This window comes from Lissotriton vulgaris, chromosome 1_2, assembly GCF_964263255.1.
Source record: "Lissotriton vulgaris chromosome 1_2, aLisVul1.2, whole genome shotgun sequence".
In the NCBI taxonomy this organism is placed as follows: domain Eukaryota; kingdom Metazoa; phylum Chordata; class Amphibia; order Caudata; family Salamandridae; genus Lissotriton; species Lissotriton vulgaris.
Window position 1 is genome coordinate 353,685,316 of NC_141686.1, and position 144,179 is coordinate 353,829,494.

Sequence of the window (144,179 nt, forward strand, 5' to 3'; positions counted from 1 at the left end):
TCTGTGCTTTCTTGGTTACAAACAGTTCTGTGAAGAGTTCAGGGAGGCAGTGGTAATTCTAACCCAATTTTGTTCTTTAGCATAGCACTCACAAGTACTGTACTAAGAAAAGACACTATATATGTTTTAAAGTGTTTATTTCGACTGTCTAAGCCTGTTGCTTAGTACATGAGTAATAACGACACAGAATATAATTAGAACAGCACTCATGTATGTTACTAGCAGCAAGAATAATATGAACATTTGTAACAAGAGTAGAATGTTCCTAGGAGCTTAGCAACTGGAAGACTACTTCTATGTGCTACACTACGAGAGTTTGGCATAGCTAACTTGCCAGTAGAGTTTCTTGGGACTCAGCAAACTGCATACCTGCTCACATTGGAGAAGCTGTGACTATAAGACTGAAGTTGAGAAAGTGTTCCCTAGGATGGAAAACACACATCAGCTGGGCTTAGCTCTGCTCCTCTCTGTTTGGCTCTCAGCATAGGAACAGATGCTGCAGCCGTCTGGCAGGAGCTCTTGCCATAACCCGGGATGAAGATCTCTCTAATTCAGTGCTCAATTCATGAGTGTTAACCACTGACTTTTACTCTACATTGGGGGACTTCCCAATAATCCGAGACGTAACTGCTATGAACCAGCATGATAAAAATATGTAAAACAAGACGACATATATATTTTTCACATTCACTGTCAGACCTTGAAAGGCAGATATCATGGAGCTGGTAGCATACTTGTGTCGCCTTGTGTGGTAGCAAAGTTATTGTTTGGATAAATTGAAACAGTCATGAGTTCCCCGAAAGATAATGACATGCCGCATACCGACCAAACACAGACAGGATAACGTGTTGGGAGTTTACAACAGTTGTGTGTCTAGTTATATATTTGGAAAAATAATATTGTCTGTGATAACCATATAATCATGTAAACAATGTTTAGGTAATATATGTATTTGTAGTTTTGTGATTGAAGATTGTTGGAATGAAATATATGTGCTTTCAGAATGTTATAGATTAAATGTTCTCTGAAAACTGAACCTTACATTGTGAAGCATGTAAATAAAACAAAATGCACTCCCCAAAAATACTTTATAACCTCTTTTAAGGCTCTAACAGTAGATGTATTACTGTTTGAAACAAGATGGTAGGGTCATACTGGCTGGGCTGGTTGAAGTACATGCAGGGTCACTGGCTTTCGCAGTCTGTTTCTTTCATTTCCCTAAATAGCCTGTTTTAAGATTCAAATGTTAAAGACACAATACATTCGAGCAGCAGTTCTTAACCTTTTTAATTCTGAAGCCCCCCATGAATTCATTACTGTAATCCAGTAATTATTGGATGCCGGGACCTTCGGCCTAAGCTATTTTTTGACAATACTCAAAAATATAGACACAGGAATACATGAAACACGTTCTCAAATATTGAAATCTTTTGTTTAATTCACAAAAGGGTCACAATTTTCAGTTTTGCTTCTTCATTCAAACCTACTTTATTAATTTGTATTCATTAATTTTAATAATATTTAATTTTGTAAAAACGTTTGCAGACCCACTGTGTAGGTCCCTTGGATCACAGGTTGTGAACCACTGCATCACAGAACTAATTAGTGAGGCACAATTCATATAAAAGGGAGGCAAACCACTATCCACAAAATTAAAGATAGTCAACTGAGAGTATTTAGGGAATGTTACCATATCATAACATTTGATATTTCGGCAAAGGAGGTCTAATTTTTTAATAGGCAAATTACTATATGCTCCTCCACAGGTTTCCCATCAACAAAGTGTGGTGTATACAATGGTCGATCTACGTGTGTTCACCATTCTGTACCACTTACAAGAAGACACTAGGTAGCTTAATATATTTGCTACAATAGTGACAGCAGCCAGCAGAAAATAGATAGGATCCCAGGTGGCTCTGCAGTCGGCAGTAAACAGATAGGATCTCAGGTAGAAGGTGGATACTATAACACCAATAGGGTCTCAGGTAGAAGGTGGTCACTATGATGCCGCAGTCGGCCACAACCTTATAGTTTACGTACGTCTTTATGCAGACGAAGAAGGCTGTACACTACTTCTGCACATAATCTGATTCAACAGCACAGCCACGGAGGGTGGCACACTGCTTTTATACAACATTTAATGCAACGGTACAGCCTTGGAGAACGGCACACTGGTTTTGCACAACATCGGACACAATGTTGCAAACTTCCAACAAAGGTCACTAAGGAAGAATGGATTATAAAAATAAATTGGAGAATTTTGGAAGTTGGTGAGAAGAATCTATCACTATTCCCCTCTGTTTGAATTGAGGTCAGAACCTCAGGAACCCTCACAACAATGACCGACATAGCTGGGGCCGTTGGTGTACGTACATTAGACCATTTGTCCTACTTATGGTAGACATTCTGACCTACTTGCTTCTCTTCAGGAACATTATGTAAAGACTGGCTGTCTGAAACAGAAAAAAACTAGGAAAAAATGACCCAGACTCCCTTGTAGAAAACTCTCAGTGTATCAAGTACAGTATTTATTGATTTTACAAAAAGCAAAAGCCAACTCTCACTTTAGGAGTAAGACAAAAAAGTCTGTGTGAAACATGGCAGTCACTCAGCAAACTTTAGGTGCTTTTATAATTTAGGGAATAAATTACATTTAGGATCTCCTATACAATCAGCAGTCTAATACCATGAATTCAAATACATTTGTTGTTTTATTACATATCTAAAAACATACATTTCATATTAATATGTAAAATCTAGTTATCATTGTGTACATTTCATAGCCTCATGATTGTTCTTGCTGTATCATAATTTCGTTCATGTTAATTTCAAAGTAAACTGAGTTTGATCCTGGTACACACCTCTGTAGTGTGGTTTTTAAAGGCTTTGTGGATGCCCATACATAGGCGGTGTTTGGATGTTTGGTTATGTATCATTAATACAGATTTCTAAAGTATTGGGTTTCAAATTTCTTATTCCACTAATGGCCGTTCAAACCACTTGTTCAGTTTAGAACGTGTTGCTTATAACGTGAAAGTAAAGTGTGTTTGACCCTCGAGCAAACCCCTGTAGTGTGTTATGTATAAGGATGGGTGTGCTGAAGAGCAGTCTCGTTCCTGTTCCTGAGTGGCTGTGTGGTGGTGTGGTGATGATGATGATGGTCGGCAGCAAGAAGAACATCCTAGACACTACCATTTGTTAAAATGAACTCAGTGGAAAGCATGTGTTTCTACTATCTTTGGCTACTGAAGATGTATCCTTTTTTCTGATGTGCATATTATATCAGTGAACTCCTTCCTCTAAGCGAGGCTGGGCTATAAGAACACTGTTTATTTGGCAGCTCCAGCAACACAAAAGCGGTCAGAGGACGTCCCAACTGCATCACAAAGTTTCACTGCTTGCGCACGAGGCAGCACATACTTTTCATGCCCATTCATTCACTTGCAGTTTATAAAACAAGAGTTTCTTTTTACTTGTAAAAACAAACCTGAATATCATTTGTGTCAAAAATCTGTATCTTTTGTGTTCCTTTACTTCTAAATCCATTTTTTTTCCAGGGCCAAGGTTCAAGAAATGTAAAGCAGGGAGTCGATAGTTCTGGACTGTAAGAGATGGAATTCTTTACTGCTTAAGATTCTTTACTTATCTGTCAATCTTTCAGAAACCTTTTAAGAACTAAACTTTTTGTCAGCTCTCTCTGTGATCATTACTTTCGTCATCATGCACGGATTCTGTCCTTTCACCAGTTAGGAGTTGGTTGGTTGATTCTCTGTAAATGAGAAAGGTCTAAAATATATTCATATCAAATTAATCTGGCTGTGAATCATTTACAGTCAGTGGGGAGCCAGCAAATTTCACAAGGGTCCAGCTTGATATTGAACACCTCTGGGGAAGTTCCACTATGGTGGGTGCATTAACAGATGCATGTGAAGAGTGAACTTAGCATCATGTATCCCAACTCAGTACAATACAGTGCTTCGGAGGTAAATGTTGTGCGCTGCAAGCATTAACTCTCAGAGTTACAGGTCACAATTTCCTACTTTGACTTCTTGTGCCTTTGGATGTTGTTCTCTAGCAGCTGTCATTGAACCGGTTGTTGCACAAAATGGCCAGACACCAAAACCAGCTACAAATATTCTCCAGTATGTGCTTGGTAAACTTATTCAAGTGTGTTGTGTTTATAGTTTTTATCACTAACCCCTGTAGTTAGCTGAAAACCCTTCCGTCAAACACTTCAATATCCACTACAATGGTATGGTTTCTCCCCTGTTTGTGTTTGTGTAGTGCACTTGAATGGCATTTCCCCTAAGTGGGTTCGCTGGAGATTTCTTAATGTTGAAGGGGCACTAAAACTACTTCCTCATTCACTGCAGTGGTAGGGGTTTATCACCTGTGTGTGTTCTTTGATGTCTTTGTATTTCTGATAATTGACTAAAGCACTTAACACACTCACTGCACTCGAACGTTTTTTCCCCTGTGTGTGTTCGCTGATTATTCCTTAATTTTGAGGAACGACTAAAACTATTTCCACATTCATTGCAATCAGATGGTTTTTCCCCTGTGTGTGTTTGCTGATGTCTCTGCAGAATTAATAACAGACTAATGCTCTTCATACATTCACGGCACTGTAATGGCTTTTCCCCTGTCTGTGTTCACTGATGACTTCTGAGATTTGAGGATCACTAAAACTACTTCCACATTCATTGCAATTCTATGGTTTTTCTCCTGTGTGTGTTCGTTGATGTCTTCGAAGACTTGATAACACGCTGAATCTCTTCACACATTTATTGCAATGGTATGGTTTTTCCCCTGTGTGTGTTCGCTGATGAATCCTGAGATTTGAGGAATCACTAAAACTACTTCCACATTCATTGCAATGGTATGGTTTTCCCCCAGTGTGTGTTTGCTGATGTCTTTGTAGGTGTGATAACCGACAGAAGCTCTTCACACATTCAGTGCAATGGTATGGTTTTTCCCCAGTGTGTGCTCGCTGATGAACTTGGAGTTGTGATAACCGACTGAAGCTCTTCATACATTCACCGCAATGGTATGGTTTTTCCCCAGTATGTGTTCGCTGATGTCTTTGGAGATGTGATAACCGACTGAAGCTCTTCACACATTCAGTGCAATGGTATGGTGTTTCTCCTGTGTGTGTTCGGTGATGTCTTCGTAGATTTGATAACACACTGAAGCTCTTCACACATTCAGTGCAATGGTATGGTGTTTCTCCTGTGTGTGTTCGTTGATGTCTTCGTAGATTTGATAACACACTGCAGCTCTTCACACATTCAGTGCAATGGTATGGTTTTTCCCCAGTGTGTGTTCGCTGATGAACTTGAAGTAGTGATAAATGACTGAAGCTCTTCACACATTCAGTGCAATAGTATGGTTTTTCCCCAGTGTGTGTTCGCTGATGTCTCCGGAGGGTTGATAAATGGCTGAAGCCCTTCACACATTCAGTGCAATGGTACGGTTTTTCCCCAGTATGTGTTCGCTGATGTCTTGTGAGATTTGATAATAGACTGAAGCTCTTCAGACATTCATTGCAATGGTATGGTTTTTCCCCAGTGTGTGTTCGCTGATGAACTTGAAGTTGTGATAAATGACTGAAGCCCATCACACATTCAGTGCAATGGTATGGTTTTTCCCCTGTGTGTGTTCGCTGATGAACTTGGAGTTGTGATAACTGACTGAAGCTCTTCACACATTCATTGCAATGGTATGGTTTTTCCCCCATGTGTGTTCGCTGATGATCTTTTAGGAGTGTTAACTGACTAAAGTTCTTCAAACATTCATTGCAATTGCACGTTGCTTCTCCTGTGTGTGTTTGCTGATGGCTCTTTAGTAGTGATGACAAACTAAAGCTCTTGCTGCTTGTGTATGATTTTTCTTTCTTGGTTAGTGTCTCTGGGTCGGGTTTATATTTGTCTGCATCCCTTGGCTGCGTTTCCTGAGGAGCTAACATGGTTGGTAAAGCACTTGTGTTACTGTCACATTCCCTGTATGTGTGTGGTATTTTGGATGGTTGATTTCAGATTTCACAATGAAATACAAGACTCACCAACTACATATATTATATTTGTGGCAAGTAAAGCTTCTTTGTAGGTGGTTATGTCTTTAGATTGCAGAATGTTTTTGCATGTTTACAGGTGAAGATTAGTCTTCCTTCTGGTTGAAGCAAATTGGGACAGTCTGTTGTAGATCAGAGACCCTCTCTTTTTCCTTTACCCTTCAGTTGTCTGGCTCCACTCCCTTGTGCTTTTCCCTTGTTCCTGTGGTTTGGCCAGAAAGAGTTTACAATACACCTAGCGTGCTGAATGGTGGTCTGCCATCATTACAGGAAGCAGAGCAATTCTGTATCTACCTCATACCGAACACATGATCAAAGCTGGTGGTGGAGGCCTGTTTATACAGGAAGTGATTTGTCAGTGTTGTTGTCTTAATTTTCTAGAGGTTGTTTCTTAGTCCTGTGGCGTGGAAGTGCACAGCTCAGACTCTTATATCCACCAAATTGCTCTGGACTGCCTCTTCCAGGATCTATCAGTTTATGTTCAAGTTCGTCAGTCTCTATGCAGATCTTTTCCTATATATTGGACCTCTTTTTTTCCAACCACTTGTTTTCATATTTTCACGATTACTGTCATTATTCACGATCATTGGTGCATTCAAGGCTGGTTTCCTATTGGATGTAAAGAGATTTAAAATCACTAAATGGAAATGTGAGAGAATGTGAATATACAATATTTAACTAGTGGGAAAAGACATCTGGATATTACCATTTATGAAAGTTGCTAAGAGATATTTCACCATACACAGATTTTTAACTAAATGTTTTACTTAATTCAGAAAAGGAGGTGATTTTCCGGTGTTCACAGAGTAACTTAGCACAGAAAGAGCACACATGGAGTGCCCACTTGCTAGAGGTACAGCTTTACGAAGACGCACATGGCTAAGATTTCATTTAAACAAGAAGGGATTGTGTAAGAAGAGATGGATCAGGATGTGCTGCTGTCACTTCAGTTTCAGGAATCGTATAACAGCAGTAACCCTTTCAAGACTACATGACAAAGAAACTCTTCATGAAGTATATAATAAAGGTAACGCTCCAGGAAGTTTATAATAAAGGTAAAGCTCTAGGAAGTATATTATAAAGGTAACGCTTCAGGAAGTATATAACAAATGCAGCTCCATTCACACTCATCTTGACAGTACTTTCCAGTTTACACTGGAGCAGCTGAAGTTCCAACTCCTGTCTTTACTTTTCTGTTTGTTAAGTTATCTTTGTCACATTCCCAGGGACGGTTCAAGCATTTGTAGGAAGATTGCAGCATTTATTATAGAGATTCCATCACAACCAGTAATATACCTGCGATATCTCTGCTGCCAATACGTGTCTGCTTTTTGTATTTTTCTACCTTACCATGGCATCTGACTTAATGTCTTCTGTTTGGTGCTAGGTCGGGGATGGAGCACTGGCAGAGTGGGACAAGATGTCCATTGCTTTCAGGTGAGTGCAGCATTTACACAGTTGGGAATTTCTTAAAATCAGCTTCACCTTACTCCCCGTACATCAACTTCCATACTCCCTTATGTCTGTGTACTCGCTCAACAGGGTTCATTGACAGCTAAAGCAGCGGAGTGACTCGATGAACACAGCAGACATCAAGTAATGATCTGATCGACAAACGCCATGGTTGGCAGTAGAAGGATCAAGAGTCTTTAGAGAAGCTCGCCCAGGACATAAAAACGGAAGAAGTGTACAGGTAGATACTCATGAGGTACAAACAGAGCAGGCGAACATGTAGGTACATGCTCCTTTTTCGGTCTGTTTCAGGCCTTTACTGGGCTGGGAATTGGGGTGCACTGTCTCTTAATCCTGCGGCTGATAAAGGCACTTGCTGCAAGGGTGTTACCACTTTGACCCTTTACAAGAGGGGAGCAAAGCTTTAGAAAGCACAACACCTGAAGGCTGCCTTCCCTGAGGGGAAGGTGTGGGTCCAGGTGTCACACAATATCATCAAGGGACATAAAAGGATCCTATGAAACACAGCAGCAGAGAGGTGAAATCGTCAGCCCAGATGGAGAAGAGCTGGGTCCTCCACTGTTTCCGGATCAGTAAGTGATATTGAATCTTTCTAAGGTTAGGAGGCATAGAATCCAATCGGGTCAGAGGTAAGACATGGAAGGAGCAACCTCTCATTCTGGCTCTGCTGTGACGAGGGATGTGGGCCAGGTTTAGATTGGTGGAGCGTAGTGTTCTGGAGGGCATGTAAAATTGCAGCTAGGCTGGGTACTCCTTGGTTAAGTTTTAAACAGTTTTCATGCATCCATTTGGCCAACGCAGTTTTTAGATTGATAAAAGCCAGTCGACTCTGCCGACAGGGAAATAATTAGCTGAGTGTCATCAGCATACAACACTATTTAGATATTCCAAAATATTTCACTACCTCCGCCAGAGGTCTGATGTGAATATTAAAAAGGGTAGGACTGAGCTCCAAATCCCAAGGGATGCCAGGAGCCAGTCTTCTTTGTGATGAGGCGAAAGGGAGGGGTATAACTTTAAAAGACCTCTCCTTTAAAACGAAGGTAAGCCAGGCCAGACCTTTGTCCTGTACCCCCAGGTCATTGAGGCGGGTTAATGTTATTGCATGTGAGACAGTGTCGAAGGTCACACTTAAATCTAGGAGTATCAGAGCCTGGGATTTGCCAGCATCTGTAGTACTGCAAAGGGATTCAGTAACTGTTAAAAGAGCAATTTCGGTGCTGTATGATCTAAATCCATTTTGGGAACAATCTAATATTTTATATTGTTCTAATATTTTGGTTAGGAGATTGCTTACATGTTTCTCCTCATCCTTGTACAGAAACGACAGAAGAGAAATGGGTTAATAGTTTTCTGGCTGAGTGGCATTTAGCAAAGGTTTTTTTAGAAGACGGATAACCTTGGCGTGTTCCCATGATATTGATACTTCTTCAGTGCTCAGCAAGTTTGGCTAATTCTAGAAATATGGGTGTGACACTCTCTAGAAATTTTTAAATGTAATCAGGTTTAAATGGGTCGTCCAGAGATCCAGATTTCACTTGACGCATTAAGGTGGAAATATAATCTGCGTCAAGTAGAGCCAATTGGTCCAAGGGAGCCCATTGCGAGTGGTAGGTCCCTGTGTCAAGAGAGACAGGTTTGACTGTTTTCTCACCCCTGTTAAAGTAAAGATAAAGATCATTGACCAAGCTTGTTGCAGTGGCTGTTAGAAGCTTCTGCTAATCCAGGAGTGGAGGTGGGTTTAATCAGGTTGTTCACAATAGAGAATATTTCCATGCTTTGGTGGAAGTCTCTGCCCGTTCTCTATTGGAGTCTAATAGAGGCACACTCCTTTCGATAAACCTTGAAAAGGCAGATGGGTCCAGTTTATGCCACTATTTTCTCATTTTCAACGCTAGGTGTATCAATGGTCAAAGGCACCAAATAATGGTTTGATCAGGTCACTGGAATAGGGGGAGCAGTTTGAAGGGTGCCAGGTTGGGGAAAAAAGGGTCCAGCTGATGGCCGGCCTCATAGTTGAATGTTTTACTAACTGAGCTAATTGGAAAGGGGCCAGGTCATTAGTAAAGTCCTGGATTTATTTATTGTTGATTAGATCAAGATGAAGATTCAAGTCTCCAATTATGCTCAAGTTGGACAATTGAAGTGAGTGCAAGGTAGAGCACTCTATTACAGTCCCCAGGCTCCACTACACGCCGCGTCACTCTTCCCGCACCCGGAGGCGCTTAAAGGCAGCAGTGAGGTTCCACTGTGGGGGACGCACAGGAGCACAGCCATGGCACTAACTACAGCCCCAAGTGTCCACCACACGATGCACCACTCTTCCCGCGCCCGGAGGCGCTTAAAGGCAGCAGTGAGGTCCCACTGTGGGGGACGCACAGGAGCACAGCCAGGGCACTGACTACAGCCCCAAGTGTCCACCACACGATGCACCACTCTTCCCGCACCCGGAGGCGCTTAAAGGCAGCAGTGAGGTACCTCTGCATGGGACTCGCCCGGGCCAAGGGCAGGCCCATCCACGCCCGGAGGAGGCTGGGCCCCCCGCTCTAATTTCTAAACTCCCCCGTTACAGGCCCACCATGGGCAAGAAAAAGCTGAGAGCAACAGAGGAGGTAACTGTTACCTCTTTAGATACCTTTCTGGCCAAGGCAACATCGGCATTAGCAAAATAAATCACACTTACAGAAAAGAGACTTTCGTTAGGGACAGGGCAGGGCAGTCATCTAATCTAGTTGTTTCTCCAACTAAGGGGGATGTAAAGAAACTATATGGGGTTTCTCTTCCCGAATTGCTGGCAGTCTCTGTACCAACCCCCAAATATTCACAGCCTGCCTCTACATTTAGTTGGAAACAATTTTATGCTACCTCCGTAATTGGTAAATGAAAAAGAGGTTAAGCGATACTGCCCTCCAAGTGTCGTACCAAGAAGATCAGAAAGGGACTCGCCCGGGCCATCAAAACAAAAACTATATATGAAAGACCCACCCCGGCACCTTGGTATTCTGATAGTTTGAAATTAGAGAAAGCGGCATGTAGAGTTAGAGAACGTAAATGGAGGAAAACAAAGTCACTTGAAGATAGACTGGCCTACAATACATCACCTAGCGCCAGTCTTAGAAATTGTAATATAGCCAGAAGATTACATCTGGCTTCCCGAATTGATGAAGCCAAGGGCTCCTAGAAAGAAGTCTTTAGAGTTCAAAAGGAATTTACCATCCCTAGAGTTACCAACTCTATATGCCCCCCTTCGCAAGAATTTTGCGAAGAGCTTGCTGTATATTTTACCAGTAAAATAGATAATATCTGTAACTTCTTCATTTCAAACTCAGAATGCATGGTAGTAGCTCCGGGGCCTGATAAGCCTTGTCACCCTAAATTGGAGTTTTTTGCCCCCATAACGATGGAGCAAGTTCTCTCATCATTAAAACACAGCAAGTCAGGCTCTCTTGCTGACGTGGCTCCCCCTCATATCATGTCTGACCTGGGTTGGGAACTGGCAAACCCTATCAAGGAAACTTGTAATCTGTCCCTATCATCTGCCTCTTTCCCGCTAAAATGGAAAAAGGCATTTATTAAACCTGTGCATAAGAAACCCTCGGCTGACCATGGGGACCTTCAGAACAACAGACCCATTTCTCTTCTGCCAATATGCTAACAAATTATGGAGTCTTTGGTGAATCGCCAACTCACAGATTATCTGGAACAGAATAACCTCCTGGAGCCCTCACAGTTGGGCTTCCGTGCAGGTTTTAGCACGGAGTCTGCACTAACTGAGGTGTCAGACATGATCAGGCTGCTGCTGGATGAAGGGAACCCCACCATGTTGGTTCACTTGGACCTATCAGCGGCTTTTGACACCATCTCTCACAGGATCTTGTTAGATAATCTGCGGGAGATGGGTGTCATGGGGAGCGCTGAACTGGATACAGAGCTTTCTATCTGAAAGATCTCAATGTGTACAACTGGACACCTTGATATCCAGGACCACAATCTTGGATAAGGGAGTTCCTCAGGGCTCTGTATTAAGTCCCTCACTGTTCAATATCTACGTATCGTCTTTGGCCTCTGTTATTAAATCATGTGGTTTTCATACCATCTCTTACGCAGACGACAAGCAGATGATTGTCCCTATAGAGAAGTACGCAGGAGAAACTAGAGATAGATTCAAATCATGTATGACGAAAATTGCAGTATGGATGAAAAAGAACTTTCTGCAATTAAATTCAAACAAAATCGAGATCCTACTGTTCAGAAAAGACGAGTAGTTATGGACCAAAGATTGGTGGCCAGAAGAACTAGGAGAAGCTCCCTTCCCTAAATAGTGGGCAGAAAACTTGGGGGTACTAATCGACTCCAAACTTTCCATGAAGCAGCATGTGAAAACACTATTTAGCAAGTGTTTTGGACTACTCCGCATGCTAAAGAAGATTTTTCCCTGGATCCAGCTCTCCACCAGAAATGTCCTGTTACAGGCACTTATAGTCAGCAGGCTTGACTATGGAAATGTCCTGCTGGTGGGGGTACTTCCTCTCTTCCATGATTGAATGAGCTACATTGGCTCCCAATGAGGAAAAGGGCAGTCTTTAAACTCCTGTGTCTGGCGTTCAAGGTGCTGGTCGGCCCTGGTCCAGAATATATAAGGAGGAAATTAATATGGTACACTCCTACTAGGCAGTTAAGAGAAAGCACGTCCCCCCATCCTAGCCTTTTTAATTCTACCAATTTGGAGGAGCCGATGGCCACTAGATCTTATGTTGACCCCAAACATTGGAATGCTCTACCAGTTGACCTGCAATCATGTACCACATTCATGGCCTTTAAGAAGAAATTAAAAACATGGCTATTTTAGGGTACGCACTCAGTATGTCGTTGTCTGCTTTCCCGGGCACCGAGAGATCCCTTTGGGGATGATTCGTACGCCATATAAATAATAATAATCAAAATATTAAAGAAAGAAAGGTCGCTATGCCAGCGAGTATCACATGTATGAATGGCCAGCAACATTCAGAGACTACATTTCCCTCATATTGGTGTGATCTTCTTGATAACTTTAAACAACTTTTGCCACCAATCTATGCCCGTTTAGATTCTATAGATCGCACCTCCGGTCATCCCCTCTGATGTCTGTAAAACTCTTAAAAACTATAATTGTGAAAGTCATAATTTGTGTTTTAATTGTAAAAACATGATCCTGAGTTAGCGTATTCGCCCTCTACTTCTATTGGTCATCCTTGTGTTGAAAATCAGTTGGCCTCCAGCAGGGATCCTATAGGTCCAGACCATGTAGATTTGGTCCCTAGGCGTTGCCCACTGCAGGTGACCATACAAGACTCTATGGGTAAGGGGCAATCACACGACTTATCAAGACCACAGGTTAAGCTAAATCCCCAGTCTACTCAGGCCCATAGCAGACCAAATCAGCAATACATGGACTTCCCGCCTGTTCAAATTTTAGTCAACGTGCCTTTACTACGTCCCAATCTTAGAAAATCTTCACTTCAGCTGATGGCCAAGGCTCAACACTGGATGACTCAAAACTCTAATCAAGGTCATCTCATCCAAAATCAATTGATAATGGCCAGAAGAATGCAGTGAATTGGGTCTGATGTAAAAACGACTGGTTATTTTAAACTTTGATGATGAATGGCTAGTGAGAGACCTATTAGGGAGTTTACCGGTTGCCCCTTCACTCCATTCTCAGATTTATGCAGTCTCGTTGGGCTTTTTTTATAGGTCCGCACCAGTACGTAGTTCCACCGTATTCACTCAGGGCCTTTCTTTAGTGAGAACTGGTCATAAGCCAGCCCAGGTGGCTTTTGATGCCCTTGCTCTATCAAATAGGTACTCATTGTTGGAAGATATGGAGGGATGTGATTGACTGATCTCTCCACTAAATCATTTGCCTCCTCTGTCTGTTCTTTATAACGATTATCAAATGGTTTCTGGCTTGGTACCCGTGGAGAGGGTTCAGTTGGTCGTTTTAGGTTCACTTAGCAGTATTACATCCTTACCAATAGACCCTACATCATCCTTCTCACCAGTACGGACAACGATTCGGTCGCAGGAGTCTCCAAGTGATGTAAAGTTTCTCTCTAGGAATATAGCGGGTTATGAAAACAAAAAGGATAATCAAAATTGGCATAAAGTGTTTACGAATTCTGATATCTGCTTTCAGGAAAATTGGGAAGAGTAGTTTGTCTATGTAAATGGCTACAGCTCCTTTGTTACGCCAGCAGTTCCATCAGCAGCAGGTAGATCTAAGGGAGGCTTACTCAGAATTATAGCAAACACGATCACTCTTCGTTAGGTGACCTTTATCAATAACTCGCCTCATTTTCATGTTATCGTGGCTGAAGGTTCTGGGAAAATTAATTTGTTACGCATTCATTTTTATAATAATAATTTAAAGAATCCTACACAGGTGACAGATGAGTTGGCAGGAATATTGGAATCTCTGTTAACATACTACACACCTTCAGATCTTTTTTTCTTGAGCTAGGGATTTTCATGTGTACTGTAGCCCCAATTCGGGCCAACGTAGTTGTGGGGTAATTGATGCTAATGATTCGTTGCTAGTCCATTTTATGAATCATAACTATGGAAACATGGTGGCTAAGCCGCCTAAGATGGCGGATCGATCCTCCTAGAGCTCCGGCTGCTGGCCCACGTCAAATGCAATTTACGGCATCCCCTCACCTGATACATGGGCTGTAAGGGTAGCACCAATGAACGGAACCACTCAGGACAGCCCCTATCTACCCGGAGCTTCTACACAAGGTCCCTGAGAGGTCCGCGGCGCTCCGCTGTTGCTCCCCATGTGCGGCCTGACAAGATGGCAGCCGCCGGGTAGAGCGACGGCGCCCGAGCACTGCCAGATCCGAAAGAAGCGAGACCGGATGTCCCCAGCGGCGCACATGCATTGAGCCCCGAGGTGAGGAGGCGGCGTTTCCGTGCCGGCGACCTGGCACCGGGCGCTGCTAGTAGTTTCGGGGGAGGAGAGGCCTGAGTGACCCATACGGACCACGCTGCCGAGGGGGGCCCGCCCCCGCCGGGCTGAACTGCCGCTGCCGGGGTTTGACTATGCTTGGTACCACCGGGGAGTGGCGCGAGAAACCAAATGCCAAGGGAGACACTGCTGGCTGACCTGGGACGGTGTAAGCGGCCTCCCCCCACCTCGAGCGGCCCGGATGGGGCTTGACGCGGCCCCCCGGCCACAACATAAAGTAAAGAGGTGAGGCGGGCGGGGGCCTGGGAACAACCCCCCCTCCCTTCCTTTAAGTGACTCTGACGGGACTCGGCGTGGCCCCCGTCCACAACAAAGCCCCCCCACAAAGGAAAGAGACGAGACGGGCTGGCGGCCGAGACCACCCTGAGGGGAGTGCTACGACTCTGATGACCTAGTGTGTTCAGAGGGACTGGCGACCAGCGAGGAAGCGCCGGAGAAAGTCCACCACTACCGCGCCTCTATCCCGGCCTGATTGTCACCCCGAAGGCCCGCTATCGAGTAAGAAGGGCCTGGCATACCATTCAGGGGATAGCACGTCGCACGTCCGCGGTGCTGGATAGTCCCCCACCTACCACCCGCTGACAATACACAGATCGCGGACGCGTGGGGGAAAACGGATGCAGTTGCTGGCCAACCGAGATCTGTGCAAACCCCGACGACCATAGAATTGGGGTGCTGGTGTGGGCCCACCCCTCCTACCTCCCCTCAGATTGAGCCGACGGGGCCCGGATGACCAGACGGATCCATAGACAGCCACGTTGCCGAGAGCCGCCTCGCCGTTGGTGCCCCCCCCCTCCTGAGCACCGCACTCACCGATGCGGGACGGGACGGGGTGGCGGCCGGCAATATCGAATAACCAGGGACCACATCTGCTGACCCAGCCGGCACTGGGAGTGACCCCACCCGCCCGTCATTGCATGCCTGGATCCACACGGAAGATCCGTAACCCCCACAATGGGCCGCCGTACAACGGGAACCACACTTGGTGCGGCTCACCAGAAGATACCGCCTCAGACACCAACTACAACCACATTACGGGATAGACAAGATAACGCAGACTCCACGTCCAGAAAGCTAGACCAAGTAGTCGCAGCCATAGAACATTCCAGAGTGGCGATGGAGAACAAATTCGACACTCTAGACACGGATCTCAACCTTCTCCGCGACGACCATAGGAAGTTATTGGACAAGGTCACCCAGGGAGAAAAGACGGTGCAGACCCTCCACCCGCAAGTACAGCAACACCACCACGACATTGCTGACATCCAATCCCGAATCAAGGCCTTGGAATACAAGACGGACGATTTAGAAGGATGCTCCGACAGGAGCAACATCTGCGTTATGAATCTGGCGGAGGGGGCCGACCCAATACACTTCATCACGGAATGGATCGCGACCTTCACACCGGCCAATGACCTGACTCCCTACTTCTCCATTGAACGAGCGCATCGAATCCCGATGCTCAAACCTAAACTGGGCCTACATCCGCGACCGTTCTTGTTGAAACTCCTACATTTTTGAGACAGGGACACAAGTCTCCGGGTGGCCAGAATGCATTGGTGACTACAGGTGGAAGATAAGCAGGTGATGCTATTCCCCGACTATTTCCGGGCCGTACAAAAACAGAGGTCCACCTTCCAAGTGATAAAGAGAACACTCCGGCAGAAGAACATCCAAAACGCCCTCCTATTCCCGGCCAAACTTAAGATTATCCACGACGGAGTCACACATTTCTTCACAGGCCCGAAAGAAGCAGACACCTGGGTGGAGCAACAGGACTCTCGCAGTCCGGCGACACCGGGCACTTAAAATAGTCAACCTAGGCGTCAACCACGACGACAAGGCCGCAAAGTCACCCTGACACAGCTCAGTGCCCGGTCTACTCAAACGGGAAGCGACTCTCCAGACCTGACCCAGATCATAGCAGAGCGGAGAAGAGCAATCGAAGCGGTGTCCGCGCTCGGGTCAGTGGAAGGGGGATCGGATGTAGACGGAGAGCCCCACCTGTTTAGCTCTGAAGACAAAGCCAGCGACGCTCCGGCCTTCCGCGAGGGGTCCCTGACACCCCCGATCGTGACACCCCAGACTGCGGATTTGCTGATGGGACAGTGATATGAACAGAGAGGCCGCTTGGTGCCACGACCCAGTTCGCACTAGGCCACCCTGCAAGCCTTCGGCGGCCTAGACGGCCATCAAAAGGGGTGGGTCCGCTGGTGGGACTCCGGATGACTATGGATTCTGAAGGTTTTTGGATCAGTTTACGCTCCGGGTGTACTGCCCGTATGTACGCACACAGTATAGAATTGCTATTATTAAGGTGCAAATCGGCGAGTGGAGAAAGCCTAAACCACTCAATTAGAGTAGAGGAAACTACCCCTTATTCAACAGACTTGGTTGCCGATGCACTCAATAGGGTAAACATTGTTCAGTAACAATACACACCAAAAAAGTAACAGATGACAGAAGTGTTTAAACAAAAATCTCTCATGAAGGGTAAATCTGGAGTCTTTAATGCAGTTTAGAGCCAGCCGACACGTGTTTCATCGCACTCGCGATTCCTCGGGGCTGAAATGAACAGAAAGTTGACAATGGAGCATGTATCTCGTAAGAGTATAGTTACAATAAGACCTGGTTCTCTGGTCTTTACATACTTGGTTTATGCTTCTATTCCAGTGAGTGTACAAAGATACATCTATATTTCCTGAGTGCCACCCCAACACATCCGTGTCGCAAGTGTGAGAATTATCATTCTTATCACTAACCGTGCTGGTGAATAGTGAAAATTGTGTTGACACACCGATAGAACTAGGATAATTCTCAAGAGAGACAGAGTCTCTGACTACAAAGTGGTCTATCTGTGTGCGGCCCAATCACACTACATGCTCAGTGAAGCTTGGGAATGACGTGAAACTCTGACTCTCGACGTCGTAACGTGACATACCTAGATGGCTGTGTCCAGATCAAAAAGGTCTGATTAATCAACATGGAGAAAAACAAAGCAAAAACAGGAAAAATCTCATCACTAATTGTCAAACTTCATGTTATAAGGCAAAATAATTCACAGTAATGGGGCTGTGAGATAAAGAAATAGATTGCAGCTCACCGCTCAGCTGGTGATAATTCCGACCCAGCCGGGCCCTTGACCGAAGATACTCGGTATGAGTATATGTGAAGAGAGGTACGATTCTGTAACCAGATTAAGTAACCTGAGTCATTGTGGGCAAGTTGGCATTTCATTGTATCATAAATACAGCCAATTCATAGATCTATTATTTCTATGTAGCGTCAATTTACACGGTTTGAAAATATATATATAAACAGCGCATTTGAACCAATCACATAATCGACATAGTTTTCATGAGGATGATCCCTACTACTCTTCCTCTTTCACCGGTATGGTGATTCTCGTATCAACCTCCAGTATAGTTATACACGGAGCAAGGAGTTCAATATAAACTTACATTTGTTGAATTTAAATTTGCAGTATCAGGCTCGAAGGTCACAGTCTAGCGTAACTTCAAAAATTGTCGCCCACGCCGAACAAGGTGTTGTTCTGCAAAAATTGGGGGCCATAATGATCAATTTGTCCCATTAAACTATTTCCGTTTCAAGGCTTTACTCAGGTGCAACATTATGTTGGCTTACCTATTAGGCGGGGAATAATTTGTTGTATGCCGAGTATGGCTCTAACGTCAATGAGTGCCCCAAGCTGAAAGGAAACCAAAATTAAAATTGGAGTCATGCTCCTCGTGTGTAGCCGATTGGTTTCCAATAATAAATCCGCAGTATGTGTCAGTGCTTTCTGAACTGCTTACCTGTATCAAGCAGAGGAGCGGCGTGTAGCGCGTCCAGGACCCCCGAGCCGTGTTCCTGTTTGGACACGTGACCTGGTCTTTGGAGACGTTAAATGCGTCTCTACGTAACGTCATCGGTAGACTAGACCGATTGCTGGCTTTAGGAACGCCTCCATATTGGATTCCCAGTAGAGTCATAGAGCTTATTGGTCATAATACTAACTCATTATTATGCAATTGGATAAGTCAAAATATGCTGGTCACAAGATCGAGTAGCGATATAAAATAGCAATAAGAGAGGGGAGGGTAGACATATGGAAGTAGCCCAAGCATAGTGACAGAGTATATGTAGTATGTCGATTTTGTAGTCGGTCAAGCGCGATTTGCGATAGTGAGGAAAATGACGTATTCAATTACAATATCACCGGTCGACGCAAAATTGGCGACGTAAAGAATGGAAGACATAAATAATCCTCCAGGTGAGCTTAATCGTGAGCACCAAGAATGGACATAAACAAACTACTGGTGCCCGTCCCAGTCACACGTGGATGTCTAAGTACCAATACAATTATACATCATAATGTAAATTATCTCTTTTGTATATACATGAATACATCACAGGCTACCACGTGCAAAATAATATAAAACCACAAATTATTTACAAACAGAGTACAGGAGAGTTCTCCTAGCATGAGGGAATGGTAAGAGTATGTTCATAATGTCACAATTTATACAAAACTTTGTAAACTACTGATTTGCATACAATGTCATGTGTCACAGTACCATACCAATGGTGGACATCCTATAGTTCAGTTCCCCAGGAAATATTGCAACTCCTGGTCATAATTAAGTCCCCGTTCTACGGATTTAAGACGCATGATCCAGGTTGCCTCTGTGCGTCTAAGCCTCAATTCGCGGTTGCCACCTCTGACGTCTTGAGGGACTGTATCTATGCCAAAGAATTTAGCCACTTTGTTGGTCCTATCTCTTTGGCAGGAAGCTATATGCAAGGCCACCGGATATTTAGGATCACAGTTCACTATTGCCCTTATATGTTCCATCATTCTCTCTTTCAGTGGTCTGATGGTGCTTCCTACGTAGAACTTTCCACATTCACATTCTATGACATAAATCACAAATTTAGTGGTACAATTAATGTTACTCTTGATGACGAAGGAAACACCATCTGGACCCTTGAATCTAGTTATGCCATGCTTAGCCCATTTACACATGCTGCAAAATCCACATTTGTAAAATCCTAGGCTATGTTGTGTCATCCAAGTTGTTTGTTTGGTATCTCTAGGTACCGTGGGACTCAGTCAGTCAGTCAGTCAGTCAAAAAACTTTATTCGGTTAATTAAAACCATAAAAGCAGTACATGATACATACAATCAGATTTTTTTAAAAAAAACAATTAAATAGGCGGAGAGAGTTGATTGCTACTCCATCTAAAAACAAAAAGAAAGGGCACATTCATTATGCAAAAGGGATTTGATAGAAACAGGGAACACCTTAAAATATCAGCATATGAAAGACATTCTCGCCAGAGTTTCTACAGAAAGTCAAGATTGATCATTTAGTGGTGCGGCAGCTCTTAGTTTTTTTCTGTCTGGCGGCTGCTACTAAAAAGCAGGCTACGCCATATGCAACCGGCACTGAGTTCAACATCTGTAAATATAGTAAAGCTGGCCGTACCTGAACGAAATTCAAAGGTTTTAAAATGGGAACAAGGAATTTTTTCCGTGGCACCAAATAGTGCTCACAGAACATGACCAAGTGCAAAGTGTCCTGTGTTGAGAAACAGTCACATGTACAAGGGGGAACATTTTCTGGTGTGCCCCATTCTTTGTGCGTGCCAAGGATGAGATGGATCAAATTAAATCTAAACCTTATGAGCAGAAAGCGATGGTAGGGCTTTGTGACATATTTTAAATAGGGTTCCATAGCTGTGGTTGTGGAAAGTTGAAAAAGTAATCTGACCGTAGGTTTGCTAAGTTCAGCCGATTCTCTTTCGCATTCCAACAAAGTCCGAAAGTGCTGCTTCACCCACTTTGCGTCCTCTTTTTTGAGATGTTGCGGTAGAGAGTACATTTCCGGACGCCCTAGCCTCGCACATGCCGCTCTAACATATGCCAGCCACGGAATAGTATGAGCTTTGTCCAGAGATATACAATCTTTAAGGATGCAGTGATTCAGGCTGATTTCTTCATTTGTCCAGGTTTTAATCCAGCAAAGTACTGGGGACATTTTTAGAAGATCAGAGACATAACCCATGCCTAGTTCATTATGGGTTGAATGTGTGGGGGAAGATTTCGGAAGAGTCAGCAGGGCCCGTATAAAGTTGTTTTCGGCAATTTGTATGCCTGAAGTTGGAACATAGCCCCAAATGTCTGCCCCGTAGGAAGCAATTGCCAAACATTTGGCTCTGTAGATCCTGGTCATAGCTTCCATAGGTTTCGAGCCCAATCTTTTGGAAAAACTCAGGAGTGCATTTGTCGATCTAATGACTCCGTTTTCCTTGAGTTTCATTTGTGGCTTCCAAGTTCCTCTCTCGTCAAAAGTGACGCCCAGATAACAAAAGGAGGGCACCCTCGAAATTGGTGAGTTGTTGGAGCTGAAAGATCTAATCTTCATGTTTTTCTTTCAAGAGCCAACGACCATAACATGGGACTTGACGGTATTAATTTTTAGATCAAGGGCTTCCATGAACTGGCCGAAATGGTCCAAGAGTTTTTGAAGACCTATGCCAGTCCGCGCTATGAGATCAGCGTCATCCGCATATAGGAGGACCGGGATAGGTAGCCCCCCCATATGCGGAATGTCCGGGGTGGCTGGGTTCAGAAATTTCCGCAAGGCGTTAATGTACAGTGTAAAGAGAAGAGGGGCCAGGATGCACCCTTGCTGACCCCTCTCCCTGATCTAAACTTTGCTGTACACCTGCCATCCCTTGATGCCCTAACAGACGCAAACAAGTTAGAATGAAGGTCGTGTAAAAAGCTAACCAAGGTAGTGTCCAAACCCAAATTTCGTAAGATGGTCCATAATTTCGAGCGATTAACCAAATCAAACGCGGAGGATAGGTCCATAAATCCCAAATAAAGAAACCCCCCCTTCACCACAGTGTATTTGCTAATGATTAGATGAAGGTTCAAACATTGGTCAATTGTCCCTCTATGTGCCCTGAACCCGTACTGCAAATCTGAAAGGATCCCGCTCTCCTCCAGGTAAACCTCCATTCTGTGCAGGATGACTCTGCCTAAGATCTTGACGGCAGAGTCCAACAGGGAGATTGGTCTGTAGCAGGCCGGGTCCGCCCTATTCCCTTTCTTGAATATAGGCACGATTATAGAGGTGGACCAGGAGGGTGGGAAGCCAGCTGTCGGAATAGCATTAAAAACGTTGGTTAAAATTTTGGACCAGAATTGTGGGTACTGTATATAGAGATCTGCTGGTACCCCATCGGGTCCCGGGGCCTTGTGTTTGCTGGTATCTCTAATCGCCCTTTCGACTTCCATGATGTTAAAATCCATAACCGAGTTGGAGTGGTCATGGGTTTTGGCAATTGAGGCAGGGACTGTAGACTCATAGATTTTGCCAAAATGGTCTAGCCATCTGTTATCCTCTATGACACAGTCCAAATCCGTTGGCCCAATGTCAGAAAAAAAGGGCTGATTTACAATGGCCCAAAACTTTTTACTGTCTCTCAGCACATCCACAGATAATAGGCTATTCCATGCTTCCTCCTTAATTTGGGTTTTGCGCTTATGGGTTGTGGTTTTGTATTCCCTCCTTAGCTTGGCCACTAATGACGTGTCTCTGGGTTTTTGTTTAATGGCTTTCAGCAGAGCACTATGTATCCTCGAACATTCCTTGTTGAACCATTTGTGGGTCTTTGTATTCCCTTGCCCAGCTGACCTTCGTACCAAATTCTTACTAATCCTGGAACAGATCTCTTCATAAGCGGTCAAGACCTTGGGGCCCTCAGCGGTTGAGTCCAAACACACTGCCATACTGGCCTCAGACTCTTGGGCGATTGAGTGAAAGAATTCCTCTGGAACAATCATCTCCCATTTCAGGCGCCTTCCCTGCTCTTTAGATTTCAAGACCTTTGGGGCTGCCATACTTGGCGGGCTGCCAGAACGGAAGCAATCTAGGTGCAAGGTCAAGAGGACAGGATAATGATCCGATGAAATAAGGTCAACCACGCTGTACTCATGTGCCTTTGCCAGGGCCCCGTTTGAAACAAAGATATAATCTATGACTGTGTTGGCATTTCTCCCAACAAAAGTTGGGGCTCTAGGCTCACTAATGCCTTGGTCGAATTCGAAGAGGTTTAGGTTAGCTAGAAGGAACTCTAGGTACTCGCCTTCGACTGTATGCTCAAAATGAGGAATGGCTTCGGGTGATATACCCCCGTATCTATCATTAAAACAACCTCCCTCACAGGGATGAATGTTAAAATCCCCCAGAATAACCAGTTCCGGGAGGGTAGTGCAATCACTCCTATAGGCTGACAAAAAATTTAACAAAGAAATCAGATGTTCATTTACAATGGCGGACTCCTTTGAGTTATAAAAATTAATCAACAAAAAAATCTTTGAGTTAGGGAGGGTCCACTCCACCGCCAGGGCATTTGTTAATGCGGTGTCTATTTTTTTGAAAACCCCTACTAGATCCAGGGAACACAAGGTGAGTAAACCACCCTTTGCTCTCCCTCTTATGCCTGGAACTGCCGGAGTAGAGAAGCTACAGAAACCATCCAGGGAAAAAGTATGTGTTGTATCCCACGTTTCTTGGAGTCCTATGATGTGGTGTTGTTTGATGAAACTTTGCCATGTTGGGTCTAGGGCCTTCGCGTTTAGACCTGCCACGTTCCAAGTGAGGACTTTACAGAGAGCTAAGTCTGTGTTAGGGGCAATCGATATACCCGCGCCCCGGCTCTCTCTCATCATCGGGCTAGTTCCTGGTGTGGGGGATAAGTTAGCTGTTATCGGGTCCGCTGTGGCAACATCCTTGCGGGGACGCGTTGGATTTGCACAAACACCATATTCCCCTGGCGAGCCCTGAGTATGTCAATCCACCCAATCTGTAGTTGACAGACAATCAAAGCGGTTTGCAATAGGAAAATGCAAAGGATTAGATGGGCCATTTAGTGGCTGCTGGTAAAAAAAGGGATGGATGAGTTAGGAGCCATGCGAGGGACCACCTTGACGTGGTCTACCTCCCCTAGTCCCCACCAAGTTCCACCCCCCTTCCCAGCCCTCATCCCTAACTGGGGGATGTATGTCCCAGGGGAAGTTAGGCCTTTGTCTAGGAATCCTATTGTGGGAGCCTTTAAGCCAGCTCCAACGATTATCCGCTTGGTTGTGGGGAAGACAGAAATACGAGAGAGGTCTGGCAGTCACCCTGCTCGCCTGGTATCTTGGGGCCCTGCTGTTACGAATAAAATCTACTACCTCCGGATTTTCAAAAGTAACCACCACACAGTCCCCCTGCAAATTTTTCCTATTTCCTCCTACCCAGGGAGCCCTCTCTATCATTAGAATGTCAGTGGGTATGTTTGGTGGGAGAGGATAATTATTCGCTAGCCAGTGACAGACTTTATTTTTGAGAGCCTGATATGATTCTTCTTCTGGCGAGCGAAGTTCTGTAACTCCAGTAAGGATAACCACATAGGGTGCGGCATCCGGGGGGAGGTGAATATTTCTACGTGACCTAACCTTACCCTTGTCCTGTATATCAAGATTGGGGGCCTGAGATAGACCATCGCCGGGTGTGGGCTTGGAAATAGTGTTGTTTTTAGAAGAGATCAGATTAGTATCTGTTTTCTTAGTTTGCTCTACAACAGGGGGTTTAGTTTTAGGTCCTACTTGATTTGAGGTATTACTGGGTTTCCTAGCCGTCGTGTTATTAGTCTCCGACGCTTTATTAGGAACCGTTATAGTCTTTGTGGGTTTAGGTAAATTAGTAACCTGAGTGGACTTTTTATTTAAAGCAAAGCTAGGGGCACTTATGTCCTTGTGTATATTTTTAAGGACCGTTTCCAAACAGCGTAATCTTACCTCTATGGGTTCTAGTAAAGCTTTTAACATGTTGAAAATTGCTGTATTATTTGAACTAGAACCGGGCTCCTCCAGTGGAGGTGTTATTATTGAGTAGGGCCACTAAGTTGCAAAATTTCTTCCAGACTTTGGTCAATTATGGTATCATCTGGGAGACTCAGCAGTAAGCCAGGGTTGTTAGGAGGTAAACCCTCTATGGGGATAGGTAGACTGACTGAAGGTTTTTCAATAGTACGAGAGTTAGGTAAAGTTATAGCCTTCTTCCCTTTCGCAACCGTTGAGGTGTTGGTTTTACGTTTTTGTTTAGGGATTGCCCCTTCTACCCGAGCTCTTTCTATTAGGTTGACTATAGGGTTACTGATGTTAGTCTCACTATTTTGCGTTCCACTTTCAGTCAATATGTTAAGGTTAGGTGAAGCTTCCAGGTCCTGGGCAAGATTGAGGGCATCCAAGTCCTCATTAGGTCCGGGATGATGTACTAAAGCCTGTGCTTCTCGACGGGTATCCGTTTTCGGTGTCTGAGCCTCAGCAATGAGGCCAAGGGAAGAACGCTTGGCCATAGCCAGGTCTTGGGAAACTCTCCTATCCATGAGGATTATCCCTTCATCGATAAGTGCGTGTGTGCGGGTGATGAAGTCGTCCAGTGTCCCTGTGAGTTTTTTGGCTCCTGCAGCAGCCATGCTTCTTGTTTCACGGCAGGACATAACCCGTGTATTCAAGATGAGTAAGAGGTGGGTTGGGTGCAGTATGTACTCGACCGGGATTCCTGACCCAGTCCAGTCTCCTCAGGCCTCTGAGGGCCACAGAGGGCCCGCCCTTTGCCCCGGGCGCTCCCGCGCGCTCCCGCGCGCTCCCGCGCAGCGTAGATCAATGCTTTTTATGAGCTAAGGGCGGGTTTTGGGTGGGCGGGGCGGTCAGGGAGAGCGGGCCAGGTGACTCGGCCTGAGGATTGCCGGGACTCCTGGGAAAGCGAGTCCCGGTTCCTCCACTCGCAGCCCTGTCTCACGCTCACACGCCCAGCAGCTACCTGTGGTTCCGGTGACAGCAGCGGCGATGCGGGACCCGCGAAGCGGGTTCCGCGAGTTGTAGCAGTCCTTCCTCCTTCCTCCGTGGACAACAGCAAAGTAAGGTGATTTTCGGCGTCCCCACAAGCTATGGGAGGCAGGGTCTTTTAAGGTGCTTCAGCTGGGCGGGGCGGTCAGGGAGAGCGGGCCAGGTAACTCGGCCTGAGGATTGCCGGGACTCCTGGGAAAGCGAGTCCCGGTTCCTCCACTCGCAGCCCTGTCTCACGCTCACACGCCCAGCAGCTACCTGTGGTTTCGGTGACAGCAGCGGCGATGCGGGACTCGCGAAGCGGGTTCTGCGAGTTGTAGCGGTCCTTCCTCCTTCCTCCGTGGACAACAGCAAAGTAAGGTGATTTTCGGCGTCCCCACAAGCTATGGGAGGCAGGGTCTTTTAAGGTGCTTCAGCTGGGCGGGGCGGTCAGGGAGAGCGGGCCAGGTGACTCGGCCTGAGGATTGCCGGGACTCCTGGGAAAGCGAGTCCCGGTTCCTCCACTCGCAGCCCTGTCTCACGCTCACACGGCCAGCAGCTACCTGTGGTTCCGGTGACAGCAGCGGCGATGCGGGACCCGCGAAGCGGGTTCCGCGAGTTGTAGCGGTCCTTCCTCCTTCCTCCGTGGACAACAGCAAAGTAAGGTGATTTTCGGCGTCCCCACAAGCTATGGGAGGCAGGGTCTTTTAAGGTGCTTCAGCTGGGCGGGGCGGTCAGGGAGAGCGGGCCAGGTGACTCGGCCTGAGGATTGCCGGGACTCCTAGGAAAGCGAGTCCCGGTTCCTCCACTCGCAGCCCTGTCTCACGCTCACACGCCCAGCAGCTACCTGTGGTTCCGGTGACAGCAGCGGCGATGCGGGACCCGCGAAGCGGGTTCCGCGAGTTGTAGAGGTCCTTCCTCCTTCCTCCGTGGACAACAGCAAAGTAAGGTGATTTTCGGCGTCCCCACAAGCTATGGGAGGCAGGGTCTTTTAAGGTGCTTCAGCTGGGCGGGGCGGTCAGGGAGAGCGGGCCAGGTGACTCGGCCTGAGGATTGCCGGGACTCTTGGGAAAGCGAGTCCCGGTTCCTCCACTCGCAGCCCTGTCTCACGCTCACACGCCCAGCAGCTACCTGTGGTTCCGGTGACAGCATCGGCGATGCGGGACCCGCGAAGCGGGTTCCGCGAGTTGTAGCGGTCCTTCCTCCTTCCTCCGTGGACAACAGCAAAGTAAGGTGATTTTCGGCGTCCCCCCCAGAGGTTATACCAACAAGACCATTTTGAAAGCCGAGAAAAGAGTCAAAAAAGTCAAGAGAATACACACTCTTACCAGCACACATAAACCTACCACTTCTGGAAGGGAACAAATTAGAATGGTAACTGACTTCAATTCACTCCACGACGATTTACGGAAAAGCCTGACCAAACATTGGGGCTTATTAAGATCAGAAAGAGCTCTCACTAATTGTATTACAGATAAACCTCAAATTTCATTCAGAAGAGGCAATACACTAAGAAATAAATTGAGTCCCACGGTACCTAGAGATACCAAACAAACAACTTGGATGACACAACATAGCCTAGGATTTTACAAATGTGGATTTTGCAGCATGTGTAAATGGGCTAAACATGGCATAACTAGATTCAAGGGTCCAGATGGTGTTTCCTTCGTCATCAAGAGTAACATTAATTGTACCACTAAATTTGTGATTTATGTCATAGAATGTGAATGTGGAAAGTTCTACGTAGGAAGCACCATCAGACCACTGAAAGAGAGAATGATGGAACATATAAGGGCAATAGTGAACTGTGATCCTAAATATCCGGTGGCCTTGCATATAGCTTCCTGCCAAAGAGATAGGACCAACAAAGTGGCTAAATTCTTTGGCATAGATACAGTCCCTCAAGACGTCAGAGGTGGCAACCGCGAATTGAGGCTTAGACGCACAGAGGCAACCTGGATCATGCGTCTTAAATCCGTAGAACGGGGACTTAATTATGACCAGGAGATGCAATATTTCCTGGGGAACTGAACTATAGGATGTCCACCATTGGTATGGTACTGTGACACATGACATTGTATGCAAATCAGTAGTTTACAAAGTTTTGTATAAATTGTGACATTATGAACATACTCTTACCATTCCCTCATGCTAGGAGAACTCTCCTGTACTCTGTTTGTAAATAATTTGTGGTTTTATATTATTTTGCACGTGGTAGCCTGTGATGTATTCATGTATATACAAAAGAGATAATTTACATTATGATGTATAATTGTATTGGTACTTAGACATCCACGTGTGACTGGGACGGGCACCAGTAGTTTGTTTATGTCCATTCAAGGTGCTCACGATTAAGCTCACCTGGAGGATTATTTATGTCTTCCATTCTTTACGTCGCCAATTTTGCGTCGACCGGTGATATTGTAATTGAATACGTCATTTTCCTCACTATCCCAAATCGCGCTTGACCGACTACAAAATCGACATACTACATATACTCTGTCACTATGCTTGGGCTACTTCCATATGTCTACCCTCCCCTCTCATTGCTATTTTATATCGCTACTCGATCTTGTGACCAGCATATTTTGACTTATCCAATTGCATAATAATGAGTTAGTATTATGACCAATAAGCTCCATGACTCTACTGGGAATCCAATATGGAGGCGTTCCTAAAGCCAGCAATCGGTCTAGTCTACCGATGACGTTACGTAGAGACGCATTTAACGTCTCCAAAGACCAGGTCACGTGTCCAAACAGGAACACGGCTCGGGGGTCCTGGACGCGCTACACGCCGCTCCTCTGCTTGATACAGGTAAGCAGTTCAGAAAGCACTGACACATACTGCGGATTTATTATTGGAAACTGTAGGAAGGGGGAGGCTCTAGTTGGCGCCGTGAAACACTAGCGACAAGCAGGGACTCTCTCTTCCTCGTCAGGGCTGAGGGTTACCTTCCAGACAACCTCCGCTTACCCTCTAGGTAGTGTGGCTTAAGCAGTCGTAGGCTAATCTTTGGGGCACATAGGGTTAAACACTTGCAATATTACACGTTCACAACCAACCCACCACACAATGAGACCAAACTGTATTCTGTAAAAATATATATCTTTATATAGATTTTAAGCAGGCTTGTGAATACAGTTAACGAACTTTCAAATATCGGTTCCAAATTACTTAGTTCAAGTTGCCACAGTTCTTTCTAGCAATAAGCGTTCTTTAGGGCCTTCAGGCCGGTTCAACAAAGGTCTTGTGGAGCGGGCGGCTTCCAGGGGAGCTGTCCCACATCGCGTTGCCTTTCCGGGGTCGCTGTTCGTTGCGGCTCTCAGCCGAGCAGGTCACGGGTCATCCGGGGCAGCGGTGCTCTGTGGCGGCAGGGTCCTTCCTTTGGCGTTTGCTCCGACCCTGGAGGCGGTGGCCGGGTGATGGCGGCAAGTGGCAGTACGGTCCTCAAGTGCAGGACGTACCCAGCCAAGTGCCGGTGCAGCTGTGCGCTCACAGCTGAGCTGTCGGGCAAGATACCGACTCAGGGGATTCTCACAGGGCAATTGTCCGTCTTTGCAAGTGGATTGGCTGCTCGTGGCGCAGTCAACTCGAGAGCTCGGACCGGACGGGTCCCCCTTCGCTTTGCTCTCGGGCTCCCGGTGCAGTTGCGGTCACGGTGTTCGGGCCAGCGGCGGCTGGACCTCACTTTGCTTCCGCTGTTGCTTTGGGCCCCGGTCACGGTGGTCAGGTGGGTGTCGTTGCCTTGGAGGAGATTCCTCCGTCGGTACTGCAGCGATAAGCAGCACCCACAGTCGCTTCCTTCAGGGTGTAGCGCCCACTGGTCCTGGGGCGCTGGTCAGAGGGCAAGTTCACCGCAAGCCCTTGGAGATCTCTCAGCAGAGTTTGGCACAAAGTCTTGTAAAGCAAAAGTCTTCTCGTAGTCTTTCCTTTCTCCTCTCCTTCGGCAGCAAGGCACCAGACACAGGCAAGAGACAGCACCCTTCCTTGTCCTTCACGGTCCTTCTCGTCGGGCAGAGTTCCTTCTGTAGCCCAAACCGGATCTAACTTTCAAGGAGCAGGGCTCCTTCTTTTATAGGGCATTTCTTTTGTTCTCGCAGGCCAGGGGGGCCTTTATATAGCCACTTTCAGTCCTTGAGTACTCCGGCGGGTGTAATCCGGCTTCTGCTTTCAGTGTGAGGGGCAGGCGCATCAGACGCCCCACAGGAGGTGGAGCCAGCATTGTGCGGACAGGGGCAGCCAGAGTACCTTGTTGATGGGGCTTCGCCCTTCCTGGGCCAGATGTCGGCTGAGTCATCAGTCGCTCCCCAGGAGGGTGGAGCCAGCATTGTGGTGGCAGAGCACAGCAAGATCCAGAGTCAAGAGCCACTCCTACCTCCCACTAAGGTGTAATCTGCGCATTCACCACCTGTCCTCTCCCCAGCCCTGTCACTCACACATCCCAGACAGTCAGATACACATACCAGCAGAGGCGGGCTGAAATGGTTAGGCAAGCAAAGGCTAACCTTCTAAAAGTAGCATTTGCAAACCCAGGATGCTAAAATAAACTTGACTACAAGAAATACGTTATCATCCTGAGTTCAGGCATACTAAACATGACTCGCTACCATGCTCCTTGAGCCTGCTGGGATTATAGCGTGTAATAATTCCAGCAGCTCAGTCTGGCCTAATGGAGCAGGTAGCCTTCAATAGTGAGCTACGATTTTGGTTGTAAGTCACTACTAGGACAAGCCCCAGGGCTTGTCCTACCTTACACCTACAACGCACCCTGCCCGCAGGCCTACCATAGGGGTGACTAATATGTAGTCAAGGGAAGGTTCGGGGGCTGGCAAGTGGGTGCACTTGCCCAGCTAGCGTGACAGTACGAGACCGCACGCGGGTTCTGCGGGCGCAGTTCCCAGACACATCTTTACGGCTGCTACGGTGGGTGGCGCAACCAGCGCTGCAGGCCCACCAGCAGTATTGGCATCTACAAGCCCCGGCACTCTCTAGTGCGCGTTACTAGGGACTAACAGTAAATCCAATGAACCAATCATGGATACCAATCACATGTACAATTTACAGTAGGGAGCACTTGCACTGCGGCACGGGTCAGCCGTGGCGCAGTGCCCTGAGTATCGGAAAACCAGCAAAACATCGGAGGCACATCAGCAAAAAGTGGAAGGGAAACTCACGCCAAGGTGCCAGGTCTAACATGTGTCCCCTCCAGCTGAAATGTGGGGGGAACTACCCTTCCCCAGGGAGTTCCACATCACTAAGGCGGAAAAATCTGGACAGACCGTCAGCGTTGGCGTGATCGGTACCAGGGCGGTGTTCCACCGTAAAGTCCATACTCTGTAGAGAAATGGACCACCTCAACAGTTTCGGGTTCTCACCCCTCATTTGCATCAACCATCTGAGGGGCCTGTGGTCCGTCTGAACTCGGAAGTGAGACCCAAACAAGTAGGGTCTTAGCTTCTTCAGCGCCCAGACCACAGCAAATGCTTCACGCTCTATTGCACTCCACCTACTTTCCCGTGGAAGTAACCTCCTACTTATGAAGGCTACGGGTTGGTCAAAGCCCTCCTCAGTCATCTGTGAAAGAACAGCCCCTACACCATGCTCTGAAGCGTCTGTTTGCACTATGAATTCCTTGGAGAAATCAGGAGCCAGGAGCACGGGCGCCGTGCACATGGCAGTCTTCAGGGTGTCAAAAGCCTTCTGACAGGTGTCAGTCCAAATCACATTCCTGGGCTGCTTTTTCGAAGTCAGCTCTGTCAAGGGGGTCACAATCGTGCCATAGCCCTTGACAAACCTCCTGTAATACCCAGTGAGCCCCAGGAAGGCTCTCACTGCAGTCTGGGTCTTGGGGGGTTCCCAAGCCAGGATGGTCTCAAATTTGGGTTGCAAGGGTGCTACCTTGCCACTCCCAACTTGGTGTCCCAAGTACACCACTGAACCCTGCCCAATCTGGCACTTGCTTGCCTTGATTGTGAGGCCTGCTCTGCGCAGGGCCATCAACACTTCCCAGAGGTGTTGCAGGTGTTCTGGCCAGGTGCCACTGAACACCGCGATGTCATCCAGGTAGGCGGCACTGAACTCGTCCAGCCCAGCCAACACCTGTTTGACCAATCTCTGGAAGGTGGCAGGGGCATTCTTCATCCCAAATGGCATAACCCGGAACTGGAAATGCCCATCTGGGGTCGAGAATGCCGACCTCTCCTTTGCCCCATCGGTCAAGGCGATCTGCCAGTACCCAGACGTCAAATCAAACGTACTGAGGAACCGAGCAGCCCCTAGCCGATCAATGAGCTCATCAGCTCTGGGGATGGGGTGCGCGTCAGTCTTCGTGACTGAATTGAGTCCTCTGTAGTCCACACAGAACCGTAGTTCGGGTGTGGCTCCCGGTGCAGCAGCCTTTGGGACCAAGACCACGGGGCTGGACCAAGGACTGCTGGAAGACTCAACCACCCCGAGGGCAAGCATCTTGGAGACCTCCTCCTTGATGCAGGCCTGGACCCTGTCAGTCACCCTGTAAGCCTTATGCTTCACAGGTAAGCTGTCTCCAGTGTCCACATCATGGACGCACCAATCTGTGACACTCGGAACCAGGGAGAACAGATCTGGAAACTGCCCCAGCAACTGGCGGCAGTCTTCCTGTTGTTCGGGGGTCAGGGTGGGTGAGAAGTTAACTCCATCCACTGACCCGTCCTTCTCACAGGCCACTAAGAGGTCAGGAAGAGGCTCCGACTCCTCTTCCATTCCGTCATCAGTTGCCAACAACATGCCCACTTCGGACCTTCGTAAGTGGGGCTTGAGGCGGTTGACATGTAGGACCCTCAAAGGGTTCCTGGGCGTCTTCATGTCCACCAAGTATGTCACGGGGCTCTTGCGCTCCACAACCTCAAATGGGCCTGTCCACTTATCTTGAAGGGCACAGGGCTCCACTGGGGCCAGGACATACACCTCTTGTCCAGGCTGAAGCTCGACCAGAGTGGCATTCTGATCGTACCACCGCTTCATCTCCTCCTGGCTCGCTTCCAGATTTGCCACGGCAAGTTGTCTGAAGCGTCGGGTCTGGTTTCTGAAGGCCAGCATGTAGCTATATACATTCTGGGGAGGTTTCCTGGGAGATTGCTCCCAGCCTTCCTTTACCAAACTCAGCGGTCCTCTCACGGGGTGACCGTACAGCAGTTCAAAGGGGCTGAACCCTAGAGACTTCTGTGGTACCTCGCGATATGCAAAGAGCAGGCATGGTAAGAGGACGTCCCACTTACGCCTCATCGGACCTTCTAGGCCCATGATCATGCCTTTCAGGGTTCGGTTGAATCTCTCAACCAACCCGTTACCTTGGGGATGGTAAGGCGTGGTGAACTTATACGTTACGCCACACTCTTGCCAAAGGGACTTCATATACTTGGATATGAAATTGGTCCCCCTGTCGCTCACCACCTCTAGAGGGAATCCTACTCGTGAGAAAATTCCCATCAGTGCACGTCCCACCACAGGGGCCGTCACTGTCCTCAGAGGGATGGCTTCAGGGTACCGGGTGGCATGGTCCACCAAGACCAGGATGAACCTGTTGCCCATGGCTGTCTTGGGGTCCAGAGGCCCAACGATGTCAATACCCACTCGCTGGAATGGCGTACCGACCACAGGGAAGGGTTGGAGGGGAGCCTTGTTCTTCCCTCCGGCCTTCCCACTTGCCTGGCAAGTCGGACAAGTTCTACAATGAGCATCTGAGCTCTTGTGCATTTGGGGCCAGTAAAAGTGGGTGACAAGCCTGTCATAGGTCTTGTCCATCCCCAAATGTCCTGCTAAAGGCACATCGTGAGCCAGACCCAGTAGGAAGGCTCTGAACTTCTGGGGTACCACCAGCACACGGGCTGACCCAGGTTCAGCAGCCTTAGGCTCTGAATACAGGAGGTCGTTCTCCCAGTACACATAATGTGTTTTGGCCTGAACACCATTGGCCTGGTCTGCAGCCTGCTGCCGCATACCCACGAGAGAAGGGCATTCTTTCTGCTCCTTGCAGAATTCCTCCCTGGATGGTCCTCCTTCTTGCTGCCAATGGGTCAGCTCAGGCAGGTCCCCCAGTTCGGCGATCTGTTCCCCTGTAGGCTCCAGGGCATCCCCCTCAAGGTCTGCTTCCTCCTGGACCGTGGGAACTTCAGGGACCGGTTTCCCACGCCCCCTGCGCCTTCTCCCTAAGGCCGGTTCCTGGGCCTCTCCTTCAGGCCCCAGGACCTCTTGATCACCCCTACTGGCTGCCATCGACCGGGTGGTCACGCACGCCCAGTCAGGCAGACCCACCATCCGCAGGTGAGTCGTTTTCTCCACCTTTTCCCAAGGGGAGTGCTCCAAGTCATTCCCTAGCAAACAGTCAACAGGCATAGTTTTTCTTACACAGACCTGCAGAGTACCAGAGACCCCCCCCCCACTCGAAGGGAACTTGAGCCATCGATCAATCAATCAATCAGTGACACTTATAAAGCGCGCTACATACCCGTAGGGTCTCAATCGGACACTGACTCTCAGAATTATCAGCGTTGATAACCCTACAGTAGGCATGGGGTACAACCTGCTCTTGAGACACCAGGTGCTGCCTCACTGCAGTCACACTGGCTCCTGTGTCTCTAAGAGCCTCAGCTTCCTTGCCATTGATGATCACAACCTGCCCATACTTCTTAGTGTTAGAGGGCAGGTAGTTCGTAGGGATCATCTCACTGTCTCCTAGCGAGACCAGGGTCATGTGAACGGGATCTCCACCCCCCGGGACCATCATTTCTTCTCCTAAGTGAACACTAGTCACTTGACGGGGCGGAGCACCAGTGGGTGCGGGTTTTCCAAACAGGCGACACTTGGGGTCACTGGATATGTGCCCAGGCTCGCCACATTTGTAACAATTGAAGGGCCCCTTCGGAACAGGTTTACCTGTCGGGGCCCCATTCTGCTTCGGGGGTGGGGGAGGCTGAGAACCTTGCTGCTGGTTCCCCTGGGAACTACTTTGGGGGCCTTTTTGGAACCCTTTCTGTTTTCCCCCCTTGTCCCCCCCACTCTTCTGCTGGGGACCCTGCCCACTCTTGGCGGAGTCTCCCACGGGACCCTTGTGGACCCTGGGGCTGAGCCAGCGGTCCGCCTCCTCAGCAAGCTTCCTCGGGTTGGACAGCTTGATATCGATCAGGTGTTGGCGTAACTCAGGAAAACAGTGATCAGACAAGTGCTCCCATGCAATTAAATCAAAGAGACCTTGAAAATCATTCACTTTGCTACCCTTCACCCAACCATCCAGTGCTCTGCAAAAGTAAGTCACATACTCCACATACGTATTCCCAGGCCGCTTAGTACATCCCCTAAACTTCTGTCTATACATTTCAGGGGTAAGCCCGTACCTGTTCATTAAAGCCTCTTTCATGTGGGAATAGGATCTCTGATTTTCAACGGGGAAATCTAGCAAGGTATCTCGCCCTTCGCTAAGGAACCTTCCCCACAACCCCGCTCCCCAATCCTTGTCAGGGACCCGGTGGGAGGACATGGCTACCTCGTATGCCATAAACCACTGTCCTATGTCATCCCCCTTAAAGAACTCCTTAACTACGTCCTTCGGGATGTGCACTCTTGACTCTACCTGCACTGGCGATGTGCTGCCACCAGAGGGAGGACGATCCAAGCCTCTTTCTTTCCGGCTTATCTCCCTCATTTTCACTTCGTAATCCATTTGGTGCTTTCGCTCTTCCAGCGCCATTCTTTTGGTTTCAAGCTCCAGTTGGATTTTTAATTCTGCCAGCTTTCTCTCGTGATTCCTTGTTTCCTTCCTGTCCGCCAGCTCCTCTGGTGACAGGCCTTTTCTAAAGCTGTGCACGCTGTCCTGCCTTTCAAGGTCAATCAGATCCCCAAGTGCATTCTGCTCCTCAGTCGCATCTTGCTCCGCGAGGGCGTCTTGATCCTCCGGGGTTTTTCTGGACTCTATCCAGGCTTTCATGGCCTTGTAGAGCTGTGGCTTGTTTTTGCAACCAGCGTGCGGAACCTTGAGTTTCTTGCAAAAGAACTTCAGTTCATCCTTGGTGTATGTATCCAACTTTGCGGCGTCCCACTCCACCTCCAACACCTCGGAGGTCGTGGACTCCGCTCCATCCAGGCTCTTCGTGCCCGGCATGGTTCTCGCACTCGGAATCTTCTTTCGGCAAAATTCAAAAGCAAAGTCTGTGGCTAAGTAACTGGACTGTAATCACTGTGCAGTGGTCAGAAGCTCAGGTATAGATATCGCAAGTGTAAATTCGAAAATCCTCACCGCAGCGTCCAATGTAGGAAGGGGGAGGCTCTAGTTGGCGCAGTGAAACACTAGCGACAAGCAGGGACTCTCTCTTCCTCGTCAGGGCTGAGGGTTACCTTCCAGACAACCTCCGCTTACCCTCTAGGTAGTGTGGCTTAAGCAGTCGTAGGCTAATCTTTGGGGCAGATAGGGTTAAACACTTGCAATATTACACCTTCACAACCAACCCACCACACAATGAGACCAAACTGTATTCTGTAAAAATATATATCTTTATATAGATTTTAAGCAGGCTTGTGAACTTTCAAATATCGGTTCCAAATTACTTAGTTCAAGTTGCCACAGTTCTTTCTAGCAATAAGCGTTCCTTAGGGCCTTCAGGCCGGTTCAACAAAGGTCTTGTGGAGCGGGCGGCTTCCAGGGGAGCTGTCCCACGTCGCGTTGCCTTTCCGGGGTCGCTGTTCGTTGCGGCTCTCAGCCGAGCAGGTCACGGGTCATCCGGGGCAGCGGTGCTCTGTGGCGGCAGGGTCCTTCCTTTGGCGTTTGCTCCGACCCTGGAGGCGGTGGCCGGGTGATGGCGGCAAGTGGCAGTACGGTCCTCAAGTGCAGGACGTACCCAGCCAAGTGCCGGTGCAGCTGTGTGCTCACAGCTGAGCTGTCGAGCAAGATACCGACTCAGGGGATTCTCACAGGGCAATTGTCCGTCTTTGCAAGTGGATTGGCTGCTCGTGGCGCAGTCAACTCGAGAGCTCGGACCGGACGGGTCCCCCTTCGCTTTGCTCTCGGGCTCCCGGTGCAGTTGCGGTCACGGTGTTCGGGCCAGCGGCGGCTGGACCTCACTTTGCTTCCGCTGTTGCTTTGGGCCCCGGTCACGGTGGTCAGGTGGGTGTCGTTGCCTTGGAGGAGATTCCTCCGTCGGTACTGCAGCGATAAGCAGCACCCACAGTCGCTTCCTTCAGGGTGTAGCGCCCACTGGTCCTGGGGCGCTGGTCAGGGGGCAAGTTCACCGCAAGCCCTTGGAGATCTCTCAGCAGAGTTTGGCACAAAGTCTTGTAAAGCAAAAGTCTTCTCATAGTCTTTCCTTTCTCCTCTCCTTCGGCAGCAAGGCACCAGACACAGGCAAGACACAGCACCCTTCCTTGTCCTTCACGGTCCTTCTCGTCGGGCAGAGTTCCTTCTGTAGCCCAAACTGGATCTAACTTTCAAGGAGCAGGGCTCCTTCTTTTATAGGGCATTTCTTTTGTTCTCGCAGGCCAGGGGGGCCTTTGTATAGCCACTTTCAGTCCTTGAGTACTCCGGCGGGTGTAATCCGGCTTCTGCTTTCAGTGTGAGGGGCAGGCGCATCAGACGCCCCACAGGAGGTGGAGCCAGCATTGTGCGGACAGGGGCAGCCAGAGTACCTTGTTGATGGGGCTTCGCCCTTCCTGGGCCAGATGTCGGCTGAGTCATCAGTCGCTCCCCAGGAGGGTGGAGCCAGCATTGTGGTGGCAGAGCACAGCAAGATCCAGAGTCAAGAGCCACTCCTACCTCCCACTAAGGTGTAATCTGCGCATTCACCACCTGTCCTCTCCCCAGCCCTGTCACTCACACATCCCAGACAGTCAGATACACATACCAGCAGAGGCGGGCTGAAATGGTTAGGCAAGCAAAGGCTAACCTTCTAAAAGTAGCATTTGCAAACCCAGGATGCTAAAATAAACTTGACTACAAGAAATACTTTATCATCCTGAGTTCAGGCATACTAAACATGACTCGCTACCATGCTCCTTGAGCCTGCTGGGATTATAGCGTGTAATAATTCCAGCAGCTCAGTCTGGCCTAATGGAGCAGGTAGCCTTCAATAGTGAGCTACGATTTTGGTTGTAAGTCACTATTAGGACAAGCCCCAGGGCTTGTCCTACCTTACACCTACAACGCACCCTGCCCGCAGGCCTACCATAGGGGTGACTAATATGTAGTCAAGGGAAGGTTCGGGGGCTGGCAAGTGGGTGCACTTGCCCAGCTAGCGTGACAGTACGAGACCGCACGCGGGTTCTGCGGGCGCAGTTCCCAGACACCTTCTTTACGGCTGCTACGGTGGGTGGCGCAACCAGCGCTGCAGGCCCACCAGCAGTATTGGCATCTACAAGCCCCGGCACTCTCTAGTGCGCGTTACTAGGGACTAACAGTAAATCCAATGAACCAATCATGGATACCAATCACATGTACAATTTACAGTAGGGAGCACTTGCACTGCGGCACGGGTCAGCCGTGGCGCAGTGCCCTGAGTATCGGAGAACCAGCAAAACATCGGAGGCACATCAGCAAAAAGTGGAAGGGAAACTCACGCCAAGGTGCCAGGTCTAACAGAAACCAATCGGCTACACACGAGGAGCATGACTCCAATTTTAATTTTGGTTTCCTTTCAGCTTGGGGCACTCATTGACGTTAGAGCCATACTCGGCATACAACAAATTATTCCCCGCCTAATAGGTAAGCCAACATAATGTTGCACCTGAGTAAAGCCTTGAAACGGAAATAGTTTATAGTTTAATGGGACAAATTGATCATTATGGCCCCCAATTTTTGCAGAACAACACCTTGTTCGGCGTGGGCGACAATTTTTGAAGTTACGCTAGACTGTGACCTTCGAGCCTGATACTGCAAATTTAAATTCAACAAATGTAAGTTTATATTGAACTCCTTGCTCCGTGTATAACTATACTGGAGGTTGATACGAGAATCACCATACCGGTGAAAGAGGAAGAGTAGTAGGGATCATCCTCATGAAAACTATGTCGATTATGTGATTGGTTCAAATGCGCTGTTTATATATATATTTTCAAACCGTGTAAATTGACGCTACATAGAAATAATAGATCTATGAATTGGCTGTATTTATGATACAATGAAATGCCAACTTGCCCACAATGACTCAGGTTACTTAATCTGGTTACAGAATCGTACCTCTCTTCACATATACTCATACCGAGTATCTTCGGTCAAGGGCCCGGCTGGGTCGGAATTATCACCAGCTGAGCGGTGAGCTGCAATCTATTTCTTTATCTCACAGCCCCATTACTGTGAATTCTTTTGCCTTATAACATGAAGTTTGACAATTAGTGATGAGATTTTTCCTGTTTTTGCTTTGTTTTTCTCCATGTTGATTAATCAGACCTTTTTGATCTGGACACAGCCATCTAGGTATGTCACGTTACGACGTCGAGAGTCAGAGTTTCACGTCATTCACAAGCTTCACTGAGCATGTAGTGTGATTGGGCCGCACACAGATAGACCACTTTGTAGTCAGAGACTCTGTCTCTCTTGAGAATTATCCTAGTTCTATCGGTGTGTCAAAACAATTTTCACTATTCACCAGCACGTTTAGTGATAAGAATGATAATTCTCACACTTGCGACACAGATGTGTTGGGGTGGCACTCAGGAAATATAGATGTATCTTTGTACACTCACTGGAATAGAAGCATAAACCAAGTGTGTAAAGACCAGAGAACCAGGTCTTATTGTAACTATACTCTTACGAGATACATGCTCCATTGTCAACTTTCTGTTCATTTCAGCCCTGAGGAATCGCGAGTGCGATGAAACACGTGTCGGCTGGCTGTAAACTGCATTAAAGACTCCAGATTTACCCTTCATGAGAGTTATTTGTTTAAACACTTCTGTCATCTGTTACTTTTTTGTTGTGTATTGTTACTGAACAATGTTTACCCTATTGAGTGCATCAGCAACCAAGTCTGGGGACTCCGGATGACCACGACGCCTTGCCACACTGCCCCGAATCTACACTAAAGAACCGAATCGCATGAGACACCAGAGGAACCACTTCCACAGCCAATCTACCTTGATCGTGGAGCCGGCAGCGATGAGGGAGGCATCCGGTCACCACCCCGCAACAACAAACTAAAGAACTCACATGTTATATTGTTTGGACGTATTGCCTCGAGCAATAGGTCCCCCCAGTTGGGAATGTTCCGCAGAGTTATGGTTTATCCCCCTTTACGATGCTACTCTCCTGGGTACTATAGAGCTGGCGGGCTCGAAAAGACAGGACCGTGACATGCATCCCCGGATTGGTGGGGCGGTGGAGGACCAGAGGGGGAGTCCAGCGGGGAGGACAGGGTTATCACAACTGGTCCACACACCACGCAGCTGACCTATGACATCTAAATTATCAAATACGGACCCAATATTTGTGACTTTAAACGTTAGAGGTATGCACACGGCCATGAAGAGATACTCAATATACGCCTATATTAAGCGTCAACAGGCACAGGTGGCCCTCCTACAGGAGACACACCTGATGGAACAAGAGGTAGGCCGTCTTCATAGAAAATGGCGGGGTATTGTGTGCCATGAAATACACAAGGGGCACGTTAATCTGGATTAGACCTGGCGTGCCATTCAAAGAACAGTCCAGATTGATTGACAATGACAGGAGGTACGCGATTGTCAGTGGCCTGTTAGAGGGCCAACCGATTTTTATTGGTTGTGTGTACGCCCCGAACACAGAACAAGATCAATACTGGGACAAGTTGACTACAGCACTAGCCCACCACTCAACGATACCATGGCTCCTGGGAGGGGATTACAACTGTGTACTGGATCTACACCTAGACAGATCACACACCCCCACCGCATTCCCCGGCGCACAAACAGACAGAACACTTCCGTAAATGGGTGGACCACTGGGCGCTAGCGGATGCCTGGAGAGCACGGAACCCGACAGCCAGGTTATATTACTTTCACTCCATACCACATGACCTTCGTGTGAGACTCGACCGGTTTCTTTGTTCCGCAGCCGTCCTACCGAAAATACAACACACAGATTATCTGGGGCGCATAGTGTCAGACCATGATGCACACACGGTGACCCTTCGCTGGAGTCCACCCCACCCACCGGTCCCCACATGGAGACTCCCTCAGGAATGCCTCACTGATCAGGCCTTCCGCCAAACACACTGGGACTTTATCGGAGAACACTTTCAGCATAATGCGGGCTCTGCCTCCTTCAAGGCTATAGAATGGGATGCATACAAGATCACCGCACGTGGACATTGCATTTAACAGGTGGTGGGGGTGCGGAGAACACTGGAGCAAACACTGCATGAGGCAGAGACAGCGCTCACAAGAATGTCCTGAGACTCAGACCAGGGAAGGGCCACCTTAGAGCAGGTTGTGGCGGCGAAGCTCACGTACGCTGAAACACTGTGAGACTTACGGAGGTATAACTTCCGCATATACGCTACAAAAACACACAGGGAGGGCAACAGAGCAGAGGCACTCCTAGTGTGGATGGCCAAACAGGACACAACCTCACAACCCATCACAGAACTGATAGACGAGACTGGTCGGCTCCACACCTCCCAACTCGACATCCTAAACAATACCGCAACCCAGCGCCGGCGACACCATGTACATTGGCACAATTCCTGGGCACGCACAGGCTCCCCACAAACTCCCCAGTGGACAAGAAAGAATTAGATAGTAAAATCACATCCTCCGATATTAGGAGCGCCATTGGGTCCCTTGCACGGAAGAAGACGCCGGGGATGGACGGGCTACCGTTGGAATACTATAACACACTCGCGGCCCAGATAGTACCCCATCTAACGATCGCATACGAGGAGGCCCTTTCCAAAGGGATTCTGCCCACACCCTTCCGCGAATCCACGATGGTGACCTTTCTAAAACCCCACAGAGACCCCACACTCCTGTCTTCATATAGACCCATCATACTCCTAAACACTGATAGCCAAATCCTGCCAGCCCTTATACACCCGATCAGTGCAGATTCGTGCCCAGGCGCAACACATCACACAATCTGAGACGGCTCTTCCATATTCAAGACAGTGCGCAGGACAGATTTCCCCATGCAGCGTGCCTGATCTTTGACCTAGAGAAGGCGTTCAACACCTTGCTGTGGCCCCATTTGTTCGCGGTCCTCCAGAAACTGAATATCGTCTGGGTCCTGATAGCAAACATGCGACTCTTATATAGGGGACTCACCTCTAGGGTAAGAGTCGGTAAGCTTATCTCCGCTCCATTCTCGGTGGAGAAAGGGACCAGGCAGGGGTGCCCACTCTCCCCCCTCCTGTTCGCACTAGCAGTTGAGCCATTGGCTATGAGGCTACGACTGGAGGGAGAGGCCTGGGGGATTCCGATTGCGGGAACGACACACTGCGTATCCCTATACGCAGACGATCTGCTGATTTACGTCTGCGACGTGACGGGAGATCTCACATCGATATGGGACACTCTGCAGGCCTTCGGAACCATCTTGGGCCTCAAATTCAATTGGGAGAAGTCGACCGTTTACCCTCTTGGCCCCCATCTGGCACCACTCGAGGTGATGCTAGGCACTCAGGTCTTGCGTTGGAGTGGGGATGCCCCCAGATACTTGGGAGTGCGACTCTATCATTCCTGACGATTTATACGAGGGCAATCACTGCCATGTGCTAGCGGGTCTGTGATCGGCGGTGAACTTCTGGAAGACTCTACCCCTGGCACCCATCGGCCATGTGGCCATAGCAAAAAATGATAATGGTGCCCAGACTGCTCTACCACTTTGCCAATCTCCCGGTGATTCCGCGCGGTCATTCTTCCGGGAACTGGATACCCTGCTCACAATGCTTATATGGGGTAACGGCCGGCGCAGAGTGGCACTACGCACGCTATACTTACCCACCGCAGATGGAGGTTTGGGAGCCCCATCCTTTGAATCCCATTTCCTGGCCGCACAACTTCAATGGCTATCCCACTGGACGGCAGAGCGATTCGTCGGGAAAACGATAACGGAGACCGGTAGGATACCTCTTCCCGTCATCAGAAGGATGCTCCTACCTAGGACCAAGCCGTCCCGCACCCACCCTATTCAGGTTTCCATTGCGCGCAAATACGTGATGCGTATTCACCGAATGTCCAAAGACCGGCCACTCTATTTCTCACTGTTGCCCCTAGTGGGTCTCCCTCACGGGGACAAATACCACACTTCCAGGGCCCTCCAAATCTGGACCGATCACGACGTGACGGAGATGGAAGCTTTGTTCCACGAAGGGCAATTGCGAACTTATGAGCAGTTGGTTGAGTGATATGACCTCCCGCAAGGACAATTCCTTACACACAGGCAACGTTCTGGAACCTGCGAGACGGTGAACCACCCACACACCCGGTGCTCCACACAATACTCCACATGGGAGCTGGTAGACACCTAGTTACATGGCACTATAAGGCCATTAGGGAAGTAACAAATGCTTCCCTAGATAGTCTGCTTCATTCCTGGGAAGACGACATCGGCAGGGTGTTCCATGACACAGAATGGATACGTGCTCTGGAATAAACAAAGAAGGTGTCCAAGAACACACGGTTCAAAAACATACAGTTTAACATACTCCACCGGGCCTACCTCACGCCAGATAAACTGCACCGGTACTACCCGGACACACAATTTAACTGCCCACGTTGTAAATTGCCGGAAGCGAACTTCAGGCACATGTTTTGGGACTGCCCCTCCCTGCAACGATACTGGACCACGGTCCACCAAACACTTCTTGCATTGGTCAGCTTGCCGCACATTGCTTCCTGGTAAGTCTGCGCACTAGGGACTTACAAAAGGAAGAAATCCGAAAAATTGCAATGGCGATTTGCATCTCTCGCCCTGCTACTGGCGAAGCGAGCAATCGCTATGCACTGGAGAGCCCCCTCGGGCCACCCGGCAGCAGCCTGGATAGGAGCGGTGAGCAAGTGGGGGGCGGCAGAGGAGGAAATCCTACAACAAGAGACAGCCCCGGACGACACACCGAGGCCAACCCCACCTCATGCTCAAGCTTCCCCACAGCACCTCAACCCCCCTAGTCAAATGCCCGGAACCTGAGTAGCATGCCAATTAGACGGGACAGAGTGCGCACCGATCCCTTTTAAAGCCACGGCCCACCGCCCCAGGCAGCATACCCCCCTCTACCTAGAGACCCCTCGCGACCCCAGCCACCCTGGACCACAGACCCTGGCACCCCAAGCCCATCATGTCCATAAGCCCGAGCCTGCCCGCCATGCGCTTTCCCACCGCCAATGAATATAGGAAAAGTTTTCCCCGCAGTTCCACATTTAGTTTCAGTCGGTAGTTAGGACACCGACACACACTTCACTTGACCGCAACAGTCAATTTAGTAAAGGTTTCACGTAAACCACACACGGGGATGACATTCACACCGACCCCCGCCAGCACGCAGCTCTAGGGACAAGTCGTAAAAAGTCATACCATGATACCCTTAGATCCAAACATGCAATCCTGTGAACACTTGGGTAAATTTTTGCTGGACGGGGCGACATTTACACATCGCAGATGATTTTTAATTGTGAATTTTATGTAACCCTTCAATGTGAGTGACATAATGGATACATGTCTGATGTATTACCCCCCCTTTGGGGGCTTTAACCTGTAAAACCTTAATAAAAAGATTTAAACAAAACAAATAACTATGGTAACATTTCAAACAGTTTTTCATTAACTTGGGACCTTGTTATAATAAATCTGTGTCAACCCCTCCCCACCTTTCAACCTACAAGAGTTACCTCGACATCTGATTTTACAATTATTCAGACTAATTTTAAGAGATGTATTGACTCCTCCATAGCCGAGTTGACAGAGTTCAGTGATCACGCTTTCCTTCTTTTTTTTTTGTTTGGCCTCTTTCTGCTAAGTCAAGCTCTATATTTGCCCCAAAAACAATTCTGAGAAGGAAAAATGGATCTACTCTTAAATGGGAGAAAATTAACCCTATTTCCTTCCTCCCAAAGGATGTAAGGAGGTGTTACCGGACATTACATCCTGCTTAGCCACCAACACTGAGTAGTAGTAATAGCATTTAGTAAAATTTTAACATCTATAAATTCTAATCTTTTACATCCAACTACAAGAAACACTCCATCGACGATAAGGGGGTTTGAGACAAATTGTTCGAAGGCCTTCAAAGATCTTCACACTGCTCTTAAAACAAGTCCCAGAAAAAAAGATTTGATAAGGAAGCTACGAGCTGACTATTAGACAGCTAAGGCGGTAAGAAAAAAAAGGAGTTACGGGATGAAGCATGGGTAAATTTGTATGAGGCTTCGAGGAGTAAAGATAGCAAGGCATTTTGGAGGGTGGTAAATGCCCCTTTTCTCCAGGATCAGGGCGGCCCCTCTCTTGATATTCATATAGAACAATCCAACTGGCTGTCTCACTTCCAGAGCATTTTTAATGTAGAGATGGATAGTGCTTTAAAAAAAACCTTAGGACTTTATGACTACCCATCTGGGGATGGAATTCTCAGTAGAGGAAATTTAACTTACAATCTCTCAATCGCCTGCCCTAAAAGCAGCAGGGTCAGATGGGGTTCCTCTGGATATTTCTTTGTTCATAAAAATGTTTGGGCTCCACTCTTGACGCAAGTTTTTAATACTGTTTACAAAGTGGGACCCCCGGCATCTTGGAAATAATCTGTGATTATCCCCATATATAAGAAGGAGGATCCCTTGAATCCTGCAAATTACAGCCCAATCTCCCTGCTGGATAGCGCTGCCAAACTAAAGATTGCTCCTAAATAGACTGGAGAAAGTGGGCATTTGTTAATAATGTTTTAGCTGAGACAGAATATGGGTTTAGAAAGGGGAGGGGTACGATCGACAAAATTCACCCTTACTTGCAGCAAAATATGTTTGTGCAAAAAAGGGCCTGTTTCATAGGGCTTTTGTGTACTTGTACGCGGCCTTCGACTGCGTAAACCACTGAAAATTGTGGGTTCTTTTGGAGTCGATGGGCATGGACAACTCCAGAATTCTTTTTATTAGGGAGATGTATAGAGAGGCAGGAGCAGTAGTCAGGTTTGGTAAACAGGGGAATGTTCAGAAATATTTAAAGGGGGTGCGACAGGGGTGTGTCCTTGCCCTCTTTGTTTTTTGCTTGTACACCATTAAATATAATGAAGTTTTGCCAGTGCAGTACACAGATGTTCCATCAGCAGGTGGCTTATAACTGCCTGCTCTCTTCGATGCAGATGATGCAGTTTTGATGGCCAGGGCACCTCTGGCCCTACAGCGTTTGATTGGCTCTTATTCAACTTCAAGGCTGAACTGGGTCTGCTTGTTAACAAATCAAAAACCTTTGTCATGATAGCCGGATTGGGAAGGAAAAAGTGTTTTTCATTCCATCTAGATGGGTGTTCTCTGGAATGGGTCATTTATTAGGTCAAGCCTGAGCCAGCGTGCAGGTGCTGCTCTGCGGAGTTCTGTGGTAGTTCCGCACAGTTCGGAGAGAAGCTTCGCTCACTCCCCCACCCTTATTTTTGATTGGCTTGTGTCTTTGTCCTTCGTTAATGCTGGCGTCTGATTCATTATAAAGCTTATTAGTCCCTCCTTAGTATGGACATGTCGCCATTTGTATCCCGTAGAAATGTGCACGCTAAAAGTGCATGTGCATCCCTGTATAAGAGGCACTCCCTTGGGTGTAATGAAAAATCCAAACTTTCTTATAGGTTCTTTATTTTTCTTTTTTCTTTTTAAATGTTCATTCATTTAAATTGATGATATTTACTGCATATCATACAGTTTCGTTTCTTGAGTCAATAAACAAGGTAGGTTCCAAACGGTAAGGCTCCGATGCATTTCGGGCAATACTCGCCCTTTATCAAGGAGTACTGAAAATGAGGAGAGATACGGCAAACTATCAGTAAACTGGATGAACCAAAAGGATTAAGGTGATAGAAATTGTGCTCGTGATAGGTAAAACACAGAAAAAGAAAACAACTTTGCATAACATATAACACATAACATCACCCCTAACGTGAGGGAAACAAGTGACCGGGATGTGGTAGTTTAAAAAACGGCTGTGTGAAGGAAGATTATCGAGTGCTCGGGGTTCGGGTGGGGGTGTGGTAGGAAGCTGAACTTACGAGTCGCCGGCCTCTGTGGAGGACATGGCGATCTAAAGTAGCGGGAAGAAAGTTAAAAAAACGTTAGTGCTGGCCTCGTAACCATCCCTGTATCCTCCCATGCCTACTAGCACCTTTACTTGGTTGTTTTATGGTGCGTGCTCTATATTCTGTAATGAGCTTTTCTTACTGCAGGCAAAACAACGTGCCCACCTCGGACAATGGTGCCACCGATTTTTCAAGCGCCGCACATACATTTTATTTGCCGTTTCAAAGCTGCCTCTGCTCCCCCTCCAGCCCCATCCACATCTTCATCAGCGGCAAAAGCCTCTTCCGGCCATAGTAATCAGCTGCTGAGCTGGGCTCCGAACGGCCCACCTCCCCTACTCCCCTGCTACAGCTGACCAGCAGCCCATGTGGCTGCCAGGAACCCGATGCATGCAAGTACTGATTTTGTTAAATTTAAAATATCAGCTTTCTTACTTGCATAGACTCACAAATGCCATCTACGCTGTGTGTACACGTTAGTTCTCTGAAATGCATCCTACTGCTGAAAGTGTTACTATGGAACAGAGGATCAGGACATAAGATTTTTTCTTTATTAAAACGCTTCCAAGCTGGACATAAAAGCCTAATTAAAAAGCTACCGTTTTCAATAAAGGTTGTTGTAAACAATGGGCAAAAGCTCTCCTGCAACCAACCTTGTTAATCTCCCCCCACCTCTGAAGCCATTTTGGCCAATCAGCAAGGAGGTTGTTGTGCTGCAACCAGCAATCATGGTGCTCGTTCCACATGTGCAAGTCATGCTGGGAACGCAAAGGTGATGGCTGCTTCCTATTGCTCCAACACATAACTGCAACATCTCTGGACCCCGGGGCTTGCGGATTCCGGAGAACTGGTCGCTTTGCAATCTGGCCTCCCTCTCTCCCGTGCTGTTCCAAAGAGCAGTCACCATGATCGATAGCTGCAAAAACAACAGCAGCACCACCAGCAGCAGGACTTTCAGGACATCTGTACCTGCTGAGGATTTCGAAGCAGTCATGAAAGACAAGTAATGCCTTGATCTGAACAGCCAGAAAAGTCTGAAGGAGGGTCAGTGAGGCTGTGGATGGACAGGGGCGCGAGGGCAAGCCATGCAGACAGGACTTCAGCCTGGGCTTAAAATCCTCTACTTTAGACGCTGCCTGTCTGCCCCAGCTGCACATTCCTGCCACACAGTGCACACTCCCCACCCCTGCCCAGACCTATGCAGATCAACCAGCCACACCTGGATCCAATGTCAGCAGCCGGGGGCGCGTAAATGGTTTATGTAAATCCACACAAAAGACATGCCCTTCTCAAAACATTTAACAATATTGTTGCTTTTCTGCGCACACAGACACACACACACACGATAAATACACAAACCCCAGGGCTGTCCAAAACAACTTTTGCTTTGTGAGGTCAAATCAATCCATACTATGAACTAAATTACTCTAGTCACCATCTGTTGTAAATGAAGTAGGCACCATATGACTGTCCATGCAATATAAATTGGGTGGTCGCTTTATTCTTTCAGAAACTTGTTGTGTTTTACATATAATGCTAAGGTGGCATAATTTGTCTTTCAGTTTCCACCACGTCTAACTAAATGGCTCCTTCATCTGAAGTGATTATTGTTTTGTGATTCTGTACCAGCAGCTGTGATTAAAAGTCTGTCCCAAGCAAGCTCAGTCTAATGTGCGCGAGTCAATAAATCAGTATTATATTCTGTTTTCTCCTTGGTTTTTGCAGGAAGTGTTATGCTGTATCCCGGTGCCGCCTTGCAGCACTGTAGTACAGTTTCTGTCGGCTCTCTGCTGACGAAGCGCTTGTAAACACAAAAAACTGTAAGGTGTGGTTAAGCATTAAATGGACCATTCAGTGAATTATTTTACACTGGATATCCACACCCCAACTGATTTCATCGAACAAAGGAACATTCTGGAAGGCCTATTGATAAAGATGCTGAATTGGGCAAAGTGAACCTTTTTTATCTCTACGCTGGATGGCCTTTTTAAATACCTTCAGAGTGAAGGCTTGAAGCTGGGTTCGAGTCTCAGCAGGGATGCTCAACATCCTGTGATTCTGGGCAAATCACTTAATCTCCCCAAGCATAACAAAAGAGAAATGAATATGTCCGTCTGTAAGCAACCACTGCTCATGTAAAGGGCTCTGATACCTTCAGGTCTAGTTTGAGCTATATTAAACTCCCCCAAAAAAGTCTTTTGATAACCCGCAACTACTTGTTCTAGAAACTGGATATTTTACGTGGGCTACAGACTTGCAAAAAACAACTATCTTCTTGAAAAATTAGTATTTAAGAAGCAAACAGTGAAAATCCTTTTCAATCTTGGCGGTGTGTTATATAAAACTGCAAATAATATCATTACAAGTTCGTACACCCCACTCTGGGCTTCAAGTCTGAATATCGTAATCAGAAATTATGTCTGACAAACATTTTGTCCTAAATATAGTTTACAAAAATATTGTCCCAATGGGGTAGATTTCATGTTATTACTCCAGTGTAGCAATGGTTTTGAATCAACAGGGCACAATATTTACGTCTGACAATATTACAACCACAGTTTTCTGACACCATACCCACTCTGGAAGGATAAAGGAATTCACAAATAGGGGTTTTTGTTAATTTAATTTTTTGAGAGTTTGTTAACCTTCCTGCATTGTATTTCTGCTGGATTTTGTTTTCTGTTTCCTCAAAATGTCCATACTATTTTAAGAATAAGTCTGTATCAAAATGCTTAGCAAACACCCATGGCTTGCCTCGTGGAATATGCTGATTTAATTTCCTCTTGATGTGTAAGTGGATGCTACCCAATGTCCATGCGTTGAATGACTGTATACGTTTGGAGCTTGAATGTGCCTTTTTTTCAATAAATCTATTTATTAACAGTCATTGGCATTTACATACAGTACGAAGGATAAGGGAATTTATGCTGACAGTGGTGACATACAACATACATTGAAGTAGCATTATTACTTATCGGAATCTATGGGGAAGGGACAGTGTCAAGGTCAATTCCATGGTGGGTTCCCTGGGTCTCAGATTTTGGACCATTTATGGGGGCTGCCCCGAGCGATGTAGACTGCCCTCTCCCTAAACATGCACCAGTCGAGGTCTTCTTCCAGTCTCAAAGCGTGGGTGTGTGGGCCGCCCTCCAGAGCTGTGCTATGTTCCTTTTCGCTATTGTAACCCCCAGAGTGACCCAGAGGGTTTGATGGCCGTTTAAATCCATGGGTTCTCAGATATTGAGAAACCCTCTACGTGCTTCTGGGTGGAGAGGAACTGCCATTACCTCACTGATCACCTCATGCAGTTTTTCCCAGTAGGTTTGTATGTGAGTGCAGTACCAGATAATATGCATGAATGTACCTACTTGAGTGCAACCCCACCTACAGTCCCCTCCCTGGCTACCCCCATGTGTAATAGTTGTGGGCCCGTCATGTAGGCTCTGTGGAGAATTTTGAGCTGTATCAGCCGCAGGCGTGCAGAGATTGCGACTATTGTAGGGGAGGACACCGCCTCCTGCCACTCCCTGTTGTCAATTATCATGCCGTTGTTCAACCATTTTTCACGCAAAGCGTGGAGGGGGTCCTCCATATTACTTATTAATTTTTTATATATTCGCGAGATGGTCTTATCTGGCAGATGTCCATCGAGAATTCTGTCCTCTAAAGGAGACGCTTCAGGGGGGGGGGGGGGGGGGGAGGACACCGCCAGAAGGAGTGGTCTGAGCGCGTGACGTACCTGAATGTAGCGAAAGCATTCCGAGTCTGCTAGTTTGTATTGCTGCTGTAGTGCAGCAAATAAATTTGATGTCGGTCTTATCCCATAGTTCTTGTATACGCGAAATCCCTATGAGGCCCAACTTGTCAAACCCCTTCGATTTACACAGATCCCCTAGCACCTGGGAGTCCCACTATGGGGTAGCCAGCGTTAGCTTCTCCCGACCAGCCCTGTGACCTATTAGCAGTGTGCCACACCCCAGTGGGGCCTGTGAGGGGATATCTGCTCGGCTTGGAATATAGCACCCGGCTGAAGGCTCCTCCGGGGAAGAGCCATCTGTCCATCGCATACAGGGTCGTCGTGGCGTCCATATGTACCGTGATTTATGGCTGCGAGGTGCGCCGCCCAATAGTATTTTTTAATGTCTGGTGGACTAATTCCCACGTCATACCAATTGAGGGTTAACTTCTGCAAGGCGATGCGCGGTTTTGAATCTGCTTTTTGCTTTATAAAAATGTTGGAAATAAGTAAGCAATTCAAAAACAACAGCTATGTGTGGATGAAGAAAATGAAAAATGAGTAAAGTGCTAAGCAAGAGTCAGTGTATCTACTTTTGCTTATTGCTGGTGACATTTTGACATCTTTATAACTATCTTTGTGTCTAGTTGTTGAGCCCAGTGCCAAGAGACACAGATATTTCTAAAAAAACAGTATTTCTGAACTCCGTGCATAGCTGAGGAGTGCTGCTGCCTGTGGACAGTTGAAAGTCAGAATTTCCACTAGAAAAGGAACAGCTGTTGGATCATTGGGTGATGAGTGATTGTGTGAGATGTCCATGGGTTTGAAGTGTGACTGTGCGATTTTATATTCATTGTGTACACCTTTTTTTATTATTGGTGAAAATGAGCAGCTAAGACCCACAGATATTTTGATTACACTTCTTAATGTTGTTTGAATTATTTTAGTGTTTGTTTTCTGTTTGTGCTAGAGGTGAGTGACGTTGCAAGGGCTTTATGTCCGCAACACTGTAAAGTTTTTTAAAACTTTGCAACTTTGTAATCTTTGTGAACTTCATCAGTTCCGCAAAGCATTTTCTTTGTTTAACAGTTTAATAACGCTTTAAATTACCAAATATTTTCCGGACAAAGGAACTAAAAATCAATACTTTTTTGAGAAAATAATCTGATAAAAAAATTATGATTAAATTTGCATTCAGTTGGGAAATTTGGTTGGTTTGGATGTAAACCGAGTATTGGGCCTGGACAAGCATTGAGCCCTTATATAAGACAACTAATCTCCTGCACTTGGTTCAACTTTAGGATAGAAATGTGCTATTGACCACAAATAATGTGGAGTTGGCAGTGTCTTTCCCAGTAAGTCGAAGAGCTGTTCCATTACTGTAACCATATACTTTTTCTGTTTCTTAACCTTGAAAAAATGCCCCACCCTCCATATTGAGTGCGGGAAGCTGACTAAAGCACATCTGTGTTACATTTCATCTGTATTAAAGCCACCTGACCGACTGTTTTCAAAAGCCTGTTTTATTAACAATACCACCACCACCATCACCAGTACCAATACCACCACTTCAGTGCCTCTCGCTCACTAGTAATTGCACTGCAATAGGTCTCGCATTTGCTAGAGCTTTAGCTTTTAGTATTGTAAATGACAATGCCTTTTCATTTAGGTTTTAAAAGCTAAAATATAAATAAAAAGGCATTGTCATTTATAGTGCCAATAGCTCAAACTTGTGTGTATGCAAAACCTTTTTCATTGCAAATGCTTGTCTATCTAGCCCTCTTCTTCGATTCCAAACTTAACTGGTCTGCTATGGTGGAAAACAGAATTAATTTGTTGCAAAGAAGCATAGCTGCTCTGTGGAAATTTGTCTCTAATCTGGGTAAAAAGTAAATTAGAGAAATAGTAGAAATGTATTTGGCAAAATCCATAGCCCCTTACGGAGCAGAAATATGGGGCACAGCTAAAGTGGGTACTCTACCGAAAGTGGAGGATACGTTTGTTAAAATACTGCTTTCAGTTACTCTGGCTTGCTCAAATCTGATTGCCCACAAGGAACTCAAACTCCCTTTTATTACTGACTCAAACTGGCCCCGCTCCTCTTATGGTTTCGTATTTGGAACAGGGACTCAGTTATGTTGAATCAAGCTGTAATAAAAGATATTTTCAGCCTTGACCGAGCCATTAGTATTCCTTGGCCAGCATATGTCAAGACGTGTTTCACAGATTTGGGACTAGCTTTTCTGTACACATCACCTTCTAAATGCTTATCTTTCTCCAAAACTGAGTTAAGAGAGGCTTTTGTTAATCAATGTGAGTTAGAAAGATGGCAATATAATCAAAGTAAAGTCATGGTTATATTCTAGCAGACACTGTCCAGGGTGCCCACAGGGCATGATTCATATCTCTCCTTTGTCTCTAACAACAGGCATTGTTATCTTTGAACAAGGATGAGATTGAATTTTAAGAACATGAACTCAATAATCTATTGCTTTGTCCTTGTGATGGCTTGTCCACTCAAACAATGTCTCATATTTAATTCTTCTGTTGTTTTTATAAAAATGGAAAGAAAAAAATTCATTCTGCGAATGTTAACAAAACTGAGTCTATTTTCTTACTCTTCAGCCCTTACAGTAATTAATTCCCTGAAAAGCCCTTTCATCTGTTTTATGACTGCAATTTTGTTATACTCAGTCATTCGGACTAGGTAAAGTTCATTAGAGAGGGGGGTTGTTTTATTTGATCATTTTCATTAGCCTGTCGTCAATTGCCCAATTACTGATAATGAATTGTTGTATGGCTTTAAACATGTTAACTAGAATTCGACACAGGATTAGGAAGAGTTTATGTACGCGTGGCAACATTTTAAATTGCTTGTCGTAATAATTTGTTCTTATTACTTTTATACATCCATAATGAATTGTTGTTAGTTTTAGTGGCGAGGATTCTTGGAAATATTTTTATTTAAAAAATAATTAATGAACTACTGATTCTAAATGTTTTTCGATCAATTTGCATTGTGATATTTCTTTGTACTTTTATGCGTTCACCAAATGTAAATACAGTTATTTGATTGGTTGATTGCAATGTTACGCGCTCCATTAGAGATTCCCTGTACTGTTTAGAGGTGCCTGGTGGTCTATAAATCAGAAAGCCTGAAAACGTAAAAGTTTTGCTAAAATGCAGTTTAATGGCATGCTTTCACAGTCCTAAATATGGCCAGGGGACAGAATGCACTTAATATAGGTTCTGTGAATGATTGTGATACCAAACTCTCTGCCACAGGGTCCTTTGCATCTTTGAATGAGATATCCTAGAGGGAGAGCCCAGACAGGTTCAACATATGTAGATTGAGTGAGCCATGTTTCGGTGAGGAATAAGACGCTGAGCTTGTGATCCAGGACACAGCCGTGGATATCAGAATAGTGGCGGGTCGGTGGCTGCAGATCATCAGGTGGGAACAGCTGAAAATCATGAACACCACTGAAACTGGCCTAAACGCTAAGAAGAAATGTGTACCCTCTGCCTCATTGTGATTTAGCACTGGTATGTGTTGGACTTAATACCACAATGGAAGGGGCGTATGCGCCAAGATAGGTACAATGTGTTCATACCCATGAAAGACCTGTACAATGGCACACTGTCAATCGCCTTCCAAATACTGTACAACCTACAGCAGATCATGATTAAAGAAGGAGGTGCACCAAACATATAATGGTTTACAGGTTTGTTTACCTGGGTACCAAAGTGGATCGCAGGCCTATGCAAGGCCTCGTTAACCAGTGGTTGCAATCTACCTCTCACTGTGCAGCACCCTGAAACTAATATAGGCCTGCATAAAGAAGGCTACCCTGAAAATAGGGGGAATTCACCTGATTAGGACACACAATTCCAAGGGAAACTCTAACACCACAAGCCAGAAACAGGAACCATCCATGCTCAAGACCAGGTCACAAACACCCAGGGTGGTAGATAACTCAATTAGGGAGGGGGAATGTTAGATTCAGATTAATTTATAGAAAGGGCCCGCTCTTAGGAGTCCAGCACACCAGAGAACAACTGTTGCCTGCACTACCTAAATCTAGGCCTGGGAGGTAAATTATGTTCCACTCGCGGAATTTGGGTAATTTGGGTAATTTCACATTCTGCAGAGAATGCGAATTTGCCCGAAATTCTGCGTTCCGCGACTTCGCGAAATATTTTGCTTGTTCGCGTTCTCAAATGCGTGTTCGCGAGATGTTTCCCCCCGAGCACGCAAACAGTGATTGCAAACAGTAAAAAAGCATCACGAACAAGCAATTCGGCTTGTTCGTGGAATTTCTGCATGTTCACAGAGATTTTTTACCGTTTCGCGGAGATTTGCGTAACACAATTACGCAAATTCCACCCACCCCTACCTATATCATCATAAAATACTTGTTTCGGTTACAGAGTGACCCTTTATCAGATCAACATAACACAGTTGTCATCTGTATTCCTAGCACTTACCGTGATGGAAACACCAGACATGGAACAAGCTTCAAACACACCAGGAAGATTGCAACAGAAAAATCACATGAGGTCCCAGGATCTAATACCTAAAGAAACAAGTCACATGCACACACTCAAACACAAATAAATGTCGAGTTAAACCTGGTATAAGAGAGATTCCACAGGAGCGAAGAGGAATTTCCCCCAACTTCCAGAAAACAGCACCCGGAATGCAAATATTAAACACACTCACAGAAGGCTGTTCCCTAAAAGTATGGAAATAAACCATAGAGTGTCTACCACTCTTTCCGAGAAGATGATGATAGAGAATTCTGTAATGGGCTGACTGGAGAGACTGGCACTGTAAACAAAAGAATATCATTTTATAGTAAAGAATCCATGAATTATAACAAAACCTTTCAAACATTAATGTATGTTCAAATCAGTGCTCCACTTACCCCAGTGTGTCCCCGAAGGTCTTGGAAAACAGCAGAGAAGAGCCTCCACAATGAATGAGGGAAAGTTGAGGGCGTCTTCAAATGTTTCATAAATTCTGTTGTTGGGACTTGGGGGAATAAGATACTCTCATAAAACTATTCATACAAAATAGAACTAGAGGAATCTAATGGTGGGTAAAACACTATTGAGGGAGTAGCTCCAAAATACTGAAAATATAGAAGTGGAATAAATGCCAAAGCTAAGGAGTTGTAGCTGTGTGAGATACTGCTCAAGAGAGAAATAGAGCATCAATCACATTAAAGGACTCCTTAAGTGTAGCGCATAAAAAAGAGCTGCAGGCCTCAAAATAGTGAAGGGATAAATAATAGCTATTATGTTTGTCTGGCTCTGTAGAGAATATGGAGCAGAAAATGCAAATGCTACTTACCAGTATGCATCTGTTCTTGGCATGTAGGGCTGCTGACATTCATATCTGTGCATAGATCGCCGCCTAGTGTTGGGTCCGGATGATTGCACATTGTTGTCCTGGAAGAGTCTTCGAAGTATCTCCCCTGGACTACAGTGCGCATGGGCATTGCCTCCATCCCCAGATTGTTTTTAGCCATTGGCAGAGATGGAGTGAAGTATGTGAGTGATGACCATGCTATGAGCATATATATATATATACATATGAATGAATACTGCAGCTGCTACAGGCGCCGGGGAGGAGGGTGGGCGATATGAATGTCAGCAGCCCTACATGCCAAGAACAGATGCATACTGGTAAGTAGCATTTGCAGTTCGAGGCATGTGGGCTGCTGAATTCATATCTGTGCATAGAATACATAGCAGTCCCTCCATTAGCGGCGGCCGCCCGTGCCAGCTGCAGCAGTCTGAAAAAGTGTTTTGAGAACAGCCTGACCAACAGCTGCCTGCTGTTTGGAATGCACGTCTACACAGTAGTGTTTTGTGAAAGTATGTGTGGTAGACCATGTGGCTGCTCTACAGATATCTTCTAAGGGAATGTTACCTAGGAAAGCCATAGAGGCCCCCAACTTCCTGGTGGAATGGGCCCTCGGTGGGATAGTGAGAGTGCGCTTAGCTTTAGCGTAACAGATCTGAATGCATTTCACGATCCACCTAGCGATCCCCGCTTTGGAGATAGCGTTTCCCTTGTGGTGTGTGGCAAAAGCAACAAAAAGCTGCTTGGTTTTGCGAAAATCTTTTGTCCTGTCTACATAGTACATCAAGGCTCTCTTAACGTCAAGGGTGTGGAGCATCCGCTCCGCCAGCGTCTCTGGGTTTTGGAAAAACACCGGCAACTCAATTGTCTGGTTTATATGGAATTGAGATACAACCTTGGGTAAGAATTTAGGGTTAGTGCGGAGCACAACCCTGTTAGCATGCACCTGGAAGAAAGGTTCCTGAATGGTGAGCGCCTGCAGCTCGCTAACCCTCCGTAGCGATGTAATTGCTACTAAGAACGCAACCTTCCAAGTTAGAAACTGAAGCTCACAAGAGTGCAGTGGCTCGAAGGGAGGACCCATCAGTCTTGTAAGAACCACATTGAGGTTCCATTCTGGAGCTGGTGGGGTCCTAGGTGGGATGACTCTTTTGAGTCCTTCCAAAAAGGCCTTGATAGCAGGGACCTTAAAGAGTGACAGGTGTTGCCTATTCTGGAGGTATGCTGCCATAGCAGACAGGTGAATGCGGATGGAAGAGTACGCTAAATTGCATTGATACAGGTGGAAAAGGTAAGAAATGATGTTTTGAGTGGAAGCATCTAGCGGGTCAATATTGTGGTTAGCACAGTAGATGACAAACCTCTTCCATTTAGCCGCATAACAAGCTCTAGTAGCGGGCTTCCTTGCCTCCCGAATGATGTTCATGCACTCGGGAGGAAGATTGAGGTAGCCAAACTCTAGGACTTCAGGAGCCAGATCGCCAGGTTGAGCTGTTGCGGATCTGGGTGCTGAATGTCGCCATGGCTCTGCGTCAGAAGGCTGGGAGTGAGATGAAGCCGTTGATGCGGTACCACGGAGAGTTCCAGAAACGTGGTGTACCATGGTTGGCGAGCCCATGTTGGAGCAACCAGGATGAGAGTCATCGAGTGCTGCCTGAGCTTGCGTGCCACCAGCGGTATCAGAGGTGCTGGGGGAAAAGCGTACGCAAATCTGCCTGACCAGTTCATCCACATCGCATTGCCCTGTGATTGCGGGTGTGGGAACCTGGCGGCGAAGCTTTGGCATTTTGCGTTCTCCTTTGTGGCGAACAGGTCTATCTCTGGATGACCCCACTTCTGGAAGTACGGTTGGAGTACTGATGGATGTATCTCCCACTCGTGCATTTGATGGCTGTGCCTGCTGAGCAGATCCGCCATCTGGTTGTCCTTGCCCGGGAGATGCTCTGCCATGAGGAAGATGTTCCTCTGAATGGCCCACTTCCACATGCTCTGAGCCAGATGAGACAGCTGTGGAGAGTGTGTGCCCCCCTGCTTCTGAATGTAGTACATGGCCGTCATGTTGTCCGTCCGGATCAACACGACTTTGTTGCACAGATGTACCTTGAACGCCTTTAAGGCCATGAAGATTGCCATCAGTTCCAACACATTGATGTGCATCTTCCTTTGCTGTAGTGTCCATAGTCCCTGCACAGTGTAATGGAGTACATGCGCTCCCCATCCCTGGAGAGAGGCGTCTGTCGTCAGGATAATCTGTGGGACAGGCTCTTGGAATGGTCGGCCCTTGCAAAGGTTTCGTGGATTCCACCAATGCAGAGAGTTGTATGCCCGACCGCTCACCAACACTAGGTCTGTCAGTTGCCCATGAGCCTGAGTCCACTGACGTGCTAGGCACTCCTGAAGCGGACGCATATGTAGTCTCGCGTGCGGGCAATGGAGATGCAGGAGGCCATCATGCCTATCAACTGCATGAACACCTTCGCTGGAAGCGAGTGTTGGGGTCTGAATCGTTGGATCAGCGCCTGGATACTGGCGATTCTCACTGAATTTGGCTGCGCAGTGGCTGCCAGAGTGTTGATCGTCGCGCCCAGATACTGTCGCACGTGGGCGGGCTGGAGATGGGACTTTGGGTAGTTCAGAGAGAATCCCAGATCGTGCAGGAGAAGAATGGTGCGTGACACATGGTCGACGCACTGTTGTTCTGTCTTTGCTTGAATGAGCCAGTCGTCCAGGTAGGGGTAGACGTGGACGTTCTGGCGACGGAGATGCGCCGCCTCAGTCGCTAGGCACTTTGTAAATACCCTTGGCGCTGTGGTGACCCCGAACGGCAGAACCCTGAACTGGTAATGCTGGTCTTGAATCGTGAATCTGAGATACTTCCTGTGGGAAGGATGCAGGGAGATATGAAAATATGCATCTTTCAGATCCAGCGTAGCCAGGAAGTCCCCCTGCTGAAGCAGAGGGAGTACTTGCTGCAACGTGAGCATATGGAAGTGCTCCGAGAGAATGTACCAGTTGAGGGGCCTGAGGTCCAGGATGGGCCTGAGGGATCCGTCCTTTTTTGGGATTAGAAAATACAGGGAGTAAACCCCTGTTCCCCTTTCCTGCAATGGAACGAGCTCTATTGCCCCTTTTTGCAGCATGACTAGAACTTCCTGCTGCAACAAGGTCAAGTGCTCGCCGGACATAGGAAGGCTCCTTGGGGGTATGTTTGGTGGAATGGAAGTAAGTTCCAGACAGTAACCGTACTGGATAAGAGACTTGACCCACCTGTCCGTGGTGATGGTTTTCCACGCGGGCAGGAACTGCTGGAGTCTCCCCCCGACCGGTGTTGTATGGTCGGGGGGCAGTGACAAGACGTCACTGCTTGTTGGCGGTGGTGGACCTGGAGCTGTTGTTTCCACGTCCCCTGCCCTTGACGTTATTGCCTCTGTAGCCACCTCTACCCTTGTTGTTGTATGAGGTTTGGGTGTTACTTTTGTAATACTGTGTGGACTGCGATGCCTGACCCCTTGAGGTGCCTCTGGAGTTGGAGCGGCGAAAGGAACCACCCCGAAACTGCTGAGATTGGAGGGCCCCCATAGACTTGGCAGTGTCTGTATCTTTTTTCATCTTTTCCAGCGTCGCATCCACCTCAGGGCCAAACAGGTGGTCAGGATTAACTGTTTGGTTCAGTATTGTTGTTTGAATATCGGGCTTGAACCCTGAAATTCTAAGCCAAGCATGCCGTCTAAGCAACACACTGGTGTTGATTGCCCTGGAGGCTGTATCGGCCACATCCAGCGCACATTTTATGGATGCGTTTGTGATGAGCTTTCCTTCCTGAATCAGCATTTCCCCTGCCTCCTTGTACTGGTCAGGCAAGTGTTGCAGTAGTGATTCTAAGGTGTCGTAATGAGCCCTATCATAGCGTGCAAGTAGGGCCTGTGTGTTTGAGATTCTCCAAATATTAGCTGCCTGTGCAGCAATTCGTTTCCCTGAGGCCTCGAAGATTTTGGACTCTTTGTCCGGGGGAGGAGCGTCACCAGTGGTCTGCGAGTTCGCCCTCTTCCGAGCGTTGGATACGACCAACGAGTCCAGTGGCAAGTGTCCCTTGATGTATGTAGGATCTGAGGGCGCTGCCTTATATTTTTTGTCAATGCGAGGGTTGACGACACGCGCCCGGGTGGGCTCCTTGAAGACCTCCGTTGCGTGTTTAAGCACCCCCTTAAGCATTGGCAGTGTTTTGACTGACTTTTCAGCCACTGAGAAAGTGTCAAATAAAAAGTCCACATCCACAGGGTCCGAGTGCAGCTCGACATCGTGGTTAGCCGCAGCTCTCTCGATCAGAGCGTTGAAGGCCGCTGAATCCTCCGTCGGTGACGTTTTGGCCGCAAAAAGTTGCGTGTCCTGGCCCGACTGCGGGTCCTCCGCGTCGCCTCCGGCCGACCAAGGTTCGTGCTCCTCCTCCGGATCCGAGTACGCCGGATAGTTGTACTCGGCATCTTCCTCGTCAGCCTCGCCTGCGGCGGAATGCGTCGGCGAGTGTCCTAGGGCTTGTGGAGACACAGGTTCTATCGGGGCCGAAGTTTCCGCGGAGTCCTGTAGGAGAGTAGGGTCTGCAATCCTATGATCACCCAGATTTTTTGCTTTTGTTTCACTGGTTTACGACTTTCTCTGGCTGTGGGCCTGCCAATCAGACCCACAGCCTGGCTGTTCTCTCTCTAAATTACGATGTGCCCTACGTGCATTTACCAATTGGTACTGGGCCACCTTATCAGACCCTGTAACTCAGGGCATAGGTGTACCCAGGGCCGCCATGGGCTGCAGCATGTATTATGCCACCCCTGGCTGGCCTCCTAAATTTGACACAACTGGCTGCATGACAGCTGGGGCAAAGTCGTGTAATCACCCTTTGCTTTAGATATAGTAGCCCTATATCTAACCCTCCAATGGACACCCGAGTTCCTATCAGTCACTCCTATGGCAGGCCTTGACAATCCTGAAGGCAGAGTGCATGGGCTCGTGTGAACTAAGCTCTGGCCCGAGCCGAGCCCGGTTGCAGCTTGCGGAATCAAGACCCAATGGCTGTTCCATGATAACGCGTACCATATCGGTAACTTCGGTGTCGCGTTATCAAGACATGTCGAGTAAGGTGTCATACGAATCGGGATGCTGCCCTCTCACCAACTCTGGCGACGAGGTTAGCATTCCGCCCTTCTAGAGGGACACGACATGTACGTAACTGTGAACCCCGGTTAAAGTTAACGAAAGCCTCAGCTCCACAAAATGGATGCTGCCACCACAGACACGAGTCTGACCTCCTGCTGCTGGGAGTCCTTCCAGCGAGGAGCACTTGGACAAAGGGTTTCCTGTCAAGGGCGGTGTTCGCACCGTCCCAGACAGGGTTTGTGTATTCTGGGTAGGTAGGGCTTTTGCGAGAAGGTGACTGCGGAGTGGCACCCCGGTGCTCACTACGCATCTGCCGGTTAGAACCAGTTCCAGGGGCGACAGCCCTGGCCTGGGGAAAGTCCGGCAGGGGAGAGGGGTGTAACTACCCCCCTTCCTGGTCCCACCCTTAGGGCAGGACCTAGTCATGTACCCACCCCTTTCTTTAGAATAAAGGCCGGAGCGGGGACCCTTCCAAATTAGATCATCTTTGAATCAAGAACTACTTTCTACGAAAGGACCTTCAAGACTCTTCTCAAGATTTCTCCCTTGTGGCTAAGGAGTAGTCACCCTGCATCAGCGGGCACCATCTAAGAACTCTGCGGTTTGCTGTAAGTCCTTCCTCAAGGAATCCGACGGCCCAGCTCGACGAGAACCGGCTTCCCTGGCACCTCTGACCTCTACCCACGTCATCAGCTCAGCTGTGATCTGTGGGTGCGACGAGACCTCGAGGGACCGGCCATCATCAGAACCTGCACGCTCTTAAAAACCAGCACGACCATCGAGGTAACTCTCTGGTGAGTGCTCTGGGGTCCGAGAAGCCCCGACCCTGAGCCGCTCCAGCACCGAAGTGCAGTCTCCCAGCATCTCCACGATCTGCGTGGGGCCCTTCTGCTCGCTGCTCAGCACGTTGTCTGGTCACTAGCCGCTGGCTCGTGTCCTTCTGTGACGACATCCGAGAATCGACACTGCCGGTCTGGTTGCTCCAGACTGGCCCTTGCTTCCATCTTTTCGAGAAGCACCCCGGACCCTCCTGGTCCACTCAAGACGCCGACAGCGACATCCGTCGTGGGACAGCTCGCACCTCCACCGTGGTCGCCAACAACGCCTCCTGGTCCGAGAGACTGCAGAGCCTAGCGTCGCCCACTCACCTGGTCGAGGTGACGGCCAACCGGTGCCTTCCTGGTACCCTCTGACTACTGGCTAGTAGTACGAACTTGGTCCCCTCTGCTTTCAGGTTTCATCAATCTCCGATCCAGGCTTGGATCTCTACGAACTATTCAGCACTGGTCGCCGGCCAGCAACTCCTTTTCTTCCGGCTCCTGGCTCGTCAGCGAAGACCCCGACGCCTGTAAGACTTGTGCAGCCGCAGCCCTCGTGGCTAGGTAACTCGGCACTTCGGTGCCTGCATAGCCTCCTTACTCTAGGGTCCCGAGTCCCTCGCTTCCGACTTGCCTTAACCTTTCCGTGTCCCCGGACACTTGTTTTAAACTGTGCACTTGAAGTATTTACTAAAGAGATTTGGTTTGTGCTAAATACCCTGTCCTCATAAAGAGTACAGGGCTGTTGTGATTCTTAATAAATATACTGTTTATTTTCATAACACTTGTGTGGTGTCCTTTCACTGGGTGTTCAAGGGGTACATGTGTGGTAAACAGCTGGCTTAACGCGCCCTCTCGAGTCTTTAGCCTTAGACTGCTCGTATCCACGCTACTAGGATAGCTGGTCTATAGGTTGACTTACAACCAAACACCATAAGGGTCGTTGGAACGATACATAGCGGTCGCTAGAATAGCGAACGTTGCATATCGGGCCAACTTCTCACATTGGTGAGCAGCGGTTGGGATTTGAGCTTGCTGTTGTTTTACCACACGTATCCTAAGAATATCTTGTTGAAAGATCGCACAAGTACTGTTAGTACATATAACTAAAGCTTAGAATACTCTGAGTTCTACTGAACCAGCTGTTGTAGCTCCTCAAGGCTTAGCACACCTTGGCTACAGCTCTTAGCAAGGGAAAAGTAGGTAAACACATAGTGTAGGTAGGTGCATCACTTACACCACACTAGAAACAGTATGTCGGACAAAGGAGGAAACTCTGAGTCTCCCCTTGTGTCAGTTGACCCTCCACAGGTCATCCCGTCAAGATATACTGCGCTTAACTTCCATGAGTTACGACAAGTATGTACCTCTAGGAAGATTAAGCAAGGGGCTAACCCCACCACCTCCTTTCTGATTGGTCTCCTAGAGACTTATGATGCCAGAAAGGCTGAGAAGCTTCTTAGCCCTTCTAATCCAGAAGGAGGCATGCCTCCCCTCGAGGGAACCCGGGACGATCCTGACCTCATTCACCTCGCAACTGAGAACGAAGATGGGGAGGAGGATGAGGATGAGGATCTCTCTGGGGACGAGGCAGATAAGGGACAGGTAGAAGTCGTCAGACTGACACGGTCCAACTTAAGCAGACATGATAGTGGTACTGGGGGACCCCCGGCGCTACTGTCAGGTGCGCTTAACATTGGGAATGGACGAGTTAGGTCTCTATCAAGAGGCTCTAACAGATCCTTTCGAACCAATGACTCTCACAACTCTTCTCAAAGAGGGATGACGTCCCCTCAGAGGAGAGTGTACGAAGCTAAGGAAAGGGCGGCTAATCTGCGGATCGAAAGGGAAGAACTTGCCCTGGCCAAAGAGAAGCTTGCCTTTGCTAGAGAGCAACAGTTAAGTGGGGTAGTCCCCACTGGTGGCAGCAATGTACCTAGTAGTAGGGAAAAGAGTTTCGATACGAAACACCTTGGGAAGATAGTGCCCCCCTTTAAACAAGGGGACGACATCCACAAATGGATTACTGCTTTGGAGAGGGCCTGCACTGTGCAAGGTGTTCCCCAGAGTCAGTGGGCAGCTATCTTGTGGCTCTCCTTTGAAGGTAAAGGGAGAGACAAGCTTCTCACCACAAGGGTAGAGGACGCTAACAATTACCAAGTCTTGAAGAATACACTCGTTGAAGGGTTCGGCCTAACCACTGAGCAGTACAGGGTGCTGTTCAGGGATACCCAGAAAACGCAGACTCAAGACTGGTCTGATTTTGTCGATTGTGCCACTAAGGCTTTTGAGGGCTGGTTGCTGGGCAGTAAGGTTACTGATTACCAAGGATTGTACAATTTAATGATGAGAGAACAAATCTTAAACAATTGTCAGAACCAGTTGTTGCATCAGCATCTTGTCGACTCGGATCTGACCTCTCCTCAAGAATTGGGGCAGAAGGCAGACAAATGGGTTCGTACGAGAGTTAAACAGAACCAGGGCCAGAATCAAGGTGGTCAGAAGAAAGCAGACCAGAAGGGTAAAGATTCTAAAGGGGAACAAAATGACCAGAAGTCTTCGACAGGTCCCCAACAACCCAAAGAGGGTGGGGGTCAGGCTCCCCAAAAGAAGAAAGAAGGCCAATCCAAACGATGGTGCCAGTACTGTAAAAGTAAATCTCACTGGTTTAGTGAGTGCACCAAGAAAGGAGGAGGGCAGACTCCTGCCACTGCAGCCCCTAAGGCACCTGTGCCCCCTAGTACAGTCAGCAGTGGTAGTGCGCCTCCCAAGGGTTTAGTAGGGTTAACCCTGGGTTCTGAGGGGCGTGACAACTTAGTTGGCACGCTCACTCAGGCTGTCCTTGTCAGTACAGGGGACGCGGACGTGTCCCCTGACATAAGTCCCAATACTTTGGGCAAATACAGACAGACGCCTTTCATAAATGGAAAGATGGCTCAGGCCTATAGGGACACTTGTGCCAGCGTCACCATGGTGACGCCTAACTTTGTGGACCCTGGACAGATCATGCCAGGTACAGAATTCCTGGTGACCAATGCAAGCAATGTCACTACCAATCACAGTATGGCAATTGTAGCTTTCTCCTGGGGAGGGGTAACTGGCCAAAAGAAGGTTGTAGTTAGTCCAGACCTCCCAGTGGATTGTTTGTTGGGCAATGATTTGGAGTCGTCACAATGGTCAGAAGTGGAGCACCGGACTCACATGGAAATGTTAGGTTTGCCAGCACATGTGTTCGCTGTGACTAGGTCACAGGTCAGGAGATGCCCCACTGAACAGGTGCTGGATCCTGGAACAACGGACCAGACACCTCCCAAGAAAAAGAGCAGTAGGGTTAAGGCTGTGCCTTCCCCCTTGCCCCAGGTCGAGGATCAAGTCTCAGAGGAGGCTGACCTACAGGAATTGAGGGAAACTGAGCCGAGAGAGTTCGAGCTTGATCAAGTTGAATTCTTGGGCTCAGGGGGACCCTCAAGGGAAGATCTGGGGAAGGACCAGTTAGACTGCCCTTCTCTTGAACCCCTCAGACAGCAGGCTGCAGCTGAGGCTGCTGGGAACGCCACAGGTACCCACAAGGTATACTGGGAAGATGGACTCCTGTACACTGAGTCAAGAGACCCCAAGCCTGGCATGACCAGGAGGCTGGTCGTCCCCTTGTCTCAGCGTGGTTTCCTACTCACCTTGGCCCACGAGATTCCCTTAGCAGGTCACTTAGGCCAGACGAAAACGTGGGACAGGCTTGTCTCACACTTTCACTGGCCTCACATGAACGAAGATACCAAGGAGTTTTGCCGCTCCTGTGTCACTTGCCAAGCCAGTGGTAAGTCAGGTGGCACGACAAAGGCCCCCCTTATACCAATGCCTATGGTGGGGGTGCCCTTTGAACGGGTGGGGATCGACATCGTCGGTCCTATGGAACCACCGACAGCATCAGGGCACAAGTTTATACTGGTGGTAGTGGATCATGCCACCAGGTATCCTGAAGCTATTCCCCTTAGGACCACTACAGCGCCTGTTGTGGCAAGAGCCCTAGTTGGAGTGTTCTCCAGAGTGGGCTTCCCGAAGGAGGTCGTCTCCGACAGAGGTGCAAACTTTATGTCGAGCTACTTAACTGCTATGTGGAAGGAATGTGGTGTCAACTACAAGTTCACTACGCCCTATCATCCACAATGCAATGGGCTTGTTGAGAGATTCAACAGGACCCTAAAAGGGATGATTCATGGACTACCGGAAAAGCTTCGGCGTAGATGGGACGTCCTAATCCCCTGCCTCTTGTTCGCCTACAGAGAAGTCCCACAGAAGGGGGTTGGCTACAGCCCTTTTGAACTTTTGTACGGGCATCCTGTAAGAGGACCCCTGTGTTTGGTGAAGGAAGGATGGGAGAGACCTCTCAAAAAGCCTGCAGCCAACATAGTGGACTATGTGCTCGGCCTCCGCTCGCGGATGGCTGAATACATGGAGAAGGCATCCGAAAACCTTAAGGCCAGCCAAGAACTCCAAAAAGCTTGGCATGACCAAAAGGCTGTCTTGACTGTTTACCAGCCCGGACAGAAGGTGTGGGTGTTGGAGCCAGTGGCCCCAGCAGCACTCAAGGACAAATGGTCCGGGCCCCACACCATCCTGGAGAAAGAGGGAGAGGTCACCTACCTGGTCGACCTGGGAACTCCCCGGAGCCCCCACAGGGTGCTTCATGTCAACAGGCTAAAAGCATATGTCGACAGGAAGGACATGAGTTTGCTCATGGCCCTAGATGAGGGACAGGAAGAGGAGAGTGACCCTCTCCCCGACCTGCTCACTCAGAATCCTGACGATGGCTCGGTAGATGGTGTTGTCTTTTGTGGCAGCCTCTCCGAACATCAACAGAGCGACTGTAAACAGGTTCTTCAGTCGTTCAGACATATGTTTTCTCTAACACCCAGTCAGACCGATTGGTGCACCCATGAGGTTGACACTGGTGACAGCTTGCCCGTAAAGAGTAAAATCTACAGGCAGCCTGATCACGTTAGAGACTGCATCAAAAGTGAAGTGCAGAAAATGTTGGAGCTGGGAGTCATTGAACCCTCGGATAGCCCTTGGGCTAGTCCCGTAGTTCTAGTGCCGAAACCTCACACCCAGGGTGGTAAGAGAGAGATGAGGTTCTGCGTAGACTACAGGGGTCTCAATGCAGTCACTAAGACTGACGCCCACCCAATACCAAGGGCAGACGAGCTTATTGATAGGCTGGCCTCGGCCAACTACTTAAGTACGTTTGACCTGACAGCTGGGTATTGGCAAATCAGGTTAGCTGAGGACGCCAAGCCTAAAACCGCATTTTCAACCCCTGGTGGGCATTATCAGTTCGTGGTGATGCCCTTTGGTCTGAAGAATGCACCTGCCACCTTCCAACGGTTGGTGAATCACGTCCTTACTGGGCTGGATGACTTCTGTGCGGCGTATCTTGACGATATTGCTGTCTTTAGCTCCACCTGGGAGGATCACCTGGTCCACCTGCGGAAGACATTGGAGGCGCTGCAAGCAGCAGGCCTCACTATCAAGGCCACCAAGTGCCAGATAGGGCAGACACAGGTTGTATACCTGGGCCACCTTGTAGGTGGAGGTCAGGTTCAGCCACTGGAGAGCAAGATACAGTCAATCAGGGACTGGGCTCCTCCAACCACCCAGACTCAGGTTCGAGCTTTCTTGGGCCTGACTGGTTACTACAGGAAGTTTGTCAGGAACTATGGTTCCATCGTGACACCATTAAATGAACTGACAAGTAAGAAAATGCCAAAAAAGGTTCAGTGGACAGCGAGCTGTCAAAAAGCATTCGATGACCTAAAGCAGGCCATGTGCACGGCGCCTATCCTCAAGAGTCCGGACTACTCCAAACCATTCATTGTCCAAACAGATGCTTCTGAGTTGGGTGTGGGAGCTGTTCTTTCTCAACTGAATTTTGATGGTCAAGACCAGCCCATTGCTTTTATAAGCAGACGGCTGACCCCTAGAGAGAAAAATTGGTCAGCTATTGAGAGGGAGGCCTTTGCTGTGGTTTGGGCCCTGAAGAAGCTGAGGCCATACTTGTTTGGCACTCACTTCAAGATTCAGACCGACCATAAGCCCCTCTTGTGGCTAAATCAGATGAAGGGTGAAAACCCCAAACTGCTTAGGTGGTCCATTTCCCTACAGGGGATGGACTTCACGGTGGAACACAGACCTGGTACTGATCATGGCAATGCCGATGGGCTCTCCAGATATTTCCACTTAGAACAAGAAGACTCACCTGGTCAAGGTTAGCTAGTTGTTCCGACGTTTGGGGGGGGGTCATGTAGGAGAGTAGGGTCTGCAATCCTATGATCACCCAGATTTTTTGCTTTTGTTTCACTGGTTTACGACTTTCTCTGGCTGTGGGCCTGCCAATCAGACCCACAGCCTGGCTGTTCTCTCTCTAAATTACGATGTGCCCTACGTGCATTTACCAATTGGTACTGGGCCACCTTATCAGACCCTGTAACTCAGGGCATAGGTGTACCCAGGGCCGCCATGGGCTGCAGCATGTATTATGCCACCCCTGGCTGGCCTCCTAAATTTGACACAACTGGCTGCATGACAGCTGGGGCAAAGTCGTGTAATCACCCTTTGCTTTAGATATAGTAGCCCTATATCTAACCCTCCAATGGACACCCGAGTTCCTATCAGTCACTCCTATGGCAGGCCTTGACAATCCTGAAGGCAGAGTGCATGGGCTCGTGTGAACTAAGCTCTGGCCCGAGCCGAGCCCGGTTGCAGCTTGCGGAATCAAGACCCAATGGCTGTTCCATGATAACGCGTACCATATCGGTAACTTCGGTGTCGCGTTATCAAGACATGTCGAGTAAGGTGTCATACGAATCGGGATGCTGCCCTCTCACCAACTCTGGCGACGAGGTTAGCATTCCGCCCTTCTAGAGGGACACGACATGTACGTAACTGTGAACCCCGGTTAAAGTTAACGAAAGCCTCAGCTCCACAAAATGGATGCTGCCACCACAGACACGAGTCTGACCTCCTGCTGCTGGGAGTCCTTCCAGCGAGGAGCACTTGGACAAAGGGTTTCCTGTCAAGGGCGGTGTTCGCACCGTCCCAGACAGGGTTTGTGTATTCTGGGTAGGTAGGGCTTTTGCGAGAAGGTGACTGCGGAGTGGCACCCCGGTGCTCACTACGCATCTGCCGGTTAGAACCAGTTCCAGGGGCGACAGCCCTGGCCTGGGGAAAGTCCGGCAGGGGAGAGGGGTGTAACTACCCCCCTTCCTGGTCCCACCCTTAGGGCAGGACCTAGTCATGTACCCACCCCTTTCTTTAGAATAAAGGCCGGAGCGGGGACCCTTCCAAATTAGATCATCTTTGAATCAAGAACTACTTTCTACGAAAGGACCTTCAAGACTCTTCTCAAGATTTCTCCCTTGTGGCTAAGGAGTAGTCACCCTGCATCAGCGGGCACCATCTAAGAACTCTGCGGTTTGCTGTAAGTCCTTCCTCAAGGAATCCGACGGCCCAGCTCGACGAGAACCGGCTTCCCTGGCACCTCTGACCTCTACCCACGTCATCAGCTCAGCTGTGATCTGTGGGTGCGACGAGACCTCGAGGGACCGGCCATCATCAGAACCTGCACGCTCTTAAAAACCAGCACGACCATCGAGGTAACTCTCTGGTGAGTGCTCTGGGGTCCGAGAAGCCCCGACCCTGAGCCGCTCCAGCACCGAAGTGCAGTCTCCCAGCATCTCCACGATCTGCGTGGGGCCCTTCTGCTCGCTGCTCAGCACGTTGTCTGGTCACTAGCCGCTGGCTCGTGTCCTTCTGTGACGACATCCGAGAATCGACACTGCCGGTCTGGTTGCTCCAGACTGGCCCTTGCTTCCATCTTTTCGAGAAGCACCCCGGACCCTCCTGGTCCACTCAAGACGCCGACAGCGACATCCGTCGTGGGACAGCTCGCACCTCCACCGTGGTCGCCAACAACGCCTCCTGGTCCGAGAGACTGCAGAGCCTAGCGTCGCCCACTCACCTGGTCGAGGTGACGGCCAACCGGTGCCTTCCTGGTACCCTCTGACTACTGGCTAGTAGTACGAACTTGGTCCCCTCTGCTTTCAGGTTTCATCAATCTCCGATCCAGGCTTGGATCTCTACAAACTATTCAGCACTGGTCGCCGGCCAGCAACTCCTTTTCTTCCGGCTCCTGGCTCGTCAGCGAAGACCCCGACGCCTGTAAGACTTGTGCAGCCGCAGCCCTCGTGGCTAGGTAACTCGGCACTTCGGTGCCTGCATAGCCTCCTTACTCTAGGGTCCCGAGTCCCTCGCTTCCGACTTGCCTTAACCTTTCCGTGTCCCCGGACACTTGTTTTAAACTGTGCACTTGAAGTATTTACTAAAGAGATTTGGTTTGTGCTAAATACCCTGTCCTCATAAAGAGTACAGGGCTGTTGTGATTCTTAATAAATATACTGTTTATTTTCATAACACTTGTGTGGTGTCCTTTCACTGGGTGTTCAAGGGGTACATGTGTGGTAAACAGCTGGCTTAACGCGCCCTCTCGAGTCTTTAGCCTTAGACTGCTCGTATCCACGCTACTAGGATAGCTGGTCTATAGGTTGACTTACAACCAAACACCATAAGGGTCGTTGGAACGATACATAGCGGTCGTTAGAATAGCGAACGTTGCATATCGGGCCAACTTCTCACAAGTCCCTTTTATTTTTGAGAGGGATCCGAAAATGTTCCAACACCGGCTCAGTGGTGATTTTTCTCTTGAGGAGAGACAGTTTTCCAGTATTAGCGTCGATGATGACCTCTCGACGCTCCTCCTCAGCAAGCGGCTGGAGCCGAAGCTTCGACACCACTAAGGCTGCTTTCGGTGTCAGTACCTCCTTCGAGGGCCCGCTATGTTTCGGCGCGAAAGCCTTCGGCGTCGACTTTGGCGGCAGGGTAAAACGGATAGGCGTTTGCGCCTTCGCAGGCTTCGGCGTGTGCTTAGGCGCCACAGTGTCCTGATCAGGAACCACATTGTCCTTCCGTATCCGCTGCAGGGATTCCGCCACCTTCATTGTCAAGGCAGGAGAGGGCTTGACCGGCTCGAGCGATCTCCCCGAGTCGGGAGTCGGAACGATGGCCGGCACCTTCTTCGGGGCCGACACCTCACGCGCCCTGTCCCCAAGGGCCGGCGCCGGCCGTGCCCGGGTCGCGTCGTCGCCCTGACGCTTCTTCGGAGCCGTCTTCGGGTCCTCGACCCCCTTCGGCGCCGACGCCGCCGCGTCGGTCGACTTCGGCGCCGACCCCGAGGCCTTCGGGTCGGCCATCTTGGCGTGGCTCTTCAAGTCGGCCATCTTGAATTTTTGGGAAGTTGATGCCTCCAGAACCTTCTGCCCCAGCGCAACTTTCACTTTCAGTTTCGGAACAGAGGGAGCGTGACCAGATGGCTTCACTTTCGTTTTCTTCAACGGGAGTGGCGCCTCAGAAATGTCCGTGACCGGGCCCGGAGGCGGGGACGTAGGACTTATAAGCAGATCTTGGGTAAGGCCCGAAGGCGATCCCTCGACCCGGGCCCTATGAAGGGGATTGACCCCTGAGTCAGGTTGGGGATGCTCTTCCTCCGGGCTATCCCCTACGGTGGCAATAGCCCGATCGTCGTCCCCTACCTCGTCGGCGACTTCGTCAAAGTCCTCATCACCCGCGTCGTAGGCATCCCCTTCGGACGCGGGACTAGATTCCGAACCTTGTATGTCGTCTTCGTCTCCAACAGATTCTTGGAATATGTCGTCTGGTGGGGGCGCCGCGGTAGCCGAGAACTTGGCCTGGAGCCTATTGGCCCGACGAATCTTGAGAGTCTTCTTGCACCGGAATTTCGAACACGCCATGCAGCTGTCTTCGTTATGGTCCGGTGACAAGCAGGTATTGCACACGGGGTGCACGTCGAGGTGTGAATATTTGGAATTACACACCGGGCACTTCTTGTCCGCTCCATAGCAGAAGTGTAGTGTAGGCCCGTCCGCGTCGAAAGCACGCGGAAGGGTAGCAAGAGTTCGGAGCTGAGAGTCAGACAAGAAAACCCGAACGCAACTATACCGACGCTCAGCCTAAAGACCTTCTGGTCTCGAGTAGAAGTTGAACAACTATCGGTTCCGACAGAGGGAACCGAAACACATCCGAACCCAATGGCGGAAAAAACACAATCTGGGGATGGAGGCGATGCCCATGCGCACTGTAGTCCAGGGGAGGAGCCACCTATCTCGTGATACTTCGAAGACTCTTCCAGGACAACAATGTGCAATCATCCGGACCCAACACTAGGCGGCGATCTATGCACAGATATGAATTCAGCAGCCCACATGCCTCGAACCAATCATGAATAGTAAAAGGGTGAGGCGGGTAGAGGTGAGTCGTCCGGCTCCGTGGACCGGGAAGAGCGGAACAAACTCACACTCGGAAGGCAGGGGTGAGGTACACCGTCCAGCTCCAGGGTCACTGAGAGCGGAACAGTTACACACTCGGAAGGAGGCATGAGGTGTGCCATCTGGCTCCAGGGGGCAGCGAGAGCAGACCAGCCACACACTCGGGAGGAAGGGGAGATGTGACATCCGGCTCCAGTAGGCAGCAGGAGCGGAACCACCACACACTCGGGGGAAGAAGTGAGAAGCGCCGTCCGGCTCCGGAAGGGCAACAGGAGCGGAACGCGCGACTAACTCACCGGAGAAAAGAAAATCTTCAGAGGCGAGAACGATCCGGTAATCAAAATGAGACTGCTGGAAACTCCTAATACAGGGTGCTAGGCAGGACTCGAAGAGGAACTCGGAAGCAAAGAAAGGGGGCGTGGTCACGTCCAAAGAACAGTAAGTCAAGCAGCGGCTTACGTTGGAGACAGCTTTTTACGTCATCTGGGGACTGTCTGTAAATTACCAAAAGCGAAGGGAGGCACAATTCCGAACATACATTAAGGTTAGTTTCATACATCCTATCCCCTAACTATCGTCTATTCCTAACAATAAATGCGCAGCTGAGAGCATGCACTCCAGCGAAGGACGATGCCAGAGCAGCCGGTGCGTTGCACTCATCAGATAAACAATGCATAGCAGTAAGCGTTATCCTATAAAACACACACAACACACCTGGAACCCCTCAGAATGTGACATCCAGTTGGTATTTATGGTCCCTTCTATAAGAGTAGGATAAAGTATCTAAACACAATGGGCCAGATTCACAGAATTAACATAAGACAAAATATTAAACTTACTACCATTTTGGAAGGTCTGGGCATCGGTCCTCTCCATACGCCTCCCCAAGCACACCAGCAACCTAATGGAAGACATCAAGAACGTCAATGAATAGATCACCACCTGCACCAACAATCTGGCCCCCCTTAAGCACATAAAAATCAAGATCACAAAAGCAAGCCAGCTGGTACACAGAAGAACTGTAGATTGTGATGCAGCACTGTAAGCACCTGGAAAGCAAGTGTAGAATGATCCAAGACACCGCAGACAATGACGTCTTCTAATCTGACATGCTTCCACCAGCAAGTCTGAAATGCCAAGTGAACAGCCCACACCCAACGCATCGAAGCCAACAACAACAGCACCAAAAATCTTCGTCATAGTTTGCCACCACCAGCAACATCTCCCCTTACAAGACCCAATGCAACAAACTCTGTAACTTCTTTTGGAAGGTGATCAAATCCACCTACGCCAACTTCAACCGGCAAACTGACTCCAGCAACCTGGCAGCAAGTCTTCCAATGTCAGCTGAAGAATGGACCTTGACCATGTAAAACGGCATCACCACAAAAGAGACTGCGGCAACCATGAAGACTATCCACTGTGGGGCCCCCTAGACCCATGCCCCCACCACACTTTCAACAAAGGTCTAACCACTGTCAGTGACGTCCTAACTCCCCTACTGAAAGACTCCTTCAATGCGGTCTTCTTCCCAGAAACCCGGAAGCAGGTAACTGTCACAGCCCTGCTGAGGAAACCCTCTGAGGATCTCACCAAACTCTCCAACTACTGACTAATCACCCTCCTATCATACATGGCCAAAGTCCTAGAGAAAACCATCAAGAAGTGCTTGACCAGCTACTTTGTGAACCACCAGCTCCCCAAGGCCATCCAGAGTATGGAAACAGAGCTCATTGAACCTACCTGGAGAAGTGTGGCTCAATTATTAGAGCGACAGACCCTGATGCAGAGATCTGGCCCGAGACCAGGGTTCAATTCCCCGCCTCGGCGGGTCTTGGGCTCAAAAATTCCACGGACCTGATAATTCTCGCCTCGGTGCCTATTCCAATCATGGAGTCCCACTCTGTAACTCTGGGCAATAGCTTGCTTAATCTCCACAACGGCCCCCACAACGCTAAGGATACCTGGCCTCCACCTTGGGGGTGCCCAGGAGTGGACACCTCACAGGGAAAGCTGGGATGGGTTCCACAGCGGTACAAGCGCCTTGAGACCCTTGCAGGTGAGTAGTGCGCTATACAAGTATCAATTTACATTTACCTACACCATTTGCATGATCCTAGACAGAGGAGAGGGTAAGGTCGTCATACTAATGAACCTCTTGGCGGTGTGTCACATGGTACCACATCTCATCCTCTTCAGGTGCCTTCACAAGGACTAGATTCAAGAACCTGCATGCAATTGATCTGCTACTTCCAGATAAAAAGAACTTCGACAGTTAACCTGACATCATACCCCTTGGAACCTGGAAATCTCATCTGCAGAGCACCTCAAGGTTCACTCCTCAGCAGAACACTATTCAACACTTAAATAACCCCACCGGCCAATGCCATCCACACCCACTACATCAATATCCTCTCCTTCACTGACAACACACAACTAATACTGTCCCTCTCGGACAAAATCCACAACAAAAGGAAACTGCCTGCATGATGGAAGTAGCCACTAGGATGAAGTTTAACAGTCTCAAACTCAACACTGACAAACAACACTCAACACTCACCATCCAACCTACGACCTACTCCCACCTCCAGCTTGCGCACCAGCAACCTAAGAATCATCATCAACAAAAAGATGGACATGTTCGCCCAGGTCAATGCCATCACTGCTTTCCATACCCTAAAGAACATTTTCAAATGGCTCCCGAGAATCACCATAAGACCGTCATCCACACACTCATCAACAGTAGATTGACTACAGGAACTCCCTCTATGCAGGAATCATCAAACAGCTCACCAGAAGGCTGAAAACCAGCCAAAACACGGCAGCCAGACGTATCCTCAACCTCCCACTCAGAACACATATCACAGCTCCCTAGCTCCAGATACAAAGGCGCCCACAGTTCAAACTCCTCACCCACACATTCAAGACACTACCCAACAAATTCCTGCCTAAATTAACAACTGCATCTTCTTCCATCAACCCCCTATGCACCTCCATTCAGCCAGAATCATACTCAGACACATCTCATGCATACACAGAAACAGATCCAGGTCAACTGAATGAATGAATGAAATGTATCTTGTCCTGCGCAAACTTTGCCCAATGGGCGTCAAGGCGCCTACTTCAAATAATACAGCTCGCCGGATCAAACAGCATTCTCTCATTGGTAGGCTCTAATGAAGCATCAAGTTTTAAGGGCCTTTTTAAACAAATCAATTGAGGGTAAGGTTTTAATCTCAATTGGAAGAGAGTTCCAGAGCTGAGGAGCGGCGACAGAAAAAGCTCTCGCTCCCCATCTGGTCAGCCTAGCACGGGGCACTACAAGTTGCAGTAGCCCGGCCGATCGAAGACATCTTGTTGGAACATAGCGGATGAGCAGGGTACCGAGTGCGTCATCGGGGCCAGCCGCAAGTGCTCTGTATGTAAGACATAGGATCTTAAAAGAAATTCTATACTGGACAGGGAGCCAGTGAAGGTCTCTCCTAGCAGTCGTGGCCGATGATGCCATAGGAAGGGCCAGAACAAAGCGCGCTGCAGCATTCTGCACGATTTGCAGTCGATGAATGAGGCCCTTGTTGAGCTCCACATACAAAGAGTTACAATAATCGAGCCTGGAGCCAACAAGAGCGACTGCGATCTGTTTGCGCGACTGGAGGGAGAGATAATTACGAATTCTATTTAGGATCCTAATAACACCCCAGCACATGGCCACGGTCCTATTAACTTGGAGCGTCATAGAAAGTGAGGTGTCAAAGACAACACCGAGATTTCTGGCTGATTGGGAGGGAGTGGGGCAGATGCCAAGAGATGAAGGCCACCACTCGCTCGACCAAACATCTTGGTCTTTCCTGAAGACCAAGACCTCTGTCTTGTCGCCGTTTAGCTTTAGGGAGTTGATGATCATCCAATCTGCCACATGCTGCATGCATGACCTAAAGCTAAGGGCGGATGTACGGACAGAGGAGTGAGCCAGCGATACCATGATCTGGGTGTCGTCTGCGTAAGACACCACCTCCATCCCCTGCGATCTTACTAGTCTAGCAAGGGGGGCCACATAGATATTGAACAGGGTCGGACTCAAGGCCGGCCCAGTGACCCCTGCCTCCCTAAGCCGAGATGTTAGGATGGCGGGAGACAGGGTATCGAATGCGGCCGTGAGATCCAATAGGACCAGTACTGTAGTTTGGCCGCTATCCACTTTGCGGCGAATGTTGTCTACCACAACAGTGAGAGCGGATTCAGTACTGTGATGTTTTCTGAATCCGTGCTGCGTGTTATCAAGGTAATCACTGGTCTCAAGAAAGGTGGAAAGATGAGTGTTGAGGTGTGCTTCTAATATTTTTGCCGGGGCAGGGAGCAATGAGATAGGCCTGAAGTTTTTAAGAAGGCCAGGATCCAAAGACGGTTTTTTAAGGAGAGGCTTCACAATAGCCTTCTTCCACACTGGTGGAAAAGAACCCTGGACAATGGCCCTATTCATGACTTCCAGCATAGGCGGAAGAATGCTGGTTCTACACTCTTTAAGTTTTTTAAGCGGTAGGGGATCCATTAGGGAGGAGGATTTGGTCTTGTCAAGTAGGAGGTTCAGTCCTTCCAAAGACAGTGATGGAAATTGCGTGAATAATTCGGAAGGGCCTTCACCCAAAGTATCCAGACTGGCTATGGCAGGAGGGACATCCTTATCCAGCGAGTGGCATTGGGCTTCTAGAGAGATATGAATGTCCGAAATTTTGCTGTGAAAGAAGTCCGAGATGTCATTACAGAGATCCTGAGAACTAACCACTGGATCAGGGAGTTGAAGAGAGCATAATGAATCAGCAATTTTAAAAAGTTCCCTAGATGAAGTTAGGGAACTTGTAAGATTGGAGAAATACTCCTGCTTTTCCATTACCACTCTCTGTTTGTACTCCCGCAAAGCGGACTTATGAACCTCCCGATCCTTCGGATCCCACGATTTCCTCCAACTTCTCTTGCTGCTCCTACACCCCTGCCTTAAAAGTCTCAGGTGTTCGGAGAACCAGGGTGCAGTAGGCTTCTGCCGAGCTACATATCGGAGGGAGGCGGGGGCAAGCTTTTCAACTGCATTGGTGACAGAATCCATAAGTTCTTGAGCTGCCTCATCCGCCTCTTTCAAGGAGAAGGACTCCGAGGTCCGAACATGAGAAGCAAGAGCCTCATCCGTGATGTTTCTAAAGTTTCTCCTAAGAGCAAATGTAGTGGCGGCCTGGTTCACTAAGGGCAAGGCAGGGAGAGCAAGTTCCAGCGGCACTGCAAAATGGTCTGTCCAGACCAGCGGCAAAGGGGGGCCAGTAGATAGTCTTAAATCACTAGAAAATACCCCATCCAGAATATGGCCAGCCCTGTGTGTTGGGCTGCTCACCAGCTGAACGAGATCACAGGCTCCAAGTGACTCGATTAATGTCAGGGTATCCTTTGAGTTGACTTCATCAAGATGGAAATTGAAGTCCCCCAAGATGGAGAGATAGGGTTTTCCAAAATAGGGTTCGAGGATTCTAAGTAGATCCGCAGAAAAGCTGGCCCTAGGGCCAGGTGGCCTGTATATAAGTATCCCAGTGAAAGAGACAGATGGAGCACACAGAATGCAGAAATATAGTGCCTCAAAGCAATCTTGAGGCATTGATAGAGATTTAATAGTGCAGGAAAGGGAGGATTTTAAAAGGATGGCAATTCCTCCACTTCTACGCAATAGTCTGTCCTGCCTATGGAGAGAATAGCCATCAGGAATGGCCAAAAGTAGATAGTGACCGGAGGAATCCGAAGTCCAAGTCTCCGTAATAAAAACCCAATCCGGCTGTCTCTCTTCCACGAATTCGTGGAAGGCAACATTGTGTTTGATAAGCGAACGCGCATTTATTAGGAAACCAGTTCTAGGCGGAATGACAGGATGGCTTCCAAGGCGCGAACGGGATCTAATGGGACCAGGAGCGAAGAAGCGAAAAGAAACTTTACATGTCATGCATAGACGGGAATGCAAAATTCCTTCAGGGGAGGAGCGGTGAGAGCATAGCTGCGCTAATGGTCTGAAAGCCATAAGTTCTGACATAGAGTATTGCCTGGGTACCTCAGAGAGTGGAGGGGGAGTGCCAGCCGAGTCCAGCCCGTCCTGCAGCCCGTCCTCAGCGCGGACGGGCGCAGACGGGCTGAACTCAGGCGTAACTCCGGCGGAAGTCCGGCGATCCCGCTGCGCGATGACGCTGCACGTAGGCGTGACTGATATTTATGCTGGTCGAGCCTCCTAAATGAGGACTAGACCGCGGTATGGATCACCCCTCACCTAAGATGGCCGCCAACGAGACAGGGGCGAGAGACCCGCGAAATGCGGTGAATTAATCCAAATTACGGTGCAAGTGAGAGGGACAGCAGTGCAGGTAAACATGGCCGGCACTCTAAAAACAGGGGAAAATATTGCAAACACAAATTAACCCAAAAGACAAAACGGGGATTTTAAAAACAGCAGGAGCTGCGCAATGATAGAGCGCTGCGAGGAAATGCGCCGAGGCTGGTATGAGAGCTCGCCTTCAATTTACCCGATATTTATGCTGGTCGAGCCTCCTAAATGAGGACTAGACCGCGGTATGGATCACCCCTCACCTAAGATGGCCGCCAACGAGACAGGGGCGAGGGACCCGCGAAATGCGGTGAATTAATCCAAATTACGGTGCAAGTGAGAGGGACAGCAGTGCAGGTAAGCGTGGCCGGCACTCTAAAAACAGGGGAAAATATTGCAAACACAAATTAACCCAAAAGACAAAACGGGGATTTTAAAAACAGCAGGAGCTGCGCAATGATAGAGCGCTGCGAGGAAATGCGCCGAGGCTGGTATGAGAGCTCGCCTTGAATTTACCCGATATTTATGCTGGTCGAGCCTCCTAAATGAGGACTAGACCGCGGTATGGATCACCCCTCACCTAAGATGGCCGCCAACGAGACAGGGGCGAGGGACCCGCGAAATGCGGTGAATTAATCCAAATTACGGTGCAAGTGAGAGGGACAGCAGTGCAGGTAAGCGTGGCCGGCACTCTAAAAACAGGGGAAAATATTGCAAACACAAATTAACCCAAAAGACAAAACGGGGATTTTAAAAACAGCAGGAGCTGCGCAATGATAGAGCGCTGCGAGGAAATGCGCCGAGGCTGGTATGAGAGCTCGCCTTGAATTTACCCGATATTTATGCTGGTCGAGCCTCCTAAATGAGGACTAGACCGCGATATGGATCACTCCTCACCTAAGATGGCCGCCAACGAGACAGGGGCGATGGACCCGCGAAATGCGGTGAATTAATCCAAATTACGGTGCAAGTGAGAGGGACAGCAGTGCAGGTAAGCGTGGCCGGCACTCTAAAAACAGGGGAAAATATTGCAAACACAAATTAACCCAAAAGACAAAACGGGGATTTTAAAAACAGCAGGAGCTGCGCAATGATGGAGCGCTGCGAGGAAATGCGCCGAGGCTGGTACTCTTCTCATACATCACTCCTAAAATGTGGAATGACTTCCCTCAACACATCAGAGCCTCCTCCTCACTTCTTGAGCTAAGCAAGTAGCTGAATACATGGCTCTTCAAAAACATTTCTAGAGTTGGGACAGATTGAGGTGGTCTTGGGTGCAAAATCGAAGCAGCTTAAATTTTTTTTCAATGTATTTATTATTAGGAATTTGTTAGACCCAGCGGTTTCCGGATGGTATGCATCTAAGCCATGCAGAATCCACTGTCCTAGATACACTTGTCTGATAACCTACGCTCACCCTTGGATAGCTTGGCACAGAGCAGTCAGGCTGATCCTCAGGGTAAAAGTGTAAAGTGTTGATACAACGCTCCACCTCACAACACCCTCTGGATGCTACAAAAAGACTCTACACGGTATGTATACAACACTGGTCTTTGTATTGTACATACATTGAAATCAAAACAACATACACATTGGATATATATTTTACAGTTATATCAAATTTTCAAACTCTTCCATTAGCAGCAGAACGGCATTCACATATATATAATTGTCCTGGGTGTTCACTTGCACCATTATCCCTTCAGCCTTGTAAGCAACATACACACAATACAAGCAATCCCTTCCACATTAAAAGCAACAGAAGCATATATCAAGGCTGTTCAGAGGTATTCTACTTTTCCGCTAACACATTTGCATGAACAACAACATTCCCATTATCGCGTACTCCGTATACTTGTAATGGTCACGAAATCACAGGTTCTCCCCACACTTTATGACTTAGCCCCTCAGCCACTCAAACTACACCAGCCAACGATACAGATTGCCCCTGCTGTCGACACTTTGATTAGATTAAGGGACCACCTTAAGAGGAAGGAAAGAGTTACACGTTTTTGTCCATCCAGATTACGTCCTCAGGCACCTAGTGGCACCTTCACAAGTGCAGGATCACTATCCTCCCCACAGGAAAAATACTGCAACACCAAAAGCTGGCGGGCTCCCAATTTGGAGAATGATTTCACCTCCGGCAGAGGTGGGAGCTACAGTTGCTCCAGGGAGCAAGTTGTGGGTGCACACAAGGCACGACAAGACCTTTCAGTCAGGCTATCCTTAACAACGTAGTACCTTGTGGCGTGGGCCTGGGGAGAAGGAGCGAGTGACCTCAGACTGAGGCTGCGATGTCCGGCACTGTTGTCCTCCCAATCTGGAGGTCGGACACAGTCTATGCTGCCAGCTTGGCTATCGGTTGGCTATCGCAGACTCTGCAAACTTCTCACAACGCCTGCTCAGAAACCTAACGCTTAGGAATACTAACTAGCAGAGGTGTCCGACTGAAAGCTCGAGCCTCTCAGGCTCATTAAACATCCCCTGCACTCATTGAACTTGTCACTCTATAGCCACCCCAGGTGAGCCACTGAACTTTACCAGCTCATTCTACGGCACAGTCTGGTGACTGCACACGTCGGAAGGGTCCTTGTCCCACCGGAGGATCATTTCCACATGTTTACCCCTCACCCTGCACGGTCCTTACGAGCTTGTGGAAACAGGGAGACCTTTTCTGTCCGTGGGAACTCGAGCCCTAGGAGAGTGGTTGGGGACCTGGGTCACAACAGTTCCCAATTAGCTGCAGGCCAGCAGCATCCAGGCAAAGTCCCATTCCTAGAGCACAACAAGCCACATGCCACCACTGGTCTGCAGATAATCCAGTTGCAGCCCCCGCCCCAATAGTTCTTCTTGTTGATGTCCCAGCATCAAACCAGCGTAGTATGTTTCCAATCCCCAAAGCGTCTCTAACTCCTAAAGGCAGAGCCCCAGTGGTTATACCCACAATGACCTATGAAGATGAGATCAGCTCAAAAGGCCACCTTTGAAATGCACGGGCCCTCTCTAAATGTTGTCATGTCTGACATCCTACCCTGGGAGGCTTGATCAGTATCTTTAGTGGGGCCACAAACCTACCATTTGGAATGCAGGTGCCAATTCCACCCCGTCTTAACCAACACAGGAAGGCCCCTCAGAGTGAGAGGTCTACAGTATACCGTAAGCCCTTAGTTTATGACTGTCTTATCAGAAATACACAGATGTAGCCATCCCCCAGCAGCCAGCTGTGAATTGGAGACAGGTGGATAGGCATACAGAGCCATTAGTACAGACATTACCAATTTCCCAAAGTGGTATTTCCACCGTCGTAATGTCGAATTCACTCACACGACCGGAGCAGGATCGCCATTACAAACTCATCGATATCAAACACTATACTGACACTCTTATGCATGCAGGAAATCCAGCTCAATAGCCTTTCCACAGTTCCCTCAAGCCAATCCAATACGAGGAGAAGGCCCTACTGTACCCAATACACTACTCATTGCCATTCACTACTAGTGCATGTAGCACACACACGCACATGCCCTACCCTTTACCGATACCGCACCCTGTCCCCAGGGAGTACTCTGATATAGCAAGAGACATGCAGAACCTTGGAAAGCGTCTTCTTAAATGCCAAGCATAGTCTCAGTAACCTACAGACACAGGCCCCGTCATGGCAAATCAGTGGCACATTTGAAGAACTACCTCCGTGTGTGGCACAACCAGTTCTGCAGGCCCACGGAGAAGGTGTTGAGTTACATGCCCTAGGTATAAGTCTTACCTCTAGACAATGGACTGACAGCAAACTCAATTTAGCCAATCATGTATACACTAATCACCAGTATGTATATGACAAGCACAGCACTTTAGCACTGAATGGCAGTGTAAAAATCGATCAAACTCCTTAGGATATTACATCAGCGGAAAACCAGGAGGGACAAAAGTAAAACAAATGTTGAGGGAAAGCACCCTAGAAAGGGCCACCACCAACAGAATTTATTAGAATTGGTATGTTTGATACAAAGGTAACACAGATCTGTGCATTATGTGCATAAACACATTTATAAAGGAGGACGGTTGGAACCTGGGACCTCCTAACTGTGTCACTTGAGCTGAGATTGGTAACCCGAAAATACATTGATCCCTCCCTTTGGTTCATTTACACCCTTTGGTGATTGGGATTAAATCCCAGATCCAAAGCTATAAAGTTGGTTCAAGTATTGGTACCACTAAACAGCACATTACCCCTATAACACTTGAAGACTCACATTCACGTCACTTAAATTACATTTATAGCTCCTAAAATATAATTCAACTTTTGGCAATTTATAAATAATGTTCATTCGATTTTTTTTCCAGGCCATCTTTTAGAACTCTCGTTCCCTCCCTTACACATTTCTTTCTTTTACATTTTGGCCGATATCTATTAAGTACTTTTTTCCACCCTTCGTGTGTTTTCTCTCTGTATCACTCTTATTTCTCTTCTCTTCTTGCTTTTTCTGCTCGCTCATCTTGTTCTCCCCTTCCTGCTGAAGTGACAACTAGAGCAGTATGACTTCAAGAGTCTCTTCGAATCCTTCATGTAGGCTTCATATCATAGCACAATCCTCATCAACACACCGTTGATGAGAGAGTGCAGCAACCCCTTGTAGCATTGTCATACAAGTAGCCCTGGGTGCTTGTGGGCAGACACATAATTGAAAGTCGTACTGAATTCTATGTCAGGACAGGAGGCTCCGATTATGCTTAGTCTCATTTCTTTACTGACACATAGCAGCCAATCACATTACAGTAAAGAAAAAACAGAAACAGGGCAACCATAGAGTACCCCACAGTATATAAACAGTCTCAGAGGTAACCACTTCCTCTTTCTTTGCTGCTCCGCAGCCAGTTAAGTGCATTTTGCTTACTTACTTGATATTTTATTGCTTATTGTGCCTTGTGGATTATTGCCGCTTTGTGTTTTGGCATTGCGCTGTGTATCGCGCGTCTGGGGCTTGGCTCCGTTGTTGTTTGAATCGCGTCTTTCGCCGCTTTCAGCGTGCACTTTCTTGTTTACCGGAGCGTGTGCCTCACCTCCGTTTAGACGCCGAGCGCTTCCTAGCTGCTCGCGCGCTGCTTGTGGAGCGGGAGCAGGGGTTCCGTGTGTTTTGGGAGCGCGAGCGCTCTCCGACGGTTTTCACTGGCAGGCGACAGTCGCGCATGCGCGCTGTCCCATTTCCGGCTGTTTTCTCTTCAGCTGGTTAAACGACGGCGTTTGTTGACGTTTGCCCACGGCCTGTCAGTGCAATTAACCCCGTCCGACGCTGAGGTCTTTTAGGACTTTGGTAGTGTTATTATTGGCATAGGCTCTGCCTAGAGTGTTGTTTAGTGCAGGCTTTGGCTCCCTCCACTTTCTATTTGCTACCAGGGCAGGTTTTTTCCTGCATTTAAGCCTGCTTTGGGGTTTTACACTCCCCCTTGACTGGTGTTTCCAACACTCCATATTTCTAGTCGTCTTGTGGGCATTTACCTCTACCTTGGTGTAGAATGGCTGACTATTTTGATGACGTGGAAGACGACTACTATTATGCTGATGAGGAGGAAGGCTCCTTGGAACAGGACTTGGTTGAACAATTAGATAAGGGTGTTCAACAGTCCGTTAACAAAGCACTGGTACGTGCTATTAACCCTTTGAAACGTCACCTGAGTCTCTATGCTCAGCAGCAGGGCTGGCTGCCTGCTTCCAAGAAGACGGCGAAGTCGCCGGTTGACCCTCACAAGGCTGACTTTCAGCGTCTGGCAAAAACTTTGGCGGCTGCGCCTCCCTCAACTGCCGGTCTTCATGAGGCTGATTCAGACAATGTGTTGTCCTCCGCATCTTCAGACCATGTTTCTCCTCCACCTAAAAAACGGGTCTGTAAGGAGCATTTTGTGGACGCTCCTGAGTGTCCTCCGGTGCTCAATTTCGAGCCCGCCGACATTGTTCACCCCAACTCTTCTTCATGGGGGCCTTCTCCGGCTGTGGCTGCCTACATTGAGGCACATATCCGTCAGCCTTTTGAGGCTTCGGTGCGTGCCAGGCTACGCTCGGAATGCCCGAGGCCAGATTTGTCTGCCCATTTATCTGAGACCCCTGAAGTTGACCCCATGATGGTCACCTATTTGAAAAAGTACGCCAAGGACCCAAAGAAGGGCCTGGATAGATCTTGGCGGTCCTGTCAGGATAAGATGTTGGACATCCTTGGGCCTCTCACTAAAATTTTGGACCTCGGTTACAGGGCCCAGGAAGCTTCTGCCCTTGTGAACCCTAAAGAAATGATTGAGTGGGCGCAACGGGCGATTTGCCAGCTAGGTAATGCGAATTGTGCGATATCTGCGGAACGTCGCAGGTCCATCTTATTGAAGCTTGACCCTAGACTATCTGAACTGGCCTCTTCTGAGTCGGGCCCTGAGGCGGATGGCCTCCTGTTTGGCCAGCCTTTTCTTAAGGAGCTCACGCGCTTTGTGTCAACATTCAGTGGCATCGATAAGGCGCAGGCCTCCTTGCGGCGAGCCATGCGTCCGGTTTTTGGAAAGGCCGGACGAGGTAGGGGACGCTCGTTCGGCCGTGGTTCTGCCAGTCAGTCCCAGAGAGGCAATTCCTCTCAACACAGAGGCTCCTACGACGCAGGCTATTCTTCGAGAGCCAACTTTTATCCTTCCAGAAAAGGAAAAGGCCAGTACGGCAAAGGACGTTCCGGTGGTCATCAGGGACAATACCAGGATTCCCACTCTACAGGTGAGACTGATTCCTGCATGCGATGTGATGTTGGGGGGTCGCATTCAGTTTTTTCTGCAGAATTGGCGCATGCTCTCCGCCGATGCTTGGGTGCTACAAACTGTTCAGGGGTTCAGAATAGAATTCTATCACCCAATACATCAGTCTTGTCCCCCTCCTTGTCTGCATTTTTCTCTTCAGGATCAGGTTTGTCTTTCCGAGGAGATAGACTCTCTTCTCAAGAAAGGGGCGGTGATTCCGACCACCCGTCATCCAAAAGGGTTTGCCAGCTCTGTCTTTCTGGTCGAGAAAAAGGGGGGCGGTGCTCGCCTTGTTCTCAACCTGAAAGAGTTCAACGGGGGAGTCGTATACCGGCATTTCAAGATGGAGGGAATCCATCTCTTGAGAGATCTCCTTCGAGAGAAGGATTGGATGGTCCGGCTGGACCTCAAAGATGCATATCTCTCAGTTCCGATTTACAAACCACATCGCCGTTTTCTCCAGTTTCTCTGGCAGGGAGTCTGGTACGAGTATCAGGTTCTCCCGTTCGGTCTTTCGTCGGCACCATGGTGCTTCACGAAACTGTTGCGACCAGTTGTGGAACATCTTCGATCTCTGGGTGTCCGGTTGATTATTTACCTGGACGATATTCTCCTTCTGGCGGAGTGTCCTCGCAAACTTATTCAGCATCTGGAATTGTCCATCACTCTTTTACAATCTCTGGGGTTTCTGATCAATGTTCAGAAATCGGTTTTGGTTCCTTCCCAGCGGATAGATTTCCTGGGTTTTCAGATCGACTCGGTAACTTGTCAGCTTCTCTTACCCAACCAAAAGATGCGTTATATCAAGAGAGAGTTGACATCTGTTATTTCCAGACCGACTGTGTCGTTGAGGTCGTTGGCACGTGTAGTCGGTCTGCTGGCATCTTCCATCCAGGCGATTTTTCCGGGTCCCCTGCATTACAGGGCAATGCAGCGCCTGAAAATTCTTCATCTCCGGAAAGGCCTCGGATATTCAGATCAGATTCCTCTTACGGAGGAGGTCCGGTGGGAGATGCAGTGGTGGTTGGACCACATGGAGGCCTGGAACGGCCGAGCCCTTTTCGGTGTGTCTCCGGATCTAGTGATAGAGTCCGATGCCAGTCGGTGGGGCTGGGGAGCCCGTTGCGGCTCGGTCTCGACGGGGGGTCGTTGGTCCCCTCAGGAATTGACACTGCATATCAACTGTCTGGAACTTCTAGCGGGTTCCTTTGCGATCAAATGTTTTTCCCCTCTGCAAACCAGTTGTTGTGTCCTTCTCCGGATGGACAATATATCAGCAGTCCGCTACGTCAACAAACTAGGCGGGACCAGGTCCAGAATCCTGGCGGAGATTGCCAAAGATTTTTGGCACTTCTGTCTGCAGAAGAAGATCACTGTTATTGCGGAGTACCTTCCGGGATGCCACAATCAAATAGCGGACTGGCACTCCAGACATCTCCGGGATTACAGCGATTGGAGGCTGCATCCTCGGGTCTTCCGTGCTCTCCATCGGCGTTGGGGTCCTTGCCAACTAGATCTCTTTGCCTCACGCCTCAATGCGCAACTTCCGCATTTTTACAGTTGGAGGCCGGACCCTCAGGCTCTGGCCACGGATGCCTTTCTCCAGCAGTGGCCATCGACCCTCTGTTATGCCTTCCCTCCATTTCTGATGATTCCCAGGGTATTGGCCTACTCCAAACGATTTCAGACGGATCTGATTCTGATTGCCCCTCTCTGGAGGGCTCAAGCGTGGTTTCCGGTCCTTCTAGAAATGTGTTCGGCTCCACCATTTCTCCTTCCCCCTTTGTGGAATCTCCTGTTGGACCCTCTCGGGGATCCTCATCCCCTGATCCTCTCAGGCTCCCTCCCGCTTCTCGCGTGGAGGATCTCGGGGATCGCTGGTCGCTCCCAGGCCTTTCAAGCGACGCTTCCAAGCTCCTTAGTGAAGCATGGGCTCCCAATACTCACAAACGGTATAAGGGGTCTTGGAAGCGTTGGTGTGATTGGTGTTCACGACTCCAAGTTGATCCCGTTTCAGCAGATATCAGCATGATTGTTAATTTCTTGGCCTCCTTAGCCACCTCTGGTCTGGCTTATTCGACTATCAACGGTTTTCGGTCGGCGATTTCGGCGGGTCATGCCCACATAGATGGGAAACCCGCGGGTGAACACCCTTTTGTTTCCAGGTTACTTAAAGGTGTGCGTTTCGCAAAACCTCCCACTCCTAAGTATGTTACCTTGTGGGATGTTTCGGTTGTACTCAGATTTTTGGAGGCTTGGCCTCCCAATGCCTCCTTATCTCGCAAGCAACTATCTGCAAAGTTAACCATGCTGTTATGTTTGGTCTCCTGTAAGCGCGTGTCGGACGTACACGCTTTGGACCTGGCGGGTCGCAGTTTTACTCCTGAAGGAGTTTCCTTTCGTCTCTCCAGACGTACCAAATCTAATACGCCATCTATTTCTTATCCTTCTTTTCCTTCTCACCCCAATCTTTGTGTGGTTCAATGCCTGAAAGATTATGAGGTGAGTACCGCTTCTTTGCGCTCAGACATGCAAGGTCCGCTCTTTATTGCATTGCAAAAGCCTTTTCGCCCTGTTTCTCCAGCTACCTTGGCGCGCTGGGTGCGGGGACTTATGTCTGAAGCTGGAATTGATGTTTCTGTGTTTGGCGCTCACTCTGCACGGGGAGCGATGGCGTCTAAAGCCTATTCCATGGGTGTTACTTTGTTTGATATCATGAAGGCTGCAGATTGGTCATCTGCTTCTGTGTTTAAGACTTTTTATTTTAAACCCATCGATAGTGTTGCTTCTGTAGTGGTGGCTCAGCTTTGAACAAGCATAATCGGAGCCTCCTGTCCTGACATAGAATTAAAAATTTGCAAACATTCGTGACAAGAATTTTCAATTCTATTAAGGACTAGGAGGCGAGGATTATCCCACCCGTTTTTTCCTATGCATATATCGATTATTTTATTACTATGCACTGCTTCATAGTTTTTGCCTACTGATATGTAATGAATGCAATGATTTTCTCTACCCACCCTTATTTGCTCATGATTACACAGGATGTGTATTACGGCTTTGTGTCTCTTTTCAGGCTCTGATCCCAAGTGAGGCTCCTCCGTCTCCATCCTTGTGGACGTTCTGCTGCGAGTTTCTGCTCCTCGTTGGCCTGCTCCTGTTTCTGTGGCTTCTGGAAGTTCCTCCGCCGCCTCGTTCGGATTTTGGCCCGATTGGATGATGTTCTCCTGGTTTTCTGATGTTAATTGGTTCTTCATTCTGGATTTTGGACAAAGAAAGAGGAAGTGGTTACCTCTGAGACTGTTTATATACTGTGGGGTACTCTATGGTTGCCCTGTTTCTGTTTTTTCTTTACTGTAATGTGATTGGCTGCTATGTGTCAGTAAAGAAATGAGACTAAGCATAATCCTCGCCTCCTAGTCCTTAATAGAATTGAAAATTCTTGTCACGAATGTTTGCAAATTTTTAAGTCTCACTCAAAGCTGCCAAATTCTTCCAAACTATTGGGAAGAACTAGGACTTTACATGTGACTTTGCTCAGACGTCTACAGTGTGCCGAGTAGTACCTGACTATTCTGCACAGAGCAGACCCTTTTACAGCAAGTGATCCTAAAGATTTCGGTACAGAGAGGAGAGGCCAAGAAGAGTGACTGACAGTCACGCCAACATCTGCTAAGACAGACACACTTGAAAGGCCTCCTACCTGGCAGACCCAAGGTCAGTGCACATACACACAATCCCTGCAGCAGACACACAACCTCTGCAGCAGATAATGCTATAAGCCAACCTATGCCGCTGGAAACTATTGCAATGACAGAGGTTTTACCTAGACTGAGATATGAAAATAGGGGCAAAGGGGCATGGGGCAGCAAGGGAGCCTTGACGGTCAGCTACCTGGGGGACATGCTTCTGACACAGTGGTACAGATGGGCAAGTCAACAAACTAACAGCGAGAGCCGCGCAAAGAGTGTGCACAGATTTCTCATAGAGCGCTAAGATGCAGTGCAATATGAACACATTTTACGCAGTGTAGTAAGATGCAATGCAGTGGGACAAATTCCTCAGTAAAGTAAGATGCATTGTAGTGACACAGATTCCTTATAGTGCTGTAAAGTGCAATGTGCAACGATCTGTCACAGTGCATTAAGATGCAGTGCAGCGTGCACAGATTACTCATAGTGCAGTAAGTTGCAGTGCACAGATTCCTCACAGTGCAGTAAGATGGAGTGCAGCGTGCACAGATTACTCATAGTGCAGTAAGTTGCAGTGCACAGATTCCTGACAGTGCAGTAAGATGCAGTGCAGTGTGCACATATTTCTCACAGTGCATTAAGATTAGGGCTCCCGGTTTTATGGTATTTATTTTTGTGACATTTCCTTCTGTATTTATCCAGATTTATTTTTTGTCAACTTTATCTGTATTTATCCACATTTATTATGGGTTTTGTGAAAAAACTAAAGCTGAAACGGATATATTTCCACATTTATTTAACCAATAAATATGAAGTAATGCTTGAATGCCTGCCAGCTTTTGGTGATCTTAACACCCGCAGAAGATAAATCAATGCACTTATATGAAAATATGCACATTTCAGTATCAGCCTTGTGCATAGCTACTGCTGTTTAAGCCTCTTTACTAAAATTCCTTTCTTTTTTACCCCCCTTAACCATCAATTCACACAGTTATTGGCCTGGCAGTCATGGCAAAGTGTATTTAAAATCACTCAAAAAGCACCCATTTCCGTTTTTCTCCACATTTAAAAATGAACACAGACAAGAAAATGAATGGTTTTCTGCCTGCATTTATCTGTTAAAATCAGTAAAAACAGGGAGCCTTAATTAAGATGCAGAGCAGTGCACAGTTCCTCTCTTTAAAACAAATGATGACCACAAACACCCCCAGGGCCGGACGGAAAGACCCACAGAGGTCCCAGGATAGAAGAGCCCGGCTCCTGAAGATTTCCTCCAGGATTATTCAGTCTATTTCTACAAACACAGCACAAGGTGCTGACAATCTCCTACCTGAGCAGAAACCTGTGCAGACATTTCCAGGCTCTCTCCTCCTCCTATGGCTGGGGTGGGGCAGGTGCTGATTTAGGGTCTGGGAGAGGTGGTGGGGGGGCTGTGAGGGTCTGAAGATGAAGATAACTGCACAGAGAGACAGGGCGTCCTTCCTCCTCTGCAGCAGCCTGGACACAGAGGGAGAGGCAGGAAGTGATGTCAGCATCTGCTGCTTGTACTGTCTCTGCCACCGCTGACCTGGAACAGGAAACCCTTTCCCTTTCATACAATGTGCTCCGCTCTGCTGGCCACTTAAAGAACTATCACATCCAGTCTCGAGTGAGAAATACACAAGCATTTTGTGGCAGGAAATGCCTGGGTTTTTAGATGTCTCAGTAAGTATTTACAGCTTCACTTCACATGAGCATCTTCAAAACACTGATGCAGAGGACTAAAGAGTATTTACAGAAAGTTATCAACTGGAAGTGACAGTTTATATTTCATTAAATATATGAGAATATGTGATTGTGGTGCAATTAACCTGGACAGCTTATTAATTTTTCATTTAATTTTTTTAATGCTTTATTTATTGAGTTTTTCAAATGTACATCATGGTACATAGCAAAATAAATAGAGAACAATACCATGCAATTTCATACACCAGACACCAGACCAAATACAGTGTGGCATAAGTCTTATGTCAAAGCGAAAATTAGAATAACAGATTTTTTCTAATCTTCCTGTGTTTTTGGGTTATTCCTTATCATAGTTGCCAAAGTTTCAGATTGCTATGAGTTACATTTCAATTACTTTGAGTGACACTTTCTGGCCAGCATAATTAAGCGAAGAAGAAGAGGAAAGCATATAAATATCAGAAATTACACCCATCTGTGCAACAAGAAACTAAAACGTTAAGTGCTGCAAAGCACCAGAAATGGACGGGCACTAACCTAGTGCACTTGTACAGTCAGAGGCACAACACCAATGTTAACTGCTGCAACTATTTAAAATATCTAAAAACACTCCTTAAACAATTCATAAGCAATAGCTGTGTCACCTATGGTTTCACAATTCATTTTCGTCATGCATGCCATGATGTAAAGCTGTTTCTGTGTTATCGACTGATGGAGCTAAATCTGTTTGTCTATTTCTGCATTACACATACAGCATAAATGATGTAATTCATAAGGATATATGTAGACTGCTGTGATTTCTGTCTCGAGTAGGCACGCTGGACGTGCGAGGAGCTCTCTGAACAGGTAGATGTCAACAGATTCAAAATTCGACAGCAACAATTCTAAGGGGCCCGGGCAGGTAGGAAATTGAACAAGGGACATGTTGTCACACCCTCGGATACCTGTTAGGAGGACGGGTCAGTGTTCTATGGGCACAAAAAGGAGGGTAGCTCAAAACAACGTTACACACAGAAAAGTTATTCCAGCTTTCACCAGCCTTAGTACACCCACTGGGCCCTACGCTTTTTGCTGGCAATCAATCGAGGCAAAGGAGGAACATCACTGGCCAGGCAGCTCTCTCTGTCCCATGCGAGACCTGGGTCCAGCCTTGTAGGATGCAAGAGGCCCGACACAGATTTCCGCTGCCTCACCCTTCATAATTATAGTCAGCTAACCGTAGTCTAGGTCACAGCCTGGCAGGCTGCTGTATTTAAAAACACACTCACTGACAACTCACAGTAGCAAAATAAAAATCATTCATTATACCTGAGATTCTGACTGCCACATGAGTTGGCACGCCACATGAGCTGGCGCGTCACGTGAGCTGGCGCGCCACGTGCCCACGACCTCAGTTTAGTTGCATCAGTATGGCCAGCCCTGCCATGTACCATGCATCAGGAGTTAGACTAACGCCTTTCAGTGTTGTGGTCCGCATCACTGTACTGAAATCCGAAGTCACACATTATAGCGCCTCCTTAGCTACTATAATGCACCATGATTGAGTGACAATGCATGTTGTGCGCTGTTCCTGTTAGGTTTCAGGGGCGTTCTCATGATCTGCTCCTTGCAGCTCTCTACTTTGTTAATATGTATTGGGACTGGACACCCCACGGGCCGATACGATGCGGCATCACGGAGGAGTCACTACCCAATGACATGGCTACTTAAATACTTAAAATATAATTGTGAAGCCTTGAGACATTTTAATAAGTGGGGGGGCTGAGTCACGGGGTAACCCTGAAGTGCTGCCGGCCTGCGCTACACGCAGCGTTGCGAGTGCGTGGCATTTCAGGAAGTTTTCACTGACACTTGTCAGTGTGTTGGGCAAATTAATGGTGCTCAGGTCCTCTTCGCCGCTCGCACCGCTGCATTGTGGATGAAGATCGATTCCCAGGCCCAGAGTAGGCCACGCCTGACTTGCCATTTTGGTGAAGCTGGTTAGCATTGCCATATGCTCACCAGCCCAGCGGTATAGATTCCGTGAGTTACCATGTCACACACAGGCTGATCCTACCAGCGCCAGCATTAGAGCTGTTGCCAGTCCGAGTCCGCAGCCTGTCCCCCTGCCAGAGTGAGTACTGTCAGCGCAACACACACAAAGGAGTAGGAAAGTGGATAATAAAAGTTGGCACATGCTCAGTGGAAAAAAAACTGCCCTCGCACACAAAATGGTGACATGCTTCATCATTGGGATTGCTTACTAACAACCCTGTGTTCCATGATGCCCCCTTGCCCCATGAGCATATATCTGGGAATAAAACTAAATAAAATATGAGAAATGTAAACAACTGAATATGTTGTGTGGCTATGGAAAAAACTTGATGAACGAAAACGTAGGCGAGACACAAGTTAATGCGAACCTTAGGTGTAAGAACACAGAAGTACCATTAGATGCCGGAAATCCAATAAAAAGTTTACTGCACACTACCTAGAGGAACACCACACAGTAAATGACCTACCCTGGATGGGGCTGGACTAACCCAGAATCAGACCATCTACAGGAGATAAAAAGAGATTACTCCTGATGAGGGAACAGAAGTGGGTTTACAGAATAAAAAGCCATGTGTTGGGATTGAATGATGATATTTCTTGCAACACTCTGAATATATAAAGTTGACCACTATATAGACTCCAGTTTTGATTAGGGACCCCCTTGCCCCATGAGTATCTATCTGTGAATAAAACTAAATGAAATATGAGAAATACAAACAACTGAACATGCTAGGCAGCAATAGAAAAAACTTTGATGAAGGAAAACGTAGGAGAGATACGAGTTAATGCGAACCTTAGGTGTAAGAAGGTTCCCTACATTTAACATTATCTATATATTGTATCAGTTTAAACATGTATAGGAATGATTCCCTTGCCAGTTCGACTTAGAGACTTAATTACACATCAGATACTGTTCTTACAATTTATAACACTATGGGGTGGATTCCGATCTCACGCGACAGCCCTTCCGAGAGCTGTCCATAGCCTTACCTTGCGACCGACTCGTACCAGGAGCCAGTCTGTCTGGGCGATGAAGTACGATGCGCAAACGTGTCACAATCCCGACCGACGCTTTGGCTGTGATTCCAGCAGCATTTCCCGTATGAGCCAGATCTCCAAACGCCTATTTGAGTCTCCCGGAAGCAGTTTCCACAGCATTTTCCGGCCGGACAAGTACGATGCGGACTTCCTACCTGCCGAACGGTTTGCCACTATTAGCACGTCACAGCATCCGGTAGAGCTGTATAGGTGGTCCGATTCACACCACAACACGATCCACGGCTATGAGACGGACCAACTCCCAACATGTACAAGACGGAGCAACAATCAGCAAGTACAAGACGAATCAATGATGAATCCCATCACGCAGGTCATCCCAGTACTGTATATCTATGACCGGATCAGGAACAGACGCGTACATCGCAGACAGTAAGTCAGACACCCACACAAACAAACGTCACGAACACACGAAATGCTAAACCCACATAGGGGGGGACATCCATTCCACCAGCAACAGCAAAACCACAGGGGTTGCATGGTCCTCACCACCAGCAGTCCCCACACCTGGGGGGGTGCCCATCACCACTACCATCCCCACACATAGGGAGCTGGATGCCCAGCACTACCAGTACCTCCTACACATAGGGGGCTGGATGCCCAGCACTACTACCATCCCCATTCACTACCACTACCCACACTCATAGGGGGCTGGATGCCCAGCACTACTACCATACGCACTCATAGGGCGCTGGATGCCCAGCACTACTAGTGCCCCTACTCATCGGGGGCTAGATGCCCAGCACCACCAGTACCCCCACTCATAGGGGACTGGATGCCCAGCACTACTACCATACCCACTCATAGGGGGCTGGATGCCCAGCACTAACAGTACCCCCACTCATAGGGGGCTGGATGCCCAGCACTACTACCATCCCCATTCACAGGGGGCTGGATGCCCAGCACCACCTTCATTCACACACATAGGGTGACTAAGCAAAGCCCCCAAGCCCCCTACCATCTTGGCAAGATTGAATGTGTGTGTGTGTGTGTGCAAAATGCCCACAACACAGATTCTGACAGCGAACATACAATGTGGCTCCCATCACATGTGTGCCCAAAAGGTGATTGTGGTGTCCAAAAATCTAGCATTTTAGGATCATAGTGGTAATGGGGTCTAAAGTCCACATCACTACAGTGACCAGAAGGTGAGTGTTGACATAATAATAGTAGCATCACCAAACCAGAATGTGTGATTACTGGTCCCAACACCACAAGCAATGTAGTGGCAATGTGGTGGTTGTGTCACATATAAACATAGATTTGGGAGGCAAAGATTGCTGAGTATCACAAGAACTCCCTCTGACATGTGCAGACAAGTATTGGCCATGAGCCCTGACAATGCCTCCAGTGTCCAATTAGACTATGTGAAAAGTGATCATCAAGATGCATACACACATATCTTTACGAACAAACACACAAACTAAGGAATCCTGTGGAGACTGTTGATGTTAGGTGACCAAGACCCATATCATGGCAGCAATGAGACATACCAAACATGATCAATGTGCAGGATGATGAGATAGGAGATGCAGGGACACTAGGGAAAAACCTCCAGACAACATCAAACCAATGGAACGCAAAAGCCATACCAATGCAGAGGTGCAGATGCACAAACACAGACAGGCAGCCCCGCACTGCATATCATACACAACACGTGTGTGTGTGTCTCAGTGACAAGTTGTTACTTATTGTTTGCCTGCACTGCTACGGCCAGGGGAAATCTCCCCTTGGAGGGGCATACATAGGGGCAGGCCAGGCACCACAGGGACAGGATCAAGGGACAGCAGAATAGGGAAGGGGAGGAGTGATGGTTGATGGGTGCAGGAGTGTCACTGGCAACTGCAGTGGAGGTGTCTGACACAGTGGGCGCCGTCACCACTGCAGGGCCCAAGTCAGATTTGGTGGGTGCCGTCACCACTGCTGGGCTCAAGTTAGACAGGGTTGTTGCCTGCACCACTGCAGTGGGCAGGTCAAATGGTGTGGGCGGGGTCTCCACTGCAGTGCCCAAGTCAGACTGGGTGGATGTGCTCTCTACTGCAGTGCCAATCTCCAAAGGAATGTGATGGGGTTCAGGTGAGGTGGGCAGGACAGAGGAGAAGCGTGGCTCAATGGTTAGAGCGGCAGACCCTGATGGAGAGGTCTGTCCCGGGACCAGGGTTCAATTCCCGCCTCGGCGGCTCTTGGATTCAATTTCCCCGGACCTGATAATTCTCGCCTCTGTGCCTAGTCTAATCATGGGTCCCACTCTGTGACTCTGGGCAATAGCTCGCTTAATCACCACAACGGCCCCAGCAGCGCTGTGGATGCCTGGCTTCACCTTGGGGGTGCCCAGGAGTGGACATTTTCACAGGAAAGCCAGGATGGGTTCCACAGCGGTATGAATTCAGCGCTACGATGCCTCCGGGTAGAAGTGCGCTATATAAATACCCTACATTTATATAAATACTCTACATACATTCTCCACACCAGTGGCAGGAACAGGGTGAGCGTGTGAGGTGGGGGTAGAAGTGCATGTGGTGGGGGAGGGCCTACGCATTTTGGGGATGCAATATCAGTGTGTGGGGAAACCAGGGGCAATGTGTGGCGGGGGGACCTGTGGAGTGGTGGCCTGGGAGCTGCAGGACGGAGACTGTGTGGTAGAGATGCAGGATTGTGGTGGGGTCTTGCTCTTCCTGGTCCAGGGGTCCTTGCGGGTGGGGGCCTCAGTGTCCGTGCGCCATGGGGAGGGTGTCCGTGTGGCAGGGGAACTCCCCCCTATGCGTGGTGACTTCCTCTTCCCCTTGTGAGGACTCCTAAACTGAGAAAAATTCTAATTTTAAGACTTTCGGTATTCACAGAAGGCATTTAGGAGTCCTAAAGGTAGGAGTCCTAACTTCTGTGAATACCGAAATGAGTAAGTGCCTTCTGTGAATACGAAAATGTTTGTCTTAAGTTAGTTCTGTGAATCGGGCCCAACCTTTATTGAAAGCTATCCTACTGGTAGCTATGGAGAGCAGCCTTCAGCTAAGTCTTGAAGGAATGTAAAGCAGCTAGATGCTATATATATATATATATATATATATATATATATATATATATATATATATATATATATATATATATATATATATATATATATAAAAGATATGTATTTATTACTAAACACACCCCGCTAGTCTCTTTATTAGACTAGAGGTCAAAACACATAAATTACACTTCAATAATCACAGTAAAATAGCACAAATACACGTCAGGCCCTAGGGGCGAGCCAAACATATACTAAAATAATGGCATAAGAACCACGACTTAACTAGAAATAAAGCCTAGAGCCTGTAGAATCGCTTGGACCCCAAGGAACCACCAAAGGTAGTGACAAAGGGGACCCACGTGGGCCGTGTGCAGTGTGTGAACACACCTGCGATCTCCTGTTAGCTTCTATGGGGAAAGTCGCGGTTAGGTTTTTAAAGATTAGGGACACTTAGAAATGAGTCAGGACCAAACCCTTTTGGACTTAGGAAGTTCTAGGGCTAGCACCCATGGGAGCATTGTAGTACTCGTGTTACCTCACCCAGGGAAGCCGGGTGCATAGGTGTTTTTTGTTGTCGGGCTGCGTCATCGATTTTAATGGGAGCTGGTGAAGAAGTGCTGCTGCCGTGAAGATGTGAAGTGTCCGAAGAGATCCAAGCCTGGATCGAAGATGATAAGAACTTGAAAGCAGAGGGGACAGAGTCTGGGTCACTTGCCAGTGACCAGGAAGGCGATGAGCAGATGCCCACCGATGTCAAGTGATTTCAGGTGAACGAGGTGAAGCTTGACTCTTCAGCCACGAGGACCAGGAGGCATCGAAGATGACCAGAAGCTGGATTCAAGCTTTCCCATAAAGGATGTCGAGTGCTGCAGCATTGGTGCCCGGATGGGACACAACAAGCCTTGGCAACAGCAACCCACCCAGAAACAAGAAAGATGCTTCGGTGCAGACCAGCAAGGTCTGTGAGACTCACCACTTGGTTGGGAGACAGGGCACTTCAAGAGTAACCAGGGAAGTCCAAGGAAATACAAAGTTACCCCCTCAGGGACCTACCAGTCAATGGAGCAGGGATTGCGATTGGACCTCAAGATGAAACACAAAATGGCGGCCCACGGGTCACTTGGAATGACCAGGCCAACAATCTTTGGTGGATTTAGTGCTCAAGGTGGGCGCTACAAGTTAGCCCAAGCATGACTTTAAGAGATGTCGAGAAGTAAATTCACTTGCAGAAATGCACGATAACCAGGAGTTCCGGTTCCACGCTACTCACGAGAGCTGCAGGTTTCAGCTTTGCTGGGGACTCGGGTCGGTCTCTGAGTTGTCTGGAAATCCTCTTCCTGGGCTGCAAATACTTTGGAGTCCGGCAGGAGCTTTAATGATGCAGACCGGCAAATTGCTTTGTTGGTGCCTGCCAAGCAGGGGAGTCATTCCTTGATCCCAAGGGAGATTTCTTCAGTCCTCTGATCTTGAGCAGAGAATTGAAGGTCGAGGATTCAGCTTCAGAGTTTCGTCCAGGCTAATCTAAAGTCCTAAGGCCTGGGGTACCATACTTATACGGAGGTAGGGGGTTGGACATACTCTGGGGACTCACCTATGGGAGGGGACTCACCTATGGGAGGGTTTGGAAAGAAGGGTGGCTCCACCCATTTCCTTTGTCCAGTTTTGCACCAGAGCAGGGACTGGAAGACCCTGAACCGGTTTGAGCTGGACTATGCACAGGGACACCAAATGTGCCCCCAGTGCAGGACTTCAAAGCACTCAGAGAGTGCTCCTACCCACCCCCAAGACACATAATCCTGTCTGGGAGGTGGTTAAACCTCCCTGTGACAGGAAACCTATTGTCCAGGCCTCCCCTGCCGGAGTTTCGGTCAGCAGCAGGAGGCCAGACCAGTGTCTGTGGCTGCAGCATCCATTTTGTGATGCCAGGGCTCTATTAAGTTTCTATCGGGTATACCAGTGCTGTCATGTTTCTCCCTCTAGAAGGGTAGGATCATACTCCCACACCAGTTACTGGCCAATCCATTGCATTGCACGCCTCGTACACGCGTTCTGCATCGTTCAAAACATTCAAATCCAAGAGTTTGATACATTTTTGTAGTGAGCCAACGGATTTTTCAGCACACGAATCGTACAAGGGTCAAATGCGCGTCAGTCCCCATTGCAGTCAATGTGCAAGGAGTGTGCACGCCTCGTTCCTTAGACGTGCGACGAGTCTTTAGAATTTGTCACCCGTGTCAGTCCCCATTGCAGTCAATGTGAAAGGCATGCACACGCCTCGTTCCCGAGGTGTGCGATGGGTCTTTTGAATTTGTCACCCACGTCAGTCCCCATTGCAGTCAATGTGCAAGGTGTGCGCACGCCTCGTTCCCTAGGTGTGCGACGCGTCTTTTGAATTTGTCACACGCATCAGTCCCCATTGCAGTCAATTGCAAGGTGTGCACACGTCTCCTTCCCTAGGTGTGCGACGCGTCTTTTGAATTTGTCACCCGTTTAGTCCCCATTGTAGTCAATGTGCAAGGTGTGCGCATGCCTCGATCCCTAGGTGTGCGACACGTCTTTTGAATTTGTCACCCGCGTCTGTCCCCATTGTAGTCAATGTGCAAGGCAAGCGCACGCCTCCTTCCCTAGGTGTGCGACGCGTCTTTTGAATTTGTCACCCGCGTCAGTCCCCATTGCAGGCAATGTGCAAAGGATACCACCCACCATAGCTTGCCAGGGACCCATGGGCACACCAACAACAATACAGCCTGTGACACAGTATATCAAAGAGCATGTCAGGCTGCATTACCTGTGTGTGTATGTGGGTCAACATGTGATTTGGTATGTGGCACTTAGTGACACCCACTCCCACGCAGGGCAAGGTGTCATGGGGACCGATACCTTTGTGTGTTGTACACATAACCACTGTGATTGACTAATGTATAACCCTGGGCGAAGCTCTACGCTACGCTCGCGTAGTTTGCGAAGTCTGCGCAACTTCGCACTACGCGAGCTGCAGGTAGCACAGTGCGAATACGCGTAGCGAAGCGTAGCGTAGGGCAGCAGTCATTTTTTGCTTGTTCGCGGTCCTCAACGTCATGTTCGTGACCCTGAGCAAGCAAAATGACATCCCGGCAAGACTCTCAACGCGGGGAGGTCAGGTTTCTCATTGCGAGGGGCCGTGCATGCTCGCGACCGCTCGCGATGAGAAACTACCAGTTTGCGTTGAGAAAGCTGCCGCTCGAGTTAAAATCTACTCGAGTGGCAGAAAAGTACAGCTCGCACTGTGCAAGATGCCGTTTTCAATGATTGCACAGTGCCGGATGCTTGTTCGCACTGTGCAATCATTGAAAATGCATCTTGCACAGTGCGAACATGCTACTACGCAGCTCGCGTAGTGCTACATGAAGCTCGCGAAGTGCACTTCGCGTAGTTTCGCGTAGCGCTACCTCGCGAACTACGCCCACCAGTTCAGAGCACGAGCCATATACACAGTTCCCGGGGGATACATTATGTATGACATGTGACATACTCCCTGACTCTTCGGTAGAATGGTATGTGTGTCACAGGGTGTCCCAGTACCACAAATGTGATCTTCATCCACAGTATGTGTGCATTTTGCTTCGCAGATGACTTTGATTTCATAGGCGCAATGTCAAACGGTCACCACATCCATGTGTTTTGTCAACATAAGCAAATCAGGTGGCACTTCATGTGTGTGTCATGTGTGCATTGTGGTGTGTGCATGAGATGCTACATCATGATGGTGTCCTTGTGGCAATACAAGGTCCCTGTGTGTGTGTCTGTCAAAAACCTGTGATGTAGGGTAGACATCTGTCCTCACTAGTCACTGTGGTGTATGTCTGGTATGTGACACTCGTACTGATGTACTGTGGGAGAGCCTATAGATCTATCACAGCACAACGTGGACCTTGTTGTGTGTACCTGTAGAGCTGAGATGTCTGATGATGGGCATGTATCTGACATGTGTACCCATACCCAAGAGCACACATCATGTCCTTGTGTCCTGTCCTGTTGTTTCATGTGCTATTTAGCGTGGACACTGGCACATAGATAGGAGAACTGACAAACTGTCTTTGCTCATCTATCTACTGCAGGAGACCTGCTGTCCACAGACCGTTCCCTGACCTTGCAACCATGGTTGAACGTGACTGCATGCGACAGTACCGCTTCACTGGGCCACTGATTGAAGAATAGGCGGAGCAGTTGGCCCACACTTACAACCTGGCTGGACATACCCTACAGAGCTGACCCCCAAGGTGAAGGTGATGGCAACCCTACACTTCTTTGCCACCGGTACTTTCTAACACCCTGTCCCTACTGCTAGTGGGATGTCACAGACCATGTTCAGCCGTGTGCTTCGAGATGTGTTGGAGGCGATGTTGCATTTCCTCAACCACTACATCCATTTCCAAACACCACAACAACTCGCTGACATCAAGGTGACTTTTATGCACTGGGAAGGATGCCAGATGTCATTGGCTCCATTGATGGGACACATGTGGCTTTGGTACCACCACAGGCACATGAGCAGACATACTCAACATTTCCACTCAATCAATGCTCTGGTGGTATGTCTGTCAGACATGACCATTTCACATGTGTGTGCACGTTTCCCAGGTTCAGCGCACAACGCTTACATCATGAGGAGTAGTCACATCCCAATGATGATGTTACAGATGCATACCAGTGTGCCTGGCTTGTCGATGTGTACTGACTGATTACCATTGTGTGTGTTTGCTAAAGTTGATTTACACCCTCTTTTCAGACTCATCTAATGTGCAAACTTTATGAAGGTGACTCCGATATATATCCCAATATGCCATGGTTGCTGACACCCCTCAGGAACCCTGTGACACCAGAGGAGATGCACTACAATGAGGCGCATGGTCAGACCAGGAGAGTGATCGAGCTGACATTTGGACTCCTGAAAAGCAGATTCCGATGCCTGGACGAGACAGGAGGGGCCCTCCAATATGCACCTGCTAAGGTGTGCAGAATCATCATAGTGTGCTGCATGCTACTCAACCTGGCAGTGAGGAAGAAGTTACCTCTCATACAAGATGACGAGGACCAACCTCCGCCAGCCGTGGAGGATCCTGCCCTGGGGCATGATGCCAGTGACGATGAGGGTGAGGGTGATGTTCTGGGCCAGCTGATCCACAAGTTCTTCACATGAATGTCAGTATACAGTGATGTGATGTCAAAGTATTGTGTTTGCCTGATATATGTTGGTGGTGCACTGGTGCTGCTTGAGTGTGGCAGTGTGCTACTTGTCAGGATAGTGATGTGTCCTTTCAGGGAGTCTGTACTCCCAAACAGTGTTTACCTGATTGATAGGTTGAGTGTACGTAGTTTGGGTTTTGTTTTGGGCATGTATATTGTAGTTGTATGCTGTAAATCTGTTTTTGATTGTGTTTTCTGTCTGTCCTTCACAGGGTACTTCGGCTGCTGTGTGGTGAGGTCTGAACCCCAACACACAGATCCTTGTTCCAGAGTGCAAGTAGTCGTTGTCCCAACCAACGATGTGCTCCACACCCTTGGACTTTCATTGTTTATCACTTGGTTAATTTTTTATCACTGTCACGTGAGGTTACCTTGTATCAGTTGTGGAATTCTCACGTTGCGAATCTTTAATAAACCTGTGCTTCACTTTGGGATGCGCGCCGTCTGTATCTACACTTCCGACAGTCATTAGCATCCTGTACCTGTGGGCTGCTTGCCACTGACCTAGGATGGGTGTGGTGTACGTGCATTTGACTGTATTTCCTGTTAACACCAATGTAGGCGATGAGTTAGATGGACATGGTGAGTATGTGTTGTGTTGCACTAGTGGTGTGTCTACCTCATATGTATCACATTACCATGACTCACATAACGGTGTTCACATTGCTGTAGTAGTTTGCATGCAAGGTGTTCTTAAGCAGATCATCATCGCCATGACACAGACCAATGATAAATCACGACAGAGGCAAGTATTGTGTGATTGTGATTATATTTACAGACATGTGTAAGGATAGTGTACGGAATTGGAAGTGCTGTACAGTGTGAAGGTAATCCAAAGTTCACAGGTGAGTTGGTAGTGTTGCTAGATGAAATGTCCAGAGTAGAATCCACAGTAATTTGAGGCCTTGTCACAACTTTGACCCTCCATGTCAAGTGGGTGTTTCGGATGTCAGTCAACAAGGTTGAATGGTTTGCACACAAAGGTCGATATCAAGAACAGGTGTGGAGTCCCTGGAGGATATGCATGGCCATCAGCGTCTCACTTGCCCTTCTTTGGACGGCCCCTCGCCAGGCTGCTGCGGTGCTGAGGACTTTCCGCCAGAGTCCTCCTCCCTCCCTGTGGCAGTTGCGGATGTTGTGGCAACAGATGTCGTGGGCGCACAGGGAGGTGCGCTCATGTTGGCGCTGATCTTGCGGAGGCATGTCAGTATGTCCCTAGGCACCGCCGTTAGACCATCAATTTGTCCCACTTGGACTCAATGCGGGACATGTGTGTCTCCACCTGGGACATGTGGGAGTCCAAGCGGGCATGATGGGGAGCCTGCTGTTCTTTGAGGTCCTTGAGGATCCACTACCTGGCCAAAACCTCCGGTGCTTTTGTGGTACGCGTCAATGATATAGTAAGAGTTGGCGGTCCTCCTCCCCCAGTCCAGAAATCCCACCATGCAGCATGCTTCCATTGCAGGGAGAGGAAGTTAGCTTTCAGGCTGTCAGGCATTGGTGTCCTGTTGTTATTTTGAGCCCAAGTCCCAGCAGGGTCTTGTGCTCTCCATAGCAGGGCCTAGTGTTAGCCATCTTGGCAGTACTTTTGCACTCCCTGTGAGGTGAGCAAGGTTCAGTGTGTGCTTGCTGGGACATGTAGGTGGGGGACTGTTGGCTGTGACTGCAACTCCCATCATGCTTTTGGCTACACCCACCTTTCCACAATACCTGCCTTTCCTTCCTGTGATTCATTTTCCTTATGTTGTGTGCCTGTGCTGACAGGTTGGCAGACAGTGGTGTCCTGGTGTTTTGTTGCACACAAGTCCCAACAAGCCCATGTGCTTCACACAGCAGAACCCAGTGTGGTAAATCTTTGTGAGATATTTTAATTGAGTCCGAGCGAATGCACTATACCAGGTGGGTTGTGTGGAGTTTGTGTTAAGGGGGGTGTGTGTGGAAGTACCTGCTGGTAGATAGAGTCAAAGCTGGCAGTACTCCTTCCCTCTAGGCCAGATATCCCACCATGCAGCATGCTTCCATTGCAGGGAGTGGAAGTTACCTTTCAGGCTGTCAGGCATTGGTATCCTGTTGTTTGTTTGAGCTCAGGTCCCAGCAGGGCCTTGTGCTCCCCACAGCAGGGCCTGGTGTCAGCCATCTGGCAGTACTTTTGCACTCCCTGTGAGCTGAGCATGGTTCAGTGTGAGCTTGCTGGGGCATGTGGGTGGGGGCTGTTGGCTGTAACTGCAACTCCCATCATGCTTTTGGCTACACCCACCGTCCTAGCATACCCGACCTCCTTCCTGGGGCTCTGTTTCCCTGTGGGTGATTGAGACAGCAATGGCAAGATGACTGACAGTGGTGTCCTGTTGTTTGTTTGGGCACAATTCCCAGCAGGGCCTTGTGCTCCCCACAGCAGAGCCCATTGTCAGAGATCTTGGAAGTGACTTTTCACTCACTCTCTTGCGGATCATAATCCCAGGTGTGTGTTTTGGTGTTGGTGGTAGGGGTGAGTGTGACAGGGGCTGCTGGTAGATATAGTCAGGGATGGCGGTCCACCTCCCCTAGTCCAGATTTCCCACCATGCAGCATGCTTCCATTGCAGGGAGTGGAAGTTACCTTTCAGGCTGTCAGGCATTGGTGCCCGTTTGTTTGTTTGAGCTCGGGTCCCAGCAGGGTCTTGTGCTCCCTACAGCAGGGCCTAGTGTCAGCCATCTTGGCAGTACATTTGCACTCCCTGTGAGGTGAGCATGGTTCAGTGTGGACTTGCTGGGACTTGTGGGTGGAGGACTGCTGGCTGTGATTGTGACTCCCATCATGCTTTTGGCTACACCCACCTTCCCATAATACCTGACCTAGCTTCCTTTTGACTCTGCTTCCCTGTGAGTGGGTGAGGCAGCAATGGCAAGATGACTGACAGAGGTGCCCTCTTGTTTGTTTGGGCACAATTCCCAGCAGGGCCTTGTGCTCCCCACAGCAGAGCCAATTCTCAGCCATCTTGTCAGTTTTTTCAACTCCCTGTGAGATGTGCATGGTTTGGGTTGGAGCTTGTGGGGTCATGTGTGTGGGGGGGCTGTTGGCTGTGACTCCAACTCCCAGCGTGCTTTCTGCTACATGCACATTCCCAGCAGCCCAAGCTTCCTTCATTTTGACTCAGCTTTCCTGTGAGGTAGGGTGACAGTGGTGGCAAAATGGATGACAGTGTTTGTTGGTGATTTATTGTAATGCCTTGCCAGATCAGTAAGGCGCTAGCTAGTGGTGAGGTGACTACTGAATACTGTTGTGGCGCTTTGCGCTTGGAATTTGATTTAATAAATTCGAGACGCTAGTTTTTTAACTCCTGTGAATATTTTAAACTGTTCTCTTTTAAACCTACCTTTGCTTGCTCTTCCGGTCTGAGCCCCGTTCCACCACGGCTTGTGCCGCTTGTGTGGAGGGCATTGACAGACCAGGCTCAGCCCCCCGAGGGTGACTTACTACCGGCAGGGGCGGGTCCTCCACCCATATAGCCGCCATGCCTGCACTACCGTGCAGCGGACGCGCCGTGGGCGCGCCCAAGGCCTGCCCGTCGGCGCCCGTCCGACGCCATACGCCAGACCCCCTTGCTGACGGACTGCTCAGATGCTCCATTACTCCGGCAAGGACCTGCTAGCTCTCCGCACTCGGCCCCCTGTGCCGCCCATCTTTGGCGCCTAGATACCTCATGTACTAGGTGCGATAGATGTGGGTTCCAGACCACTGAAGATGTTCGTTCTCCCCCCGATATACTCAAGCTTACGAACTTAAATATATTTAGCCTGAACTGCAGGTCTCTAGTCGAACATCATGAGGATAAACTTGAGCTACTCACGCAAAGGTCCCTTGCCCTGCTTTTCCTCACGGAGACGTGGCTCACCAGTGACTCTACCGCCATTCCAGCCCGGGCTCTCCCACCGGGCTACTTTATGTGCACCCAGAATAGACCTAGTGGCGGGGGGGACTAGCTGTCATAGCTAAATCCTCTTTCCTCTGTACTCTCTCCCCTGTTACAATACCCGAGTGTGAGAGCACACTATTTAAGATCAAGATATCTGACAACTTTACCCTCACTGGCCTCCTCATCTACCATCCCCCTGGGCCGGCATGGACCTTTCAGGAAGCCCTGCCCCAGACTGTCTCCACCCTTGCCCTGAAGACACCCAATTTCAGTATATTGGGAGACCTAATCTGCACTTAGAGCAACTTGACTCCCATGGCATCGCTAACTTTCTTGGGGATTTGGAAGCCTGCCAGCTATTTCAGCTGGCCAGGGGCCCATCGCATCTGGCTGGTCACCTACTTGACCCTGTGTTCTCTAACATGGAGGGAATTAGAGCTTACGATCCCCTTCCCCTCACCTGGTCAGAGCACTTCCTCATACACATATGCATCAATACTATAGCAACTAGTCGCCAGAATCCCCTCCCCCCCTCTGCAGGCACCCATGGCATAAACTGGATGCCCCCAGCCTCGAGTCCAGCCTAAATTCTTCCCGTCCCGATTGGCCTAGCAATTTGGAGGAAGCAGACCCTGCATATAGGGGATGGATTAACAACTCCCTTGATCTCCAGATTCCTAAAAAAAAGTCTCGGCCCAAGCGTGAACAGACTCACCCATGGTACACCGTAGCACTAGCAACTAAAAAAAAGAACTGTAAGACCCTTGAACGCGCCTGGAGACGCCCTTATGACCCCTCAGCAAAAATTAACTACAGGGCAGCCACGAAAGCATATCATAAACTCATACAAAAAACGAAAGCTGCATTCTATACTAATCTGATCAATACCACTCATAATCCTTCCAAAACCATCTTCTCACTGGTAAAAGATAAGACCAAAATCCCTGAGAGTACCCTCAACACTATCACCTCTAACACGCAATGCGAAGAACTGGCCCAGTTTTTTATTAACAAAGTTCAAGGAATCTATACGTCATTGGTCGCTAGAAGGCCCACCCCGACATCTGGTCAATTGACCTACTTACCTGACTACCTCCCACTCTTGCAAACCCTGCCCCTAATTTCTCATAAAGATCTTGAGTTCCTGACTACTAAGGTGAAGTTTGGGTCCCCTGACGATCCTGTCAAACCTGATACCTTTCGACTTCTACGGGATTCCATCTTAATTGAGGGACGGGAACTGATCTGTGGTAAAATTAATTACCTATGCATAATTTATACGGTAAAATCAATAAGAATAACTCAGAGAAATAAGAGGCAAAATCCGGGATATTGAGGTTTACTCAAAAGGGTTTTATTCCTATAAAAGGAATTGGGTTATTGGCTCGAGCCAAGGTGGCATACCATTCCGTCACCACATAGGTTCGGGAAGGGGCAGACAGACAACATTTTATTTACAGAAATTCATATATATAGTCAATGCATTACAATGAATGAATATGCAGTAGGCGTAACAGCTGAAAAAAGAGAGATAAAATATGAATACGTCATAGAAAAGGCGTTGCAATAGGCGTGCATAAAGGCGTGTACTAGAGACGTCATTCATCATGAGATCACAAATAGGTGGATCCATAGGAGAATCCTGCAATGTCAGCAGAAATACATGGCAGAGATGCGCGCGCAGCAGCTTGACGTGTGTCTGACGTGTAACTGGAGGGTGAAGGGGACTTGACATTTAGCACTACAAGTGTAGACATAAGTCTAGGATGTCAGATCAACCTAATCCCAAATCGTATCTGATATCGTATGTTTAAGGAACTGTAGTATCTGGAAGGGAAAAGGTCTCTCGGGCGGAGGCTACCCTATACTAGTTGTGAGTGCGTGTATATGTGTCTACGTGTCGGCATGCGGGGTGAGGGGGCATGGGCCTACCATGGCAACGGAGTCTATGAATTACTTGCACGGAGACAGAAAGACCGGGTCCATTGCTCCTGCAGCTGGGAGGATGTTTACTTGAGCTACGAGACAGGAATGTATTTTCGAGGAGTGGAGCAGATAATTCGAAGGTTGAATACAGTCTTGGCAGGCAGAAGGCTGGGCTATGCGCCGGAGCCGCGCAAGGAGTAAGGCAGGGGTCACTGGTACAGAGGCAGCCTGGGCTGAGGCCCTCAGAGTCGGAAGGCAGGAAGAGGCTCGATGGCAGAATCAGGGCCTACTTCGCCAGAGCTGAAAAACGTGTAAAGTGTACCACAAAAAGACGGTGGTATGGCATATATAGGAACTGAATATTCAATCCGTTCATGGCGGATCTGAAAGAGGACATGTTAAAGATGGACGCAAATGTATTTGCGTCTTCATAGCTGGCACAGGAGGGAAATCACATGCACTGCAAGCTAGTACATGGAGACGGTGGGGTACGCGCTGGGGAACACTACTCGATCAAAAATTATATTTCCTCATTCCCTCCTTGTTCCCCACGGACCCTTCATGATACATCGATTCTCATCAATTGATCAATCTGTTCACTTAACATCATTTGCTCTTCTTTCTTCTTTTCGCGTTTGGAATGGGAACTCGGATGCGGAATGCATGAAGTAGCACACAGGCCGCAAATCGCCGGTCCACATTGTAGACACAGGCAACAACTGAGTACTATGAGAAGGCCAATACCTAGGAGGGATAGGATCTTCCACCCCCAGGCAGATAACGTTGTCCAGAACCAACCGGACCAAGTCCAGGTGCCTGGAGTCTGATGTATTAAACTTGCAATTTTATGGAGACGTGTAATAGCTTTGTACACGGTTGGCGCGTTATTTGGGATGAAAACACAGCAACTTGACCCGATGACCTTACAAGCTCCACCCCTATCTGCCAAGATGACGTCAATAACGAGACGATTTTGAAGAACAACAACCCGCATGGCGGACTGCTCCTCCGTTAAGTTACCTAGAGCTGAAGTGGTCTCAAGCACCACTGCTTCGAGGGTTCTGGTTAATCTACGGATCAGTTTACTATTAGAAACAGTACCTAGGTAGGGGAAGAAACCTTTATTAAAATCTGTATATTGTTCCCATGTTGTTTCAGTATAATCGACAAGCGGGAGATCTCTTTGGTATCTATGCTTTACCAGATTAGTGTTTCTATGGTAGTCAGGAGGGGCTAGAAAAACAGGCGGCAGAAGGAATGCAATGTAACAGGTACCATCCCAATCTAGAGGCAAACGGACATATGCAGTATGGCCACAAACAAAATAGGAATGACGTAAAGCCCTAAACATGGATCTACCATGATCACTGAAATCGACCACAGTAGTACATTTACTATGACCTAAGTGTACGGAACCATTCTTGCGAACACATAGTTCACCAGTAACTGGCAATACTGCCATAGCAGGTAGAACAGGAGCAGCCTCGGATTCGACAGATAAAATCATGAATGTGACTGTGTAATTACCTAACCCATATACTTCGTTTTCTAGATCAGTTCCAGTATCTACGGGGAGTCCCTCCTTGTCAGGGTAGCATACTTTAAGCAAGACTAAATTCAGGTTTCCCCAAACCCAGTTACCTTCGTAAATAGCAGCATCAGAAACTAGGGAATTGAGCATTTTAAACCATGCACCACATGTGCCATTGTGAGTGAACGGGTACGGAAAAAGGGGCAGAACTCCCTTGTTTTCTTGGTAGGGAGGGAGTCGACCACATATCCAACAGTTTGTAGCATTGGTAGTCTGATGGGAGTGATGTAACATACTAATGAAAGTGTTATTGCGCAGCGCAAGTCTGTAGGACAATTCATGTGGGGGTAATTCACTAAAAGAATGTTCGGCAGTAACATTATAAGCAGATTGTGCACGCTTGAATATAGGGTAATATATGTGTAATAAAACACTAGCAGTAATAATCAGAAGACTTAAAAAAAACATAATAAGTAGTGTCACTATACAGCGACTGCGAAGTGATTTACAATATGCATTCTTCTTATGTTGTCTTTGTCTATCTCTCTCTCTATCTCGATCTAGGGGATACATGTCAGAAACTAATTTAACCGATTCACCTAGGGGAGGACTTAAACAATTAAACTGTCTGACTTGCTAGATCGTAATTTCAATCTGTATTCCTCTGAAGCGGTTTTCTCAACCAAAGGGAGTTTTGAGTCAGTTTGTGTAGGAGGGCAGGGCTTAGAGTCCAAGTCCGAAGGAAGTCCGTAAAATTTCTTAATGTGGCTGGAATGCAGCCATCCCTTCCTGCCCTCTATCTTCACGGCTGTCCTCGTTGTGAGCAGGACCAATTTCGGGGTTTGCCAGCGGGGCTCCAATGGGCTCCTCCGATCAAAGTTGCGGATGAATACGTAGTCACCCGGGACCACCTCGTGGGGCTTCACCTCGGTGTTGTCGGGAAAGGCTGCAGCTACCTGTGAACGACAAGATTGTAGTGCAGACATCAAGGAGGCAAGGTAATCTGTCAGCATAAGACAATCAACATCAGTTATTTTTCGTGGAATAGGCGTCCCCCACATATTCGGTGGTCTACCAAAAACCACTTCGTACGGGGATAGCCCAGATCGGGAATGGACCACCATCCTCATATAGAAGAGGGCGACCGGTAATGCAACTATCCAGTCCACACCCTTCTCTCTACAGATCTTGGAAAGTCGGATTTTTAAAGTCTGATTATGGCGTTCCACGAGACCTGCTGCCTCAGGATGCTGGACACAATGGAACTTCCACTGATAGCCTAACAGAAGTGTAATGTGTTTCACGAGCTCGGATGAGAATGGCTGGCCATTATCTGAGTACACGATACGGGGCAAACCATACCGTGGGAAGTATTCACGAACCAGCTGCTTGGCAGTGGTTGGAGCAGTGTAATCGGGAACTGGGTATGCCTCTATCCATCGGGAAAGAGCACACACAACTACGAGGACATACTTGAATCCTCGACAGCGTTCCATCTGGATATAATCCATCTGGAGTATTTCAAAAGGGTGTTCGGGAGGCTGAAATCCACCTTGTTCTACGGGGATGCTTTTACCTGGATTGAACTGACCACAAATCATGCAAGTACGCACTTTCTGTTTGGCTGCTGCCCGTAAGTTTTTATTGGACCATATGTGTTGAATACTGTCTAGCATTGCTTTCTCTCCTAGGTGTGCAGGACTATGTATTGTGTTAATGATGACTTGTACCATAGAGTCGGGGAGAAACCATGTAGATTTTCCCTTCGTCATCCATCCCTGGTCCGTTTGGATCCCTCCTAGTTTAGTCCATTCCTTAATTTCATCTGGTGTAGCATGTGTCTGTATGTCAATCACATCATGTGCGGGATCCCTGACTGTCATGCAGTGTGATGGTACAACTATTTGTGTCTGGTCAGTTACATGAGTTCGGTTTTGAGCAGTTCGCTTTGCTGTTCGGTCTGCCAGGTCGTTACCCTGGGAAATGATATCAGTAACCTTTGTATGTGCCTTACATTTCATGATAGAAATTGCAGTGGGTAGATGTATTGCATCTAACAGAGCTTGAATGAGGGGACCGTGTTGGATGTTGGCACCGTGAGAAGTTAAGTAACCTCTCTCTCGCCAGAGGACTCCAAAGTCGTGAACGACTCCGAATGCATAACGTGAATCCGTATATATGTTGACTTTCTTATTTCTGGCTTGAATACATGCTTGTGTCAGAGCAATAAGCTCTGCTGCTTGAGCTGACAAAGTGTCAATACAATTGGTCTCAATGACTTCCGTGTCTGTCGTGACAGCGTAGGCTGCCACTAATTCACCTGTCCTTGTTCTCATACATGAACCATCCACATAAAGTGTCAGGTCTGGATCTGGTAACGGAACATCTGTCAAGTCTTGTCTGGGTTTTGTTGTGATAGTAATAACTTCAATACAATCATGTGCCAATGGATCTACTCCATTTAGTGGCAATAACGTGGCAGGATTTAATGTGCTGCAGCGTCTGATTTCGATGTGTGGTTGAAACAATGTCAGTTCGTAACCTGTCAATCTTGCTATGGTCAGGTGTTGGGTCTGAGTCCGATTTAATAGGACTTCCACGGAATGTGGAACCTGTACTGTCAATGGATGTCCTAACACAATGGAATCACTCTGTCTGATTGCTAAAGCTGTTGCTGCAACTGATTTCAAACACGCCGGAAGGGCCTGGGCTACTGGGTCTAATGTGCTAGAAAAGTAAGCACAAGGCTTGTGTGAACCTGCTTGTTCCTGAGTGAGGACTGACAAAGCAGTACCCTCGCGTTCTGTGACAAAAAGTGTAAAAGGCTTACTGTAACATGGTGTTGCTAAAACAGGTGCTTGACATAAGGCTTTCTTCAAGTCTTCAAAAGCTTGTGTATGTTCCTGAGTCCAAGGGAGGACAGTCGAAGTCGCTGCCTCCTGTGTCGTTAACTGAATGAGTGGTTTCGCTAGAAATGCATATTGGGGAATCCATTGTCTGCAGTATGAAGTGAGGCCTATGAAAGCCCGTACTTCCTTTTGTGTTCTGGGTGGTGCCATATTTACAATTAACTGAATGCGATCAGGTGTGAGCTGCCTCCCCACTTTGGACAGCAAGTGACCCAGGTACACAACTTGCTGAACACAGAATTGTAGCTTCGAAGGAGACACCTTGTGTCCCTTGTCGGCCAGGAAGTTCAAAACAGTCAGTGAAGCATTTTCACATTCGGGTTCGCTTCGAGCGGTGATCAGCAGATCATCGACATACTGAAGCAGGGCAGTGTGAACTGGCATGTGAATACTGTCGAGTTGCTTTTTCAATGCTTGACTATAGATGCTGGGGCTTTCTGTGAATCCTTGAGGTGCGCGGGCAAATTTGAAAGATCGTCCATTTAAACTGAATCCGAACAAATATTGGCTTTCCGGGTCAATAGGGACACTGAAGAAAGCGTTCTTGAGGTCAATTACAGTGAAGAACGTTGCTTCTGAATCAATAGCAGTCAGTAATGAAGAGATATCTGGGACCACGGGGTACTGTGGTACAATACATTTATTCAATTCGCGCAGATCAATAACCAATCGATAAACAGGTGGAGCATTTGGGTCAGTACGTTTAAGAACAGGAATGATAGGAGAATTACACACATTGGAGTCAGTTTCCACAACCACTCCTTGTGCGATGAGCTCGTCAATGATTCCCAGTAAAGCCACTACAGCATCAGGGGGTAACTTGTATTGTCGAATTCGTGGTAATACCACTCCTGCCTTGAGTGTGACTCGATATGGGGTAATGTGCATGCAACCTACATCAGTGGGACCCTGCGCCCACAAGTGTGCAGGGACGTTCTGTAGCCGGGGATCCATATCTCTCAATACATAATGGCCTTTGAAATCTCGCAAAAACAATCGTACTCCTTCGGGAGAACAACATATAATGGCTCCTAGAGCTTTCAATGTTTTTATGCCTAACAGGTTTTCTGGACATGATTTCGTGAGCAATAAATCTGTAGTCCGTGTCAGAGGACCTACTGCAAGAGGGAGGGGTTGTGACACTTCATTAATAATGGGTTTTCCTGAAAATCCAAGGGACACGTTCTGTGAGCCTGAGAGGGGTGCCCCTGGTACCTCGTTGTGACTTATCGTGGTTCTGCTTGCCCCTGTATCAATGAGAAACTTTCTGTCTTTCCCTAATACTTGACTATGTACATAAGGACCATTTTGATCTACAGGAACCTCAATAAGCGGCAAGCGGAACTCCCTCTCCAGGCTGTTTCATGTGTATCGCTGGTAATCAGGGTAATCGCTCTGTGCATACTGGTACATCTGCTGTGTTGTGTTTTGTGTTGCGGTAATGGGCTGTTGTTGGGGTATCGCTACGGTCTGTGTGGAGGCTGGCATGGGTGCAATATGTTGTATATTCTGAGGTACTTGTTGTAAACTCTGGTCTTGTCTAGGAAGACGCGGTCTCTCTTTAGTCTTACCCGTGGCGATATTATGTTTCAGAACTGCACAATCGTTTATATAATGACCTGGCTGTTTGCAATAATTACATACACCCTTTACAGGAACTGTCGAATTACTGGGTTGGGTCGCACCCTTTTTCTGACCATCGGCGGGAACTGACTGAGCAACTAACATTTTCATTTTTGTATCTTTCATACGTCTTTGTTCATGTTCTTGTTCTTCTCTAAGTCTATTCTGGTGGTACTGTAACATTTGTAACATTTGTGAAGGAGTATTAGCTTGCCAAGTGCTTTCTACTTTCAGTACTCTATTCTTAACCTGGGGCAAAGAATTCTCGACTAATTTCGTTACAAAAAGATGTGGATATGACTCGCTACTCGCTTTCAGACCGCTGTTTATACCAAAACATTTCTCAAATCGTGTATAGAAATCACTAGTGTCTTCATCAGGTTTCTGTTTGCATGCTGAAATTGCACCCCAATCTTCCTTTTTCGTACTCAATAAACGTGGCAATACTTGTACTAATAAACCTGGTAACGCTTTAACTTTGTCTCCAAGCCCTAGGCCTGGCACTCGGGTATCTTCTTCATTTTGTAATCCAGCCCAATCAATCTTTGCATCTCCCACCTCCCACTCTTTTTCTTTGAGTTTCTCGTATATGCCTGGAGGTAGTAGTACTTTCAGTATTTTCATAAGGTCGGGATAAGTGTAATCGCCCATTAATAACATATCTTTTATTTCGCGGTGAAACCCGGCGGGGTCTTTATCGTGACTGGGTACTAGTTTCTTCATTTCCAACAATTCAATTTTTGTTACAGGTGTATACACGAACACACGTCTAAGCGTGCTGTCTGCGTTCTGTACGGGGTGCACTTCTCGCAACGGATTCTGTCTATCCATATAATACATGGTTTTTCGTTCCATAACGGGTGCTGAGTTGATCTGCGGACATAAGAATGTACTATACTTGTGGCGATGTTCTAGAATTATTTTATTTAGATCGGTACCTAGACCTTTCCATCTGTTCGTGAGCAGTTCTATTAATATATCAGGCAGAGGGCCTGGATCAGAATGTTGGCTTTTATACAATAAGAGCAGATGTTGTATCATGTACATACCAGCTAAACGCTGTTCACTCGGTGTCAAGTTCAAAAACGTATGTGCTAACGCATCATCACCATATTTCTCAGGGCTGTCAGCCCATTGCACGGCTGACCTGGCTAATTCCTGTTCATCCATAGAATCGAGTACATGGTACCCCATTCGCTCTTGAAGTATTCTATCAGTGGCTTGGAATAAGTGTTCGGGGGTTCTCGGATTACACATGGCTTCCTGATATATCCTTTTACTTTCTGGGCGCACTGGGCGCATCGAATTATTATATGGTCTTCCTTTACCTACATAAGCTATCATTTCTCTGGCCGGCAACTGTGTGTGTTCTGGTGTCTCGGCTTCCTCCTCTGCCTCCTCCTCTGAGGATTCATGTTTGTCTGAATCTACTTCCGGTGTGGGCTGTCTTTTCTCATGCATCTTATTTATTGCAGTTCTGATTCTTCGGTACATATTATCTACACAGGCCTCCTTGTCATGCTGTCCATCTGCTATATTCTGACCCCATCTGTGGAGTGCTTTTACATCTTCTGGGTTCATACCCGGCCTATCCACTTCTCAAATTAAGCAGTTTATAAGAAACCGCAATATCTTGGCTTTAGTATCCACTTTCTGATAGGCCATGGCCTCCTTAATACTTTCAGGCCCTACTCCTGTCTGAACATACAGATATATTCGATCTAAGTGTTCTGTCATTCCAGGTAGTGTCATTAGGAAGTTCGTGACTCGCCGTAAACGTACTGATGCGAGTAACATTCTCTCGTCATTCTTTTTACCAGGTACAGGATCATATCTACAGTCTGCAAGGCGATCTCCATAAATTGTAATATCTGTTCTAGGTATACGCTGTTGCGCTATTTCTCTAAAGGTCATGCGATGGGTGGGTGGCGGGGTCTGGAAACCTATCGCTCCTCCGGACGCGCCACCTGAGGCGCCGGCTCCGACGGGGTTTGTCGGGTTTGTATCGAGGGAAGTAGGAGGTGGAGGGAATGCTGGAAGACCAGGAGGAATCGGGGGAGGAGTAGCTTGTCGGGGAGGAAGTGCATAATCGTTCTGACCGTTAGGCGCAGGCACTCGTGGCAATGCGGTATTAACATATGCGGGAGCTACATCGTCTAGATAGGAAGAAAGAAAAATGTCCTTTGCTGTCTTCTGGTGTTTTTTAGTCGGGAGCAACGGGGGTGGTAGGTCGTTCGGTACTTCTGGAGAGGCCTTAGGCAAGCCCTTTGACAAGATGGGGAACATGCCATTCATAAGTGTATTTCGCTGTCTCTCTACTTGTTCTAATTTTACTCTGATACCTTCCTCAACTAATGCGTTTTCTCGGGTCTTGTCAGACTCCTCCTTACTCTTTTCTTCTAGTCTGTGTGCTTTTTCTGTGCGCCTATGCGATTCTTTACGCCATAACTCAATGGCATCCTTCTGTGACTGTCTGGCTTTCTTTTTCCATAAAGCTTCTTCTACTCTCATGATGCAATCTGCATCCCATGTCCCAGCAGCGGGCCATCTCTGATTCTCCGACAGTTCTTTAGTGTAGTCCACCCATAGGTCGAGAAACAAAACGGCATCTAGGCCGTGCTTATGGTACATAAAGTACCCTGGAGTGTCCCTAGGTGGAATGGGAACAGCTTCTTCTAGAACCCCTTTACGGGTTTTTATTTGTCTTAGTTTGGAGAACAACGGCATTCTGTAATCTGGCTACCTGGTCCTTACTCAGATATGAACATGAACACACTATACATAAAACACGTTTAAGCACAATAATGAAGATCGAACATTCACTCACACCACGACATTTGAATGACACCTTAAAAACATTTCAAGAACGAACCACATTAATTACAATGAAAACCTACCAACCACGTGAAACAGGATGCACCGCTAAACGGTACAGTTACACCTTCTACAGATGCAAACTAGATATACTGCTAAACAGTACAGATACACTGCTAAACAGTGCAGACCAGGCTCGTGTACCCGAACCCGTCTTGACCGGCACAAGCTAATGCGCACGTCAGGATGCGTCCCTAGCAACGGTACTCACCAGGAAGCACGGAAACAGAAGGCCTCGGAAACCCCGGACTGGACTGGGCTCGGACTGGATTCGGACTCGACTCGTGACGCAGATACTTCGGAACTTCGGAACCTGGTGGGCCTCCGTATACCTCGGATCTTGCTCTCTCAGCTAGGCTCAGGTCGGGATCCTCCACACTCCTCACCGCCTCGTCTGGGTGTCGATCGCAGCCTCAGTCACCTCCGTTGGCCTGAGGGAGATACAGGAAATCCTGCGGGTACGCGTAGTTGTCCGTCCGGCTGTGGCAGGGGGCTAGGCCTGCAACGCACCTCCGGCGCGTGGGGTGGGGGAGGGGTCCCTATTCGGGCGCCAGAACTGTGGTAAAATTAATTACCTATGCATAATTTATATGGTAAAATCAATAAGAATAACTCAGAGAAATAAGAGGCAAAATCCGGGATATTGAGGTTTACTCAAAAGGGTTTTATTCCTATAAAAGGAATTGGGTTATTGGCTCGAGCCAAGGTGGCATACCATTCCGTCACCACATAGGTTCGGGAAGGGGCAGACAGACAACATTTTATTTACAGAAATTCATATATATAGTCAATGCATTACAATGAATGAATATGCAGTAGGCGTAACAGCTGAAAAAAGAGAGATAAAATATGAATACGTCATAGAAAAGGCGTTGCAATAGGCGTGCATAAAGGCGTGTACTAGAGACGTCATTCATCATGAGATCACAAATAGGTGGATCCATAGGAGAATCCTGCAATGTCAGCAGAAATACATGGCAGAGATGCGCGCGCAGCAGCTTGACGTGTGTCTGACGTGTAACTGGAGGGTGAAGGGGACTTGACATTTAGCACTACAAGTGTAGACATAAGTCTAGGATGTCAGATCAACCTAATCCCAAATCGTATCTGATATCGTATGTTTAAGGAACTGTAGTATCTGGAAGGGAAAAGGTCTCTCGGGCGGAGGCTACCCTATACTAGTTGTGAGTGCGTGTATATGTGTCTACGTGTCGGCATGCGGGGTGAGGGGGCATGGGCCTACCATGGCAACGGAGTCTATGAATTACTTGCACGGAGACAGAAAGACCGGGCCCATTGCTCCTGCAGCTGGGAGGATGTTTACTTGAGCTACGAGACAGGAATGTATTTTCGAGGAGTGGAGCAGATAATTCGAAGGTTGAATACAGTCTTGGCAGGCAGAAGGCTGGGCTATGCGCCGGAGCCGCGCAAGGAGTAAGGCAGGGGTCACTGGTACAGAGGCAGCCTGGGCTGAGGCCCTCAGAGTCGGAAGGCAGGAAGAGGCTCGATGGCAGAATCAGGGCCTACTTCGCCAGAGCTGAAAAACGTGTAAAGTGTACCACAAAAAGACGGTGGTATGGCATATATAGGAACTGAATATTCAATCCGTTCATGGCGGATCTGAAAGAGGACATGTTAAAGATGGACGCAAATGTATTTGCGTCTTCATAGCTGGCACAGGAGGGAAATCACATGCACTGCACGCTAGTACATGGAGACGGTGGGGTACGCGCTGGGGAACACTACTCGATCAAAAATTATATTTCCTCAATCAATAGATCTCTTCTGTCATCCACCATCCCCAAGTCATGGAAACATGCCAAAGTTATACCCCTGCTCGAAGGCCACTGTCACTGCAATCTCTGCCTGCCGTAGCTGTGGAGTGCTGCGAACCACTGTTTTGCCCAAGGATCACCGGGAGAGGAAATCTACACGGGCGTGCAGCGGGACTGCGAGGACCAGGGGGCCAAGTTCCATCTCAGTGGCCGCACCTGGGTCCTCTTCCCGCCCCGCCCCCCGCCTACTTCAACGCCTCGCGGCTCCCGCTCCGCGGGAACCGCTCGAAGGCCACTGTCACTGCAATCTCTGCCTGCCGTAGCTGTGGAGTGCTGCGAACCACTGTTTTGCCCAAGGATCACCGGGAGAGGAAATCTACACGGGCGTGCAGCGGGACTGCGAGGACTAGGGGGCCAAGTTCCATCTCAGTGGCCGCACCTGGGTCCTCTTCCCGCCCCGCCCCCCGCCTACTTCAACGCCTCGCGGCTCCCGCTCCGCGGGAACCGCTCGAAGGCCACTGTCACTGCAATCTCTGCCTGCCGTAGCTGTGGAGTGCTGCGAACCACTGTTTTGCCCAAGGATCACCGGGAGAGGAAATCTACACGGGCGTGCAGCGGGACTGCGAGGACCAGGGGGCCAAGTTCCATCTCAGTGGCCGCACCTGGGTCCTCTTCCCGCCCCGCCCCCCGCCTACTTCAACGCCTCGCGGCTCCCGCTCCGCGGGAACCGCTCGAAGGCCACTGTCACTGCAATCTCTGCCTGCCGTAGCTGTGGAGTGCTGCGAACCACTGTTTTGCCCAAGGATCACCGGGAGAGGAAATCTACACGGGCGTGCAGCGGGACTGCGAGGACCAGGGGGCCAAGTTCCATCTCAGTGGCCGCACCTGGGTCCTCTTCCCGCCCCGCCCCCCGCCTACTTCAACGCCTCGCGGCTCCCGCTCCGCGGGAACCGCTCGAAGGCCACTGTCACTGCAATCTCTGCCTGCCGTAGCTGTGGAGTGCTGCGAACCACTGTTTTGCCCAAGGATCACCGGGAGAGGAAATCTACACGGGCGTGCAGCGGGACTGCGAGGACCAGGGGGCCAAGTTCCATCTCAGTGGCCGCACCTGGGTCCTCTTCCCGCCCCGCCCCCCGCCTACTTCAACGCCTCGCGGCTCCCGCTCCGCGGGAACCGCTCGAAGGCCACTGTCACTGCAATCTCTGCCTGCCGTAGCTGTGGAGTGCTGCGAACCACTGTTTTGCCCAAGGATCACCGGGAGAGGAAATCTACACGGGCGTGCAGCGGGACTGCGAGGACCAGGGGGCCAAGTTCCATCTCAGTGGCCGCACCTGGGTCCTCTTCTCGCCCCGCCCTCCTGCCGTTCCCCCTCCTATCATCAGTATCTGGCTAATCTATTTAAAGGAAGTAAGTCGCGCGCACGCGGGACGCGCGCGGGACCTAGCCCGGGGCTAAGCCTGGGCCAAGGGCGGGCCCGTTTTAGCCCGTTCTAGACCGGGAAAGACTGGACTGGGCCTCCCCACTAACATTTTCTTATATCTGTTACTGTATACCTAGGCCTTCTGAACCTCACTGTATAGTTTCTGGTTGTGTATTCGATATAACTGCATTATTTAAGTATGTCTCCCAGAATCACCCGAAACAGTAAAGCTGCGCATACTGCCCAGATTATAGGTCCCATTGACCAATTCATTGCTAAAGCACATGACGCTATTAACCAAGGTGTGCTATTATTAGAGAGAAGGGTATCACAAGATCTTGCTATGGCCAGGCGCTCTTCACTGGGCTTACTGGCCTCAGCTATAACACCACAACGTCCCTTGGTGCCTGACTCCCAATATGAAACCCCGTCAGTACCAGGGACGGTGGATTTATCAGTATCCATTGACCTCTCTGTAACACAAATATCCCAGCTTTCTGCTCCTCACCCCTCAAGATCACTTGAGAGAACTCCTATTCTTTTTCCCAATATGGAGGTGAATCCTCCATCCCCGAACACCAGGGGTCAACGGGAAGGTGCAATCCCGAAAAACAAAAACAAAAAGAAAAAAAAAGATAACTACCCTACCCAGAACGCCACAGACTCCCAACAGGTTTTTCAGCCCCAATTTAATGATGATCTACATTTATCAACTCACCCTGTACCACTACCGGAAATTTCAAATCAGCCTAGCATCTTAATATTGCCTGAAACAATTGATCTTTCATCTGACAATTGTAGTATCGTCCCAGAAGGTACCACAGGCATAGGGCGAAACTCTTTCCCGCAAGATATGCCTATTTTAGCCTCCATAGAGGCTCTAATCAAATTACATCTTAACCCCATTAAACTGGTTTTATCTAAGATCGAGAAATCATTAGCCACATTGACAACTGAATTAAAAACTAACACTACGACAACTAAGCCAGCAGCTCCAGTGACTCGGCAACCTAAATCAATACCTATTCCAAAACCGGTAAAATCAGGGGCCACTCTCCCCAAACAAACTTTACAACTTCCTAAAGCGGTGACCACCACAGCGGTGGTTCACCAAAAATCTGCCCCCATAACCAGCCTTAACCCTCAGCAAACCTCATCAAATTCAGCCACAAAACAACCTGTTATTCCTTCTGCTCCCGCCCCTCCTGTACAAAAGGCCACTTCTTCCGGTCCACCACCTGCTCGCCCCGCAGCTAAAACTCCAGTCAATAAAAATGCGGCCTATAATACAAGGCGTAATGTCCCTCGCTCAGCTCATCTCCCCCCAGAAGCTACACCGTATGTAGCTATTATGACCGGGGTCCCAGCGTTGCATGTCAACTCTGAAGAACCCGGTTGGTCCTTAAAAAATAAGGTTCTTCATTGGCTGTCATTGAATCGCCAACTTCCCCCATTTGTCAACAACGGCATTGTCTCTGTCCGTAGAGTTCCCTGGGTAGGGAAAGAGAAAAAAACCATCCCAGGTGATTGCATCATAATAACTTTCGAAGACCCCCAAATTATAGAATATATCTGCCCATGGGGTGCCCAAACCTCCTCGGAAGGAATTGGCACAAAAAGGTTAGCCTTCTTCTATCCCCCAGCCAACCTCCTCCCACCGGCCCCTGAATGGAACTGGACTCAGGTAGGGAACCGACATAGAAACACGGATTGGATAAACTGGCAGGGACAAGGAGGCAGAAACGCCATGCCTTCTTTGGATTGGAGAGGAGTCCCCACGTCTAACAGGTTTGACTGTTTGGAGATGGTGGACTGACCACCAACAGCCAAAGCCCTGGCCGCTGGTAACCCCTCCACTTTAGAGCCCCGACTCTTGATGCCAGTAATCTCCCCTGTCATTCAAAAACCGTCGCCCATACCCACGTCCTCATTACCACCAGCCAAGTTAACTGTTTCAGAGGACATTCGCACCTCCCAACATGTTGGTTCTCAGTTTCACCCCCATCCCAATAACCTGTGTGTAAATCATCATGAAAGTTTGCCCCGATCTCCCAGCACTGAGACGACCTCTACACAAGGCAAACAACCTCATGATGGACTGATAGCAACTGCCAACGGACCACCAGCGACCACCTCACTGCCGATATTATTCTGGAACGTAGCTGGTCTGCGACCCAGGATGCTATCGGCATCATGGTTGGCTTTTGCTACCTCTCATACGATAATGTGCTTTCAAGAGACGTGGATAACTGACCCACTCCACATTCAAGGTTACGTAACATTCCACTCTTCCGCTACTCCCTCAACACACGGCAGACCAAAGGGGGGTCTTGTGGTATACGCATCTAATAAGCTCGAAGTTAAGAAAATTTCCCTGCAGTGTACTTCCTTGTATTACCAGATCCTTTTGATTACTTTCAAAAATGGTATTTTATACTGTCTCATCAATTTCTATAATAATCTTTTACCTGTAGAATGTGTTAAAATTGTCTCTGAAATTTCACTTTACGTAGACAATCTACGTGCAAGGTTTGCGCCAACTACATGTAATGTAATTTGGGGAGGGGATTTCAATGCACAATTGTGTTCCCACTACATGAATTCTGAATGTGGCCTCCTAGACGAAAACGATTGCCCTATGACACATTTTACTCACTCCTCTGTAGGAGATTCTTTTAATGGTAGTCTAATGTCTTTGGAATTGTCTTTTGCTAACGAACTTACTGACCCCCCCGTGGAATTTAATCCTACTTTTCACGGAAGGGGTTGTTTTAGCACCATAGACTTTATACTATGTTCTTATTCATTAAAGGGTACTGTCTCACAGTTTAGTACAGGATCTGAAATCTCAGGAGACCACTTCCCCAACACAATAGTACTATCTCTAATTTTGAATGCCCCCCAACCTTTTAAGAAAAGCCTTTTGGCTCAAGAAACACTGTCCATGGCCAAAAATAATGGGTACTGTGTGAAATGGTCAAGAATCGAACCAGTAGAAACAACAACCACTGTGATCTCAAACGCACTCCCATGGATCAACACATGTTTAAATGAGACATCCTCCCCAGCGCAAATCATCACCAGTTTTGGGGAAATTCTGAAAGTAATCCAGAAGGCCCTCTATAGATCTCGCAAGCAGGACCGCTCCAAGGAGCCAGGTTGGTTCAATACGGCTTGCAGGAAAGCTTTAAACGCCCTAAAAAAAGAGCTACATAATCCAATCAGGGACCGAGTAAAAATAGCTAAACTAAGACAGGATTATAAGCAGGCTCAGCTTAACTGTAGGAGAGACCATAGGAACGACTTATGGGCCCAACTACACGAGAGTTGTAATAGAAAAGATAGCGTTCTATTCTGGCAAACGGTAAAAGCTCCCTTCCTGAGTGAGGGTAGCTCCCACCAATATTTGGATGTAGCTGTGTCTGCGGATGAGTGGGTGTCCCACTTTTCAAAAATCTTTAGTGACCCCATCGCAGAAAGTGTCACTCAACCAAATTTTGTACCCGAGCCCACTGAGAAGGGGGAATATCCCATCGACCTCAACTTCTCTCTTGATGAAGTTATAAGCGCACTATCTTCTTCAAAAGCCGGAAAAGCCCCTGGTCCTGATGGTGCACCACTAGATATATTTCTTTTTAACATCGAGTTGTGGTCGCCAGTAATCACCCAGCTAATCGCTGCTGTATTAAAAGAAGGACTCTTGGCCTCTTGGTCTTCCTCCATACTGCTCCCAATCTTTAAAAAAGGCGAGAGAAACAACCCTACGTGCTACAGGCCCATATCCCTCCTGGATTCACTAGGTAAAGTTGCGGCCGCTTAATTTTGGACCGCCTCCAGGACTGGGCGACAGAAAAAAACATCTTAACAGACCTCCAGTACGGTTTCCGGGAGGGACTGGGCACTGTTGAACAAGCACTAAATCTAACACTTCTAATAGGGAAATATGCTGGAGTTAAACGGGGAAACCTTTTCATGGTTTACGTCGACCTCAGTGCGGCGTTTGATTGTGTAATCCACGCCAAGCTATGGTCTATCTTGGACAAGTTGGGTGTCGACCCACCTCTTCTCAAATTCTTGCGGGAGCTCTATACTGGCGCATCGGCTCGCGTAAGATTTGGCACAGGTGGTGAGTTGACCCCATCTTTTCCAATAAATCGTGGAGTAAGACAAGGCTGCGTCCTCGCCCCCTTTTTATTTAATTTATATACTAACGGCTTGGAAGCGGCCATGTTGGAGGGGAGCCGGGATCTACCTACCATCAATAAGCGCCCGATACCAGCACTCCTCTACGCGGACGACTCCGTAATTTTTGCTAGGACCCTAGTGCAACTCCAGAAACAGTTAGATAAATATTGCACTTTCATTCTCTCACTTGGGCTAAAGGTCAATAAGACCAAGACCTTTGTTATGCAATCAGGCCCCAAGGTAAAAAGCTCGAAACATCTTTGCATAGACCAATCAAAACTGGAACGCGTCACGGAATACCCCTACTTGGGTATCCTCGTAGACGATAAATTATCATGGAAAAGGGCAATGGTAAATAGAAGATTGCTCTACCAACGTGCAACTTCTGCCCTCGTTTCCTTTTCCAGAAAAGTGGGCAAACCATCTCCCCCAGTATTGCTTAATATCCATCAAGCAAAATGCCTGAGCATTGCTACGTACGGAGCCGGGGTCTGGGGCTACGTAAAAACAGATGAACTACAAAAAATACAAAATGGCTTTGTAAAATATCTTCTGGCTCTCCCGCAGAGCGCCCCCTCTTTCGGATGCCATACAGAGCTTGGGATAGATTATCTAACAGATTATGTTAGGTGTCAACCAATGCTACTATGGCATCGCATATGGACAAAGCCCCAGTGTCATCTTACGCGTGCCCTGATCTCAGATTGTCTCGAGATGTCGGCCTGGAAAAACATTCCATGGCTGTCTTACGTGATTAAATTCCTGAAAGACCTTGACTTTACTCAGTACATCATCGAGCCTTCAGCCATTACTGAGATGAGTAGAAAAACCCTGAAAGCACATTGTCTTACTCATCTAAGGGAACTCCGTATGTCCAGTGAAGTATCCAAACAATCCAATGCCCACATTCTGATGGTTCAGACGTCTCTAGGCACCCAACCATATTTATCATATTACATATCTAATTATGAAAAGTACCTATTAACAAGGTTTCGATTTAATTTGTTTTTCCGTTTAGTTACTTTTCCTAAAATGTCTACCTGGTCACACGATTTGGATAAATGTCCATGTGATAAGGTCTCCCCCCAAACAACAATGCACGTGGTACTGTTTTGCCACTACTACGCAGTACCACGCAGGCGCTGGGTCGTACCTTTGTTACGACAAATGGGGTTGAGGACCTGTCGCCCGGCGTTCTTAGCCCTGCAACAGCTTGACTCGCAATTTGTGGCAAAGAATTTAGCTGTGTTTTTGAAAACTTGTATAGCCATCCGTAAAACCCTGGAAATGAACTTGTCTGATTGTCAGTACTAGTGCTGTAAATGTATATAAACTGTACCCCTAAAATGTATTAACAACAATTGTGATTTTTAATGTATTGTTTTACTACGATGTACTTTTTATGATTGACAAAACGGTTAATCGAATAAAAGAATTGAATTGAATATACCCCTGCTTAAAAAGCCGACCTTGGACCCCTCCCGCCCGGAGAACTTTAGACCCATCTCCCTTCGGCCCTACCTGGTCAAGGTGATGGAAGCCCATGTGAACTCCATTCTGACCAGCCACCTAGAAACTAACGGGATCCTGGACGAGTCGCAAAATGGCTTCCGAGCAAATCATAGTACGGAGTCAGCCCTACTGGCAGTCACAGAACAACTGAGGGCCTCACAAGATCTGGGGAACACCTCTGCTCTCATATTGCTTGATTTAAGCGCAGCGTTTGACACGGTCTCCCATGAGATTTTGCTCAAACGTCTTGGGGAGATCGGAGTCAGAGACGGGGCGCTCTCCTGGTTTGCTTCATTTCTATCGGACCGCTCCTTCCAGGTTCACGCCCTTCCCTACTCATCCAGCAGGCTCCCCCTCAACTGCGGGGTCCCGCAGGGCTCCGCCCTCAGCCCCACGCTGTTTAACATGTACCTCCGCCCCCTGGCCCTTTTGGCCAGGGAACGTAAGATCAAAATGATCTCTTATGCGGACGACACGCAGCTTATATTCACGTTCCCCAATGACACCTCGCCTGACCAGGCCAAATTTCAGGAAGACGTAATGACCATCTCAAACTGGATGTCCGACAATTATCTCCAGAATAATTCCTCCAAAACTGAGGTGCTCCTGTTGGGACGCCACGTACAGAAATGGGACCACCAGTGGTGGCCCCCGGATACGGCTCCCCCCCCCCCTAAACCAAAGGAGGTTGTAAAGAATCTGGGTGTCCTAATGGACAGCGTACTTTCTTTTGAGTCGCATGCAAAGAAGGTTGCTGGTACCTGTTTCGGCCGCCTACGCTGCATCAAACCTATATTGGGCTTCTTCGAGCCACCTACCCGGCAAGTTATAGTCCAATCCCTGGTCTTATCCCACCTAGACTATTGTAATGGACTACTGCTGGGTACTAACAAGTCAGTCGTCAAAAGACTGCAGAGGGCTCAGAACGCAGCCGCTCGCACTCTCTTTGCCCTACCCAAACATAGCCACACCTCTCATCTCTTCAATCGACTTCACTGGCTGCCAGTGAAACAGAGAATTGAATTCAAGTCTCTCTGTTTAACTCATAAAATTCTAAATGGCCAGGGCCCTCAAATACTGCAAGGACTCTGCACCCCCTATACTTTCACACGGGCCTTGCGCTCTGCCGATCGCCATCTAGCCTGCACCATTAGGGTTCGCAGGAGCAGAGCGGGCGGCCGCTCTTTCAGGTCTCTGGCCCCTGCTCTCTGGAACTCCATCCCCATTGAAGCACGTGCCATACAAGACCTTTGGCTTTTCCGAAAATGTATTTAAAACCTGGTTGTTCGCCTCCATCTAGACAGTCGACTCTTCGGTTTCTCATAGTACTCTCTCTGTTGTCCTCCGCTGCCACCCCTGGTTGGTTTTTCCGCAAGCGCTGGGACGCCCTGCTGTTGGGGCAGCCATGCGCTATATAAGTAAAATTAATATAACATAACATATTTGTTGTTAGGTTTGTACATGTTATGACGTAGTTCCATATTACTGTGGGGTGGCAGGTATTGTGTTTGTGTAACTGGCATACACGTTAAAGGATACTTGCCTTTCTGTTGCTATGGCTTTGCTGACAGTACTTGGTTTCACAGTCCCCTTGACATTGATATATGTGTATTGCCGCACAATATTGGGAATATTGGTTGTGTACTCACCAGGCTCTGGTATTCCTGTTAATCCATGGATGCCCTCCTGTGGTAGGATGGCCCCTCAGCTTCTCCTCCCAGGACCTGAAGTGTGTTGGTTTGGCAGGAGGGCCACCGCCAGTCTGCTTGCGCAAGGTATGCTCCCTGTCGATGAGCTTCTTGACCCTCCTGCGCACATCATAGTACCTGTTCCGTATATCGTCCTTTGTGCGTAGACAAGGTGCTTATGCATTACACCTTGTCAACAATCCTCTCCCACATCTTTGTTTTCTGTGACATGGGGGTCTGTTGGACCAATGTGCCAAACAACTGTGGCTCTACTCTGAGTAATTCGTCAATCATGACTTCCAACTCACTATCTGTGAACTGTGGATTCTTCTTGGGGGGCATAGTGCTGGGTGGTTATGGGGATTGATGTGTGTGTGAGGGTGTGAGTGTGGTGGGTGTAAGTTTGTCAGTGAATATGTGATTTAGTTTTTGAATGGTGCAAATGGTGTAGTTGTTGTGTGGTGTGTGAGTTTTGGTGTGTCTCTGCAGTGTGGTGGTGTTGTCTGCTGTCCTATGTCTGTAGTTTGCAAAGGATCATGGTAGGGATTCCTGGCCTTCATGTATGTGGGAGTTGTGGGTGTGTCTTTGTTCCTTTATTTGTTTTAAATTTTATTTATTGGCTTTGTCATTGCTTTTTTTGGTCCTTTTTAGGTCTCGTGTTTGGCAGCGCATGCGCTCCATGCGCTGTCTAAGCGAGACTAAAGTAATCTCTATATGTTGGCAAGCAGCGGGTAGTTTCTCCTGCTGCTTGCCATTGGCTTAGGGTTGTTCCCCCATTTCTTACCTTTGTTTTGAGTGGCTGTTCTGACTTCTGTGTAGACCGGAAGCAGCAGTCACCAACTACAGTTTTTAGTCCGCACTGTTTTGTCTTGCGCATCGCTGCCTGACCTAAACATGGCAGCAGCGCATGCGCAAGGAGCTGGTGGGCAGCGCATGCTGCTTGTTCTGTTCTGTGATTTAAAATACTTTTTTTGTATGTTTTCTTTAATTACGACACCGGTAGCAGTTGCCATGTGAATAAAGAACAAGACCCGATGGAAAGCTCAAAGCTCGAGGTAATCCGCTGATGGAGAATCGCTTCGTTTCGTGCCCCAAGCACCCGATCTCGGTAATCATTCAGTGTGGCACAAAGAGGCGTTCAGTATGTGAAGGGCCCTCGGCTGCAGGCCGTTTGTTTACCTATTGCAAAATCTTCTGTTGCGCAACAACCTGAGGCTCGGTGTGTCATCGGGTGCACCTTTTTTATGGTCACCAACTTTTACCTTCACCACTTTGCATGTAAGGACTTAAAAATTCACATTGGCAAAGGAATGGCCAAACTACAAGTCCCAGCATGCAAAGAGCCGGACAAACAACCATGTACTTGTAATAGGCGTTCTTGCTGATAATGAGGTAGATCGCAACTCTGCAAATTGTCACAAAGAGCAACAGCACGCAAAAAAAAAAAAAATCAATGACAAATGTTGTTATAATCCATATGGCTAGAATATTTCCCGTTATGACATTCACTTATGCCTTTAAGCAAGATATTTTACACCCGCAATGAAGGCCTGACTGCTGCTGATAGGATGTTGTAAAAGTGGTGTTTTAGAGTACTTAAGTCTGTAACACCCAGAGAGGTTCACACATACTACTAGATTGTTGCACTTGATGCCTTTATCATTTAACTGGTTGGTAAAGTCGTTGCGTGACAATACAGCGTCACTGCACATTAGAATGTCTTACTGTTAGCAAATGGAAAGCAGGTGGCATGTGTTAATGAATGTAGTGAAGTTGTTCTTTATTGGAAAAGTAGATTTATGAAACGTCCCATTAGGCTCTCGGTTTTTGTGGTAATAAAGTAACTCATAAAAAAAGCTAGCCACTGAGTAGAGAGTGACTTTAACGTTTAATATCATTTTAATAGTCTGACCGGGTATTTTTCTAAGAGATGTTCCCACCCCCTATAAATCTTGCCTTGTCATCCTGAGACAATTCTCTCAAAGGTGTTAAGTGGACATATTGATGCATCTTGTCCTGATGGTAGCTTACCAGTGTGATGTGATTGACATGCTTTGTGTGCAGTGACGCTCCACAATCGCCGTTATTATTGTTGTTGTTATATTATCTAGGTTTGCAAAAGCGTGTTTGCTGGATAGATGTCTTTTGCGCTTTGACATCGGATCAAATGAAAGCCTTTTCTTCACACCTGTGCCTCGCAACACAAGTCCAGCACAACAACTTTTACATATGAGGCACTCAAAAAACCCTTTAAACAACACAATTCCACAGTCCCAGGTATCCGAAAGATGTGCGCATGTGTGGGTACAAGCCTGGGCCACGCCAGTGTGCTCTGGCATTCACATGATGAACAACCGGGATTTATGGGCCTGGCGGCGCAGGGTACGCCTTAATCTCCGAGTTCACCTGCCTTGTCGGACAGCGACACGAGACACTCTGTTTAAGCATAGAAAACCAGGGGGCAGATTTATGATGACTGGCGCATCCCCAGGGATGCGCCAGTTATCATGCACCGCTGCTCTGCCACCCATGGTGCGCCGCATTTACAATGCGGCGCACCATGGGGCAAAAACGGCACAGATGCGTGACGCATCTGTGCCATAAAGGTGGCGCATTGCTGGAGTTTCGTCGCAAGCACAACGCAGCTCCAGCAAGGCTCGGGGGTGCCCCATCTTGACAATGCTGCGTCAAGACCTACGCCTGCTTCAAGCAGGCGAAGGGTTTTGACGCATCATTGTCCTGAAAGTGACTGAGTGAAATCTTATAGATTTCACTCAGCCACTTTTAGTAGGCGTTCCTGCGCAGGAACGCCACCCCCTGCGCAGGAACGCCCCCCCTGCGCAGGAACGCCTCCTTATGGCGCAGGGCTTTACAACGTGACTCATCTCCTAGATGCATCACGTTGTAAATAGGGTGCATTGTTTGCGCCGCCGTTGCGTCAAATAAAGTGACGCAATTGCGGCGCAAGGGCCTCATAAATCTGCCCCAAGTTTATTAGCTGCAGCTAAGCACAGTTGTCCTAGAAGTACAGAGTAGGTTCTTAGGAGACTGCCACTTCAATTCCGTGGCGCACAATCTTTTATTACACACATATTTACGACATGTACTCCCAATACATACAAAGCTAACCAATAGGAGACGTTGGAAAACAAGCTATCGAATATCCCAAATACGCCCTTCTTTCAAATCCTGTGTGTTACCCCTCCCCACAAGTTAATCAATGCTAGTGCCATAATCTAATTTGCAGGTGGCAGCACGTATCTGTGTGCCTCAAAGGATAGTTGTATAACAAGAGAATACAAGAAGAGAATGGCAAAGGCCAGTCGGATAAGATAAAGTGAGGAAAGAATAGGAGAGCCAAACAGTCAGTCGAGACAGGGATCAATCAGCCCAGACATGGATTAGAGACTCGGCCCGACCCTGACATCGGCTTCGTAAACAAGGGCAGAGAGTTACTTTTTAACAGAAAGAGACACGTAGCAGCTGGAAATGACAAAAACACTCAGATCGCCGTGCTGCCTGAGTGAAGGCAATACAAAATGGCGACGGGACACAAAATGGCGGCCAAATGCAGAACGAAGTCGAAAACCAAAGAACCTCAGACCCTCCTTTTGCCATTACTCAGACAAAACACAAAAGACTCAAGTTAGTCTGAGTCGATGTCAATGGCCATGAGGTCATCAAGCTGTTGCTGCAACATCATTTTAATGTGCTCTGTTCTCTGTGACACAGGTCTCGGGACGCACATGGTGGTACAAAGACCACAGATGGCAGGTCCACATTGTACGCACAGACAACAGGAGAAAATGATGGCAAAAACCATTCCTAGGAAGGTTAATACCTTCCATCCCCATGTGGACAGTAGTCCCCAAAACCATTCCATCACCGACCAATCTCCTGCATCTTGATGAATTGACTCGGAAATTACGTGCAATTTAGAGATGGCTTGGTATACTGTGGGGGCATTATCAGGAATATAAATGCAGCAACTAGACCCGAACAATTTACAGACTCCTCCGCGATCTGCGAGAATAATGTCCAGAACCATCCGGTTCTGCAAAGTCATAAGACGGTCCGCCTGAAGTTCGGCTGTTAAATTACTCAAGGCTCCAGAATTCACATTTATGGTAGCCTCAACAGCACAAACTAGTTGCCTAATATTCCTGCTATTGACCATTGGGCCCCAGATAGGAAGGAGTCCTTTGAAAAAGTCCCCTCCCTCTTGTCCTGCGGTGTCTTTAGTATCAATAACTCCTCTGCAGTATCTATTTCTATGATGACCTGAAGGAGCAGTGTATGTCGGAGGGAGAAGAAAAGCCACATAACATGTCCCTGAAAAGTTAGTGGGGAGCCACGTGTAGGCTCTGTCATGACGGACAAAATATGTGCCTTGAGATGGTACTAATGGTGAAGGGATCTGTGATGAATAGATATATGTACGGGAACAAATACTCTTTTCCTGTTGGTTTTCAATATTTTTACCTTTTATCTGTAAACACAAATTTCCTCGATGAGATACGGTCCAAATTGGTGGTGACATTCCTTGTCTAACCTTTTCTGTGAGGCTAATAACATAACGAGTCACATTCCAACCATTATAAGCTCGTTTCTCATCGACGGGAATCTTACCACTTTCGGAAACTCTAGCCATAGCCACTATTCTCTTTATCACAGAACTATGACTAAAATCTGCTCCACCACCATATGGACCAACAAGATGATGTCGAAGTTCATTCTGGTATGCATTGGAAAACATAGTCAGATAGGCCCAAGCAGAACCCTCATAAGAGAACGGAAGGACTAAATATGGCATCCCTTTCTCTGTGTGATGGGGCATGAGTCCACAAACCCAACAGTCAGTTGTATTGACTGCTAGTTGATGCTGATGCAACAACTGAATAAATGAGTTGTTAAAATATTCTGTTCTCCTAATTTGTTCGTGTTCTGGGAGTGTATAAAACTGATGCGGAAAGACAGTAGTGGGAGAAGACAAAGAAACAGAAGTAGGAACAGGTGCTTGCTGCATAGTGTGAACAACCCAACCCACACGAGCCAATAAAATACATGTACATATTAAAATGCACAAAGTTATGCCACATGGACTAAACTAATTTTAAGAAGAAGGTGCCAGCAAGGGAATTTGTTTTATCAGAATCGATCACAGATTATAGACACATAAGTTAATTATTATTGTCTATCCAACCCAAATGGTATCTGTTAACTGTTATTTGAGTCTTACTCTTTAGACAAAGGAACAAATCAAACAAAAGAAAAGAATTTGCTACACGGGAAATTGATTTTATGAAAAAACTGATTATTATTTATATTTTTTTTAAGTGTACAGCTAAATAATTAAAATTCAATATACATAAAATTTCAAATGAACAGGAATTAAATCAATCACTCCATTAATTCATCTGAACTAGAGTCCAGTACAACGAAAAATATCATCAACAACTCCTTTGTTACAACAAAAGAGATGATGTTGCATGAATTCAATCAAGATGAAAAGGATCTGGACAGTTCGGTCGACGTTTCGGTCTTATAGTTGATGACTCCTTAAGACCATCTTCAGGACACTCAATAGTTACATGGGAATATGATCCCCTGGTTATTACTCTATGATGTTACCCACTCGTGAATTAATCGTGAGTCTGTCTCTGTCTTCTCGTTTATTTTGCATCTTTTTGGTCCGTTTATTTGCTTGGGACCTGAGTGACGTTTTCAAATGAAAGTGTCTTGTTGATTAGACGTGCACTTGCTGTTGCTCGATTCACAGCATAGCCAACTCTCTCGAACCCGACGTGGTCTGTGATCGAGTCTGATAAAACAAATTCCCTTGCTGGCACCTTCTTCTTAAAATTATTTATCAGCCCGAGCCCGCAAGTGTATATTGGGTAATCCACTCTCCTTGAATACATGGACTAAACAACAATTTTTTACATTTGCTGTTCATTTTTTGTTTTTCATCATTCTTTCCAAATTCAATATCCATTCTCTAAAGCGTTGCTCACGGTAATCTTCCTAGATCACTTAGTTGTGGTTATTAGCCGCCCTATGACACTGCAAGTCCTGCAGACCTATGTCACTACTCAGGTCACAACCTAAGACTCCTACCATGACCCTGCAACTTGATGGATGGTAAAAAGTATGTCTCTTAAAAGTATAACCAAAAAGAGTTCAATTGTTTTTTGTCAGTCTCGGTCTCAGATTGTACCGAGCCTTGTCTCTGGATTTGCTGTGTTCAACCGCAGACGTGGTGGTACAGCTTCTTGCAAGACATCGTCATCTTCTTTCTCAGATCTCATCCGATCCAGACGTGCACTACTGAAAGGCACCAACCAAGGGACCCTTTCGCCTTCACTATCACCTATACCCTTGCGAACCCACTGATCAAAAGGCAAAGGCAAAGGTACCCTTTTGCAGTGCACGCTGTGGATCCAATTATTCTTTCCGACGACTTTCACTGCTGTACGTGTCTCAAGAATGACCTGTCGAGGCGGCCCCCAGCGAGGTTCCAGATTTTTCTTCCGCTGAAAGTTCTTCAGACAGACCCAGTCTCCGGGTTGGATGTAGTGCCCTGGGTCTGTGGAAGCCTCTGGCAAAGCGTTTTGTACCTGCTGATGAAGAACACGCAATTTAGTGGTGAGGTCATTTAAGTAGTCAATCAACATAGGATACGGAATATCAGAGTACTTTTTAGGTCATGGGACTCCCCAAACATTAGCTGGGCGCCCAAAAACAACTCCGTATGGGCTGAGTCCCAAGCGAGAATGTACAGTTGTTCTCGTAGATAGGAGTGCCAAAGGTAAAGCATCGGGCCAAGGAAGACCCATGCTGGCCTGAATCTTTGCCAGTTTGAGCTTGAGAGTGCCATTATAGCATTCTACCAAATCCGCTGACTGAGGGTGGTTTGCCGCATGGAATTTTTGCCTAATACCAAGGCCTGCACATACCTTCTGTATGATTTGGCCTACAAATTCACTTCCGTTGTCACTCCAGACAACTCGCGGCAAACCAAACCTGGGCAAAAATTCCTTCAAGAGGACTTTGGCAGTGGGCAAAGCAGTATTATCCTTTAGGGGGCAGGCCTCTATCCATCTGGAAAAGGCACACATCACCACCAGAACATACTTTAAGTTATTGCAACGTTCCATATGAATGTAGTCGATTTGTAATACCTCAAAAGGATAGGTAGGGGGAGCAAAATGACCTGCCGGAGTTGGGGTCCCCTTTCCTGGATTATGCATCAAACAAACGATACAATGTTTCACCACATTTTCCGCAAATTTAGGGATTCCTTCATTCTGCCATACTGGAGCTAGAAGTTTGCATATCCCTTTGGCACTGATGTGGGCTGGACCATGCGTCATAGTAACCACAGGCAATACATAGGCGTCTGGTAACAGCCAACGTTGGTGTTCTGACAATTCTGTCCAACATCCTGTCGCGTCCAACATTCCCGTACTTTCTCTCCACTTACTCAATTCCGTCTCCGTAGCTTCTTCTTGAATCATTCTCACACTTTCTACTGTGTCCTCACACATTCCTGCTTCTCTGACCCATCTTGCAGGGCCTGCAACATACATGCGACTTGTAGCATCTCTCGCTGTTTCTTTCGCTAGCTCGTCCGCAAAAGCATTCCCGCGACCCACATCATCAGTGATCCTTTTATGTGCACTACAATTCACAATTGCTATCTGGGTAGGCAAAGCAAGTGATTCGAGAAGGTAAGTTACCAACTGACCATGCTGTATTTTAGTACCATGGGAAGTAAAGAATCCTCTTTCTTTCCAGAGATGGCCAAAACTGTGGGCTATCCCGAATGCATATTGTCTGTCGGTGAACACATTCACTCTCTTCCCTTCAGCCAACACACACGCTCTTGTCAGGGCAATCAATTCAGCTGCTTGGGCTGAATTCTGTCTAATGCGTGCTGTTTCCACTACTGTATACAAAGTAGTAACAGCATAAGCTGCAGTCTTTTCACCATTGGGGAGCTTAAAACAAGACCCATCCACCCATAGGATCCCATCCGGGTCCACGAGTGGTGTATCTTTTAAGTCTATTCTGCCTTTCGTTTCCTCCTCTGTACGGAGAAAACAATCATGCTGTTCTTGGGTATCTTTCTCTTCTGTAATGGGTAACAGTGTTGCCGTATTACATCGCATAATGTGTATATGACTAGCCAAAAGCGTCAACTCATACCCAGACAAACGAGCACTGCGTGGTAATTTAACATTAGGCTTGACAGTAACCACGTAAGGTGGAATTTGAAGCAAACCAACATCATTTGGACCTGTAGCCCAAAGGGTAGCAGGAAGGGAATGTAATTCGGGTGGAACATTTTCTTTAGACAAATACATAGGAGAGACCAAGTTCTTGCCTAAAGTAAGATGTACACCAGAGGGGGAACAGTGCAACCCCAAAATGTTGCATGAAGATGTTTCAATAAGTCCAAACCCAGCAAATTCTCACCGCAACCACTCGTTAAAATGAGCGGGGCCTCCAAGTCATAAGGACCAATTGAAAGAGGCAAAGGGCAAGAAACCGGGTTATGAACTGGGGTGCCAGAGAAACCTACAGAAACGTTTGTTAAGCCAGACAAAGGTGCCCCAGGGAATTTAGAATGAATGATAGAACTTCTCATTGCACCAGTATCCAAAAGAAATGGCTCTGAAACACCCAATGCAACACTTTAACATAAGGCCCATTCTGAACCACTGGAACTGATACGACTCCCTTACTTTGTCCATGGCTGTCCTAACTAGTATGAAAATCTTCATTCCCACCCTCAACACAGTAGTCGTCATTGTAATATTGTGCAGACTGAGTATTCTGTTGGTTAAAATAATTCAAAGAATGTTGAGGGGGAAAGGAACGCTGTGTTTGTGACAACGCACCTCGCCCTCTACCCCTGAGTACTGACTGAAAACTACCACGGCCTCGTGGCCCTGGTAATCCACCATTACGCTGTAATAAAACCAGACAGCTATTCTTAAAATGACCTTCTTCTTTACAATAGGCACATTGATTAGGACCGAGCAAAGGTCGCGGGACAAAAGGTTCAGGTTTCTGTAATAACCTCTGAAACTGGGGAGGCTGTTGAAATTGGTGCTGAGCAGAACGAGGGAGATAAGCCTGTTGCAAAAGAACCTTCATTTTCAATTCTTTAGTCTTTTTCTCGAGTTTATCCTTTTCCTCTTTATCCCTATTCTCATAATACTGAGCAGTGGCTAATATCTGGGCAGACGAAGAAACAGCCCACGAACTCTCGCAGTCTTTCAATTTATGCGACAATTCTGGAAGTAAATTAAATCCGAATTTGTCCACAAATAATCACTGTCCACCGTCAGTACTCATATCTTGACCACTGTGGTCGATAAACGTCTCCTCGAAATGGGTAAAGAAATCGGAGACACTCTCCTCTTTCTTCTGTTTACAAGCCGCTAACTTATCCCAGTTAACACGTAAGGCAGGCATCATCGTTTTCATTAAAGTAATGATCCTACCGGGCAATTCTGAAATTAAAGCATCGAGTTTAGCACCACCCACTTGTGCAGCATCCGCAGTAAGTATAGCAGCCCAATTACCATCTAAAGATTGATCATGGCCCTCCCTACGAATCCGAGCCCATAAGGCTTGTGGGACTACATTTCCCATCAACATATCAATGTCGGCCAAATTCATAACGCAAGCATCAACAGTCTGGGACAGCTCTTTATAATACCCAGCAGGATTTTTACGAGGGTCCGGTAAAGCGCCAAAACTTCAGATCGTTTCCAGGGGACATGTACCCATATACGCTGAAAATGAGCAGGGACACCTGGAACATTGCCTGCCTGTGGAACCGCCTCTCTCCATATTGGAGGAACTTCTCTCATAGGACAATGTTTCACTTTTTGACTAACTGCAGGATCATGTTCAAGAGAAGCCTGAGAAGAAAATAAAGACCTAAAGGTGACAAGTGTCCTTACGGCGTTCTCAACCTCAGAGCCCACAATAAGTCCCTTATCAAATGTAGCCTGTATATCTAACAGACCCTGGAGAGCTAAACCCAATTCCATATCCTCCCAAACTTTAACAAGAGTGTCACACATAACATTAAAAGCATATCTTTGACTGGGCGCATCCCACTGGTGAAAGGTGCTCATAATATCCTGCACACCATACTGCGTAACACTCATAATCCATTTGCGGGCAAGATTATCTAACACAATTCGCTCATCGGGTCCTGGGAATTGACTACGGGATTGCCTTCGAGAAAGAGCAGGAGTTAAGTTAAAAGATCCAAAGACGGCGGGAGAAAAGGCCAGAAACAGTATCGACCAATCGTCTACGAGCGGTAGGGGAATCTGACAGTAGAACGGGAGACAAGGCATTAGGCAGAGTAGAAGGGGGGCTGACAGTTATAAGAGGAACCGAGGATAAAGGAGACTGAGGTATAGGAGTCCCAGGAACGGGAGTCGGTGGCAAAGGAGGCGGAGGTGGCAATACTGGAAGAGGTAATTGTGGAAGCGCCGGGACCTGTGGCGGACCGACAAGTGGCTGAACAAGGGGCAACAGTGGGGGTGCATTGGCACCTTGTACATAGGGCGGAGGCAGTCTCAACAAATGGGACATTAAGGGATTTTCGTCAAGATTCTTGCTCTGTGGGGAAGTAGGCAACACAGGGTAACATTTATCGATTGCCATACAATGCTGTCTGTCAGAGACTTCAATCGCCTGATCAATCTCATTATTTTTAAACTGCTGGGCAGCCTGTATATTCGTCATATTTTTCTCTTTCTTGTCTCTTTTCACCTGCTTAATTTCTCTCTGTTTGGCTTCCTTACGCCAGAGGCGGAAAGAATCAAACATTGCCGGCCGGGCTTTTCTTTTGAACAAAGTTGCTTCTAGGTTATCTAATATATCAGACTCGAAGCTACCATTTCGTGTCCACTGTAAAACACCATCTTTCTTTGTGTATCGGATCCATGCTTCATTAAAGACAATGGGGCCAACACCATGTTTTGAATAGAGCTCATAAGTCGGAGTTCCGACTGGAGGAATTGGACAAGACTCCTCCAACCGGGAATCCTGATTACAGTTAAAACAACAAAACTTCCAAAATTTGCTAAAACCAGACATGTTGAAGTCACTGAAAAATCAGAGAAAAACAAAGAAGTGGGCGCTACCCACAAATACTTAACTAAATGTTTTCTCACGCCAACAGAGGTCCGTCTATAGTCTGGCAATACCAATCATCACCAAAGGGCCAAGGCCGGGCGGAAGTCAAGGCAGCAGTCGTCAGCAGCCGTCGAGAAGGAGTAGCCGCGCTGCAAAAGACCTTCGGTTCACTTTGACATGCAGGGGTCGCTTGACGTGGTTCGCGAATCCTCCAGAATTCTCCTCCAGCTCCTCACGACCCTGAACCTCTACCACTGATCCCGCACGAGCCCCATGTTGGGTGCCAGTTGAAGAACCGGGCCTTATGGGCCTTGCGGCGCAGGGTACGCCTTAATCTCCGAGTTCACCTGCCTTGTCAGACAGAGACACGAGACACTCTGTTTAAGCGTAGAAAACCAGGTTTATTAGCTGCAGCCAAGCACAGTTGTCCTAGAAGTACAGAGTAGGTTCTTAGGAGACTGCCACTTCAATTCCGTGGCGCACAATCTTTTATAAAAATATAGAACAAAGATGACAGGTCTGCTGTGTATGCTTCTGTACTAGTGACTAGGAACCAGTGGGATTCATGTAAATAAAATATGAGTTACATCTGGCTGAGAAATTCTCATCAGCCCACCCTTCTGGCGGAATCTCATCATGTGGGATTAGTGGTTCAATCCAAACACCGCCCAAACCATCAATCAGTGGTGCGGATGTGGATATCAGAAGAAACTCTGGCCAGAATGTTACTCAGAGAATGATCCTAATGGAGTGTTGTGCAGTGCTCTAGTGAAGTGGTGATTAAAATTAACTACTTGGACAAAAAGTATATTTATTAAGGATTGTACAAGTGTCAAGAATTAAACCCATGCCTGGTAGTCTAAATTTATAACTACACTATGGCGCTGTGCAGGACGGTCAACATGTTTCAGCCAAATGGAAACTCTATCCGGCTTTCGTCAGGACCTTAGTGGTGGTAAGCTATTGCAACATATAAGTGGTGGTGATGTGCAAATTTAAAGAATAAATGATATACTTAATGTTACTTATATCTACCAGGAACTTGGAGCCCCAATGTATGCTGGAAGAAGTAAGTTGTCTTTGCTCTTATTGGAGAAAACATACACAGACAAGCACATATTTACATGTATATCCACATGATAACATAGAAACCGTACAGACAACACAGCAGCATAAGTATTTTATACTTAGCTATCAATTGAGCATACTAGCTCCCTTACAGAAAGAAATTCCCTTTCCATAATACTCACCCAGCTTTTTGTGGGAGAAGACCCCACCTCGCCCGGCAACCGCTCGGGACTATGAGGCCCCGCTCTAACGTGTAAAAGAAATAAAAGAAATAATAGGGCATATTTTAACAAACACTGGCTTATATGTCCCAGCTAAAATTGCTTTACACCTAAAACCCTAGCTAGCTATTGTGGACGCCACCAGCATATCCCATGATCTAGTCCCCACAGGTGTCAGCAGAGGGGAAAAAAGGACTCATACTCGCAGTATATACCCAAACATGATTGATTGATAATTGCAGTAAAAAACATGAAAGTTGCATACTGTTACCTTAAGTCTCATATCCATATATAATAGAGTAATTGGAATGAGACATTATCATTAAGTTGAAAATAAAGCTTCTGCATAGTTACAAGTTGCAGCTACCTCGTTACAACAAAGTGTCAATAAATGGAAGAGCAAGGATCTTACCTGTCCGTCAGTACCTCTCTCTATCATCCGAGAGGAAGTGGAGGTACCGACAGGACTCGACCTTCTGCTTTATATAGTGGAGCTAATTGGTTAATTTGCTCAATCTGTCCCACCTACGTAGACAAGGAGTCAATTCTCTCTGCGCATGATCGAAGTAGACTGGGGCTGTTGCTGATGAACTCTACATGCGCGGAAGAACGCATACCACGGGATAGAGGAACACTACTCTATCGCGCATGCGCAATGTTATTTACATCCCGCACCAAGTGCTGAAGCGCGCGAAGGCATGCTTGTCATAGCACGCGTGCCCGGAGTGAAGAGCGCTTGCTTCTCGCGCACGCTTAGTACGGTAATTGACATCGCCCTCCGTCACAGGTTGAAAAGTGCTCGATGTATTACCCTTCTCTAAGCGTTGTTTTGGCGATCTCGGGTATGTATAGTTTTATATCTCAACAGATCCTTGACCCGAATCGAGACACTGCATATTAGTTAGCTGCTGAAAGAGGAATTTTCAATTATCAGGCGACCGCTATGAATGTACTCGTGGAGCGGCACTGCTCTCACATCTAAGCACTCTTAGATATCATTATCAGTACACAGGCAAAGTGCAAATGTATAACAAGAATATTAGTATGTCACCAAGTGATGGAAAGGAAGGTTTGACCATCTTGCTTTCTAGCACGATTACACTCCACCACTGGAATGAGAGATACTGCTAATCATGGAGCAAATAGGACAATGTGGGTGTACTGTTCTCATGTCAGCTACAGCGACACCCACGGGATGGTGTCATTCAGTCCCTTGCTGTCACTTTGAAGTCTGAAGATCCATTTTTGCTCCTTAATGAATAAAAACCTTGGATGGTCGCTAATATGTGATGGTATGTATGGATGTTCAAGGATCACCCATTTCAGATCTTCTGCCTGGTGTTTCATAGATAAAAAGTGATTTGTCATGCAGGTAGACTGTTTATGACATCGAATGGTGCTCTTATGTTCACTTATTCAAACCTTCATTTTGCGAGTGGTGTGGCCAATGTATCTTAGTGAGCATGGACAGGTTATCATGTAAATGACACCTTCCGTGTTGCAATTAGTGTGCTTTTTAAGCAACCAAGGTTTACCTTTACCAAAATCCACTTTGTCAGCTTTGTAGGTTTGGGGACATGCATTGCAAGAACCACAAGGAAAGTGACCACGGACTAGTGGAAGATTCTTGAGTGTATTGGACGTTTCTGTCACTTGTGCTCTAGGTCTACTGTGAACCAGACTGTCGCGTAGGCTGCAAGCTCTTTTGAAAGAGAACAAAGGAGGCAGAATATTAGTTTCAGCTACATTCAGAATGTTCCAATGTGTGCGTACTGTCTTCTGGATCTTGTTGGAAAGAACACTATATGTGCTGACAAAAGTCAGTCTCTCCAAGGGTACCTTTTCAGGTCTCTTTTCCAGAAGAGCCTCTTGATTATTGTTCGAAGCTCGTTTCCAAGCCTTTCTTACTAAATAACGAGGGTACTTGCGCTCCTGCAGTTGTTTAGAAAGTGCACTAGCATGTTTCTCAAAAAGTGGTTTGGATGAACAGTTCCTACGAACCCGTAGGAACTGTCCCACTGGGAGATTTTCGCGTAAAGCTCGAGGATGGTGGCTGCTGAAAACTAGCAACGAGTTCCTGGACATGGGTTTTTTATAAAGTTCACATTCAAGTTTCCCTTCTTTAGGGAAGATAAGAATGTCCAGAAACGGCAATTGTTCCCGGCTGAACTCTACGGTGAATTTGAGAAACTGGTTCTGACTGTTGAGCCATTGATGGAATGATTCAACCTCTGATGGTGTACCTCGCCAAACCACAAGGATATCATCAATGTATCTCTTCCATAGCACCACCTGGTGGAAGTAGGGGTTGCTATGGTTGAGAACATGCTGTTGTTCAAACAAGTGAACATACAGGTTGGCGAGGCTTGGGGCAAAGATACTCCCCATAGATGTCCCTGAGGTTTGAAGATAAATTTGGTCTTCAAATTTGAAGTAGTTCTCCATCATGGCCAATCTAGCACACTCCATGATGAAGTTCACCGGAGTTATGCTCTTCAAGTCACGTGTGGCTAAAAGTGATCTAATAGCCTCTAGGGTCTCTTCCTGCGGTATGCAGGTATACAGGGACTCGACGTCGAAACTGACTAGAAGGTCAGTTGCAATGTCGAATTCCACCTCCGGTAGCAGTCTGAGCACATCGGCCGTGTCCTGCAAATACGTGGGCATCTCTTTTACGAGAGGCCTCAGGAAATGATCCACAAAAGTGGACAGAGGTTCCAGCAGGGATCCGATCCCTGAAATGATCGGACGTCCAGGGGGGGGGCCTGATGGATTTATGAATTTTCGGTAAACAGTACAAACCCGGCATGACCGGATTATTCGTTACCAAAAATGTGGCCTCTTGGGGTGTAATCCACCCTTCTGCACTCCCTTCGTCCACTAGGATCTTAATTTCTGTTAGGAGTCGCGGAGTGGGGTCGTTGGTAGAAGTTGGTGTTATCCAATTGTCGTTGGCACACTTGTCGGTAGGTAACCGTGTCCATAATAACAGTTGCACCCCCTTTATCCGCCGGCTTAATGATGATAGATTCGTCTTCGGATAAGTGTGCAAGAGCAGTTTTTTCTTTGACGGACAAGTTTTGGAAGCTACCTGGGTTTCCCTCAAATAAGGCCATGACATCATGGGTCACTGCTTGCTCGAACGTTGTTACTTTTGAGGGTACCTGGTGTGCTAGTGGAGTGAAAGTAGATTTGGGGTGGAGCCCTGTATTGATTGAACGGTCGTCTCTTTCTGTAGTCAAATCAGTCTCTTGAGTCTTAAAAAAGAAATGAAGGCGAACTTTCCTATAGAATTTCTCTAACTCACATCTGGTATCAAAAGGGTCCCCCTTGTTAGTAGGAACAAAGCCCAACCCTTTTCCTAAGACATCCTGTTCATCAGTAGTCAAGTCTCGTGAGCTAAGGTTCACTATTAAGTTCCTGTCGCCCCGTGCTGGATGTCGCCTGAGCTGCTCTTCGGATCCTGGGATTTGGGGAAAGTCTGCGCTGCCTCCCACTGGACACTCTGTTGGCCTCTTCTTCTGCCATAGCTGCGGCCCCGGCCCTGTCCTAAAAAAGACGGGTCTTGAAAAAATTGAGGATGTGGAGGAAAAGTCTGCATGTGTTGTGCAAACGGTGGTGGTTGGAAACCCCACGGTCCTGGTGGCCACCATTGGCCCTGATTCTGATAGAAACCCCGTGTACCTCTCCTCCTACTGAATCTGCGCTGTTGTCCGCCCCCTCTCATTTGTGACGTCCCTGCATTGGAACTGTCAGAATCAGTGTCAGCATCTGATCCGGAGGACGAATAATTAGAGCCATAGCGTCTGCCCTTATTATTATAATCTGGTGCAACCCAGTTATCGTCAGTGTATGAAAACATTTTTGTCATTGAAAAACGCGCTAGATCCTTTTTGAACTTCTCTATTTTAGAAAGAAGAATGTTGTCATTATAATCCTTGTTAGTTTTGTTGGTCTCATCTAGATGTTTCTTAAAAACAGTATTAGTGAGAGTGGCTTTAATTTGTACCTCAAGTAGCTGAATTTCTATTAAAATAGCATCGGCTGTTCTCTTGGCGGTGTTAACTATAAGGATCAGCCAGTCTCGCGTACACCGCCATGCGATGAGAGACCAATCACGAAGAAAATCTCTGTCTGTTAGAAAAAGTCGCGGGGTGTTTGTTACAATCAGGCCTGTTGGTGAACATTTGCCCCGTAAGTACTCAGCCATTATTATCCCATGTATGGAAATTCGGGAATGGCTTTTCTTAAGGTTCAATAATATTGACCAATCATCTTTTATGGTGTTAACATTATCAGGTAAGGAGTCTAGAATACTTGGGTTATTCGCCAAAATGGAGTTGAGTGCTTCATCATCAAATGCCAACCCCGTGAAGTCAGCCATGGTCAACAGGAGGCGTCACACACAAATAAGCT

The 144,179-nt window shown here is 47.8% G+C and overlaps 1 protein-coding gene across 1 annotated transcript; it reads right to left on the reverse strand.

Annotated features, from left to right (window-relative positions):
- Positions 1 to 2,497: 2,497 nt before the first annotated feature.
- LOC147736797 (uncharacterized) lies at positions 2,498 to 90,458 on the reverse strand. The gene is made up of 3 exons (XM_086953504.1): positions 90,250 to 90,458; positions 72,956 to 73,014; positions 2,498 to 6,679 (listed from the first exon to the last, which is right to left on the reverse strand). Exon 3 carries the CDS (start codon positions 5,963 to 5,965, stop codon positions 4,712 to 4,714), a length of 1,254 nt encoding a protein of 417 aa, XP_086809630.1. The 5' UTR covers positions 5,966 to 6,679; positions 72,956 to 73,014; positions 90,250 to 90,458; the 3' UTR covers positions 2,498 to 4,711.
- Positions 90,459 to 144,179: the final 53,721 nt, after the last annotated feature.

What these genes read in the sequence shown, in the direction of transcription:
- LOC147736797 (XM_086953504.1), bottom strand. Translation starts at nt 5,965, where the DNA reads ATGTTAGCTCCTCAGGAAACGCAGCCAAGGGATGCAGACAAATATAAA.